General features: G+C 46.1%; 5 protein-coding genes and 1 long non-coding RNA gene across 13 annotated transcripts in view; 1 reads left to right on the plus strand and 5 right to left on the minus strand.

Moving 5' to 3' along the window:
* Window positions 1-12,827, plus strand: part of LOC132507559 (uncharacterized) — a 38,727-nt gene extending 25,900 nt beyond the window's left edge. The window contains exon 2 of the long non-coding RNA XR_009536213.1: window positions 10,807-12,827. This is a non-coding gene — a long non-coding RNA (uncharacterized LOC132507559). The remainder of the gene's footprint in view (window positions 1-10,806) is intronic.
* A 26,222-nt stretch (window positions 12,828-39,049) lies between these two features.
* Window positions 39,050-44,646, minus strand: FGF8 (fibroblast growth factor 8). 4 transcript variants are annotated; one of them, XM_060126195.1, is made up of 6 exons: window positions 44,615-44,646; window positions 44,484-44,520; window positions 43,869-43,955; window positions 43,464-43,611; window positions 40,185-40,291; window positions 39,050-39,344 (listed from the first exon to the last, which is right to left on the minus strand). In XM_060126195.1, the coding sequence occupies exons 1-6, from the start codon at window positions 44,644-44,646 to the stop codon at window positions 39,054-39,056; spliced, it is 702 nt and encodes a 233-aa protein (XP_059982178.1). In that variant the 3' UTR covers window positions 39,050-39,053. The 4 variants fall into 4 exon arrangements, with proteins under 4 accessions (XP_059982178.1, XP_059982177.1, XP_059982180.1 ...); XM_060126194.1 differs by having other exon boundaries at window positions 43,464-43,644; XM_060126197.1 differs by lacking the exon at window positions 43,869-43,955.
* A 5,393-nt stretch (window positions 44,647-50,039) lies between these two features.
* Window positions 50,040-52,062, minus strand: NPM3 (nucleophosmin/nucleoplasmin 3). The gene is made up of 6 exons (XM_060125334.1): window positions 51,905-52,062; window positions 51,530-51,615; window positions 51,167-51,286; window positions 50,976-51,069; window positions 50,496-50,617; window positions 50,040-50,400 (listed from the first exon to the last, which is right to left on the minus strand). The coding sequence occupies exons 1-5, from the start codon at window positions 52,020-52,022 to the stop codon at window positions 50,505-50,507; spliced, it is 531 nt and encodes a 176-aa protein (XP_059981317.1). The 5' UTR covers window positions 52,023-52,062; the 3' UTR covers window positions 50,040-50,400; window positions 50,496-50,504.
* A 1,007-nt stretch (window positions 52,063-53,069) lies between these two features.
* Window positions 53,070-78,629, minus strand: OGA (O-GlcNAcase). Of its 2 annotated transcripts, XM_060125332.1 has the most exons (16): window positions 78,323-78,629; window positions 74,917-74,968; window positions 74,366-74,463; window positions 72,689-72,819; window positions 70,895-71,066; window positions 69,610-69,708; window positions 67,613-67,897; window positions 65,800-65,958; window positions 64,346-64,959; window positions 63,781-63,955; window positions 60,317-60,402; window positions 59,268-59,372; window positions 58,487-58,572; window positions 58,013-58,205; window positions 56,637-56,796; window positions 53,070-55,203 (listed from the first exon to the last, which is right to left on the minus strand). In XM_060125332.1, the coding sequence occupies exons 1-16, from the start codon at window positions 78,519-78,521 to the stop codon at window positions 55,067-55,069; spliced, it is 2,751 nt and encodes a 916-aa protein (XP_059981315.1). In that variant the 5' UTR covers window positions 78,522-78,629; the 3' UTR covers window positions 53,070-55,066. The 2 variants fall into 2 exon arrangements, with proteins under 2 accessions (XP_059981315.1, XP_059981316.1); XM_060125333.1 differs by lacking the exon at window positions 65,800-65,958.
* A 4,410-nt stretch (window positions 78,630-83,039) lies between these two features.
* KCNIP2 (potassium voltage-gated channel interacting protein 2) lies at window positions 83,040-96,658 on the minus strand. 2 transcript variants are annotated; one of them, XM_060126176.1, is made up of 8 exons: window positions 96,492-96,658; window positions 86,131-86,255; window positions 85,660-85,729; window positions 85,421-85,491; window positions 85,192-85,299; window positions 84,902-85,006; window positions 84,705-84,767; window positions 83,040-84,410 (listed from the first exon to the last, which is right to left on the minus strand). In XM_060126176.1, the coding sequence occupies exons 1-8, from the start codon at window positions 96,577-96,579 to the stop codon at window positions 84,363-84,365; spliced, it is 678 nt and encodes a 225-aa protein (XP_059982159.1). In that variant the 5' UTR covers window positions 96,580-96,658; the 3' UTR covers window positions 83,040-84,362. The 2 variants fall into 2 exon arrangements, with proteins under 2 accessions (XP_059982159.1, XP_059982158.1); XM_060126175.1 differs by lacking the exon at window positions 96,492-96,658 and adding an exon at window positions 90,980-91,134.
* Window positions 96,659-102,561: 5,903 nt separating this feature from the next.
* The window catches only part of ARMH3 (armadillo like helical domain containing 3), a 168,072-nt gene continuing 133,299 nt past the window's right edge, over window positions 102,562-137,334 (minus strand). For all 3 annotated transcript variants that reach the window (XM_060126346.1, XM_060126347.1, XM_060126345.1), the window contains 3 exons: window positions 134,184-134,262; window positions 106,378-106,494; window positions 102,562-104,169 (listed from right to left, as the gene is read on the minus strand). In XM_060126346.1, coding sequence (XP_059982329.1) covers window positions 104,077-104,169; window positions 106,378-106,494; window positions 134,184-134,262 — 289 coding nt within the window. In that variant the 3' untranslated portion in view covers window positions 102,562-104,076. The remainder of the gene's footprint in view (window positions 104,170-106,377; window positions 106,495-134,183; window positions 134,263-137,334) is intronic.

A 137,334-nucleotide genomic window follows, 5' to 3' on the forward strand; every position in this document is an offset into this window, starting at 1 on the left:
AAGGGAGTGGCACAATATATTTATCATGAAAGGGAAGAACCTACAACCGATTACTCTACCCGGCAAGGATCTCATTCAGATTCAATGGAGAAATCAAAAACTTTACAGACAAGCAAAAGCTAAGAGAATTCAGCACCACCAAACCAGCTCTACAACAAATGCTAAAGGAACTTCTCTAAGTGGGAAACACAAGAGAAGAAAAGGACCTACCAAAACAAACCCAAAACAATTAACATTAAAATGGTAATAGGAATATATATATATCGATAATTAACTTAAACGTGAATGGATTAAATGCTCCAACCAAAACACAGGGGCTCACCGAACAGATACAAAAACAAGACCCATATATAGGCTGTCTACAAGAGACTCACTTCAGACCTAGGGACACACACAGACTGAAAGTGAGGGGATGGAAAAAGATATTCCATGCAAGTGGAAATCAAAAGAAAGCTGGAGTAGCAATACTCATATCAGATAAAATAGACTTTAAAATAAAGAACGTTACAAGAGATAAGGAAAGGACTTCCCTGGTGGCGCAGTGGTTGAGAGTCCACCTGCGCATGCAGGGGACACAGGTTCGTGCCCCAGTCGGGGAAGATCCCACATGCTGCGGAGCAGCTGGGCCCGTGAGCCATGGCCACTTAGCCTGCATGTCCAGAGCCTGTGCTCCGCAACGGGAGAGGACACAACAGTGAGAGGCCCACGTACCACACACACACAAAAAAGAGACAAGGAAGGACACTACATAATGATCAAGGGATCAATCCAATAAGAAGATATAACAATTATAAATATATGTGCACCCAACTTAAGAGCACCTCAATACATAAGGCAACTGCTAACAGCTGTAAAAGAGGAAATCAACAGTAACACAATAACAGTGGGGGACTTTAACACCTCATTTACACCAATGGACAGATCATCCAGACAGAAAATTAATAAGGAAACACAAGCTTTAAATGACACAAGAGACCAGATAGATTTAATTGATATTTATAGGACATTCCATACAAAAACAGCAGATTACACTTTCTTCTCAAGTGCACATGGAACATTCTCCAGGATAGATCACATCTTGGGTCACAAATCAAGCCTCGGTAAATTTAAGAATATTGAAATCATATCAAGCATCTTTTCTGACCACAATGCTATGAGATTAGAAATCAACTACAGGGAAAAAGAGCATAAAAAACACAAACACATGGAGGCTAAACAATATGTTACTAAATAACCAAAACATCACTGAAAAAAATCAAAGAGAAAATAAAAAAATACCTAGAGACAAATGACAACAAAAACATGATGATCCAAAACCTATGGGATACAGCAAAAGCAGTTCTAAGAGGGAAATTTATAGCAATACAATTCTACCTCAAGAAACAAGAAAAATCTCAAACAATCTAACTTTACACCTAAAGGAACTAGAGAAAGAAGAACAAACAAAACCCAAAGTTAGTAGAAGGAAAGAAATCATAAAGATCAGAGCAGAAATAAATGAAATAGAAACAAAGAAAATGATAGCAAAGATCAATAAAACTAAAAGCTGGTTCTTTGAGAAGATAAACAAAATTGATAAACCATTAGCCAGACTCATCAAGAAAAAAAGAGAGAGGACTCAAATCAATAAAATTAGAAATGAAAAAGGAGAAGTTTCAATGCACACCGCAAAAATACAAAGCATCGTAAGAGACTACTACAAGCAACTCTATGCCAATAATATGGACAACCTGGAAAAAATGGACAAATTCTAATAAAGGTATAACCTTCCAAGACTGAACCAGGAAGAAACAGAAAATATGAACAGACCAATCACAAGTAATGAAATTGAAACTGTGATTTAAAATCTTCCAACAAACAAAAGTCCAGGACCAGATGGCTTCACAGGTGAATTCTATCAAACATTTAGAGAAGAGCTAACACCCATCCTTCTCAAACTCTTCCAAAACATTGCAGAAGAAGGAACACTCCCAAACTCATTTTACAAGGCCACCATCACTCTGATACCAAAACCAGACAGAGATACTACAGAAAAAGAAAATTACAGACCAATATCACTGATGAATATAGATGCAAAAATCCTCAACAAAATACTAGCAAAGAGAATCCAACAGCACATTAAAAGGATCATACACCATGATCAAGTGGGATTTATCCCAGGGATGCAAGGATTCTTCAATATACACAAATCAATCAATGTGATACACCATATTAACTAATTGAAGAATAAAAACTATATGATCTTCTCAATAGATGCAGAAAAAGCTTTTGACAAAATTCAACAACCACTTATGATAAAAACTCTCCAGAAAGTAGGTATAGAGGGAACCTAACTCAACATAATAAAGGTCATATATGACAAACCACAGCAAACATCATTCTCAATGGTGAAAAACTGAAAGCATTTCTTCTAAGAGCAGGAAGAAGACAAGGATGTCTACTCTTGTCACTATTATTCAACATAGTTTTGGAAGTCCTAGCTATGGCAATCAGAGAAGAAAAAGAAATAAAGGAATACAAATTGGAAAAGAAGAAGTAAAACTGTCATTGTTTGCAGATGACATGATACTATACATAGAGAATCCTAAAGAAGCCACCAGAAAACTACTAGAGCTAATCAATGAATTTGGTAAAGTTGCAGTATACAAAATTAATGCACAGAAATCTCTTGCGTTCCTATACACTAATGATGAAAGATCAGAAAGAGAAATTAAGGAAACAGTCCCATTCACCATTGCCAGAAAAAGAATAAAATACCTAGGAATAAACCTACCTAAGGAGGAAAAAGAATTGTACTCAGAAAACTATAAGACACTGATGAAAGAAATCAAAGATGACACAAACAGATGGAGAGATATACCATGTTCTTGGATTGGAAGAATCAATGTTGTGAAAATGACTATACTGCCCAAAGCAATCTACAAATTCAATGCAATCCCTATCAAATTACCAGAGGCATTTTTTACAGAACTAGCACAAAAAAATCTTAAAATTTCTATGGAGACGCAAAAGACCCTAAATAGCCAAAGCAGTCTTGAGGGAAAAAAAATGGAATCAGACTCCCTGACTTCAGACTATACTACAAAGCTACAGTAATCAAGACCATATGGTACTGGCACAAAAACAGAAATATAGATCAGTGGAACAGGATAGAAAGCCCAGAGGTAAACCCATGCACCTATGGCCAACTAATCTATGACAAAAGAGGCAAGGATTTACAATGGAGAAAAGACAGTCTCTTCAATAAGTGGTGCTGGGAAAACTGGACAGCTACATGTAAAAGAATGAAATTAGAACAATCCCTAACACCATATACAAAAATAAACTCAAAATGGATTAAAGACCTAAATGTAAGACTGGACACTATAAAACAGAGGAAAACATAGGACAAACACTCTTTGACATAAGTCACAGCAAGATCTTTTTTGATCCACCTCCTAGAGTAATGGAAATAACAAAAATAAACAAATGGGACCTAATGAAACTTAAAAGCTTTTGCACAACAAAGGAAACTACAAACAAGACAAAAAGACAACCCTCACAATGGGAGAAAATATTTGCAAATGAATCAACGGACAAAGGATTAATCTCCAAAATATATACACAGCTCATGCAGCTCAATATTAAAAAAACAAACAACCCAATCAAAAGATGGGCAGAAGACCTAAATAGACATTTCTCCAAAGAAGACATACAGATGGCAAAGAAGCACATGAAAAGCTGCTCAACGTCACTGATTATTAGAGGAATGCAAATCAAAACTACAATGAGGTATCACCTCACACCAGTTAGAATGGGCATCATCAGAAAATATACAAATGCTGGAGAGGGTGTGGAGAAAAGGGAACCCTCTTGCACTGTTGGTGGGAATGTAAATTGATACAGCCACTATGGAGAACATTATGGAGGTTCCTTAAAAAACTAAAAATAGAATTACCATATGACCCAGCATCCCACTACTGGGCATATACCCAGAGAAAGTTATAATTCAAAAAGACACATGCACCCAATGTTCATTGCAGCACTATTTACAATAGCCAGGTCATAGAAGCAACCTAAATGCCCACTGACAGATGAATGGATAAAGAAGATGTGGTACATATACACATGGAATATTACTCAGCCATAAAAAGGAACAAAATTGTGTCATTTGTGGAGACGTGGATGGATCTAGAGACTGTCATACAGAGTGAAGTAAGTCAGAAAGAGAAAAACAAATATCGTATATTAACACATATATGTAGAACCTAGAAAAATGGTACAGATGAACCAGTTTGCAGGGAAGAAATAGAGACACAGATGTAGAGAACAAAGGTATGGACACCAAGGGGTGAAAGTGGAGGGGGTGTGGTGGTGGGATGAATTGGGAGATTGGGATTGACATGTATACACTAATATGTATAAAATAGATAACTAATAAGAACTGCTGTATAAAAAAAATAAAATACAATTCAAAAGATAAATACATAAATATTTTTTTAAAAAATATCATTTATAATCTACAATAAGTCTGGAGGAAGGAGGGCCCCAGGGTTGTTTAATTTAGAATTCAATGATGTCATCATCGCATTGTCATTTTGGATGAAACATTTTTCAATTCTGACATCCTCACTCAGCATGTCACGACTGTCTCCATTAGCACCCTTCATGATTCCAAGATTGCTGTTGCAGTTCTAGGCATCTCAGGTGGACAAGGTAAGATCTAGCAGAAGAAGACAGGCCCTATCTTCCCATGTGTCTTTTTTTATCAGGAAATTCTTCTCAGAAGCCCCCCCACCCCTGCCCAGTGGACTTATCCTCATATCTCATTGGCCAGAATCTCATCTTATACCCACCTGTACTCAAATCACCAGTAAGACCAATGGGATTGCCACGACCTGCAGACCTGGTGGGTCTGCAGACCTGGGATAATGAAGTTAAGAAAGTTCTTTTATTTTTAATACGTGACTTTATATACATATATATGTATACACTCACTTATATACACATATATACATCAACTATGTTGAAATACAATCCTCACACTAATATATAACTTTTTTAACTGAAAAAAATATTGATCCTTAACTTTTTAAAAATTGTGATTGAGAGCTGAGGGCCGGACACCAGGGAGGAGATGCACCAGTCCCAAGTGACAGGCAGAGCCCCGATGACATTAAAACAGCCCTGGGGCTAAGTGGAGGTGAGAAACAAAGACTCAGGGAGATTTGGGCTGTGCCTGGGTTCCACAGCCAGCAAGTGACTGAGGCATCACTTCATCCAGTTCTTCTGACTTTAAACCCTTCTGCTCTCTCAAGTGTCGGGTGCCTGCCACAGGTCATTCATAAGGATGTTAATCATTTAGAAGGATGGGAGCCTTCCCTACCTGGAGAATGCTTTTTCCTGAACTCATTGTAAGTCTCTTTTTTTTGTGTGTGTGTGCGGTACGCGGGCCTCTCACTGTTGTGGCCTCTCCCGTTGCAGAGCACAGGCTCTGGACACGCAGGCTCAGTGGCCATGGCTCACGGGTCCAGCCTCTCTGCGGCATGTGGGATCTTCCCAGACCAGGGCACGAACCCGTGTCCCCCGCATCGGCAGGGGGACTGTCAACCACTGCGCCACCAGGGAAGTCCTGAAAGTCTCTGATTTGCCCAAGAAGCAAGAAAATAAATTCTAGACTAAGTGGGAAAATATTCTGCTTGAATAACATATTTATAAGCTCTGGGTGTTGTATCAAAATCCCCACATTGTGGAGAATCCTACTGCCTGCTCCCACTGGCAGAGTATGTGGTTGCCTATATCGTGTGTTTTAAAGTTTGCTAGAAAAAGCTTCCTGCCTCTAAGTATGTTGCCTTAGACTCTGCCATTACAGAATGTAACTTAATGTTAAATAATTTTGCCCTCTATGTTCTTGTGATAGGGGTGAGAACCTCTTTTAAAATCAAAATACTCCTAAGGTGATTTTCAGCTAGAATTGTGTTTGACTTGGTAACAGAGTCTGGACTGAGTTTTACCAGGTGTAGCAGATGCTGCTAGTACCTCACCCATGCCTGTCTATAGGCTTCTCACTGCTACTGAAAATATCCCTCCTGGCTCCCTCCCTATGTGCTACTGAAAATATTATCTTAGAACAGGAGGTCCTGGTAAGGAACGCGGAACTAACAAGCTACCACCAACCAGAAGAACTTGGGAGAGGTTGAAAGGAGAGAGGAGATGCCAGTCCATATGTCCTACCAACCTCCCAGAGTCCTTCTCGCTGGAATCCATCTTGGCTGAGTGATGCACGTGCCACCAGGAAGGACCCTGAGTCAGAATGATCGGCCAGAGACAACCCAGGAACTAATCCCATTACCATAAACCTGAGACTGCAAGCCACGTAGCAGAGCAGTTCTCCTATGTTCCCTTACTCTGCTGCTCTCCCACCAGGCACCCCTTCCCAATAAAGTCTCTTGCTTTGCTAGCAAAAAAAAAAAATTGTGATTGAATACACATAACATAAAATGTAGTATCTTAACCATTTTCAAATGTATAGTTCAATGGCCTTAAGTCCATTCACGTTGATGTGGTACCAACACCACCATCCATCCACAGAATTCTTTTCATTTTACAAAACTGAAACTCTGTACCTATTTTTTTAGAGGGGCCAGCACAGCTCCCCACTCTCCACAGCACCCACTGCTGGGCTCCACCACAACTGAGGGCAGCCAAGGGCCTAGCCAAGGGCTCTTCTCACCAGAGCCTTTCCTAATGGGCCTTCTCGGCTGGGCTCAGGTCTGGCGTGGGGGGCTGGGGGCACTCATGCTGCTACCACTGTTGGGCCACCCACTCTAGATACTCACCCTGGGGCTGCCACTCTCAGCTCCAAACTGCTCGCCCTGGTTTGCCCTCCTGGCTCCCTCCCTATGTGCCTATTAATCAATAACTGCCCCCCCAGCCCCTAGCAACCATCATTCTACTTTCTGTCTCTATGTATCTGACTACTGTAGATACTTCATATAAGTGGAATGATACAATATTTATCCCTTTGTATCTGGTTTATTTCACTTAACATGTCTTCAGTTTCATGCGTATTGTAGCATGTATCAGAGTTTCTTTCCTTTTATTTATTTATTTTTTAAATTAATTAATTTATTTATTTTTGGCTGCGTTGGGTCTTCGTTGCTGTGCCCAGGCTTTCTTTAGTTGCAGCAAGCAGGGGCTACTCTTCGTTGCAGTGCGCAGGCTTCTCATTGCGGTGGCTTCTCTTGTTGCAGAGCACCGGCTCTAGGCGCACAGGCTTCGTTAGTTGTGGCACACGGGCTCAGTAGTTGTGGCTCGCGGGCTCTAGAGTGCAGGCTCAGTAGTTGCGGTGCATGGGCTTAGTTGCTCCGCGGCATGTGGGATCTTCCCGGACCAGGGATTGAACCCGTGTTCCCTGCATTGCCAGGCAGATTCTTAACCACTGTGCCATCAGGGAAGTCCAGAGTTTCTTTCCTTTTAAAGGCTGGATAATATTCCATTGTATTTATTTATCCATTTATTCATCAAAGGACACGTGTTGCTTCTACCTTTTAGCTATTGCAAATAATGCTGCTACAAACATGGGTATATAAGTACCTCTTAGGATCCTATTTTCAATTCTTTTGGGTATATACCCAGAAGTGGAAAGTGGAAATGCTGGATCAAATGCTCAGTCTTTTTTCACCTTTTTGTTTTTTTTTAGGAGCTGCCATGCCATTTTCCATAGTGGGTGCACCATTTTAAATTCCCACCAACAGTGCACAAGGGTTCCAATTTCTCCACATCCACACCAATACTTGTTATTTTCTGTGTTGTTTTTTAATAGTAGCCATCTTAATGGGTACAAGATAGATTTCCATTGTGGCTTTGATTTGCTTTTCACTAACAATTAGTGATGTTGAACATCTTTCATGTTCTTATTAGTCATTTGTATATCTTTTTTAGAGAAATGTCTATTCAAGCCCTTTGCCCAGTTTTTAACTAGGTTGTTCGTTTTCTTGTTGAGTTGTAGAAGTTCTTTATATCTTTTTGGATATTAACTCCTTGTCATATTTATGATTTTCAAATATTTACTTATCAAATATTTATCAAATATTTATTTATCAAATCAAATATTTGATTTTCAAATATGTGACTTTTTTAAAGGTTAAAGGCTCAGGCTGCAGAGCCGATTGCTTAGATTCAAATCCTAGTTGTGCCACTTACTGGTCTGGAGGTGGGGGAAGGGTGAACATCATAAAAAATCCAGGGTCTGCCACCAAGGAGAAAGGGTAACATCAGTTAAGTAGGCAACCAGCAGAGTCCTTTACACAGTACTAGATGTCAAAAGCAGGTAGCTGTAGATGTGGCTTAATGTCAGTTTTCAAATCAAAAGCAAAATGTCAAGTCATGATAGAAGATAGCATTTCATTGAGTCTGACTATGCCAGGTCCTTTACATGCATGATCTCATTTTATTTATCCATTCAACAAGTATTTAATGAAAGCCTAATATGAACCAGTGACTGGTGAGGTGAAAACAAAACAAAGCAAGAAATCAGACATTGTGCCTGCCCTCAAGGAGTTTACAGACTTTGGTGAAAGAATCAAACAAATTACAACAATGTTAAGTGTTATAAAGGACAGGCCCATAGTCCTATGGAAACTGACCTGGTCAAGCAGATCAGGGAAGAAGTAGGTACAATTATTATCCCCACTGGAATGTAAACTCTGAGAGTACAGTGTCCTTGTCTGTCTTATTCACCAATATATCTCTGTTGCCTGGGACAGTGCCTGACACAAAATAGCTCTCAATAAACATTTGTTAAATGTTTCATTTTACAGATGAGGAACTTAAACCTTCATTTTACAGATGAGGAACTTAGATCTCAGAAAGGGTAAGTAATTTGACCAAGGTCACAGTCCTAGTTCATGCCAGGCAGTAAGAACTGCAGCTTGAGCTTTAAACCTTTTAAATAGTTACACATTAAAAAAAAAAAAGAAAACAAAAACACTAATTTGAAAAGACACATGCATCCCAATGTTCATAGCAGCATTATTTACTTTAGCCAAGACATGGTAACAACCTAAGTGTCCATCAACAGATAAATGGATAGAGATGTGGTATATATATAAATGGAATATTACTCACTCATAAAAATGAAATTTTGCCACTTTCAGTGATTTGGATGGACCTGGAGGGTATTATGCTTAGTGAAATACGTCACGCAGAGAAAGACAAATACTGTATGTTATCACTTAAATGTGGACTCTAAAAAATAAGACGAATGAATATAACAAAATAGAAACAGACTCACAGATATAGAGAACAAACCAGCAACTACTATGTATAAAATAAATTAGGTATAAGGATATATTGTACAGCACAGGGAATATAGCCAATATTTTATAATAACTTTAAAAAAATTTATCCTTTTTTTATTTTATTTTTTTTTGGCTGCGTTGGGTCTTTGTTGCCATGCGTGGGCTTTTCTCTAGTTGCAGCAAGTGGGGGCTACTCTGTGGTGTGTGGGCTTCTCATTGCAGTGGCTTCTCTTGTTGCAGAGCATGAGCCCTAGAGCACGCGGGCTTCAGTAGTTGTAGCACATGGGCTCGGTAGTTGTGGCTCGCAGGCTCAGTCGTTGCGGCGCATGGGCTTAGTTGCTCCACAGTGTGTGGGATCTTCCTGGACCAGGGCTCAAACCCATGTCCCCTGCATTGGCAGGAGGATTCTTAACCACTGCGCCAACCAGGGAAGTCCCTTTATAACAACTTTAAATGGAGTATAATCTACAAAAATACTGAATCACTATATTGTACACCTGAAACTAATATAATATTGTAAATGAACTATACTTCAATTTTTTTTTAAGTAAAAGGATTTCCTTAACTCCATCATCCCAGGCCTATAGAAATAAGTATTCTCTTCTTTGGCCTCCTGAAGCATTTATTTCAACTTGCAAGTATGGCCCACATTGTAGAGTACAGTACAGTACTGCAGCAGATTTCACACATGACTATCCACCTACCATCTTCCCAGCTCCAAGCCTCCTTCCCCAAGAGAAATAGTAAACTGTGAGCTATTTAAGAGACAATATCTAAATGTATGCACAGTGCGGTGCTCAAGAATGTAGGCTCAGAGTTCAGACAGACCTGACGAGGAAGCCTGGTTCTGCCGCTTACTAATTATATGAACTTAGGTTCTTTACTTAACCTTTCTAAGCTTCTGTTTATCTGTAAAATAGGGATAATACAACCCGCACCTCACAAGGTTGTTGTAAGGATTGAGACAATGCCTGCAAAGTATTTAGGATAGTGCTTGGCACAAAGTAAGAACTCAGTAAAAGTTTGCAGATATTCTATACTGGAAAAAATAAAACCAACATCAATACCCCCCCACCCCCAACTGGAAGAAAAATTATATGGTGTTTTCTCTAGGGCAGGGATGGGCGGCTTCAGCTACTTCGGTTTTCCTTCATTCAAAATGCCCTACTGGCAGCACTGCCCTGAGCCACAGTCCCTTGTGGAAGGAAGGGATTGACCAGTAAGCGGGTGACCCAAGAGGGTTCCAGAATCACCAAGTTACTCTCCCCTCCCCAGCTCTGAGGGTTCTGTGCTGCTTCTGCTCAGGACCTGCCAGTCCTCCACCTCTTCCCTTCTTTTTTCCCATCCCTCCCTCCCACTTCAAACCCTGGGAAAAAAATAAAGAAAAGCACACCAACCAAGGAGCCTTTTCACTTCATTGTGTTTTCCAGCTAGACCTGAACAGACATCGATCAATTCAGCCCGCTCTCACCCTCCCTCCTCTCTTCTCTCATGTCCTCTTTGTGTTTTTTTTTTTTTCTCTCAGACTGTGTCTTCAGGCTTAGGAAAAAGCAGTTACCTCCCAGCAGCATGAGGATACAAGAAGCTTCAGTTGCCAGTAGCAAACACAACATGATTGTAACAGGTCCCCCTGGCCCTTGGCGCTTAGAAAGGCCAAGAAGCAATGGAACCCACTTGGATTCTCTGAGAAACTCCTCAGCTTGACCACTTCTGTCCCAACCCAGGCTCAGCTGCAACGAGTCACATAGAAAACCTCAATCTCCCACTTCTCTAGCAAAGAACCTTCTGAAGTCCACCCCCATCCCCAGACAAGGGGTTTTCATTCCAAGTTTGAGGAAATCTGGCCAGTTGGACCTGGAATCAACGAAGATGAAGACAGAATACACCTTTTCCATTTCAAAGCAGCCTAGTGGGATCTTGTTTTTTTCCAACAGGGTGACTCCAAACTGGCAGGACTTTCAAAGCTACAATTTCCATGTCCCCAGCCCTCACTAAAGAAAAATGTCCTGGTTAGCTTGGCATGTGTAGAGGTTTTGGTGTGCAAGTGAGAGACGTTTAACGAATAGTTAAACCTGAACTATGAATCAAATTAGTCTAAACAAGATTCTCCCCCATCCCCATGCTGTACTAGTTACCCTACTTAATTCCTACCCTAGACATATATTCAAAAATAACTACTATTTATCAAGTACCCAGTAAGTACCAGGAACTGAACTAAGTGTTTTATTTACTTATATTGACTTATTTTATCTTCACAACTATGCAAGACAGAAATTTGATTTATTGTTTCCTCTGTGAAGAACAGACAGGTTAAGTAATTTCCCCAAACTCAACACAGTTAATAAGCAGCAGAACTAGAGTTCAAATCTCATCTCCAGCGCGATAACATGGATGAATCTCAAAATCATCAATGCAGAGTGAAAGAAGCCGGGGGCGGGGACAGGGGAGAGTGTTTACTGTATGATTCCATGCATATAAAATTACAGAATATACGAACTAATCTATAGTGATAGAAAAGCACATCAGTGAGTATCTGGGATGGGTGGAGGGAAGGGGCACAAAGAATGACAAATCCTTTGTAATCTTTGAATTACAAAGGGGCACAAAGAAACTTTGGGGGATGATGGAAACTGTTTGTAATCTTGATTGTGGTGATATTTTCACAGGTGTACACTTTTATCAAAACTGATCAAATTATACACTTTAAATATGTGCAGGTTAGTGTACTTCAATAAAGTTAGAAAAAAGTACCCCCCAAAACCCCATTTCTTAAATTGTTTCCACAAATGTATTTACTCTTTGATATAATTGATATTATAGGGCCTAGCCTGACTCTGGTTCAGATTTTCATGCTGTTGTCTCTGGGTCCTGCTGGGGTGAGAGGACCTAGCTATTACTGGCTCTTCTCACAAGAAACTCCAGTTGCCAGGATTGTGATTCTAAAAACCTTTTGCTCCACTCACAGTTAGACCTAATATAATGTCAGTGTGATTCTAGTGATGATCTAAAGCAGCAGTTCTCAACCTTTTTGGTCTCAGGACCCTTTGACATTCTTGAAAAGTGTTGAAGATCCCAAAGAGCTTTTGCTTATGTGGGTTATATCTACCAATATTTACCATATTAGAAATTGAAATCGAGAACTTCTATAGATAGTTAATTCATGTTTTAAATAATAAACTCATTACATATAACATAAATGACATATTTTTATTAAAAATAACTATATTTTCCCAAAAAATTAGTGAAAGGAGTAGAATTGTTTTGCATTTTTGTAAATCTATTTAATTTCTGGCTTCGTAGAAGACATAATTCTCATATTTGCTTTTTTATTTAATCTGTTGCAATATCACATAATTCTGGAAAATTCCACCATATACTGGTGAGGGAATAAGAGTGAAATAGGCAAATAAAATCTTAGTATTATTATGAAAATAATTTTGACCTTGCGGACCCCTGAAAGAACCTGGAGGACCCACGGGTCCCCAGAGCATACTTTGAGAATTGCCCATCTAAAGTGTTCAAAACCATAAAGTATTTATTCCAGTTCTTATGTTCCCATCTCCATTATTTTACCTCTCCTCCCCAAGACCCTGTGAAATCCTGAGAGACAGAGGAAGAATCTGGGGCGCAGAGAAACATCAAATGGAAGGTTGTACTAGTAACTCTCCTTCAAAGTCCTTTCCACCCCTGTGAGTCTGAGGCATGGGCTATTTTTCTTTTAAACAAAATCAAGAGAGCCAAAAGCTCAGCAGGGACTAGAAGCACAGGATGCGGGGACTAAAGCGCAACAATGAAAACATCACAGAGTTTCCTTATGACCCCCTCACAGAAAGAGAAACAGCTGCCTCCTCTCTGATTTACCCCATAGAAGGTGTCAGAAGAAGAACCTGGAGTCCTGAAGACATTTCAGACAGATCTCTGCTCTTACCTGTTCCCTAAACAAGGGCCTGTGGGGGCTAAACCAGCTCTGGTCCAAACCCTTAATCCAGATCAAAACTTTGCCCCCTGCCAGGGGGCAGCGGACACGCCATGAGCTCAGGAATCGGTCAATGGGAGTGTGAACATTGTTCCTCCTTCTTACTAGCCATGTAATCTTGAGTACAACTTTGAACTTGGGTTCAACTTTTCTGAACCTCAGCTTCTTCATCTGTAAAAGGGGAATATCTATCATACCCCTCTGAAGGGATTATTGTGCAGATTCAATGAGATAATAATATATGTAAGAGTTCCAACAGAGCACCTGGCACATGACGGAGGCTTACTCTTAGTGACTGTTACATTTTTGCAGAAAAGCAAAGGGCAAGATGGAAATATCACAGCTTCCAGCACCAGATAAGCCTAGGTTCGAATCCTAACACTGGCTTTGGGCAAATCATTTCACTCACCTTGTAGAGTTATTGTGAGGACTGATTGAAACAGTGTCTATAAATTGCCTGGCATCTAGCCCATGCCCTATAGAAGGTCATTGTTATTATTATTGAACATTTGCAGCTGTGGCTACAGGGTCATTAATTTCCAGGGAGAACCCCTCATCCTCAGGATCAGCCCATTTGTGGTCCAGCCCTTAGCATCCCTGGAAACAGGTGAGGATGGCTGGCTCTCAGTCAGTCCTGATAGGACCTTTCCAAAGGAGTTAACCCAGTCTTCACTTGACATTTCCCGTCTCCTAAATGTCCACCAACCGGGGGTGTTGTGCAGAGGTCATAAAATAATAGGAGAGTTAATGTCTCCCAAGACAGAGGGAGCACAGTCACTGCATGTAAAAACCACCCTGTACAGAAGAGTAGCTGTACATGAGCTCAGGATTCAAACTCAGATTCAAATCCTGGCTCTACCACGTATTTGCTAACAGCAAGGTCTAGGACAAATGACTTAGCCTTTGTAAAGCCAGTGTCTCATTTATTATTGGGAATAATGATAATACCAGTATTAAACATAAAGAGCATTTAAAATAGCGTATATAGAAAATATTGATAAATTTCACCTATTGGGCTTCCCTGGTGGCGCAGTGGTTGGGAATCTGCCTGGCAATGCAGGGGACACAGGTTCGAGCCCTGGTCCGGGAGGATCCCACATGCCGCAGAGCAACTGGGCCCGTGCGCCGCAGCTGCTGGGCCTGTGGTCTAGAGCCCACGAGCCACAACTACTGAGCCCACGTGCCACAACTGCTGAAGCCCGCGTGCCTGGAGCCCGTGCTCTGCAACAAGAGAAGCCACCGCCTGCGCACTGCAATGAAGAGTAGCCCCTGCTAGCTGCAACTAGAGGAAGCCGGTGCACAGCAACAAAGACCCAACGCAGCCAAAAATAAATAAATAAATAAATTTATTTTTTTTAAAAATTTCACCTATTATCATCACTACCTTCTATTATTGTTACAGCGGCGTTCCAGTATTTTTAAAACAACACAATATGTAGCTCATATTCCCACCTAGACCGTAGGATCACGGAGGGGCAGCACAGTTTTGGAAGAAATTTCCTGTTTTCACTTTACGTACTTTCAGAAGTTTCTTTAGCAAGTACTAACAACTAAGATAACATGGAAAACTTAGCAAAGAGGAGGAGAAATTTTAAAGCTCAAGCTGAGCCCAGCCCCATCAGAAAGTACTAGTCCCGAGCCTCAGAGGACTAGACCATGTGACTGTGGTGCACTTGCACACTAGGATAGTGGAACTAGGAAATCCCGTCTGAGAGAATCAACCAATCAGAAGGCACTCGGGTGAGACCGGTTGTTCTGCCGCTGAGACCACTCTGGGCCCTGAGGAGCCGCATGCCCTGCTTAAAGTCACGCAGAGCCCCTGATGCCTGCACAGTAAGGCTCTTCCTTGAAGAGGGGCCCAGAAAAGAGTTGAGAAAGTGGGAGGAGAAGGGGGGAGTAGCAGTAGCAGAGCTGTGGAAAGGTTGGGAGGAGAGCAAAGACGGGGAGACGGTGTCAGGGCGGGCCCCAGAAGTAGAATGCCTGTGGGGTGGGCGTGGGGCAAAATGAGAGGGTGTGAAGAAAAGATTGCACAGGTGACTGGTAGTTCTGGAACCTGTGCAGAAGGGTCTCCTACTCTCTCCTCCAGTGTGGGCTTGAAAAGGATCAGGCGTGATTATTGAGAGCTCACTGAATGCTACTTTATATACCTTTAATCCTATGAGGGAGGTTGAGTAATTTGCTCCTAATTCCACAGTTATTAATTGATGCAGCCAAATTTCAACCTCAGGTCTGACTCCTAGATCCCTGGCTGTCTTCTGCGAGATGAGCCGAAGGGCCTTCCCAGCTCCACATCTGTACAAGGGACGCACTGAGAGAAAAGACAAGGGAAGAGGAAAAGGATGGCAGTGGGGGGAGATGAGGGAAGAAGGGAGTAATCAAGATACGGAAAAGAAGGGAAGAGTTTGAGAACAGGAGGGAGATAGGAAAAGCGAAGAAGAGAATGGAAAAGGATAGAGTGTGAGGAGGAAGGGGAAGCGTCAAGGGGGAGCAATAGGAAAGGAGGAATCAGGAGAGGAGAAAAGATGGAACCATGGTGGAACAGGGGGTTAAGCCAGAGGAAGAGGAAGAGGGATTGGGGGTGGGGTCTTAGAGGAGTCAGAATCACCTGGAGTATAAGCCTCGGAGCTGAAGGAACAAGGGTTGGAGTTTAGTAGGGATTTGTGGTTTGTTTTTTTCTTGCTGCGAAAGTATGGAGTGTGGAGCTGTCAACAGGCTAGTCAGCTCAGCCAGAGTGTCTGATGGAGGGAAGTTGGAACCGAGGTCAGACGCCTTATGGCCTGTACTGTGGTGTCTCTTAGCTGAGGCTGGGTTGCCATGTTCAGCTTACTGGTGTAACAAATGTGTGTGTGCACGTAGCACCCTCTTCTAGAGTCCTCAGCAGTTTGAGCTGAAGTTCTTCTTTTTATTTTTTTTAATATTTCTTTCTTTATTTATTTATTTTGGCTGTGCCGGGTCTTAGTTGCAGCACACAGGATCTTTGTTTTGGCATGAGGGATCTTTAGTTGCAGCATGCGAACTCTTAGTTATGACATGCATGCAGTATCTAGTTCCCTGACCAGGGATCGAACCGGGGCCCCCTGCATTGGAAACGTGGAGTCCTACCCACTGGACCACCAGGGAAGTCCCTGAGCTGAAGTTCTCTTCCCTTTGTGGGAAACCAAGCTGTGGTTTTTCAGTTTAAAAAAAAAAAAAAGTTATTTTGTTACTAATGTAATGATTTCACAATGTCTTTATTTTCATTTTTTCTCTAAAGATCTGGACAGATCCTGTGTTTGATCTTAAACACTGTAGACTAGGAAGGGCAGATTTTTCTTTTCCTTCTCGGGTTTTTGCTGAGGCCCTGGGCTTCAGTCTGTAAAAGCAAAGTTATTGGAAGAAGAGGGCATACCAGAAAGGAAAGAGCAATGGAATATAATTCAACAACAAAAAGGAATGAAAGAACTGTTACATGTTATGACATGGATGAACCTTGCAAACATTATGCTAAGTGAAAGAAGCCAGGGACAAAAGACCATATACTGTATGATTCCATTTCTATGAAATGTCAAGCATAGGCAAATTCATAGAGACAAAAAATAGATTAGTGGCTGCCTAGAAGTAGGGGAGGATGTGGGGAATGAGGGAGACTGCTAAAAGGCATGGAATTTCTTTCTGGGGTGATGAAAATGTTCTAAAATTGATTGTGGTGATGGTGCACAACTCCATTTAATTTTAATATATTAAAAACATTGAACTGTACACTTTAAATGGATGGATTGTATGGAATGTGAATTATATCTGAATAAAGCTGTTACCAAAAAGAAAAAGAAAGGAAAAGAAAAGAAAAAGGAGAGAGCAAGGAAGTAGAGGTGGAAAGTATTCTATATCTATTGTAGGGGGCATAGAATGGATCACTCTGGCTGGCATTTAAGGAAGCAGTTAGGAATAAAACTGAGGCCCAATAACAAAGGGCCTAGAACTTCATGTCAAAGAGTTCACACTTGGTCTTATAGCCCTGAGCTGTCCAGTATAGTAGCTACTAGCCATATGTGACTACTGAGCACTTAAAATGCAGCTGTTGCAAATGGAGGTGTGCTGTAGGTATAAAATGCACACCAGATTTTGAAGACTTAGTATGAATGAAAGAATGTAAAGCCTCATTAATAATTTTAAATTGATTACATGTTGTAATAATATTTTTGAAATATTGGGTTAAATAAAATACATTATTAATCTTACTTTTTAGAATCATGTTTATTTTACTTTTTAACATGGCTACTAGAAAATTTCAAATTACGTATGTGGCTCACATTACATTTCGATCAGACAGCGCTGTTATAGAGAGTGGGAAGCCACTGAGGGTTCTTGAGTCAGAGCAAGGGTTGGCAAATGTTTTCTGTAAGGGGCCAGATGGTAAATATGTTAGGACTTGAGGGCCGTACAGTCTCTGTCACAACTACTCAGTGCTGCCATTGAAGTATAAAAGCAGCTATAGACGATGCGTAAGCAAATGAGCATAGTTGCATCCCAATACAACTTCATTTATGGATGCTGAAATTTGAATCTCATATAATTTTCACAGTTCATGAAATATTATTCTTATTTTGATTTTTTCCCCAATCATTTAAAAATGTAAAAGCCATTCTTAGCTTGTGGGCCGTACTAAAAACAGGCAGTGAAAGGGATTTGGCCCACGGACGATAGTTTACCCACCTCCGAGTTAGAGTTAAGCTGAAGTCTCTGAAAATCTCTTGCACCCACTGACACCATTGGTGCTCTCCCCACACACAAGCACACAGTGCTTGGAAAATTCCTTCTCCTTTGCAAGCAGCATGGATTCACATAACATTTGATCTGGAAGGGACGGTAGGGATCATGTCCTCCCACTTTCTCACATTACTTTTGAGGAAACTGAGTCTCAAAGAGGTAAACTCACATAAACAAGGTCACATTGCAGTGAAGAGGTTCCAAATAATGGGAGCTATTGCAAGACTATTAGGCAGCAGCTGGCAAAAAAAGGGAGGGTCTAAGGCCAGAGTGAGTACCTAGGTCCCATTCAGGGACTCTGCATTCTAGCTCATCCATCTATCCACTCATCAATTCTTTCATTCATCACTTATTTCTTGAGACAGTCTGGGTGCCAGGCCCTATGTGAGGCTCTGGGGAACCAGACACAAATTAATTTGGTCACTAACCTTGAGGAACTCATAGTATAGAAAAAAGATATTTTAAGACATATATCCTGGAAGGGTAAGGGTGAGGACCTCTGAGGAGTTATGGCCCAAGCAATGATCAGAAGGCCAAGCGGGACCTAGCCAAGTGAAGGAGAAGGTGGGAAGAGTGTTCTAGGAAAAAGGAACAGCATATGCAAAGACGTGGAGATAACAGTGCACAAAATATTCAGGCAACTGTAAGTAGATCACAGGCGTGGAGCATTAAGTAGGAGATGAAAGTGGGAGGGGTGAGCCTGGAGGTCAGTAGGACCCAGAACATGGAGATCCTCTGTATGAAGTTAAGAAACTTCGTCTTGATCACATTAGGTGGTGAGGAAACACAGAGAAGTTTTAAACAATGAAGTAACACAGTCAGACTGAGTTTTAGAAAAATCACATTGGCAGTTTGCCAGGCAGAGAGGAGAGAAAAATATTCCATGTGGAGGGAACAGCCTGTGCAGGGACTGGAAGAATGCAAGGACCAGTAACATGAGTGATCTGGTGTGACTCAAGCATGCAGTGCATGACAAGGAGTGAGAAGAGATAAGCCTAGGAAAGAAATTGTACAGATGGTGGAAGGTCTTCAGATTCAGGCTGGGGAGTTTGGATCTGATTCTTCAGGTACCAGGAAGAGGTAAGTCTGTCATGGGAATAAGTGGGAAGGTAGAACATGGACTTAAGGTCAAGTTTTCCTAGCTCTGCCATTTATGACTTAAGCCTCAGAGGTATAGCAGAGATAATAAAGCGATGAGCGTTACACAAAATAACGTATAAAAAGTACGTATCACTTTTTAAGAGCCTGACACACAATAAGCACTCAAATATTAACTCTAAAACCTATATGGGACAGGTCACATCAAAGGGCTCTCAGTTCCCATGTGAAGGAGGAGGCTCTGGAGTGGGATACCCCTGACCTCCTATTTTTTAACTCTGGCTAACTTTCCATTTTTTATGTGGAAAAATCATTGTGGGACCACAAGTACACATCTTAGGAGAATTCTCTTTAAGAAGCTCAGAGGAATTCATACACCTGCCTCTGGCATTATGCATAGATTTCTCTAAAGCAGAGCACAGAAAGCCAGCAGCTGAATTTGAGAGTGCTGGGCAGTCTCTCCAGGACCTGGTGTCAAACTTTGGGTTTGTATAGTCCTCCCAACCCCTAGTTTCTGTGAATTTCACATTCATTTTAACATCGTCTGTATGTGCAGAATAGTTTATATATCAAACGTGAGAAAGGAAAAATATTTTATGTATATATTTATAAATGCATACAAAAGCTCATCAGATCCCAGTAACTGGTCTTCTCCAGGATAGGTTATGGTGTGCATAGAAACAGAGGTTGGGGGACTTCCCTGGTGGTGCAGTGGTGAAGAATCTGCCTGCCAATGCAGGGGACACGGGCTCGAGCCCTGGTCCAGGAAGATCCCACATGCCACAGAGCAACTAATCCCGTGAGCCACAACTACCGAAGCCCGCACGCCTAGAGCCTGTGCTCCACAACAAGAGAAGCCACCGCAATGAGAAGCCCATGCACCGCAACGAAAAGTAGCCCCTGCTCGCTGCAACTAGAGAAAGCCCTCGGGCAACAACAAAGACCCAACACAGCCAAAAATAAATAAATAATAATAAAATAAATTGGATATTATAATAACGCCCATCCTCTAACAGTGTTCCTATGATGATTTAAATGCAATAATGTTTGTTCAGGAAAAAAAAAAGAAAAGAAAAGAAACAGAGGTTGGAGGGACACTTACTTCCTACTCTTTTGAAATTTTTGAAGAACCATGGATGTGTATTAGCTATTTAAACAAATTAAAATTTAAAAATATAAAAGTATTTCTGCTTTCCTATAACAGAGGTATACCAGATACACTGTTTGTTTAACCTCCAGTTTTACTTTCCAGTGCCTTGTTTAGTCCGAAGTCAGAGCAGTGAATGAGGTGACAGTCTTGGTTTCTATCCCTCACTGCAGGGCTTAGAACATTTCTGTGACCCAGGCCTCCCAGCTGGGGAATGGGGAGAGTGGCACTCGCCACATTTCCCACAGGGGTAGCATTGAGAACTGGCTATCTACTGGTAAAGGATTTCAGGATCTGGGAATGAAAGAGAATAGATTAACACAAAATACTCTTGCTTTTTAACCCCACATAGTTCTAGGGAAATCTAATATAAAGGCTTCAGATCCATTTACACTTGCTGCACTAAAGACGAATGTTAGTGACATTGACAATTGTCATTTTCTTTGTAAACCTACTTGGTGACTGGGAGCTACAGGAATCTTGCTATATGAGCCTGCTCTCTTTGAACAACAAAGTCTCAGTCTGACCTACCTGAAACAGACAGGAAACCTGCCCACCTGAATTACAGGTCTCAGCTGAGAAGCAAGGTTTGGTATCCACACAGTCTACCTGGATAGCATTTGCCTAACTGGGTCCAGTGACTGTGGCTTATCTTTCAATGAGGTTCTCCCTTCCTACCCTCTGTAGTGCCCTCATCCAGGGTGGGATGCACAGAAGGCATTTAACAAAGGATGGCTGAACTAATGGCTGGCTGGCTGCTTGGCTGACTTGGGAGTGCCCTCACTTTACAGACAGGGAAACAGAGGCACACAGAAAGGCACTGCCTTGAATGAGTTCCATTATATAAGGAATCACTGGTTGAGGCAGGAGTCCCAGTTCATCTCTTCTACTCTCTGAACAGAGAATGCTTGAGAAACTCCTGCATTTCCATCTTCAAAGTCAAGGAAATAAGAGAAGCAGTTGTAAAACAAGACCTGAATCTAGACAATCCAAGTAAACGACTCAGCCCCCATCCTTCCCCAGATCTGTTTCCCCATCTGTAAAATAAAATAACGGTATAGGTAGGGTGATCGCTCAGGTGTTCCCTCTACTCTGTACACACAGCCCTATGTACACCAACCACCTTGGACTATCTCTTCCTCCAAGTAGTATTCTTTAATTCCTTGAGTTTCTCAAGAGTTTCAAGGGGGCGCTGTGAATCTGGTTACCGGGCAGCCAGCAGGCTCTCCCTTCCTCGGAGCTGCCCAGCTGCTCCATCTCCCTGCTGGTAACCAAGCCCTTGTCTGCCTTTCGAGCCACCCAGCCCTTTCTTATTGTTGCTGTCTGTTTCCATTTGCTCCTTTTATTCTCCAGGTTTTCCTTGACTCTGATGTTTTTCCCCCTGCTGCACAACAAGCCCTTCTGATCTCTGTGAAAGGCAAACCCGTGTCATTCTTCCAAATCATCATTGTATGACATGTTTTTATATCAGCCGGACAAAGGAGCTATTTGATCAGGGGGTATGGTGTGTGATTGTAAGAAATTCAGCTAGTCGGTGGCAACCATTGTTCCCCAAGCGGCTCCCTGACCCCATTCTGTTCCAGGAAAAACTCCCTGAGAGTGGCCTCTATTCATGGAGTCACACCAGTCCCCAGCCGCGCTCCAGGAGCGCGCTCAGTTCCTAGCGCTGTCACCGATAGCTGCCCGGGCCACCCTTTAACTCTTTCATCAGCATTAGGTTTCCAACCCCACAGCTGTTATCACGGCCGTGAGCTCAGGGGGTTAGAGATATAGGCATGCTCTCTGCTCTCCCTCTTATCTGGGAGAAATTCAACCTTCCTTTGAAATGGTCATTTGGAAATTACCCGTCTGCTGCTTTCAGCACAGCAGGCCTGGCTAGCACGCCCGGCCCTCCTCGGTTTTCCCCCAAGGACAGCCTCCCCAGGTCTGCCAACTCACAGGCCCTGCTGCTCCGCTCTGGGCCTCCTGGTTTGGAGTCTGGTGGTACCCCATGACTCTTTCTGATTGCCTGAGGTGGGGCCCCCGAGTCTTTGGCAGATTGTTAATTAGTCCCCTAAAGATGAGGAAGTACTTCCACACACTAACAAGTATTACTTGCTTGGTCTTCCCTTCCCTCCAGTACACGTGGGGCCCCTATGTGTGTAAGGCTTTGTATTGGGTAGTGTAGGAGAGGTAGAACTATATAAAAACTGGCGCTGAGAACTCAACGCATCAGGGAAAACGAGGCAAGTAGTCATGTATCTGCAGAAACATCCATAATATTTTCTCATTATTAACGCTGTGCCATTAAAACAGTCTGAGATATACCCAAACTATCCTGGCCTAACTGGTTGGCACACAGGCTACCCAACTTGTTGGAGTGCTCAAAACCATATACAGTTGGGAGCTATGTACCTTTCCAAAGATCCACACACTTAGCTCCCTAAGTGTGTGGATCTTAGCATTACACATCTGCAGAACAGCACAGAGAACACTGGAAGATTCTGTGAAGCATCTTAAAACCTAATAGCTTTGGGATTTTCCTTATTTTCACTATACAGAGACTAGACATGCAGGAACTCACGCAAAACCAGTGGCTGAGCAAACACTCAAACCTAGAGCCTGTGGTTCATTTCTCCCCTGGTTCATTTTTTTAATTCATTAAGTTCTGCTTTTCTCCAAGAAGCTGGCAGTAGATCAGACTGTTGCCAGTTCTCTCTAACTTCTATCAGGGTGTCACGGAGCTCAAAGCCAATAAATGTGCCAACTCAAGAGTCTAGAATGCTAGTTATAAAGCAGAAACTAACACACCAATGTAAAGCAATTATACTGCAATAAAGATGTTAAAAAATTAATTAATTAATTATTTTAAAAAGAGTCTAGAATCCTAAATGAGGCTCCTTCTCAGCCATATCCCCAATCAGTGTTTCTGTGCCTTGAGCCAATAGAATGGCCTTTCCAGTAAGAGAATCTTAGTCTGGCTCCTCCATTTCAATTCCCCTTTGGCCCCAAGGCAACAGCCACAATGTAATAGCTACAATATTAACAGCTATCCGTAGTGACCAAATAATTTGTTTTCCAAAGTACTAATTCAGGTTACAACATAGATGAACCTTGAAAACATTATGCTAAGTGAAAGAAGCCTGACCCAAAAGGCCACATATATGAATCCAGATATATGAAATGTCAAGAATAGGTAAATCTCTAGGGATAGAAAGTAGATTAGCAGTTTCCAGGGGCTGGGAGGAGGGAGGGAATGGAGAGTGACCGCTGATGGGTACAAGGTTTCTTTTTAGGGTGATGAAGATGCTCTGGAATTAGATAGTGGTGATAACTGCACAACTTTGCCAATATACTAAAAACCATGGAGCTAAATAGTGGTGATAATTGCACAACTTTGTCCATTTACTAAAAACCATGGAATTAGATAGTGGTGATAATTGCACAATTTTGTCAATATACAAAAAAACCACGGAATTGTATGCTTTAAAGGGGTAAATTTTGTGGCATGTGAATTATACCTCGACAAAAAAGAAAAAAGATGGGGGGAGGGTAATACCACCTAAAAAAGAGAGTTTGTCATCCAAACCAGGATCAAGACACTCTGAGGTATTAATAATTACTCTAGGAAAATATGCATAAGCCAGGATGTATGGTCAGTCCATCTAGAGAAAATGAACTTGATCCCTGTGTGCCACCTCCCTTTACATCTTCCCCAAGGGGCCTAAGAATGGCCTAGAGTCAACTCAGTCCAGGATTCCCGGGCCACAATGGCCCCAAGGACTATGTGAATTCATGTTCTCATTCTTCTTAGCTTTTCTGCTCCTGAATCCCCCAAGCCATTTGAGATTCTGTTTCTTCTTTTATTTATTTATTTATTTATTTATTTATTTTTGACTGCTCTGGGTCTTCGTTCTGTGCGCGGGCTTTCTCTGGTTGTGGTGAGCCGGGGCTACTCTTCGTTGCGGTGCGTGAGCTTCTCATTGTAGTGACTTCTCTTGTTGTGGAGCACGGGCTCTAGGCACACAGGTTTCAGTAATTGTAGCACATGGGCTCAGTAGTTGTGGCTTGCGGGCTCTAGAGTGCAGGCTCAGTAGTTGTGGCGCACGGGCTTAGTTGCTCCGTGGCATGTGGGATCTTCCCGGACCAGGGCTCGAACCCATGTCCCTGCCAATCCCCTGCATTGGCAGGCGATTCTTAACCACTGCGCCATCCGGGAAGCTCTCTGTTTCTTCTTGAATGTCCCTCCTCTTTTGTAATAAGCTTTAAAGGTTTTCTCTACTGTGACATTGGACCTCTTCCTACTCACCCAAGATTCATCCACTCATCAATTCATTCAGTTATCAGACAATTAGATGGTACCCCCTGTGCCAGGTAGTCAGTATAGGGGCCGAGGAACATAGATTAAAAAGTCAAGTTTCCTTCCTTCCAGGAGTTCACTTTCTACTGAGAAGGTTGACATTAAAGTGAAAGGAAGTAGAACCACTTTTGAGATAGAAGAGTGTATTGGGTACAGGGAGGCCCAAAGGAGCGGAGAGTTAACTCTTCCTGAAGCTGGGGGTGTCTAAATGCCCACCACTTGATTCCCCAGAGGGACTAGGAATGGGCCTACTTGTGGCATCCCACACGAGGAAAGCAGCTTTTTCTGCCCTTGGTTTCCTCTCCCGTTTCCCCACTCCCTCGTGGTGCCTGCTCCTCGGTGGGCCCTCAGCCCCTGCAGCACACTGGGACACTACCTTCTGCAGCTCTGGAGCCTCTTTCCTGGGAATGACCTAAACTCCAACTCAGATTCCCATTCTCTGGATGTCATCTGGATCTTTCCTGCCTAAGTGTACTGTGTTCTTGCCCACTTTTCTGCCCACTCACAAAGGCTTATAAGGTTAAGCCTCTTGACCAAGGTCACACAGCTGGTTAGTAACAAAAGCCAGGCTAGAACCCAGGTTTAGTCCTCGAAGTGAAGTCCTTCTGAGCTTCCAATGAGGGGTTTTATTTTCCTAACAAAGTGCCTGTAACCTGAAGAGAAACCCCAGTCAATCTTAAGTCAGTTTTTTGTTTTGTTTTGTTTTCTATGTTTTTGCTTTAGCCGTCAGCCTAGGCCATTCCAGGGGTGGTCATTAAGTAAGTGATTAGCGACACCCCCCCCCTCAGGGGGGCATGTCAAGGTCTCAGCACAAACATCAAGCTGGAACTTCTGATCGCTCACAGCCTGCCTGTGTAACCCCAGTCCCTGTGCCATGCAGCTCAGAACCCACATGCCAATGGTGCTTCTAACTAGGCAGAAAGAGCAATGGGATTTGTTCCCAATTAATACAGAAGAAAAGGTTCACACTGGGAGGAGTCTGAGGCAGAAAATCTGGGAAGTTAAGAGCTTGGGTTTTAAATGCCAACAGATATGGGTTTAAAGTGAAGGAATGCATTCCTTCACTTTTCTGAACCTCAGTTTCTCCAGTTGTAAAATGGGGATAACAACTTATTTAGGGAATAAGATCTTCATGGGGATAACCACTACTGCAGAGTAGTGTTGTGAGGATGAAATGAGGTGAGTCGTGTAAAGAAAGGTCTTACTTAGTACAGTCCCTGGTAGATAGTAAGCACTTAATAAATGGTAGCTATTATTATTATTTTCTAAAACTACTTCTAATCTTCAAAGAATCCAAAACCCTGGAGATTGTTGGTCAAGTCTCCTCAGATGTTTGCAGCCCCCTAATTTGCCTCATAATGGCAAGGTCAAACACTAAGGCATCCAGATTGGACTTCATTCGTGTATTTACCAAAATTTATGAAGCACCTACTATATTCCAAGACTACTGGAGGAATTATAGTTATCAATAAGTGTTCTCAACAGAATAACACGTGAGCCCACAGAGGATTGCCTGGGAGATATCATGGGGAGGAGGCAATTTCAGGTTTTGAAGGGCACATAGGGGTTCATCCAGGTAGTGAGAACAGCACGTGAGAAGACAAATGCATGGGAGAGCATGGAGTACTTGGGAACTGGTCAAAAGATCTGTATCACTAGACTCTCCCACAGAAGTACAAAGAGATAAGTTTGGAAAGTTGTAGGCAGACTTGAATTTTATCCTGTGGGCAAGTGGAAACAGGGAAGATTTTTGAGCACACAGGTGACTTGAAACAATCTTTGGCTTTGTTTAGAAATTTTTGTTTTGGCTGCTCTGTAGTAGGAAGATTGCAGCATGAGCCCCAACATTTTGGGGGCTGGGGAGGGGTCCTGGCCTGCCTCTGCTCTGGCACCCAGGAGAGGGAGAAGTGGGTTTCCTCCCCACTTTTTGCATGTGCTTTCAGCTCATCCAAATGTCACACAGGTTCTGAGGGACTTTCAAAGACTTCAGAATTTTATCTTTAACAAAACAGGGCTGAGGTGAATTCCTCTCAAAGTACTTATTGTCGGTAGTATTCAAAACTGGTATTGATCTTGGAATTCAGACTCCTGAATTTTTTTTTTTAATCCACACTTTAATTAATTTATTTATTTTTGGCTGCGTTGTGTCTTCATTGCGGTGTGCAGGCTTCTCATCGCGGTGGCTTCTCTTGTTGCAGAGTACCAGCTCCAGGCGTGTGGGCTTCAGTAGTTGTGGCACGTGGCCTCAATAGCTGTGGCTTGAGGGCTCAGTAGTTGTGGCTCATGGGCTTTGTTGCTCCATGGCGTGTGGGATCTTCCTGGACCAGGGTTCGAACCCATTTCCTCTGCATTGGCAGGTGGATTCTTAACCACTGTGCCACCAGGGAAGCCCCAGACTCCTGAATTTTACCTGACTCCTGGTTAATCAGCTGTATGACCTTGGGCAAGTTAAGTTTCTATTCCTTAATGCCTCTTCCTTTCAACCAGGGGGGAACTCTTCCCTCCCAGAAATTCCCTAGCACCATGTTGGTACCTGTCTTAGGTAACTTTTTCCATTACATTCTGCTCTGCATTGTTAGTCATTGGCGTGCTTTGCAGATTGGAAAGACTAGAGTCAACAGATCTGGCTTTAAATCCTGGGTCAGCCACTGACCAGCTGTGTGGCTTGGAGACATTATTTAACCTTGCTCAAGTCTAATTTCCTCCTCTGTAAATTTGAAATATTGATACCTAGCACATTGAATCATTAGAAGGTCAGTAGAAAGAATAATTAAAATAAAGTATGTAAACACTGCCTGAAACATTAGGCACTCACTAAAGAATATTTATGTGAACACACTACACACACACACACACACACACACACACACACAAGAGTGCACTGTGGTCCTGGTATCTAAGCACTTTGCTTAAAACATTTATGAATATAGACTCAATAACAATATCGATATTGCATTCATGCCTCGATTTTCTTATTTTTAAAAGGTAATACTATCTGACTCATCCTCACAGAACAGTTGGAATAAAATTGAAAAGCACACCCATTTTTAATCACCTATTTGATATCTGACCATCATTTGTATATGCAGTTTCTCCTACTAGACTGTAAACTCCCCAGAAACAGGAACAAAATAATTGCTTTCCCTGTGGATGAGAGGTGGAGTTGAGCCTAGGGCCTGGTGCCTGGCAGTGGAAAGAATCCTTTTTAAGCCCCACATTTCACATGGAGCCTGTCCCCATGTTGGGAGGTGCCCCCCTGCCCAGCTCACAACCCATTCTCAGTTGTCACCTTTGCTGACCACACAGGCTCAACGTAGGCATCACAAACGTTGACTTCAAGTTTGTCCTTGAACATGATATCCTTAGTTTCTTAGTCCAAGCCCCAGTCACTAATGGCAGCCAGCAGCCAGACCTTCAGATGCCCAGATGTTGGGGAAGCGAGCAGGGACCAGCGGGGTCTGTCTACCCACGGGGCAGGACCAGTACTTGGTGCTGACCCCAAAGGATAGTCATCTTGGAAGTCCGATCTAGAGAGGCCGCAGGTGAAGGGCAAGGCCACAGCCTCTGACTAAGCTCCTGGCCTTCAACACAGCAAAATGACTCCTCCTCAGAGCCCAAAGCTGCCTGCCACTCGGCAGTACCACACGACGACAGCCCAGCCCCCGGGACCCAGCCCACCACCTTACCTTTTCCCCTTTCCAGGTCGGATCAACTTCAAGGCTCCTCTGAAACGAAACATTCTGCTGGGTTGGGATTCGCTGTCTGCCTTCAGAGCCACACCAGAGCAGCCTAGTAGCTCAGCTAAGAGCCAATCTCAGCCACTTGGAGGCCTGGAGCTGTTCTGGAGGTGGAAGAAAAGATTCCCTGTTGGCTCCCAGAATACTCAAAGTCCTTGGCCCTCTGAAGTTCCTTCTAATCTACGTTTGAACCCTTAGAGGCAGGCAGGGTGGGGGTTGAGCTTGGGATAATCCACTTGGCCCGCTGAGGGCTTCTTCTTCAGGGCTCTGGGCTCCTGGGCAGAAAGGGGAGGAATCATTCTAACAACAAGACTAGCATTTATTGAGTGCTTCCTCTGCCCAGCACTGCTCCGAGTACTTTATCTGTGCTACCGTTTTGGGCCTCCACCTGTAAGTAGGCATTATCATGAATCCCATTTTACAAATGAGGAGACTGAGCCCCAGAGCAGTAAAATCACTTTCACAAGGTCACCAGGATCCAAACTGGAGAAATGACCACTCACAGCATTTGCATGGTCACACACGATGGCTTGAGGGGGAAAAAAGAGTTTATTTGGACATTAACTGGGGTTCTCGGGCTCTAATAGGGGATTTGAAGACTTTAGAGCCTGGCGAAGCAGAAGGTGCTTCAGCACTTCAGAGTCCAAAGGCCCCAGGGAGATCCTAGGTTAACCACTAACTAGCTCTACCACTTGGGGTAAATTGCTTAACTCCTCTTAGCCTTAGTTTCCCCAACGGTAAAATGGCACTGGTCATACTGACCTTACTGGGCTATTGTGAGGATGAGAAATAACACAGCTCCCTGGCACCTGATGCGTTCTCAGTAAACGGTAACTGAGGTTCTTACTCTTCCCTCCCCTCCCTTGGGTGTCCTGGCAGGCCTGCCACTGACCGACCCAGCGGCCCCTGGAGTAAGTGGAAGCAGCTGGGAGGGGGGCGGGGAGGAGGGGAGGGGGCCGCTTAAGGAACTGCAGACCAGCCCTGAGGGCCTCACAGGGGATATTGGCCCTAGCCACAGGTGCACCAATTACTCTCCCCTGGAAAGCCTGGGGGTGCACTTCCCCCTCATTTTCCCACTCGGCTCCGCTGACCCCTGGGTCTGCAGCAGGCGGTGGCAGCTTCCCGGCACCAGTCCGCTGGCTGGTCGTTGGTCTTCAGGTTTCACAGCCTCCCTGAGGCTCCCGGTGCTTTGCAAGTTTTCCCTCCCTTTCCCGCCGCTTCCCAGTTAGCCTGGGAGCCTCTCTGTGGCAGCTCAGGTTTCATTCCTGGGAGCTTTGTTCCAAATGGAAGTTTCTGGTTGGGATAATCCCTGGGTGTGAGTGGTCATTGCAGGAAGAGATGGGAGCCTCTCTGAGAGGCTGTGGGAACAGGCCTGCTTGTCCAGGTGCTGAGGAGGGAGAGAGCTCGGCACCTTCCCAGCGGGGCCGAGGCGGTGGCCTGAGCCCACCCAGCCCTTCCTCTCTAGAGTCTCCTTGCCACCATCTTGCCCTGGAGGCACAGAGGACCCTGCCGGGCTCAGGCCCCCATCTCCCTCACCACCTGCCCGAGTGGGGATGTTGGGCACGAAGGGTGAACCTGAGGGGGTCCCGACCCCTGAACCACCCACAGCAGGTATCGCTTACATCTGTTCTATGACATACCCCCCTATATATACAGGTTTTCCTCAGGAAATAAGGTTCTGCCGCTAAAAATTTTTTGAAAACAAATAATCTAGGTCAAACCTTTCACCTCCTAGATGACGACACTAAGGTTCAGGAAAGACAAATTACCCTGAGGATTCCACAGCTACTCATTCTCAGCTCCCATCTTCTCTGTGAGGGCTTTTACGATTCAGCCAGTGGAGCACCTGGTGCTAACCCACTGTTGTCCACGCCCCACGGTACGGCGACCACAGGTTTACGCGTCTGCGAACCCCTGTACCTGGGGGTGGCCTGAAGGAGGGGCCGTGCCTTGTCCTCTCGAGCCCCAGCGACTCAATACTCTGTGCACGGGACTGAGCTGGGGCTGAGAGGAGTCAAGCTGAGCTCCATCTGGAGGTTCTCCCACCCAACGGCCTCAGAGCCAGCATGGCCTCAACCCCAAGCCATCTGCCCTCCTCCCCGACCCCTTTCCTCGCCCAACCCTTGCTCTTCCTCCGTCTCGGTCTTTCCCATACCTCATCAGAGTTGACTGTCTAAAGGCGGCCACCGGCGCTGGAAGGGAAGCTTCGGGAGTCAGGGGTCCATCTCACGTGCTCACGGTTGCCTCCCAACACTTGCTTTAATGCCTGGCTTAGAGGAAGTGCCCAGTGGGTTGGTCATATATCCATGTGAGGCCCTGGGGAAGGGAAGAGGCCGGAGCACAGATAAGAAGTCTTGAGTGTTGATGCTCTGTGTTCTCCGTGTGCCTCTCTCCTTGAATTCTTCCCAACTCCAGACATCTCGGACTTGATTCTCCCCCCAGCTTGCTGCTTTGGGGGTTGGGAGAGGGAGGCAAGGCTGGGTCCGAGGAGCAGGGCGGGAAGGACCCGCACGAGGGCCTCAGGGGTGAGCAGGAAGCCTTGCAGAACAACAGCGTCTCTGCGCCCTCGCTTCTCCCAGGCCTCCGGGGCCCAGGCCTTTGGCTGGCACACCTGCTCCGGTGAGTGGAAGGGAAAGCGAGGTCAGATTTATGTGCTTGAAGGACGTGCCCTTTATCTTACTCAGCTTCCTGGCTACCTCGGGCCCAGGAACACAGCCCCCTGAAGATTCGCCCGCCCTCCGGGCTCCTCATGGTGCTGCTTGGATATCATCATGGTACACACCTGGGCTCCCAGAGCCTTAGCTCAACTGGCCCGACCCCTCCCCCAGAGCCCATCCCCACAGCAGACACCATGTATGAGGAACCCTTGCTAGGACACTCTGCAGGACCCCTTACACACTCTTTGTGACAACTCTGTAGGGTGGAGCATATTCCCCATTTTGCAGGTAAGGAAATTGAGGCCTGGAGAGGTTCACACAGTCAGGGAGTAGCAGGGCCAGGATTTAACTTACTTCCGTCTGATTCCAAAGCCACAGCTGATTTCTGGCTGCTCCCAGCGCCATTTCTCTGAATTCCTTCTCTGACTTTACTGAGGCCTCGGCGGTGGGGTTGAGGGGTGCCTCATTAGTGTCAGTGGTCAGTGCACGCTCCAGGGGTGTGGGGGGAGTGAGAGGCAGCTCCCTTCCCTTCCTCTCCCTTCCCTTCCCTCTGTCTGCTTTTGATGAAACTGCCCCCACCCGGAGGCCTGCTTCCTGGGCAGGCTCCTGGAGAGCGTCCTCCACCCACACAGGACCCTCCCCTCCCTCACACACCTGTGCACAATTCCGCCTTACCGGGCTCCCCGAGGCAAAAATAACCATTCCAGACACTGCACGCTTAGGCCCTGACTCTCCTCACTCAGCACAAACCTTTAGCCTTTCGGTCACGGCTCACCTTGTCTCCAGCTTTTATCCAGAGCCCCAGCTACCTGTCATGCCTGGCTTAGGAGTGCCCCCAGGAGCCACCTTTCCCTCCCCAGACTGCTAGCACCTCCTCTCAGGAAGCCCCTCTTCTACTCTACCCAGGACCCTCCACCCCGCCAGGGAGGATTGGGCCTGGCTTAATGGAAGTCACTGGAACTTGAACCCAAGGCACAGAAGTCAGCCCCAGCCCTCAGAAGCCTAAGACCCAGCAATACTGACCCGGCTCCCCTATCAGAACTGCGATCAGGCAGACCCTACATGGTGTATTACCCACGATGAATGTTTTATGAGTTTGCTCTTCATTACTGAGGGCTGCAGGAGGCAGGGAGGGGGAGGTGATACAAAAAAGCCCAGGGAGAGGCTGGGCAGGGAGACAAGGTGGGAGGGCATGAAATGGCCCGGTGTAGGTTGTGATGGGACAGGGGGATTTCCCTATGAAGAAAGATTTAGCAAGAGTTGGTCACGTCTGTCCAATTGACGTGATTAAATGTCGGTGGCTGGAAACAAGGAGGAGTCCAAGAAGGTAGAGGTTTGAGCCTGGGTGTTTGGGAGCTGTGTGCCTGTGGGCAGCAGAGGGACAGCTGGAATTTGGTGTTGGCCCTGGTTACTCTCACCCTTGAAAGTCACTGGCTGGTTCTCCAGGCAGTTGGCTTGGGTATCAGGGCCCAGTGCCCCAGCTCCTCGGGGGCTCACCATTCTGCTGCTCCCAGGCTCAAGGCCCAGGCGTTTTCTGGTCCTCTGAGCTCAAGGTAGGAGGAGGCTGCAAACAGTGCTGAGTTCTGTGCAGGCTTCTTCTTACTCCCTCAAATCAGTGTCCAGGACAAACCCTTGTTTGAGCACCTTCAGCCAGGCCCAAGCTACAGCCCATCTGATCCTTCATGACTGGGGGTCTGGCCTTAATCCCCAAGTGCCAAAGCTTGGGACCTCGCTTGGCATAGGTTCATGCCCTGACTCTCCTCCCACCATGTCCTCCCCGACCATACGCAGCCAAGGAAGGGAGGGAAAAGGAACGCAGATCCCCAAACCGATCCAGTGGCCGCAACTTGTTTCACTAACATCTGCCATCTGCATTGTTTCATCTAGCATCTGCCAGCCGGGAGGAGGGAGGAGTACATGAGGGTGAGCCCTAGGGCCTGCGCAGATGGACAGTTAGTCCTTCAGGGTCAGCAAGAGACCCAGATGGGGAAGGGGGGCAATCAGAGGGACCTTACTGGCACAACCTCCTGCAGTAACATGGGACTTGGGGATCCCTCGGAGTTCTTGCCAGCTCCCCATCTGTCTTGCTACCACTTACTCCTCCTCTCTCCAGCTCCTAAGTCCCCTTCACTCTCTCCTGTTAAATCCTCTGGTTGCTATGGAAACCCAGCGGTGGGGAAGGAAGCAGAACTTTGGGAGGTTCTGAGTCGTCCATCCCAACAGGCTCTCTTAGATGCTCCTTTGTCCAGTTTAGGAGACACTTATTACGGCTTGAGAAAAAGGAGGTGAGCTTGTGCCAGATAGCCTTGGACCCTCTTTTAGTAAGACTGTGATGTCCAGGTGGGCTTAGAGGGTCACCCATCCCAGGACCATCCTCAAGTCTCCCTGACCTTCAGGCATTTCCTAAATCCTGACCCAAGTCCCGGATGCAGAGAACCCCCAATGCACCTTCTCCATTCAACAGCCTCCACATCTACTCTCATTTTACTAGTTGATTACCAATGTTTACTGAACACCTACGATGTGCCAGGCACTGTTCTAGTCACTGGATATTCATCATAAGCCAAGTCAAAGTCCTTGCTCTCTTGGGAGGAATAGGCCAACCAAAAATGGGTAGATAAATAAAAAACAAGATAATGTCAGATATTAATAAGTGTAATAAAGAAAAGAGAGCAGAGAATGACAGCAGAGACCTACACAATGAGCAGTCAGCCCTCCAGCAACCTAAAGGAAAAGCATGTCAAGCAGAGAGAACAGCAGTGCAAAGGCTCTGAAGCATATGGGAGCCCAGCTTGTTTGAGAAGCTGGAAGGAGGTGTGGCCGGGGTGCAGTGGATGAAAGGGAGAGAGGTTAAGCCATACAGTTAGATAGGCAGACAGGGCCCGAGCATGGAGGAGACCTTTCAGGCCATGGAAAAGGAGTTGAATTTAATTCTAGATATGGCAGAAGTAACAAGATCAGATTTATGTTTTGGAAATTCTGGCTACTGAGTGCAGAAAGGATTGTAGAGGGATATGAGAGGAAGAGCAGTTAGGGGGCTGTTGCCATAAGCCAGACAAGAGCTGATGATGCCTTGGAGCAGGGAGGTGGCAGTAGATAAACAGAAGAGTAGATGGACTAGATTTGAGTAGTGTTCCAGAGGTAAAGGCGGCAGGATGAGAGGCAGGGGGAGGCTGAAAGAAGAGTCAAGGAGACCCCCAGGTGAAATCAACAACCCCCTTGTTTGCTGGCTGCATCCTCTTGGCCCTGAGATTGGTCGGGGATAGGAGGGAAGGGAGACAGTTGATGACAGTAAAACTCTACCCAAAGCCCACTTAAAGCTTTGGGCTCAGAAACTGGTGTATTTTTCCTATATCATCAGGACACACATCCTCTTGGTTTTCCTCCTACCTACCTCATGGGCCACAATATTTGCTGGTTCCCCCCCTTCACCCTGACCTCTAATTGTTTGGAGGATACCAAGGCTCAGGCTTGGCTCTCTCCTCTTCTTTGGCTACGCTCACTCCCTAGGAAATCCATTCCATCCCCTGGCTTTAAAAGTTGTGAGTTGAATACTCCCAAATTTATATCTTCACATGAGACCTCTCCCTTGAATTCCAGACTCACATACAACTGCCTACTCAACATCTCCACTTGAATATTTATTTAGTCAGCTCAGACTTAACATGTCCAAAACAAAACTCCTACTCTTCCCCTCAAAATCTGCCCCTTCTAGAATCTTCTCCATCTCAATAAAGGGCCTCTCCATCCTTTCAGTCACTCAGGCTAGAAACTTTGGAAACCCCTAGACTCTTCTTTTTCTCTCACAAACCACACCCAAACCATCAGCACATCCCTACTTGCAAAAAATGTCCCAAATTCCAATCTCTTCTCACCACCTCCAATGCCCTATCATTCCTCGCCAAGATTACTGCAAAAACTTCGTAACTAGTCTCCCTTACCCCACTGCTGTCTATTCTCAACAGAGCAGCCAAAGCAATCTTGTTATTAACAAAACTTAATTCAGATCATGTCACTCTAGTGCTTAAAACCCCACAATGGTTTGCTGTCTCATTCAGGCTCAAGGCTAAAGTCTTTTCAATGGCTCTACGTGATCTGTCCTCATCACCACTACTTATATGCCTCATCTCAGCTTCCATCATTCTCCCCACCCCACTACACTCATACTACACACACTACACCTGTATCCTGCCTTCACTCTGCTCTAACCACACTGGCCTCCCTCCTCTTCCCCTGATGCTATAAGCTTGTACTCGCTGGTCCCTCTACCTGGATGGCTCCTCCCCCAGATAGGTGCATGCCTTACCGCCATCAGGTGTCTGCTCCAGCATTAAGTTTTCAGTGAGGCCTTCTATGACCACCCTACTTAAAATCGCTACTACCTTACCCCACCTTCCACACTCATTCCCTCTATTTTTCTCTGTAGTGGTTGCCAGGGTCTGATAAACTATACACTGTTTGTTCTCACCCCACCCACAGCCTCCTGCTACAATTTGAGCTCCATAATGACAGAGTTTTTGTCACTTATTTCCTGCTTTGTCCCCTCTACCCAGAACAGAGTCTGGTACATAATAGGCACTCAATAAATATTGACTGAATAAATGAATTAGAGTAAGACCTGCAGTCCTCAAGAGGCAGCCTGGGTCTGGGAGTTAAGACCTGATCTTTCAAACTAGCTTTCATGCTGGCTGTGGGACTTCTGGGCCTCGGGCTGTCTATCTGTAGATGGTGGAGAACTCCTGGGGTCCTTTCCTACAGCAGCTTTCTAGAAAGATGCTTGGCCATAGCTTCACCTGTTGCCATTCAGCTGAGGGTAGCAGGTAGGGATGGACAGGACCTGGTGGAGTGAGAGGAGAGACCTCTAGTGCATCCTTTCTAGTCAAGGCTTGGGTGGAGTCATCACTGGTTTTGAAATTAAAGGCGAGGTTCTGGCTTGGATTTGGCTGGGCTCTGGCAGCCCTGGGAGAGGGAGGAATGGGTGAAGAGGTCCAGGGCCCCTGCTGAGTGGGGACTAGTAGAGGCCTGGCCACTAGGCCTGGGCTGCTCCCCGTGGAGAGTTGTCCCTGTGAGGGCCTCACGGGGACCACTACTGTAAGAAGAGAAGGAGAGGGGACGTGGGGAATCAGGGTGAGGTCAGAACTGGGGAAAAGGGAGGACTGGAGAGGGCCTTCTGCGTGGATCACCTGGGCCCGCACACAGATCCTCAGATCCTCTGGGAGGCCAAGCCTCCACGCACACCTCAGCCGGCCCCCAGGGTCCTCACAGCCAGCACCCACTCCTAGACAGAGTGGCAGGCCTTTTGGCTGAGGAAAGCCCTGTCCTCCTTTTTCTGGGCCTTGCAACAGCTCCCTGCTTGTTTTCCCCGAAATAAATGGGCTGAGCATATTGGGCCGGCAATAACCCCTTGAAATCAGTTGTTATCACAGTTAACAACCAGTTTGGCTTCAGTTCAGGCTGTTAACTATCAAACCGCTAAGTGCCGGTAATGATTGATTCTTGGCCAGTTGCAGCTTGAGTGGGCTGTAAAACCCCATTAGCGAGGGCTCTGTGGAGGCAGCAACGCAAAGATAAACAAGGTAGTGGGTGCTCCGGCCCAGCGCAGCGCCACTGCTCTGGGCTCAGCTCCCCAGGGTGCCTGGCTGGGGGTCCTGCTGGGAGTCAACCCCTTCCCAAAGCCTCAGGTCACCTCAAGGACAAGATCACCACCCTCCTGTCCACCTCTACTCCCCCATCAGTCATCTCTCCCTTCTCCATGAGGCAGGTCCGGCTCTCTGGACAACCCACCTCTTCTCTGTCGTCGCAACCGTTGCTCAGTTCCACCCCACCACCCTGGAGTACTCAGGCATCCCCAGCCTGTGGGCTTCAGGGTAGCTTTGGCCTGGCCAGTGACCACCCTGGCCCAGCCTGGCCCCACTTTGTGGCCAGGATCACAGGCAGGGAGAGTCTGACATTCTATCCACCCCCCAGACTCCCTCCTACCCTGTGGTTTCCCCCAGGAATTGCTCTCAAACAAATGAAATGTGGGTAATTACTGGGCTGGGGGCTGGACAGGCGGCCGTGCAGATGAAAGCGTTTCCTGGACGGTCTCTTCATTTGCATGGCATCAGAAGCTGCTCAGAAGGTGTGACTTTTCCCACAGTGAGACCCCAGCTCCTTGCACAATAAAGCCAGGCTGCTCACCCAGAATTAATTAAAGGGGGAGGGGAGGGGATGGAGCAGAAGAGGAGGCACTAAGAGCTGGGGGAGCTGGAAGAGAGATGTCTACAGCCCCCTCCCCACATCCTCTGTATCTATGCACCAGGAGAAACCTATTCTGTCCAGAGCCCTTCACCCCCATAGCAGGCCAGAAGAGGCCCCATGGTACCCCAACCTCTCCAAGGCTTCCCACTGGGCCCTAGGATTCCTGATCCATCTGGATGGCCTGAGCCTGGGATTTGTGGCTGCAACTCTTGGAGGCCCACGTGGTTAGGAAGCCTTGGGTTGCCCTCCACCCAAAGGACCAGAGGCCCAGAAGGAAGAGGTTTCTGGATTCGTCCAGTAACTGTGCTATGGGACCAGCCCAAAGAAGGCAGTGGAAGCAACCAGAATGAGAGCTCAGGTATGATGACTGGGCCAGCTCTGACCTCAGGAGACCTGCTGCCTCTGGGCTTGGGCTCTCTTCCGGGTGGTGTGATGCCAATCTCACCAGTCCACCTCCAAGAACCCACCCCTCCACCCACCACAGGCCAGTCCTCTTGCCCACGCCATGAATGACCTGCTCTACCATTGTCATAGCATGACCTGGTCTTCCTTCATCCATAGCAGTCCTTCTTCACAGGCTAGTCCTTCTGACTTACCACCTGCTGCTTCCCCCCCTGGCCAGAGATGAGTTCTGCTCTAGGTCTGTGAGCTTCCCTTCCCGGCCAATGCCAGTTCCACTCCCTCTAGGCTTGGTCTCTCCAAGGTTGGCAGCTTCTCCCTGGACCACAGTCCCCTGGGGTCTTTTGCAGCGCCTGAGCTCAGCACCTTCTGCTCATAGCTTTCTAACCAGATATCCCAAAGTTAACACTTGTTTCATGTCACGACTGTCAACACCAGCCTTGGCAGCCCCCCTCCAACATACCTCCACCTTGGACCCCGGCAGCTGCTCTCTTCTTTCATTTTCTGGAGCCTGGTACTCAGAAAGAACTAGCTCTGGCATCTCTGATCTGTCTCCCACACAGACCGAGGCATACACAGAAAGGCACTTTTTAAAGGACCCACTGAATCCATGATTACAACTCCAGTCCTAGCAAAGTCATCATTTCTGGCCCAGGGGTGGCCTGGGGAAGTGTTAACAATGACTCCTATTAAAAGCCCATGTCTGAGAGGTCCCAGGACCAGCTAAGAGCCTCTTCTTGCTCCTTTGCCTGCTTCTGTCCTCCCAAGAAAACCCCTCCAGCAACAATGATAGGGACGGCCAACAGGTGTGGATCCTTAGGTAGAAGGGAGGCTGCAGTCAGAGCTGCTGCCTGATTTGCTGCATCTCTCAGCCGCCTGCCAGCTGGGGCAGCGCGGGGGGAGGGCGCTGACCCCAGGAGGACTCACTCTCCAACACACATTTTTAATACGTCAGTTAAATAAATATTTCAGTCATTTAATAGCAACTAATACCCAACCACCCTCCACTGACACCCGCCCTTGAAAGATCTGACCTAAAGTTCAGGCTCTTTCCTCCCTGCCCCCACCTGGGGGTGCAATGGAGCCCCTGGCGGCCTAGCAGTCTTACCCTGCAGCTGCTGGGGTCTCAGGAGCGCCTCTGCGGGACTAGAAAAAGCTCCCCACCCCCAAGAAACCCCCGCTGGAATCCCAGTCTAGGCCACTCACTTGGCCTTCCTGAGAGTTAAGAAGTCAGACACCACAGCCAAGTGGAATACAAAAATAGAGCCTCTCTTTTGTTTAAAAAAACAACAAAAAACCCAACAGCAAACAATTATCAACAACTAGGGCCCAGGGCTCCCCCAGCTCCTCCCCAGCCTTCAGTAGCGCAGACCTCATCCTGCACCAGAGGAAACCTCCGGCGCTGGGAGCGGCGGGGAGGGGCCGGGCAGGGCCTATCGGGGCTCGGGGGCCCAAGTCCTCTGGCTGCCGCGCAGACTGCGCGTGAAGGGCGGGTAGTTGAGGAACTCGAAGCGCAGGCTCTGCTCTGTGGTGTGATGGCCGCGGGGCAGTCGCTTCATGAAGTGGACCTCGCGCTGGTGCTGCCGAGTCTTGGAGCCCTTGCGGGGCCGACCCTTGCGCGTGAAGGCCATGTACCAGCCCTCGTACTTGGCGTTCTGCAGGGCCGTGTAGTTGTTCTCCAGCACGATCTCCGTGAACACACAATCCTTGCCTTTGCCGTTGCTCTGCAGGTAGGGGGGGCCAGACACGGTGTCACCGGGCTCTGTCCAGAACCCAACCCCATCAGAGGCAGAGGGGAGGCGGCCCCAGACAGCAGGTGGGCACCCCAGCAGATGGCAGGGTGGGCAGCCCCACCCCCTGCCCGGGCACCCGCTCTCTAATCCTTGACAACTCACAGCCCACCCGGCAACTTCCTGTCCTCCTGGGTAGCAGTGACACATGGCTGTCTACCGAGGGGCTGGGCCCCAACACAGAGAGGCAGAGAGGGGGCCCAGCCCCTGCCTACCCTGGCCTCCTGCCCACCAGTCTGGCCCAAGCTGCTAGCACCCGTTTCCCCACCTGCCCCCCTCAGCCCCTCAGGATGCCGGCCTGCAGCCCCAGGGCTGCCACCCTATGGGGGAAGGAAGGCCGGTGAGGAGATGCTGAGCCCCAAGCCCCAGAAGCCCAGGAAGCGGGGAGCTCGAGGCTGTAGAGGAGCCGTGACTAATGGGGCCATTTCAGAGCTCCGCCGAGGGGCTGGGCCTGCGGCTTACTGAACATTCCAAATGCTGGTACCATGTAATTGGACATAATAGCAAAGCAATTTGGCGATTTGTTAAAAAGATATATGGAATTTACCAACCACCCCCCCCGCCCCTTCCCTAGCCTGCCTTCTTCCTCCTTTGCTTTTATAGCTTTTCATCTCTCAGCTTCCTCCTCCCTCACCTCCCCCACCATCCAATCATTAGGTAAGCCCAAGGTGGCCCTCTGTCTCTGCCCACCTTGTTGGGATCCTGGAGGAGCTCAGCCAGCCCAGCCTGCTCCCCAAGCCCCAGCCGCCCCCTCCCTTCCTTCTAAGACCTCACCTTGGCAATCAGCTTCCCCTTCTTGTTCATGCAGATGTAGAGGCCTGTCTCAGCTCCTCGGACTCGAACCCGGCTCCCAAAGGTGTCCGTCTCCACAATGAGCTTTGCTGTCAGGGAATGTGGGGGGAGAGTGGTTATGAGCAGCTCCCTGACCCCCAGTGCTCCATGTCCCCATCCCAGCTGGCCCTTCCCAGAAGCAACTGCTCCAAAAGCCAGGTACCCAAGGCGTGGGCTCCAGCCACTAACATGCTGTGCAACCCTGGGAAAGTCAAGTCTCCTTTCTGGGCTTCAGACCGTCCCCTTACCTGGGTTTACAGAAGGGGGGTGAATGAGATCATGGCATATGAACTGGTTTCTGCAGAGGGGTCTTGGAGCCATCAAACTGAAAAGACCCTCTTTTAAAACCAGACTAATAACTTTTATGTCGAGGCTTCAAGTAAATTTTAATTTGACTATAATTCTGCTTCTAATCAAAGATCTCTGAGGATTCTTCCAACTCAGAATATTATATGCACATGCCTCACAGATCATTACAAATGTCTGGGGTGCAGTGGTGACCTCCACTCCTGAGGTCAAACATAAAAGCACTCTCTCTTGTTTCTGGTGCCTCGGATTCTAACCCACAGCCTTGGCCACACCACCCTACCCCTGCTCTGCTGAGAAGCTGATAGGGATGAGACAGCTCTCCCTACACCCACAGCCCATGGCCAGCTGCTTTCCCAGAACCAGCTGGGAGGATGCTATCTCTTCCCCACGCTTCCCAGTCACCCCAGTCCCCGGCCCCAGTGTTCAGAAATCAACAACTCAATAATCTTTTCTCTCACCCTCCAGCAGCGCTGGGCTTCTCACCCCAGTGACCAAACACTTTCTGTAGGTGAGGAGGAGAGAAAATCAGGTGTGCTTGCCTCTCACTGAGAGCCAGGAGACAGGGAGCTGAATTCTGTGCCTTCTTCCCACTCCCCTCTCCCCTTAGACAGCCAGCTTGCCACAGAAGCCCTGGTCCCTGTCTTCTCTCTGCACAACTCCTCCTTTTGAGGCTGTCACCAAGAAGGGAGTGGGGACCGACTTAGCTGTTTGGGATGGGACAGAAGGGGCTGGGTCTCCTGCCCTCCCTACTGCAGCCTTTTCCTTCCTTGAGAAAGAAGTTTGGGTACTCCCAGGTCTGCCTCCCAGCCTGTACTGACAAGGTGGCACCTTCTCTGTCCCTGAAACTAATGGGAGGTGATGGGCACAGGTCAGCAAGGCAGCCCTCACGGCCCAGCCTGTGACTACCTGCCCCCCTTCACAGAAGCACAGAGCCGGGACCCAGTAGCCAAGTCCCCAGTCTGGCTCCAAGTCAGCCAGGGAAATGCAGCTGTCACCTCCCCTCCCACCCACCTCCTCTTGGACCCAGCCAGTCTGCTCATCCCTCTCCTGGTCTGCCTTCCAGGGCAAGAAGCAACTATTTTTAAGGGCCAGGAAGGACACCGACTGGAGAAGATGGGAGGGGATTCCATTCTGAAATTCTGGCCAAACAGGGCAGATAGGGATGGAGCCCTCTGTCCCTTCCTGGGGCCCATAAGGAAGCAACTGGGACTTCTCTGCTGTTCTCCCCCAGATTCTTCCTGTCCTGGCTATACACCCTAAGCCTTTGCTCTTGGGCCCTCCAGCTCCTGCTCACCAGGCAGGGACCAGGGAAACTGGGAAGCCTCCTATAATTGTAAGGAGAGAAGTGGGCATCAGACCTCTGATGTCTGAAGAGGAATTCCCCCATGAGCAGCTTAGCCTCTTCTTCCCTCCCCAAAACCCAAGGATGCTGGACCATTTGTTCCAATGGGAGTAAACCCAGGAGGAGCCAGGCATTCATTCCCTTTCCTTGGAAGCTAAGAAGGGCAGCAAGTAGCCAGTTTGGAGGGACAAAGGGACGGTAGGCTGGCCCTGCCAGCCCAGCGGGGGAGCTCGGCCACCAGGCAGGCCACCCCCAGCCCCACCCCACCGCAGAAAGCCCCCACTCTCCTTCCTGGATGGATCTGGGGAGCTGGGGCCGAACTTTACGGCAGCTTTCCCGACTGGGCTTTTGGAAAGCTTAACATTTTCAAACCTATTCTTCCACCCCAGTGACAGATTTATCCCAGGAAAATTATGTCTCCTTCTCCAGCTTTGAAGGGAAGTCAGCTACGTCGATGCAGAAAAAATGCAGCGAGACATACTCGATCCCCCAAACTGGCTCGAGAAGAGGAGAAAGTATTCAGGAAATGTTAAAAAAGGTGAAAGTAAGAAGAGTTTTAATCGCTCTGCCAGACGCGGGGGTCTCTCCAGAGATTCATAGAGAACAATCTTGAACCTCTTTTTTAACATTTACAGACTTGCAACTCCTTTCAAACTCCACATCTGAAAAAAAGCCTCGTTCTTTTTCTGTTTTATATCATTCTTCATTTTTCTTCTTAGCTCTTAAAACGCCTCACCTTTTTATTACATTTTAATAGAGTCTTCCCCTCTCCTTTCATGCTTGTTTAACTTGGTCGTTATTTAAAGGTTTTTAAACTCACAATAATCGCTCTCTAAAAACAACACCAGCAGCCCAGAGGGCTTGCTTTTCTCTTGGTACATCCAGGACTCTGGAAATTGGCCTTGTTTCAAGGAAGGAATATTGAATGCTTTAGAAATCAATCAGTCCTCAGCCTCTCTACCTCGCAGTAGCTCCCTGTACTCACCACCCCACCGGCAGCCAGGAGCCCCACTCTGACTGACCACCTGGGTTCCTGGACAAGTGCAGAGGGGAGGGCCCTTTTCCTAGCCTAGTCCCCATGTGTAACTGACCCTTCTGATCAAAGTATTTAAAGGTTCACAGCAACACCCCCCCAAGCTGGGAGAGCTGAAGGGATTTCTCTCCCTTCTCTTTCCCACTCTCCTTTTGTGGGCCCTGGCGACATATCCTCTTTCAAGAGCTTCCCTTAAACCTGGGCCCCCTCCCCCTGAACCCTCTGCCTCCACCTGCAGTGGAGAGGGGTATGAAAGGGGGAGGTGGAAAGGGAGATTCCTGGATTCATTCATCTGCTGGGCAGGGAAGGGGCACCTGTGCGCCGAGTACTCCCCGAGGTCCCTTCCCCAACCCTCTCTTCTCCAGCTGACCCCCAAGATGCTTTTTCACCTTAACTCCTTCCCTTCTGAGCTGGGGAGTGTGCAGGCCTCTGGCCAGCGCAGATGTGACTGGTAGGTCCAGTCATAGCAGGGCAGCCTGGGGAAGAGGGGCCCGTTCCACAGGCTACCTTTACCCCACTGCAGCGCAGCTCGCCTTACCAAAGGGGTCCCCGTCTTCTGCCATGGCGTTGATGCGCTTGTTGGCCAGGACCTGCACGTGCTTCCCGCTGGTGCGGCTGTAGAGTTGGTAGGTCCGGATGAGACGGCGGCTGAGCTGATCCGTCACCAGGCTCTGCTCCCTCACATGCTGTGTAAAATTAGGTGAGGACTGAACAGTTACCTTTAGGAAATTGAAAAATACACAACACGCCATTATAATGCTACTCTGCCCAGGGGCCCAAGTGGCCCCCATCACCCGGCACCTCCCTCCACTGCCCCAGGCAGCCGGCTGGGGTCCCCCCAACATACCAGCTCAGGCCACCCGCCCCCCACCCCCACCCAGGAAAGTCGGACAGACCAGTCCTAGCATGGATGAGCCCGGGATGGAGAAGGATCTGGACCCACCTGTTGGGAAACACCCTGGGACTCCCGGCCAGCTCGGAACAGGGAAGCGAGCTCCCTGCCCAGCGCAGGCCCCCCTCCCGGGCCTTCCTAGAAGAGCAGGGCGCTTTTAAGTCGGGAGGCAGCGCTGCCCGACCCCTGACATTTATAAAGACAAATTCACGGAGCAAATGTTGAGACCGCAGAGGACCTAGGCACCTGATCCTTCGGCCAGTCCCGCCGCAAGCCTCCCCAGAGAGCCGCGGAGAGGGTCCCTGAGACAGTCACCGTACCTCTGACAACGAACGCCCCCGGGCCCCGAATGCCTCCATCCTCGGCGGCCGGGTGTGGCTGCCCGCAGAGTTCCCCATCCACCCCCACCTGGCTGGGAGGCGTGGGAGACAGAGCTGGACTCCGAGACCTCGGGTTCTAGCCTCGCCACTCGCTGGCTGTGTGACCTTAGGCAGGCGCTACCTCTCTGTTCCTTAGTTCCCTCCTCGGGGTAGTTAGGGGTTGCATTTCTAAGGTGCCTTCCAGCCCGCCGCGCGGCCGCAGGGTCGGTCCTCTTGCCCCTGCCCGACCTTGCCCCCCGGCGTCCCCCGCCGGCTCCGGCCCCCGCCTCCGCGCAGCGCGCCTTACCTGGGCTTGGAGGCAGAGAACCAGCAAGTGCAACAGCCTGTGGGAGACAAAAGCGGGCGGGGAGAGAGGGGCGCAGGGTGAGCGGCGGGCGGGCGGGAGCGCGGCCGGGGGCGCGGGGCGGCGGTACTCACAGGCAGCTCAGCGCCGATCGGGGGCTGCCCATGGCGCGCGGCCGGGGAGCACGCACAGCCCCGGCGGGATCACGCCGGTGCGCGGGAGGCCGCGGACAGACGAGCGGAGGGCGGCGGCGGCGGAGGAGGAAGGCTCGAGGGCGGGAGCCCGGGCGATCCCGACGCGGCTCCTTAGGTCCCAGGGAATGTCGAGCTCGCCGCGCCGCGCCGAGTGCCTCTGCGCCGCAGCCGGAGCCGGTGGCCGCTGGCTGCTGAGGAGCCGGAGCGGGAGGGAGGGTAACGGGCCGGCAGGGGGGGGTGGGTAAGTGGGAAGGGAGGGGGAGGGGAGGGGAGGGTGGCGGCGGGGGGCGCCGCACCGGGCGTGAGGGGGGAGCGCGGGGCGGGCGGCCGGAGCCCGCAGCCCCCGGCTGGGAGCGGGGGCCGGGACCCAGCCCGGGGCGGGGGCGGGGCGGGCCGGGGCGGGGCGGCCGGCGGGTATGGGATTGGGGGTCTGGGCGAGGGGAGGGGTCTGGGGACCGTCTGGGGGGGGCGGCCGGTGTGGGCGCCTCCCCCCAACCCCGGCCTGTCCCCTGGCGCGCTCTTGGGGTCCAGGCGGGCGGGGATGGGGGGCACCTCGGGCTTCCCACCCCGTGGAGTCCCGAGACCCTCGGCTGGAGCTTCCTGGACCGCCGGTGAGCCCGAGTGGGAAGGTGCCCGGTCTCCACCGTGGGACCCTGTCCACTTACGCCTCAGGCTATACGGAGGTTCTCTGAGCCGCCTACTGTGTGCTTCGCTTGGGCCCGCCGCCTGCAAGTGGCTGCTAACACTGGAGTGAACTGCTGTGCGCTCCTCTCTGTCAGTGCATGCTTGCGTCGGGGACCCGACACCCACTCCCATCTTTCGGCTGAGTACCCTGCCTTGCCGGTCTCCCCTGTCTCGCTCAGTCTCCAAGAAGGCCCTGAGATGGAGAAACATCTTCTCCTCCCCTTCCTGCCCCCATTATCACCATCACCCCTGCCCCGTACCCCCCCCCCGCCCCCATACACACTAGCCTGAAGCTTGAGAGGAACCACAGCCAACTATGGGAGAGCCCAGAGGTCCCTGGTAAGACGCAGAGTCACTGCCACCACCCTCAACCCCCCCACCAAAGAAGCAGGCAGAGGGCGCAAAAATAACTGCTCTCAGCTGCTTTTCCTGGGGAAGGGACTTAGATCCAGGTTGCCCAGCTTTTTCTCTCAGAGTCCCAATATTTGTGCATTGAACAGGTATTTACACACCTACTGTGTACTAGACATGAACTGCTGGCTTTGTGTCAACTGTGGGGGAGGGGGAGTATCAAGAAGGTAAGGAGTCGTCTAAGCCTTTCCCAGCCGCTCGTTTCTTCCCTCCAGGGGCTTTGAGAAACCCTGAGCCATGGTGCTTCTTTGAGAGCAGCCTGGGTGGGCAGAGGTGCCCTGGGACAGATACTTCTGAGGAGCAGGTGGAGTCATTGATGCTTTGCCCAGCTGCTGGCCTCACCCAAGACCTCCCCTGCCCTACTGCCCCGGCCACGTCCTTGGGGATTGGGCTGGAGGGGTTGGGGTGGTCCCAGGAAGCCGTTAGGCCAGAGGCAGTAGGCAGCACAGCAAAGTTCTGCCTACCTTCCCTTTCTCTGTGGCCTACCTTTCCTACTCCCAGCCATAACGCTAACACTGAGTGAGGTCTAGATGGGAAAACAGAGTCAGAAGACTTGTCCCAAGATCTCATCCCTCCCCAGAGAAGTAGACTTCCTGAGCCCACCTGTTACCCACCTCCAGGAGTCTGTTCCCTCAACTGGCTCTTGCCCACACAGACCGCCTGGCAAGGACCATGTCTTACTAGCTCAGAAGCTGCAGCTCATGGCAGAGAGCTGGGCAGGGGTTGTTCTGCAACTAGTATTCGATGAATGAATAATGGGGAAACTGGCTGAGCATTTAGACCTCAGTGCATGTGGGTCCTCTACGGGGAGGCTTGCTTTCACCACCCTCCCAACAGATAATAATCATAAGCACCACCATTTACTGAGCACTTGTATTTGCTAAGGGCTGGGTTTGCACCATCTTCTCTCAACCCCACTGGGAGGTGGGCCCACTGGGGGAAGACAGGTGCCGTGGGCTCCGGTGCCCACAGCCCAGACCAGCACATTTCCTTCATTTGAGCTCCTCTGTCTTAGAGGTTGCCAGCCACTTGTTGGGTGTCTAACTCCCCAGCTGCACTGCTTCAAGCAGGCAAGATGTTCACCATCTTAACCTCATGCCCTGCACATAGTAGGCCCTTGAAAATGTTTATTTGTATGCATTAAACAATGAGTGGAGAGATGGGGAGCAGAGCATGAGAAGGGCCTTCTCCTCACCAGGGACCCAGCCCTCTGAAAATAGTCTGATGAGAACAGCAGGGAGCAGGACCCAGACAGAGGTCAGGGCATCCAGCCCATCCTTAGTGTGCATAGTCCTGGAGTCACAACCTGAGTCACTCTGGGCACCTGTCCTTCCCCAGACTGGGATGGAGACAGTCCAACCTGTCTCCACCAACCCTGGTTTGGAGCCCCAGAATGTTTTGAAGGAGCTGGGCTGAACCTCAATGATCTTAATCTACCCTCCTCCCTCTCCCCCAGAGGTGAGCAATCCAGGGCCTAAAAGTGTGGAGGTCAGAGTTTGAGTCCTACACCTTAACCTCCATCAAGGGGCCTGTACAAACCAGAATTCCTTTATATTTGGAGAATCTCCCCCAACTGGACCTTCGTCGATTTTGGGGGATTCTTCTCATCTCCCCAAAAGTCCCTGTCTCTAGAAGGAGGGGGGCAGCAATAAGGACACCTCCGCATCAGGCACCGGGTACTGCCAGGGCACACCCCCGTGAGTGACAGATGCAAATATTCCATCGGGGCCCCAGCAGGCCGCTCTTTCCTCCCTTGCTCTCTTACTCACCTCCCGGCCAGCTCGCTCCTTCCTTTATCTTATCAAAGCCCCGTAATTACAATTGCTATTTTGTTTCCTCGAATCTGCAATCAGAGCTCCCTGGCCCTGATGAGGGAGCGCCTGTCAACCTGATCGCTGAGTGACAGCCGGCCACCTTTCCCGGCTGCCTCCACACTCCGCAAACACAAATACACACACACACACACACAAACACACACACACAGTGTCCATCGCCTCCTGCAAGCACAAACACACACCTCTCGCCAACACAAATAGCCCCTCTAAACACACACCTTCAGCCTCTTTCCAAGTGCATCGGTCGCCCCCGCAGCACAACCCCAGGCCCCTCAAATCCACACCAACCGGCCGGGGCCGCCTGGATCGCCGCTCGCTCAAACGCGCGCCTCCTGCGCCCGGCGTTCAAAGCGCCGCAGACCCTCCGCCGACCGTTCAAATGTAAATCGCGGAGGCTGTGTTAAGCACTTTAGGCCCGGGTCTGGGAGTCGTCCCACTTCACCCCCCAAATACAGTCCTGCCCCTCCTCCAAGAGTCTGCAGACCCTGGCGTAAGCCTTCATCCCTCAGCTCTCAGGGGCCAAAGTGAATTGGCAACTCTCCTACTGTGCGCTGAGAGGGCAGAAAGGGGGATCGAGGAGAGGCGGGGGCGGGGAAGGAGAAAAAACAATTCCCAGCTCTGTCCGCCGGGCGCCCCGTCGGGCCGGGAAACTCCTGGACGAAGCAGATGTGGATTGGGCCCCCACCGCGGGCAGGAGAGCGCTCGGCGCCGGCCGGGGCCGCGGGAAAGACCCACCAAGAAACCAGCAAAGGCGTACAATGAGAGATCAGCCGCGTCGCGGGGGGTAAATATTTGGGCGGGGCCACGCACAGGGGGTAGATATGTCTGCTGGGGAGGCTTCCCACGAGGGATGACTCTTCGCTGCACTCAGCCAGGCTACTGCGCCTTCAACCATGCACGTGCCAAGGACTTTGGAGGCTATAGACGAGAGGAAGAAGGGAAGGGTTCTAACAGGAGCCCTTCCAATGCGTGAATGAACGAACGAATGAAGTCGGCCTTAGTCGCCCAGACCACTGGCGGGGCACGTAGGACCCTGCACCGCGGCGTACCCCTAAGAGCCCCTAGAGAGGCGGCGCGGGAAGCCGCACGGCCACAGGCGGTTTCAACCTCGCCCACCAGAGGGCGCCAGCTCCACCTTCCCCTCTACCTCCTGACCCCGTGCCGCGGGTAGGTGAATGGTTCCATTCTGGCTGCCCCCTCCACCCCGGTTCCTGGTGGAAGCACTTCAAGAAAGTCCTGGAGAAGAGAAAGGGGCCTGCGACCCTGATCACCGCAACAGAGAGAGGGATCATCTTCCTTTATCCTCAACTTGAGGAAAAAGCCAGGTTAAAAATCAGACCTGTTTGGTCCTCACCACAGGGAAAAGGGAAACTCCCCCAGGGATGTGTTGAGGAGGGAGTGCTTTTCAGTGTTGTGGGAAACACTCTCCAAAGTTTACCACACCTGCCCCAATACCAGCCTCTTCGGGTTATCTAGGGACCCCTCCCACTTGTTCACTCCTTTGCCCAGAGGCCAGTGTGGGAGAGAGTGGAGGGAGTGGGCCGGGTCCCACCAGGCACTGTTCTCTGTCCCTCCTCAGCATGTCTGGCCCCAGGCTGTCTCATGAGGTAACCCTTTGTTTGTTTGTTTGTTTATGGGGCACGGAGACCACCCCTCCCACCCCCCAACCGACACAGCTGCTGAACTGCTGACCTCAGACTTGGTCATATACACACTCATGCTCACACCAGGTACATCCCTTTCTCTTCCTGGCACAGCAGCAGCCAAGCCCTAGAACCACCTTATTTCAGGCACCAGAGACCACCCCCCCACACACACACAGACCAGGCAGAGGGCTGGGGGGCAGGAACCCCTTAGCCCAGGAGGCTGAATCCCAGGGGCTCCTCTCTACCCCCATATGCCAGGCCACCCAGATTCTGGTTTCCCTGTCACCCAATCTGGCCAGCCCCCTCCATCTGGCCCCTGGAATCAGGTTTCTAAGGGCCCAGGCTGGCTCAGAGATGGCCTGCATGCCTGCAAGGAGGAGCAAAGACTGGCCTCTACCCTACCCCTCACAGGCCCTCTCAGGGCTTGAGCCCCCTCATGGGGCTAGGGATGCACATTCCTCGTGCTGCTTAAGCCCCCTTATCTGTCCCCCTGCCCATCAGCCTGAGTGCTGACAGAGGCCCAGACCCCTTGTTTTGATGCTGATAACCTCCTGGGATGGCCCTCCCCCACCTTTAAGGACTGGGAACGAGCTTGGTGTTGGGAGGTCCTCTTCTAGGAAGGCATTTGGGGCCCAGGCCTGGGCTAGTCCCAGGGCCCTGGGAAGAGCAGGATCCCACATTTCCTCACCCTCCCCCAGGCCCAGGGCCACCCTTTGTGCTGCCACAGTGCCACCTGGTGGTCCCTAGGGGAATGCCACCCCAGCAGGGAAAGAAGCCACACAAATGAGCTGCAGAAAAAACTCCACACCACTTTATTTCAACCTTTATCCAAAAATGTAAAAAAATGTTAAAAATGTGTAGTCCTGAGCTTCAGATGCTGACCTCCAACCTCACAGGCAAGTGGGGAGAGAGGGTCAGGATGGAAGTTCAGAGTTCCTCCCACTCCTGAAGAAAAGGGAAGCTCTGGATGTGGTACAGGATTAGAACACCAGGGCACTATGGAGAATGGGACCCCCTCTCTCCTAGCACCAGACCAAACCCCACCCACCCACCCCACCACTACCCATCCTCTTCAATGGAAAAGACACAAAATTCTTGAAACTTGTACAGGAACCTGGTGCATGGTGCATGTGGCAGGCAGCTAGCTGACCTGAAGAGAGCAAACAAGGGGTCAGCATCTAGGTCCAAATCTGCTCCTCCTGTCCCCTCCCAGGCCCTGGTGGGCATGCCTCCCACCCAACTCACCAGGGAGGGTTAGAACCTGCCCCCCTGCTTCTTGGCAGGCAGGATGGGGCACAACTCAGCTTCCTCCTCCTCACTGCCCTCTTCTTCGCTCTCTTCCTCAGAAACATCATTGCTTATAGTAACTGGTAGACACACAAGCAGTAAAGGGAGGAAGAGAAGTTAAAGCCATACCCCCTTCATACTACAGGTCATTTATTCATGCCCTGTGGCTCTAAGCTTGTAGGGACCCTGACCTCCCAGAACTTATGGTCTAGGTGGGAAAAACCTCAGATACTAAACTAGATAACAAAGAGCCAAAGGAGTCCACATCACTGGAGCTAAAAAAGCCGAGACAGGTTCCATGAAGAACGGCTTGAGTAGGACAGTAAGTGGAGGGCACAGCATACAGAGTCTGTATAGGAACCGCACTGGGAGATAAGGCTGGGGTGGGGTAGGAGTCCTGATGGACAGTCTACTGGAGGCAAAGGAGAAGACTCTCACCAATCTGGTGCCGCCCAGTGATCCGCACAGGGCCAGAACCTGACTTCAGGCGGAAGGTTACAGGTGGTTGGAGCTGGAAGTCATCCAAACTGAGCTGGGAAGAAGACAAGGATGAAGGTCTGGCCCACCCCATCTTGTGAGAAATCCTGAAGTCCTCAATTCCTATCTCCCAATCCCCCAAGGGAACTCACCATGGGTTGGCAGGACAACTTGAGGTTGGCCACAGGGACTGCGATCTCCTGGTGGTCATGATTCCGGGCCACGACTTCTACCACATTACACTCATCTTTGGCCCCCTCAGTGAGGCAGAGCTGGGAAGGGTACACAGGGCCTCAGAGTCTCCCCAGTGAGGGTGGAGGAGACCACAAACGGAGGCATCTACCCTACGACTTGCCCAGCCTCAGGGGTCCCTGGATCACCTGGCCAGGGGACCCCCATGTGGGGGTTAAGCAGAGGAGGTGACTCCCAGTAAAGCGGGGGAGGGGAAGAGACACGCGGGTAGAGGCCCGCTCAGGTCAACCTATTCCCCGCCACTCCCCTTACCCGCTCCTTACCATGGTCAAAGCCAGCACGTGCTCCGCATCATCCTCTTCCTCTACCTTGAAGGTGAAAGAGCGGGTATGGCCTGAGAGCTCACAGCCTGGAAGAGAGAACAGGGTGAGTGTGCGGGGGCGTTTCTCCGAATCCCGTTCACGTGCAGCCATGGGCTGACCGGCCATTCACACGCCCGCTCCTCAGGAAAACCTGGAGCGCTCGGCCCGGACCCCGCCCAGCACGACTAGGGCAGGGGCCTGGCTACCCCCTTCCGCTCCAACTGCCGCGTGTGAGGCCCCCTCCGCCCCCACCCACGTCCTGCACCCATCTGCTTTCCTGTTCTTCAGCCCTGCCTCTGCCCCCGCACCACCCTCAGCTCCTCCTTTCCTCAATACCGAAGAAAAAACTGTCCATAGTGACCGGGGCAGGGACTCGCAGACCGCCGAACCCCCCGGCCCGGGCTCGGCTCTCCTGACTCAGAAAGGCTAAGGCGGCGGCAGCGCCGGCGGCCATGCTGCAAGGGCCGTCTGCGGCTCCGCCCCCGACACGTACAAAGCCGGGGACTCGTTGGGGTTCCGGCCCCGCCTATTAAAGGAGACGCTCGCGAGGCGCCCACGGTCAGGGGCTCCATCAGCCCAGTCTTGTTCAGGAGCCTCAGACCTGTTGCGTCTGTGAGACCGCAAAGAGAGCAAGTAACATCACAAAAGCATCAACTTGGGACTAACGTTAACGTCCTTGCTCACTTCAAGACTTTCTGAGGGCGGTTCCTGCCTCCATTTTCTCTAGTTCTGCACTCTGTCTAGTGTCCCCTCTCCCAATCCAGGGTAAGCTTTCGTTAAAGAAGTATCTGAGAATGGAAACCTTTCCAATTCCCCCAGCAAAGGCGAGATACAGTGCAGCGTTTTTCCTATAAAAGCGAATACGCTCAGATTTGCCTTCCCGTCAAGGAAACCGAGGAGCCTGAAGGAAGACTTTCAGCTCCGGGTACTTTGTATCCCCACCACTCCATCCTCTCCTGGATGTACTCCCTGCTCTTAACAACCCTTCAGCTCACTATCCAGATGGTGGCGTATCTTCACTGAACTTCAGATGCTGGCTGGATGCTGGTGCTTGCTAGCACAGGACGTTAGCTCAAGCGTGGGACTAATTGCTTATCCTGACAGAGGCTGGCTAGTCCAGGAACATCTTTCTTAGACTCCCGCCTCATAATTTGGGCTACGCCCCCAACTTTCACCTTCTGACCAAATTATCAGGCAACTGTGTTCCTTATTCTATTAGGTGGCAGGAACTCACTCACACTAGCTGCCCTAATTTACCCCCAGGTTATAACTGTGGCAAGAGGGTGGCTTAGCCGAAGCCAGTCTTTTGTTTTGCCTTGAAGAAAATATGGAAAGCAATCTTTTAGTGGAGATGGAAGTGGGAGAGAACTGCCTTCAAGATCCAGTCCCTAACTTGGAACAGCTGTGGAAAGGAGGAACACTTGCTCGGGAATGCAAGGGCAGGAGAAAAGGTAAGAGGCAGAAACAGGAAGGAGGTTTACACAGTACACGACCACACACATTCACTTCAAGTTTTATTTTGCCTCTTGTATGGTCTTCAGATGGTTTTACAGTTCGTTTTCTACAGGAACTGAGCTGTGATCTAAACAATCAATGGAATACCACCCAACCGTAATAAATAGTCGTAACAACAGAAGATAGATAGCATAGCACTGAACAATCCTAGCGGCGTGGACATGTTTCATAGTTAGCTCTGTGACCAGAACACCAGCCAAACTTATTAAAAGCCAAGATAAAGCTGCAGCAAACTTGCTAAAAATCCTGATTCCACAGGATGACGACCATGGAATGAATCCTCCAGATAAAATGCTAGAACTGTCCACTAGTGTACAAAATGTACTTAAAAACCAAATGACATTAAGCCGTTTTAAACAGTATCTTGTAGCGATCTTCCCTTCATCTCAGCCCTTGAAAACGCAAACTTGGTTCCCCTCGTCCAACATACCTTACATATCCTGCTATCAATTGCAGGTTTCTAACCCTGAATGTGAAGAGGCCTCCTTTGTTCATCTCACCCATTCACACTCACAGGCTTTGGTTGAAAGTCACTAAGTACAATGCTTTACAAGACTCTCTTTTCAAAGCCCACACTGATGGAAATCTATGAAAGAAAATATGTTTTAAATTTCCTTCTCCTTGACCCTCCCCGCTCTCAGCTCAAAGTTAAACTGCTGATACAAAACTGCAGGGAAGCAAGATAACAAAATACTGTTAACCATCTATGGAGAAGCCAGCCAGCCATGATTAAAAAAATGAATCCTGCAGAGATTACCTGCTAGCCTCATGCTCAGAACCCTTAAACACACCAAATCTAAATTAAAATACTTGAAAGCTTTCAGAACCTGTGGTTAAAGGAAAGAGAAAAGGGTAACCGTAAGTCATTGGTTAAAGTGTGCTCATTCTTTTAAATTTGATATAAACATGCAAGAACTAAAGACTCTGATTTAATAAAACCAGTAGTAACAGGTCTTGAAATTAAAGGACAACTGACCTGTGCGCAAATGGGATCAATCAGTCCCTGAACCCTACTTGCCAGAAGTCAAAACTAACATTTCACATGCTGACCTGAATTGAGGTTAATTTCCAGAAGTGACGGCACTTTGCAACAGACTGAGTCCCATGAAGTTAGACTCTGGTACCCAAAGTGGTCATGGCCTAGACCTAGGTGGGAGGCACTTTGAAAATAATAAAACTTCTAAAAAAACAAAGACAAAAGTAAAGAAAATACACTTTCCACTGATTTACATATTCAAAGTGCCATCTTGAATCACACCCTTTCATTTTCAAAAGGAAAATTACAAAAACAGTAAACACAAAGGATAGTCAGGTTACAGCTAGTTTAGTTTATATACAAAATAATTTACAAGTTTGTCACTTTTAGGCTTTTGCCACAAACAACTGCACATTTGTCCCTACAAAGCACAATATGCCTGAACCAATAATGGTCACGAGACAACTGGCCAAGGCTTTACAAAAAGCAGAAAAACCGCCCAAATTGAAATCATTTATTCAGCTTAAACTATGCCATAACCATCCCACTCAGACTCTCCACCCTGAAGCCTCTGAAACCAAATCTTTCTCATCTTTGCCATGTCCCCAAAGAATGAGGTACATTTCATTTAATAAGCCAAGGAGGATGACAAATGATTTTGATTACTCTTAGGTAAGAAATGCAACCACACTGGATGCAGAAAACAGTGCTGACTACATTTATTGAAGACCCCCTCCCTATAAGCCCATGTAAGAGGTCTCAGCACCTAACACAAGACCCAATAAGGAGGCCCACATCTTTCATACAGGATTTACAGCAATACTATCTTTTTCCAACCAGCGAGTAGTCTCTAAGCATGATGAGTGAGTTTTACATAGTCCTCTTTGTTTCCAATCTGAATTAGCCGATCTGTTGCCGCTCCAGAGGCTGAGCTGTATGAAGACCCCAACCACCACCCACCAGGTGAAGTGAAGAGACTTCCCAACAGTTCATAGTGCCAACAAACGTCACAGGCTCCGACCAAGTATAACCACATCCTTTGGAAATCCTTCCATTTTTGCAATTTCAAAACAGCCTAACTTGCTGTAAAATTCCAAAATTCTTTTATCATCAGGTCTCACTTCACAGAAAGCCCCTCGAGAGCCTAGGGGGGAAAAAAAATCAAAATATAAATGTCACTTAATTTGTAGAATTATGAATATGAATTGTAATTAATCTCTAATATATTTCAAAAAGATCATAGTACTGGCTTATCTATACCAGCCTCTAAATTTCATACTTTTTAAAATTTATATCAAAAGTCAATATTTATATTCATCAATACTGCAGTGATAACTACCTTAAAGTGATGGATATGTTAACTAGCTTTAATATGGTGATTATTTCACAATGTATTTCAAGTCATCAAATTGTACACCTTAAATATATACCATTCTTAATTGTCAAATATACTTCAAAAATTTTTTTTTTGCATGGTAACACTCTTCCCCAGAAAGAAAATCTTTTGGCACAGAGGTTGTAAGAAACCTCAAGGCAAAGGATACCTCTGTTGAATGTTATATTTATGTAAAGTATCTTTGAGGGATCCACAGGGCAGAGACTATTCCAGCCTATGTCGCAAGCCAATACAACCAGAATGTGTTTTATATGTTAAAGACATGCCTCATACACCTGCATGATTCAGTTCCAAGCACAACAGTGAGAATTATACTTTCATCGAACAGAGCTGTTTAAATTATCCCACAAAGGGGACACCACTGAATCAAATGATATAAAGATGCAACAAAAGTGCATCCTCACACATCAAGAACCCTCTAATTAGTGCTCAACAAGCTGCCCATTTTTGTATTGCCAAAGGCTAAAAAGTTGTTTTTGTTTTTTTTACAACTTTAAAAGGTTGTTTAAAAAAAGAACATGCAAGGCTTCCCTGGTGGCGCAGTGGTTGAGAGTCTGCCTGCCGATGCAGGGGACACGGGTTCGTGCCCCGGTCCGGGAAGATCCCACATGCCGCGGAGCGGCTAGGCCCGTGAGCCATGGCCACTGAGCCTGTGCGTCCGGAGCCTGTGCTCCGCAACGGGAGAGGCCACAACAGTAAGAGGCCCACGTACCGCAAAACAAACAAACAAAAAACATGCAATGGAACACTGTATGTTGCCTTTTTAAAGCCTAGAATACTCAATATCTGGCCCTTTACAGAAAAAGTTTTCATACCACTAAGGTACAGCAAAGTATTTTTGAAGGTTTAAGTAACAAACTCAAAAAACATCAGCAACTCTGAATTCCTAAATGAAGTCTTCCCGAGGTTCGTTTAATTTTCAACTATCATTTATAAGTTTCCTAGCAAAATAAACGTACACTTCTCATTTAATTGGGGCTCAAAAATAAGCATTCATAGTGTAAAAGAGCAGTATTTTTCAATGATTAATACACATCCAATTCTTGCAGCACTAATAATTCAGAAGCAAAACCATAAATGGTGGAGAAGGGAATGTAAATTCACTTCTTTCTTTTTATCCTAAAATAGAGTCCTGTCCCCACATAACCCAAATACCAGCAACTCTACAAATATGTACTCACCATTAGCCTTCAGTGAAGACAGGAGGCAAGCCATCATGCTTTTGGCTACACTTGGATCAGTTACTTTTTTGTGAATATCCATCTTTATCAGAGAGGGGAAGTTGGCAAGGAAAGTTTCTGGCAACACTTCCTGCTCTTCATGGAAACTCAACATAATTTTCTGTAAAATTTAGGAAGAATCTCTTGACTTTCAGTAGCTACTCATTATGAATCCATATATCCCAACTACAGAACTCAGTAACAGGAAAAGGAAAGCAATATTCAATAACTCTTCTGGTAATTATAAAATTACCACATGCAGAATTAATTAGCTTATAATTCTAGCTGAAGCGTTTTTATTTTTTTAAGTTTGTTTAAATGTAATGTGGTATACTGGATTGGATCCTGGAACAGATAAAGGACATTAGTGGAAAAACTGGTAAGTAAGGTGAGGAGTTTATAGCAATGTACCAAAGTTGGTTTCTCAGACTTAGGACAAATGTAGAAAATGGGTGAAGGGTATACTGGAACTCTGTATTATCTTTGTAACTTCTGTACATCTAAAATTATTCTAAGTAAAAAATAAATAATTCAAAATAAAACAATTTTTTAAAAGTTTGTATTGCACAAAAATGTGAATGTATTTAACACTACTGAACTGTACACTAAAAAAATATGGTTAAAACAGTAAATTTTATGTTATGTATGCTTTACCACAATTTTTACAAAAAAGTTTATAAGAGACACACTGGTTTTTCTTCATAGGTTCCTATGCTGAGAACTGTCACATATGGAAAAACAACACATCAACAGCTCAATCACTAGCATGCTGCAGTCATGTCGATGAAATCCCAAGTAAGGGAGCCTACTCCAACCCAGCCTCCTATTACATAGAGACAATGTCACAAATACGAGTCCAAGTATATTCTCTAAAAGTATTCATTGAAAATAAAAATTATCCTCAAGAAGAAACTATTTTTAAAGTTCATTCCTATTAGTTTTTAATTACCATGAGAAATGCATTATTGAGAAAGTAAGTTAGCTTCATTAGCACACAAATGAGAGATTTTTAATTACCTAAACTTGCCCTGAGTACCCAAAGAAGAGACCATAACATCCTTAAGTTTGGTGCTTCAAAACAGAAAGGGAGGGAGAAAGAAGGTTCTTTAATTGTCTATGTTGTGCTTTTACTTGAGAAAGTATTACAACAATGCTTCCAAATCAAAAACCGTAGAGAACAGTGGAAAATACCATGCTAATAAGAATAAGCCCTAAGAATTCTTCTCTGTAAGAAATTTAGTAAGCACTGGGATTTTAAGATATATCTGCTTGCTTTTTTAATAAGTATTTTATTTTCTAAAAAACTACCATTGTATAATTCTAAATCTGTGTATTACCTCAGCCTCAGAGAGTTCTTTGTCACCATTTGGTTTGGTATACTTCTCCTGCATGAAGGGAATCCAGGAAATTTTACATTTTTTAATGAAGGGGGTCACATCTACAGTGCCCAGGGCATAACCACATATGCCATCTTCATCTTCTAGGACAAAACAGTAATCCAGGCTGAGGGAAAGCAGCCCTCCTACTAACCTGCTCACAAGAAAAGAGACCAGAGTGAGTTAAGTTACTAACACAAAACATTAGAATTCAGTGATGTAAGGCCCAATACACTCGAATGACAATGCGTGGAAACTACATTCGATGTAAATACAAACTGAAAATATACACATATTAATGCTCAGATTTTATTACAACTAAAGTAGGACTTCTAAAAAACTCTATTTCCAGTCAGCACCTCCCCTCAACCTGATAAACCTGGCTATGAAATGTCTACTCCCAAATCCAACAAATCAGAATACTTCATCACATACTTGTCTCCAATAAGGTCAGGCTGACTTTGAAAAGGTAAACCGACTCCATCGTCATACATTTCTCTGCAAATCTTGTACACGGAAGCCTGAAAATATAATCTAGTTAAGCAACACATCAAGAAAAATGGCAACAGAATTTAACAATATGACTCATAAGTCAGAATGGACTTCTAGAAGAGGGAGTAACAAAACGTTTGGCTTGTCATAAATATCACCTCTGCTTTGTTAAATAGAGATTTATTGAGTCATATTTGTAAAGCTAGTAGAAAACAGCATGGTTATAGTAAACAGTGAGAATTGCTTTGCAGGGGATAGTTTTAGACAGTAAGTAGTAGATTCAAAATCCAGCAAACTATGAGGCTGAGTCTCTCTCAGTTTTCTCTACATCCCAAATGTTTAAAACATGTTATTGTCTTTAAGCAGGCATGCTTTTTATTTCTATAGCTGATTATCAAGCAGCCTGTAAGCACTTCACAACTGAAAACTGCAGAAAATATATAGGAGAGAATCAGCTGAGAACAACTGATCATTCAGACATCGTTCAGTAATTCCAACTGTGAATACATTTCATCTGTTTTTTGTTTTTTTTAAAGAACTGACACGAGATGTTGAGTCTAAACTCCTTCAGCTCTTCTTTAAACATCCCATGTTCAATGTTTTAGTTAAACTTTCTCCATCTAAAGTTTTAAGACACAAAACTGATTCTTTTAACCAGGGAGTTCAAAGGAAAGGATTAAGTGTTCACCATAACCATACACCAAGTTGACAGGTAGATGATTACCTCATCTTTAGGAAAGTATGGTCTGATAGTATAAACTTTGGAGGTCGGAGTCAGTGGGGGTGGTTGAAAAAAGAGGTCATTTGCCCCATCAATTGGCAGCAAACGCTGTGGGAAGAAAAAAAAGGGAGATGATCAGTGTTGGAAAGATATTTACTTTTAATGAGTGTGCACTGCAGATTACCAACTTAACATTAACTGGCTACTGCAGGCAGACCTAAAGAAGAGGGGTGTGCTATGCTTTACTAATAAAAACACCTCTTTGCTGGGGGAGGGGAGTGCTTCTGAATAGAAATTACCCAAACTGAGTTACATAGCTTTAGTGACATACTACTGGGGATTTAAATATACAGTAAAAAAAAATTCTATTCCAATTATGACAAATCTATCTTTTAAACCAATCTTATATAGACCATCTCTCACTAAAAGATGGCAGAACAGACTGTCAGGAGGAGAGGTTTGGTCTGAAGAGGGTTATCTGTCCAGGAGACGCTTTATCCCCAAAGCAATGCGCTTCAGTTTGCTGTGCGCAGCAGAGCACCTGTTGGGGGGAGAAAAGTAGAGCACGTGAAAGTCCATGAACAAATTCCAAAACCAAATAAACTTCATATTTTGTTCAAATTTTCATTCCTGGACTGTTCTTTCAAGTATTACTTATAAAATAATTGGGAAAATATCCAAAAGCCCTTTCACTGTTCATTTGCATAATCATTCATCCTTTTTGCTCATGGAGTTTCCACTGGCAGACAAGCATGCGCGCATTGTGCATTGCGGGCGCAGATTAAAATGCTGTGCGACCTGCAAAGAAACAATGTGAAGTGTATACCTAGAGCCGCTGCGCTTCGCAGGCGCGGGGGGGAATTGGCAGCATCTCCTTCAGAAATTACTGCGAAAGAGGAGGAAAATTTGATTTAAAATCCAGCTATGTAACTAATTGAATTTGGGACTAGAAAGCCTTCGGCAGACCAATCCTTCCAGCCATCTGATGCGCAACATAAGGTTTCTCATAAGACAAAGAAAACGTCAATTCAGTTGTGAATTCATATTGATACCTGGAACTCTCCTGCTAGACCACCTCTAAAGGCCCAGGGTTCTTGGTCTCCAATTAAGAACTGTGCTGAAGAATGACTACGACACCCTGTTGAGATCAGATCCAAGCGGAGAACGTTACGAGAAAGGGGATTTCCTGGGGTCTCAAACGTCCAACAAACTAACAAACACTTTGTGGAAACAGCTCTCTAACAATAATCCAGGGTTTCAGGACAAGGCTGTGATAATAATTTTTTTTAATTTGTAATGGAATTTCAATACTGATGTTCCTTCCTCTGATCAATGAATAATCATTCTTCTAGTGAAAGAGTTCTACCCTTTCTTAAATTATTGGAAGGAAAAAGTGTCAAGTTTGTCTGGGTCACACTTATATATTCCCTAGGTACAGCTGTAAAAATCAAGGCAGCTGCTTGCTCTGTAGCAAAATTACAGTAACTTTAAAGTTAAGTGAAGTGAGATTGATGAGACATTTTATTATCACAGCCCATGAAGGAATTAAACTTGTCTGAAGTCACATTTTACATTTTGAGGAAGGGTACAGGGAAGGGAAAAAGGGGGGAAAAGGGGTTAATCTTGTCAGAAAACTAAGGTCAGCAGAATAAGTAAAAGAAATTATTCAGTAAGTTGACAATGAAACACAATGAGTACTTTTTCTTTTTTTTCTGACAAGGACAATCCAAATTCAGACTTGGCTAGTAACAGTAACAGTCTGACAGATTCTGAGAACTAAGGAGAGCCAATTGATGCTCCTAATTTGTCCACAGCTAAAACATACTTTCCTTGAAAGTATGACAGTATCTGGCTCCTCTGATCAACCACTATCATCTTTGCAGTGCACTTAGCTCACACATGGAGTGGCAAGCTTTGAGGCCCAAAAGTCAGCATTTAAGGTCACCACTTAACCAACTCCACAGGCAATAAAGGAAGCTAATAATAAGAGATAATTAAAAGCAAATTATAATTGCCTTCCATAGGCAATAAAGGAAGCTAATAAGATAATTAAAAGATAATTTGGAGGCCAAATCAAAATCACCTGCCTAGTCTTCTGACAAGATAAAGCAGCGCAATATAGTTCTTTTCCAATTGAAGACAGCATTCTACCTCCTGTTCAAGTTAACAGTCTCATCAGTACAATACACAGTGTGCTAGTCAGACAGTCCCAAAGCAAACCAATTTTTTTGTTGACAATTCAGGCCCATTAAGAGATTATATCCAGGGTTGTCATTTTTCAGGGGTAGGGGTACTTAAAAATATATAATGTAATATTTGTAAAATAAATATGAAATAGGGGGTCAAAATTTAGGTTATGAAGAGAACCTGCCCCATTCCATAGCTCAGTGTAAACTTACACTGCAGGAAAAAACTACACGTCTCAAACTTTAAGATGAGCCAATTTCCCCTACCCCCCACTTTGAGACTACAACATAACTAGCACTTCCAACTATTACAATAAAAAGCTGCATGTACGAAGAGCTGTATAAATGAAAACATGGTTAATGCCTCAGTCGCTGCGCAAACGTGACTTCAGTTCATGCCTACTGCCCTTAAATCTACCTGAGCTACCTCACAGAACCTTTTAAGTTAAACTAATTAATCATGACGCGCTGTGAACATCTGCCGCTGTCCATCCAATAGTAGTAGAACTTGTGCTGAGGATTCTCCCATCTGTACACAATGGGGAAGAAGATAATAGAAGTCGTTAGTAATCAAAAGTACTGCATAGCCACATTCTTTAAAGGACTGAATGCCAGCTGGACTGGAGACTAGAGGAAAAGAAAGGGTACTAATCAGTAACTCCCTGAAATTACTGTAGAACCATGAAAATACTCTCTTTGTCGTGAGCTGTTGTAAAGCTATGTGGATGCCTAGATGATTATTTAAAGCTTCTAAGATGCTCTGACCTTGAGACTGTACAACAGCTATATACAATCTGGGAAAGCTGCCCCCATAACTGCACAGTACAGAGGTAAAGCCTGAGAGGAAAAAGCAGCAATACTGTATATAATCAAGAATCTTTAGTAATTCTTGAATTAAAAGCTGAGTATCAAATGTTTTAAGCAACACTTTCTCAAACTTAATAATCCGGATTACAGGTTCGAAACTTAAGAACTTCAATCCCTATAAGGGTTAATTTTATCCTCTTGGCCAAAAGCCTGGAAGGCAAATGCCATCATCCAACAATCAATACAGAGGTTTTTCCTAAGCCTAAGGGCAGACGTGTATCGTAGAGAAGAGGTATCTTGGAGCCTTTTAACAAGAGGAGGTCAAAATTCTCTTTTACCTGTTGTGCTACATATACAGGAACCCAAAATTCTCTATTTTCTTTTTCCCCAATTCATTTATTCATTTTTTATTTTTGGCTGTGCCTCATGGCTTGCGGGTCGTGCCCGGACTAGAGATCGAGCCCATGCCCCCTGCAATGGAAGCGTGGAATCCTAACCCCTGGACAGTCAGGGAATTCCCTCTACTTTCAAATTAACAATGAGAGACTCTATTTTTAGCTGCTAATTAGTTGTATCACAGGAAAAATTTCTTTTTATATTTAAGAGTCCAAAAGTATATATGCAGAAAGTGAGAAATCTCTTTGCTACTACTCCTGAGTTACTCTAAGCTCACCGTGTTTCACACTTCTATTTCACAGCCAAGAGTATGTAACCCATCATAGTATTTGTGACTACTATGAAAACTATGACATGTCAGTTAGCCTTGCTGCCTGCTGTGTGCTATGCATAAGTCCATTAGATATTCCTTATAGCTGGATTGAAAACCTGGAAATGAAATGAGATCCCTGGAGAAACTTGGCCATGCTGGTGCTTTTTACCAAGTTTGAAAATTAAAAAAAATAAAAAACAAAAAATCACTGTTTTCCAAAGAGAAGTCCATTTAATGAAGCAGAGTTTTCAGGGCATTGCAATTTTTATCCCCTGCTAAAACCAATTACTTGGTAGAGACATAAAGAAAAAGCTCTGTGAAATAATACCAAGTAGCACCAGAATAGCCTACCACTAAAGCTCGCATGCGCACAGGGCTGGGAGGATGGCTTCCTCTTTCCAGGCCCCCTTAGGTCATTTCGGCAATTGTTCTGTTAAACACAGCATTGATGTCATCAAGACACAGCAAGCAGCAGAGAGCTTACAGAGTCACAATTCATAGTGTCTCATCTCCAAATCAGATAAAAGTGGTATACATGGTTCCATCCAGGAAGCATTCAGTCAGAGCAAGTTAAAGTCAGTACTTTCTAACACATTTTCAAGATATTTATGCTGAATTAGCCCAAGGGAGAAAAATCAACGTGCTCGGTATATTTACTGAGGCTTGCACCTCAAGTCTGTAACAATGGGTACACCTTTGAAATCTAGGCAAAGAATTTAAACTCCCTATATGTTTTTCTCCCTGTGGGATAATGTCTTTTTTTTTTTAAGGGACAATGTATCTGAGGAGAAGAGATTACTCCTGGAATACCTACCTAACCACTGTACAAAAGACTTCACCATAGACATTATACTCTTGATATCCCAAACATAGGAGTACATGTCATAAAGGATTGTCCTGTTGGCACAATTGGAGAGCCGAGTGAACATGCCCATCACTAGTCCGCACATCTCTTCAAACTTGGCTGCCCGCGACCGCCATTCTTCAATCTATTGAGGATCAATAAAAACACTCAAAAAATTGAAAGTTTAACAACAATCTAAAACACAGTTTATAAACTAAGCTGTTTATGTTATCAGGTACCTGCAAATTTATACTAAACATTAAAGAATCAATGGGCTTAAACTTTTAAAGACAAACAATAAAAGTTTGTCTCCCCAAACTGACAAATATTCCTAATAGAATCAATTTTGACTTTCCTTCATTCTTAGCTACTATAAGGTCAAACTAAGAAACTGTATATATCAGATTCAGCAGAGTCCGTACCTACTTTACAGAACACATTCTAAGATGTGGTCAATTCTCATTTAAGACCTCCCCTGTATCAACAGCATGGGGACCATCCAGGCCAGAGAAACAGGTAAATTAAGCATACTCACTTTTTCAGAGTCTTTTCCTTTACAATTGACACTGACAACACTGCTATTTGCTCGAAGCCACTGGAACTCCCGTAACATCTGCGCTCCTTTGGGTCCATGCTCATAAGGAAGGTAGAATAGGTCAGCAAGTAACTGCAAATCCTCCAGAGTTACTGGTTCTGCAGTGTACAAAGGCTTCTCATTTGGACCAGGCACAAACTGCTCCTTGTTTGTCTGTTCATCAGTCTGCATCGGGGCAATATCACTAATGCAATCTTCCTGCATAGACATCTCTGGAGATTTTGATTCAGCTATGCTCTCTTTATCAGTGTCCATTGGTTTCAATTCCTCTGCCATTTTAGCTTCAACAATTTCAGTTAGTATTTGATTGTCATTCTTGTGGTCTGTCTCTTCCTGTTTTTCCACTACCATGTCCATGGGTTCCTCATCTGGCTGTTTCTTTTCTTCTTCCTTGGTCAGAGCTGTAGGCTCACCACTCAAGGCTGCTCCCTGGCTCATAATGGGCTCCTGGTAAACGGTTGTAACTACAGTTGTGGCATTTAAAGAGGGTGCTGCAACTAGAGGAGTCCCATCTACTACATTTGCTTTAGCCCCACTGTGTGCAACTTGCCTACCTATAAAAACAAATTGCCAGAGATAATCAGAATTAGAAACAGAACAAATTAGATCTAGAGAAATGTTTTCTTCTTACCATATCTCTAACTAAGAGCCTCAATTTGAGATTCCAAATAATTTGAGCCCCAAGAAAGTACAATTTCTCTAAACCACTGGGAGGTGGGGAAGGGAAGAGAGGAGGGGAAACACAGATCATAAACATGCCAACACCTATTACTTTCTTCTCTTTTGAAGCTCTGTATTTAAAAACCACTTCAAAAAAAGATATTTTAAAAACAAATTAGCAGGCTTCCCTAATGGTGCAGTGGTTGAGAATCCGCCTGCCAATGCAGGGGACACGGGTCCGATCCCTGGTCCGGGAAGATCCCACATGCTGCGGAGCAGCTAAAGCCCGTGCGCCACAACTACTGAGCCTGCGCTCTAGAGCCCGTGAGCCACAACTACTGAGCCCGCGTGCCACAACTACTGAAGCCCACGCGCCTAGAGCCCGTGCTCCGCAACAAGAGAAGCCACCGCAATGAGAAGCCCGCGCACTGCAACGAAGAGTAGCCCCCGCTCACCACAACTAGAGGAAGCCCACGCGCAGCAACAGAAACCCAACACAGCCAAAAATAAATAAATAAAATAAATTTATATATATATATATTAAAAAACAACTTAGCATTCCATCAAAATAAAAGCTATTTAAGACCAAAAGTAAAATTAAAAAAACCTTATCCTCTAGATTCCTAAATTTCATTTTGCTTGGCAGGCCTATAAGAAGACACATTACAAATGTCCTTTACTTTATGTCGCAAACAATGTGATCCAACCCCCTTACAAAGAAAGGCCAAACTCACTGCTGTACTGATGAGGTACGCCAAACTCCTGCAACCATTCTGTTAAAGCTAACTTTAGAGCCATCTGTGGACTATAGAGTACATCAGTTTCTATATCTTCATCACTGCCTTCATTTTCTAACTTTATCTGGATCGACACAGTACTGTCTTCACTATCAGCTGCAAAAAAGAGAGAAAGAGCACAAAAACAGTTTTCATTACAAAACACTAATTGTTACAGTAAACCCAGAGAAGCAAAGAACTGGAACAAGAACAAACCTTAAGCATAATATGCAAACACAACCAAGACCCTTCACTGAACCACTTCACCCAGAATAGTCATCTAAATGCATTGCTAAATGTAAAATTCCAATTGAAATATTAAACATTAACTTTAGAATCACTGGACAAGGCAGTCATAAATGTCCACTTATTATCAATTATTGGGAATGCAAGGTTAAAGGCACTATACTTCCCATAAAGAAGATTCCCTACCCTTCAGGGGTTTATAACTTAAAAAGGCAAATAATTATGAAAAAATAATGGGCACATTAATAAATGCATTGAGGGGAGAAGAGAAAATTGATAGAGAGCCCACATATGAGCACAGATAATAAGCATATAAAAGAACCAGGATAGCGGTAGAAAAAATTAAGTCTGAACTCTCTTTGGCTTGGTATTCAAATCCCACTATTCTTAGCTTTCCTTCTTATTTCCCTGCACACAGGCCAGTCTGGCTAATATCCACTAGTCGTTAACATGCTTCATGCTCTGCCTTAAAAGAGGTAGATACTAACAGCCATGTATACAGAGAGGATTGAGATTATATCCCTAACTCTGTGTTTTTTACTGGGGAGAGGGGGTGACAATGACTGAGTCTTGAAGGGAAGCATTAATTAAATAAACAAAACTGGAAGTAGGGGTACAGAACTGAGAAACAGAACACAACTTTCAACTACATACCACTAAGCACCATAATGTGACATTTCAATACCCCGCAATGGGCCAAAATTCAGGTAACTTGAAATTTTCAGAGTCTAGTATTTTCATCTCTAGCCCACCAACCCTTTAATGCCCTGCAGACTTTACTCATACTTCGACCCAGTGTAAGTAACTCCTCCTCTATGAAATCATTTACCAGCACTTTCGCTTAGCAGAAGTTATCACTGCCTCCTGTGTTCCCCCTAGCACTCTGTAGATAATTATCTCAGCACTTATCATTCTATAGTACAGTTGCCTATCTGCTTTATCTAACACCAGACTAAATTCTTTCAAAATAGGGACTATTTTAGTCTTTGCATCCTTAGTGTCTGATAAATAGGTGTTTAAATGTTAGTGAATAAACAACTAGTCAGCATTCTCCTACTTGGAACTCAATTAGGAATTTTTCATAAATAAAAATCAGTAAGCCAATGTCTAAAATGAGAAAATGTCTCATAAATGTAAGCTGAACTTAAATTATATATTAAGTAACTCAGAGAATATTTAGCCATCTAAAATACACCATTTAATAAAATCACCTGAAAACACAAATTCAATCAGAATTATTCAAGGGATAACAGGAACACTAAAAGACTACCTTGTCTAGTTACTCAGACTTGAAAGGCTAAGACACATTTTAAAAACAAAGAACTGAGGCCAAGAAGTTATTAAGTAACTTGTGCAAAGGCAGTCCAAGCAGCCCTTTTTCTATCATATACAACTCATTCACAGGACTAAACAACACCTTAAAAAAATCCTCTTAAATCTTGATGACAAAAGAATGCATACTTGCCAATGGTTCTACTTAATCCCAACTCTCCTCCCAAAGTCAAGAATTAAGTCATCTACTTACTCATCACTACATCTTTCCTCACTCCATTCATGTTTGACTTGTACCAGGTGGCAAGGGTGTGGATAGCAACATAGTTGGCTTCAAATTCACAATTTGGATTAGTCAAGACTCCTTTTAACCGCGGGATCAGTTCTGTAGATCTTCCTTTGTATGGGCCCAGAAATAGTCTCTTCTGATCATAATCATTAGCATGAATGTTATCCCAGATTACTGGAGCTCTCTTAATAATCTTAGAAACCTCTTCAATGGACTCTACTGGAATTTCTTTAGAAACAACTTTGGGACCTAGAAATAATGACCACCATTTATTAAAAGACTCTCACACAAGACAGTGGCATGGACATATATACACTACCAAACGTAAAATAGATAGCTAGCGGGAAGCAGCCGCATGGCACAGGGGCGATCACCTCGGTGCTTTGTGACCACCTAGAGGGGTGGGTAGGGAGGGTGGGAGGGAGGGAGAGGGAAGAGATATGGGGATATATGTATACATAGAGCTGATTCACTTTGTTATAAAGCAGAAACTAACACACCATTGTAAAACAATTATACTCCAATAAAGATGTTTTAATAAATTAATAAATTAAATAAATAAATAAATCCTCAGAGGAAATTTTTTTAAAACAAAAACAACAAAAAGATTTTTTAATCTTTTAAACAAAAACAACAACAAAAAAAGCTGAGCCTTAACCAGAACATTTTGTTTTAATTCTCTTTCTTTTACAAAGTACACATTCTTCACTTAGTATTAAAAATATCTTTGAGGTTTTATAAAGCAGAAACTAACACACCATTGTAAAGCAATTATACTCCAATACAGATGTTAAAAAAAAATCTTTGAGGATTTTTCAGTGAGTCTGAGTATCAGTTACTGGTAAACAATAGATCTGTAGGGATCTGGGCTAACAGGTATTGGTCTCAGCACTAGGAGAATGCTGTATTTTATAAAATGAAAGCTGTAATGCTGGATTGACAGTTAGTAATCGATGAGCTGTATTAGCTTTCATTCTAAGAATTAAGGGCAGAAATCCTCCCAGGGTTTAGGTTAATTAGACTTTGTCTAATTGAGGATATATTATAATGGTAAAAAATGGTTAACATGGAAATTTCTTTCTTACTGATGTATCACTTTGCAGAAAGTTACCCAAACCTTAAATATTCCTACCTTTTAACCACTAATTCTATTTCTGAGAATCTGACCTGAGGAAATGTAGGGCAAGGGGAATAAAGCTGAGTAAAAGGACATATTGCTGTGTTATTTTAAAAAGAAAAATTGTTATGAAATATAACAAAGGAAAATAATTATATGCAGTATATTTTGAAGAACCATGTATGAGAGTCTTTTTTTTTTTTTTTTTTTTTTGCGGTACGTGGGCCTCTCACTGTTGTGGCCTCTCCTGTTGCGGAGCACAGGCTCCGGATGCGCAGGCTCAGCAGCCATGGCTCACGGGCCCAGCTGCTCCGGGGCATGTGGGATCTTCCCGGACTGGGGCACGAACCCGTGTCCCCTGCATCGGCAGGCGGACTCTCAACCACTGCGCCACCAGGGAAGCCCAAGGCTCAGCTTTTTAAAAGTATCCAATTAGGGGCTTCCCTGGTGGCGCAGTGGTTGAGAATTCACCTGACAAAGCAGGTTTGAGCCCTGATCCGGGAAGATCCCACATGCCGCAGAGCAACTAAGCCCATGCGCCACAACTACTGAGCCTGCGCTCTAGAGCCCGAGAGCCACAACTACTGAAGCCCACGCACCTAGAGCCTGTGCTCCGCAACGACAGAAACCACCGTGAGAAGCCCGCACACTGCAACAAAGTGCAGCCCCCCCCTTGCCGCAATTAGAGAAAGCCCGCGTGCAGCAACCAAGACCCAACATAGCCAAAAATAAAAAATAAAAATAAACTTTAAAAATAAATAGAAGTATCCAATTAACCAGAACAACCAACTCCCAAGGTCCTAGTTAATTAAAAGTTTTACTGTCTAAATCTTTTAAGACTTACCTGTCCACAGCACCTCAATTCCAGGTAGGAGCTTTTCACCCACAGTCCTTAAGTAAGGAGACTGAGACACATTTGGATAACAGAAAGTGCCACAATATTCTGAATGTAGGGGGAAAAATTAATCAGTAAAACAGTCAGGAGTGAAATGGTCATGAGTGTTTGAATAGGGATAAAAATGTCTACCAATTCTAAATTATTTTCATCCAAATGATAAAAGGCCTCCATGTTACGTCCCAAAAGAAGTAAACTCAAGTGGGTAGTTCATTTATGACTCAACTTAAAAAAAAAAAAAGAATCAAATCATAAAATCTGATATTCTTCCTCTAGTATTAGGACAGATCAATCCTTATGGTCCTATGGTCACCAGAAATACAAGTTTACTAAAGAAATAATTAGAATTTTTAGCATTTTCTACATAATTCTGAATTGCCTACATTTCTCAGTTACAATAAGAGGCCAAATAGACTGGATTCATAATATCATAATAGAAAGAATGCAATATTAGGCTCCTGGCTATTAGTACTCAACTACAATTGATTATAATTTGCAGTGAATTAAGTAATTACCAAGTATGATCTTATTAAACACTGAGTATTCACATAGTATCAGACCACTGAGATAAGGCTCATGGCTCACAATACTCTTAAGACAGACATATACACAGTTAAATAAATCAGTCTAAAATTTCTTAGAACTTTTTTAACTCTTCCTGAACAAGAAGTCAAAACTAGGGAAGTTTTCTTATAGGCTGAATTTTGAGAGGCAAAAAAAGAGAAAAAACATTTTCAATGGAAGGAACCAGGGAGAGATGAGAGGGGGAAAAAAAGAAAAAGGGAGAAAAAATTATTAAGCTTTCTATGCTGACTACTGGAAGTTAAGAGCCCAGATGGGAGTGGGAGGAATGAAAAGGGATACAGATATGCAAGTGCAGAAAAAAGGAACAAGTAGGAGGATATGAGAAGTGACTAAGTTAAAAGCAATGTAAATTTGATTTTTTCTAGCTTTCATTTTTATAATACTATCCCCTCCTCTAATCCTGAACATGTAATGTTCATATACTTCTAGTACCAAAAAAAAACATAAAATCTTTTGCCTATTCAGTTGTCATTTATTAATTCCTAAAATCTCTCCAATTTAAGATGTGCAGAAATATCTTCTAGAAAAAGAATTCCTACCTTTATATACCAAAGGGAGAGGGGACAACACAATAAAGCCCATACATGGTCTTTTGAAAGTTATATATTTCAAGAAGACTAGTTAAATATAAAGCTATTATATACAATACCTGTGGGACAGAAGAGGAAAGTTTCTGGCTCTCCTAGGTACTGATAAATTTCATTTGTGATGGAGACCTGGGCATGGGCAAAAGAACTGAATACCTCTTTGTCAGCTGCACACATATTATGGTCAATATCATCAAAAAGCAAGGCAAATGACCTGCATCCAAACTGAGAAACCTAGGAAAAGAAAAAAAAAAAAATAAGATGCTTTACCAGCTCATCTTACAGAGTAAAAAACACAGGATTTCAAATATTAAAGTATATACTTAATAGTTATACTTAAAAGTCAAATATTTTCCTTAGTAGAATGTTCAATGCCAAGCCACTGCCTTTATATTTTCTATGTTAAACAGCTAGACAGTTTTGGGACCCATTTTTTCATTTGGGTTTGAATGCAATATGCCAGTATGTCTAACAAAGCTTCTATAATGCAGCTTATCCTTCTACCTCCTTCAATGCCAACTATAGAAAACCAAACAGAAAAAAAAAAAAAACCCGTGAACAATAACTAAACTCTAAGACATGACAAACCCAAGTCACCTGTTCCAATCAAGATACACTGATGCTAATTAATTTCTTTGCACATTTGCACATAAATCTAGGCCATCAATCAGAAAGACCAACATAGTACAATATGATCAAATAGGTAAATAACCTTTTAAAAGCTTATTCACAGAAATTTAACTACTTTAAATTTTTTTTTTTTTTTGGCCGTACCACACGGCTTGTGGGATCTTAGTTCCCCGAAAAGAGACTGAACCTGGCCCCAGCAATGAAAGCACCAAGTCCTAATCCCTGGACCGCCAGGAACCTCCCAAACTACTTTAAATTTTTTACCAGCCATTTTAATGCCACCAATTATATATATATATATATATATATATATATATATATATATATATATATATATATATATTTAAAGGCCGCACTGCGTGGCATGCGGGATTTCTTAGTTCCCTGACCAGGGATCGAACCTGCACCCCGTGCATTGGAAGCACAGAGTTGTCACCATTGGACCGCCAGGGAAATCCAATATAAACTTTTGCTTAAAGAAACATATACAGGGGACATCCCTAGCGGTCCAGTGGTGAAGACTCCGCACTTCCAATGCAGGGGGTGTGGGTTCGATCCCTGGTACGGAACTAAGATCCCGCATACCACATGGCCAAAAAAAAAGAAAAAAGAAACATATATATATTTTAAAAATCAGCACACTTACTTTACCAAAAAACATGTGCAGCTTTTATGTTAAGTAGAATTTAGACTCCAATCAGGTTCACCAACAGCTTACACGTTTACCTAGTTTTTCTTCTCATTTTGGGAAACTAGCCAACCATGTCCAAACTGAATTACATCTCTTGTCCATATAACTGAGTGAACCCCTATTTCTATAACCTCACTCAGAAATTCAGTCAGGCACTCAACAGAGTTTCTGGAAATGTGACTCTGGACCACTCAGAATTTCCTGGAATCTGAGGTAAGTCTCCACCTCAAGTCTATATTAAGAATCTCTGGGAATGGAGCCCATAAGAACCCTTTTAAGCATCACTTCTAAGCACTGTTTTAAGGCAGTTCTTATGCAAACTTAAGTTTGAGACGCAATGGTACCTCCAGTAAAGCTCTTTTGACTCACTTTAGAAAATATTCCTCTTATCAAAAAAGTTAAAGTAAAAAAATTTGTACGGAAACAAAGAAGTACTATGAATTTGGTTTCCTTTTTACATCATAAAAGCAACTCAGAAAACTTTTAGTTTCATGTACTGATTCAGGGAAAAATAATGAAAAAGTAAGGAAATTACCTGGTCCAGTTTGCGTTTCAATGTAGATACTTCCTTGGGGTTAGAAAAGGTAATATCCAATCCAGGTGAGATAGCATAGATGAACTCTATCTCATATTCCCGTGCAGCAGAGATGAGAGTCATAAGTTGCTCTAAAGAATAGAGTCCATGATTTAAGAAAGCACCACAAAAACTAAAAGAGGCTTCACCTTCAAACTGAAGGTTATTTTCTCCAATTTTCAATGAGTCAAGGAAAAAAAAAAGTCCCTTAAATTCTACAAAATTGTCAGGTCCAATGTGACAATACGTAATGGCACAAACCTGATGAGATTTAACGTCACCCTGAACTCAATAAAAGCATTGCCATTTCTCAAAAATACTGAATTAAGCATCAATTCTCTTACTGAATACAAAACATTTTTATTTCCTATAGTATTTCAGAGGTATGCTTTTGTTTTTGCCGTCTCTGTACAACTGGAATTCCTAAATAAATACATCTACATATGGCAACTTTATAATTTGGAAAAAAAGAAAAAATGTGTTCTTAAGAACCCGGGTTAAGTGATGGCCTTAACAATCTTGACATCTTTGTAACTACAAGAAAAATATTCATCACAGTTTTAAGTCTCTAAAATGTGAAAGACAATTTTCCTAAGTAAATTGACATTCCATAATGTCATAATTCCATAATTCCTAAGTAAATTGACTATTCCATACCACAGGATATATCTTTAAATAACTTTCAGTGATATCTCAAAATAGTCATTTGACTATATTTTGATCATATTAAATTTCATTACCAGCATCACCAGAAAATAATCAAGTTGAAGACACTTAAGTTATATAGAGTAGTAAACAACAACACTAGATCGAGTTTTAATTGCTCTTCATATTTTAAGAAAACTTTCTGCCTTCAGTGCCTTGACTGGGCTCTGTAACCAGATATCTTGTTAGCTACCATTTAATTCAAAGTATGAAAATGTTCCCCCATTCACTCAAGTCCCCAAAGAAAAGCACCACTTGTCTAATTTACTTCTCTTATTTATGAACTTTATGTAACTAACTCGACATAAGAACACATGTAACAAGGATAGTTCAGGATGGCTTTTCACTTCAGTATAGGCCCAGACTAAGGTGAGGCCCTTCTTCATTTTAAATAAAGACAGGACCAGTAACAGAAATCAAGTGGTCAAGACCAAGCCATACTTGAGCCTGAAGCAAAAGGATCAGTAGTACTAACCCTATCTTTATTTAAAATTTTGGTATTTTGTTCGTGGATTTTTTGCATTAGTTCTGGTTTAAAAAATGGATAATAAAGTATTATTTAACTTGATTACTGATTTTTGGAGTCCTTTAAAATTTGCACTGCCGGCAGGCCCCTCACTTGCCTTGCCCTAGGCCTAGCCCTGCTTCAGCACCTCTTTGTCTAATGGCCCACTGTTTAGTCCACTGGCAGAAGTTAAAAAGCACAATTTATGACCACAGAACAGGTGAAGTCAGACTGGCATACCTGTAAATCACACCATGGCTACACATTGTTAGAGTTACTCTTTCAATATGCACTAACACACAGAGTAACCATATAAAAGAAAACTACCTACAAAGTGAAAGTGGAATACTTAATTCTTGCACAACTACATTTAAAATTTAGCTGTTTTCTTCATGTACTCAGAATATATGGATTAAAAAAAAGATTACCAGCTTCCTCCACTGAATACATCTCTCGCCAAAACATCCTATGTTTGTAGTCATCTTTTGGAGCATACAGATATGTATTTAATTCCCATTTCTGGAGCCTTAAGAGGAGAAAAAATTACATGTATATAAACAGGCAACATGTATAACCTGTAAATCTCACTTTTTTTCCTTTTCTTGGAGCAGCTCCGTCTCTTAAAAAGCTAATATTCTGGGGCAGTAGCTTTTAACTTTTTTGTAATCCAGTGGAGTTGTAAAAAATTAAATATTATAAGGAATGTCAACATATTATAAACAGTCTTAAATAAAAATACAACAGTTCTGAGTAAGACAGATGAGCCCAAAACCTATCCAGCTGTCCCAGGAAAGTTTGAGAACCACCGCCTTAGGTGAAGAAGAGGAAAAAGACCAAGGTAAAGTAACTTCTGCAACTGAGAAATCATCAAACTGCACCTGGCCTATTCAGTGTATTTCCTCAAACAAAAGGAAATGTTAAAAAAAAAAAAAAAAGGAAATGTTAATTAAGACTCTCCTTCACATAATAAAAAAATTACCTTCTAAAGAGTTCTTTTCTCTGCTCCATAACCCATGGTCTTCCATAAAATCCTAGATCCAAAGTAAGAATGAAATTATAAGAATGTGATAAACTATCTACTGAGAAAAGCAGGTTACAATACATACAATACCACTTTGTAAAAAATATGTACAATATACAAAGATCTGAAGGATGTTTAGTAAAACATTAAGGTATTTTGGGGTGATATTTTACAGTGATTTTAATTCCCTTTTTGCTTAGGTAAATTTTCTGATTTTTCTGCCATGAACACATTATTTATGTGATAAAGTCATCTAAAAATAACTAAACATCATCTCTTTTCACTGCCAAAAAAGACTAAATATATTTAAATCTAACTTTTAAAAAGATTATCTCAATCTTACAGTGGGGAAAGGGGAAGCAAAGTAACCACAAACTGCTAATAATAACAATTACTACCTAGAAGGGGAGTTAAACCACTTTTAGAGGGGGAAGGGGTGAAAACAAGTAAGGTAGGGAAAAAACCAGGGACAGAATTAGAAAAGAATCTGATTCATCTTATTTTATGATGGCTTTTTTTTTTTTGGTTCCCAAAATTATAAAAGGGACCCAAAAAATGCCTTAAACTACACTCAACAAATTCAACATTGGAACTGGCCCAAACAGGAAACTCTCAAGCAATCTCAATTCCAGAGCAAATGTATATGAACAACTGAAAATTCAAGAACGTGACTCACTCCAGAGTATCCTAGATGGGGGCAAAGCAATAGTAATGCACACTGAAAGAAACAGAACTGCAGAATGATGACTTAAGTAGTGGTATAAGCACCAAACTGGTATTTTGAGCTGTGGCTTGTGCTAATCACACCTTACAGCTTGCCTAACCTTTATTTTCCACCTGCCTCAGTCTAATCATCTGCAAGAGATAAGGACAACCTCCCAGGAGTATCATAAAAATGGTTCAAATTGTGTTTTGAACACATAATGTTCCTTACATACACACACACACACAGAGTTTAAGAAACTAACTCAAAAACCAAAATTTCTGAACAGTAATAAGCTCCACTCTAGATAGAATGGTTACTCTGCACCACAAAGACAATGACAGGCCAAAGAAAAATTCGTTACATACTTATACATGAAACTGTGGCACTTTCAATCTGGACAATTCAATGGTTACTCTCTTACAGGTGATTTAAAGTATTAGGTAAATTTCACAAGTCTTTATAGCTTTCCTACAACACTCTGCATTATCATTTTTCTCTTAAGTAGTAGGCATTAAACTTTCCTTTAGAGCTGCTTCAACATGAAAAAAAATTTGTTTTTTCAAGTGACTAACACTTTAATCTTCAGGAATCCTAACTTTGCTCTTTCAGAGTAAGGTTCATGGTTTTAGTTAATTGGCACCGCAAAGAGGAAGCAGTGCTGTTACACATGAGTTAAAATCAACAAAGGTCTGTCCATAGAACGTGCAACACTATTCACTTCATTAAACTGAACCTAAAATGAACTGGGGGCTTTGGTGATTATGATGTGTCAGTGCAGTTCATACTTGGTTTAAAAAAAAGTCTTAAAAAAAAAAAAGAATTAACACTCAGGGTAGATGTTTTTAGCAAAACTTTTGTTTCACTTTTATATATGTATACATATTATATATGTGTGTGCGTTTGTTGGATTGTGATGTAAAATGTACTTTTTAGATCAAAAAAGTGTGCAGGCCACTGTAGTTAAATTATACTGGCAAATAAAAGCACAAATTAACCTCAAAAATAATAAATAAATAAATAAATAAAATCAACAAAGGTTTGTGAGGGAAAGAAAAGCAAAACAAACACCAAAAAAATATCAGGTGCTCAGTCACCAAGAAAACATACTAGGGAATTGGAAGGAGAAAAAATGACAGATAAGACAATTCTAAGTAAACTAGTTCCCTTTTAATACTATTCTGAAAAACAAACCAACTGATCTAAACCACAACTAACTTTTCTCCATAATTACTGAAGGTGTAATGGACAGGCAAGTTTCCTTAGATTCACTTTAGTCTAGCTCTAAAATTTCTAATCCCCCAGCACTCCTTTCCCACCCTCCACCCCAAGATCTTACATAACAAAGCACAGATTCTAGCTCTATATATACATCAATGGATAAATCAAACAAAGCAATCATGTTTTCATAAACACTGACTCCAGTCAAATACACAGGCAGTTTTCCATTCTGTTTTCCCGAAAATTCTGCAAGACAGTTAACTTTGCTGAATCGTTTCATTCCTTATGGTAGCTGCCAATTAGTCTGTTCTCTCCTACAATCAAACTTTATCTAATATAGCATAACCACCACCCATCTTTCAAATGAATACTCCGTGAGTACCAAAGCTCTCAACCAAGAGGAAAATCCTTCTTTCCTTTTCCACATCTTTCTGTTTTTTCCATAAAGACCAGTATTTTCTACAGTGTTACTCCTATGCACACCACATATAGGGGAGAACTAATAAAGTATACAGCTAAGAAACCCTGGGTCAGCCAAAATACTTCAGAAAGTTCAAATACATGCTGTACTCCAGAAAAGAGCAATAATGAAACTGATTCATGCTTAGCTTAGAATGCACAGCCGAACATTTGTTCATTACATTCATGAACTGTGATACAATCTTCTGGTCATTTTCCCCAACCACCAAAAAAGTCCATCATTCCTTTTAAATGGAAATGGGAAGGAAGTGAGAAGGGAACTTTTACACCTCTTCTGCAGTCACTAAAATTCCGTATTTCAGATACTATTAAAGTCGAAGCTTCATCCCTCAGAGACAAGGCAGAGTAGTTGGCAAAGGGCAATTTTCTAGGCTGCAAATCAATCTTCAAAGGGTGGGGGGTTCGGGACTGGCCAGCAAAAAAACAAACAAAAACACAAGTACAAACAAAAAAACACAAGAACAAACAAAAATTCTAAGCAAAAAGGAATTTGTAAAACTGTAAGACGACAGTGCTTCTCTTCACTCCAGGAACACAACTAGCACACCTGTACGGGTAGTCTTTTTTCTAAAGGGTGGGGACAACAAAACTACACACCTCTCTCCATTTGAACACAAACCACCCTAGAGAACAACATACCAAGGTACAAAGACGTAAAACTCAGAGCCTAAGACTAGGCTCCTTACACCGCTTCCATTGGAGCATGCCTGGCTCCAAGCCCGAGGCGGGTGGGGTCAGGCTTGTTAATAGCCAGGAGGGAATTCGACGCCGTTTCAGAACGCGAAAAAAGACCTGCCCATCCTCTCGCCTCTTCCCTCATTTCAGCAGGGTCAAATTTCAGACCCAAGGGAATAACCCCCTTTTAGAGCCCCCTGCCCCCGCAAAAAGGAAAGAACGTATTACTACTGGGGTGGAGAGGGAGTGAGGACGCTCTTGCCCAGCCCGCGCCACAACGCTCACCTTCCACCACGCCACAGAGGAACCTCCGAGCCCCTCCTGCCGCCCCGGCCACCGCTGCTCCCCCGGCCCCGGCTGGGTTGTCTTCTCCAGGGGCTGGAGCTGCCTGCGGCTCCAACGATGCGCCCGCGGAGGCGGCAGGGTTGGAGTTGAGCTCGCTCTCCCGCTCCTCCAGCGCCGCCTGGCTCTCCTTCTGCACCATCCTCCTGCCCCCGGCCGCCGCCACCTCTGCAGATCTTCCTCGGCCTCCGTCCGTAGGGCCGCCGGCCCGGAGAGCCCCAGAAAGGGCCTCGGCTTTAAGCGCGCGCCCCTCCGCTCTTTCCCCTCCCCCTCTGCCCTTCCCCCTCCCTCTCCGCAGGGACCCTAATGCCCGGATGAGAAGGGCGGCGGCACCAGCGCGAGCCCTTTGTCAGCCGCAGCCTCAGCCTTAGCTGGGGAGCCGGAAGCCTAAGCAGAGAGCGAGGCTGCGACCTCTCGTTCCCTGGAGGCAGATGGCCAAGGCTCCTTTTCTCGTTCTCAGTTAGCTTCTGCTGCCCTTCCGATAATCCTCGTACTCCCGCTGCCTCCTCCCGAAGCTCCTGGATCTCCTCTGCAGCTGCCCCTACCTCCCGCTTCCTGTTTATCCGCAGTGCGCCTGCGCCGGAGACCGGCTCAGACCGGTCCCCTCAACCCGACTCCCCCGCCTTCTTTTGGGCCAGCCTATTGAGCTTCATTCGGTAGGGGGAAGTAGAACAGACAAGCCGCGAAAAGCGGAAGGTAATGAAGGCAGTGAAATGTACCATTTGTATGCTCGCCACCCTCCAGAACGAGCCAGACTCCCTGGAACGGACCATTACCCCACCCGAAGAAGGGGAGAATGGGAGGAGGCTGGGTTGGGGCAATAAGGATGTGGATAGGGCGGGGGTGGGTGAAAAAGAGAGGTGTTTACTCTCTCAATGCGCAGGCGCGGAAATCAAGCGTCTAGTTCTTAAAGAGACAGGAAGAAACTGACCTACTTTCTACTGAGATTCTTCTGACAGGTTGGTTCATTACATCAGCCCGACCCAGGCTCGGTTCTATGAAGACAACACTCCAAGAAGCTCAGCTTACTCCTCTGCCGTGAAACATTTCCCCCTACCTCCAGCTTGGCGCTAACCCCTTTTAAAAATTAAATCATTCCTACATTCCTTCATTCAGCTGACACCTATTGAGCTTGCCCCGTACTGGCCTCTTGGGCCACTATGAGCTCACAGCATGGTGGTGCAGACTAGCGAGTACACACATAATACCCACACGGTGTACCCAAGTGTTGTGGGAGTTCAGAGGAGGGACCGACTTCATCTTCCTTTGGGGAGAGGCAGCGGCCATGGCTTCACTTTCGAGCTGGGTCATAAAGGTTAAATAGGAGTTAGCCAGGTTGAATAGGGGGGAAGAGAAGAGAGCACTTTAGGCAAGTAGAGTACAAATGTAGGAAGGGGCGAAAAGGCCTGGCCTGTTTGGGAATGGGGAGTATGAAGTGTGTGTAAAGGAGAAGTGGGACCCCTTGGGCTTCAGCATAAACATCATTTCCTTGTGGAAGCCTTCCCTGGGCCCTAGATGGGCTTGGGTCCCCTTGCTATATGTTCTCAGGGCTCCCTTTGGTTCTGTCATAATGCACTTGTTGGCTGAGAGATCTGTGGCTACATGTGAGGTATAAATGTGAAATAAGCATCTCAGTCTCATTCTGATTATTAAGACTTAGCATTGTCCATCTTCCACTTGAATCTCATATTAGACTCCTCCAGCGGTAGCCCAACTTGTAGCTCCATGGACTCTTATAGTCCCTCTTCTTTTTAATCATGGAGTGTTAAGATGGTGGTTAGGAGCAAGTATTTTCTTAGGGGACCTCCTGTGATGACAGTTGGGGGCCATAGCAGCTTCACTGGATATTGTGGTCCTTTGGGGGATTTGGGAGCTGTCATTCCAGCCGACCCCAGCCCTCAGTCTCATGACACTCTCCTCTCTGCTTCACACTTTACACTGTGGCAACTTCTAGCAAGTCATCAGCCACAATTTCATCTACTCTCCATAGCCAACACTCTAGGGTCTATGACCCAGGCAAGATGCACCTTCCGTATCTGTAGTTCTCAAACTTGAAGGGCAATTCTTGCCACACACTTTCACTCTGTACCACACCTCCACCCGCCCAGCACCTACAACAGGAATCAGAGCCTAGTAGGCCTACGATAAACATTTGAGGAATGAACAAGATAGGGTCCTGCTCTCACAGAGCTTACATTCTGCTTGTGGAAACAGTAACAAATTCAGTACACACACAGGAACTCAGTTTGTGATAAGTGCTATGAAGGAAGGAAATCTAGTGATATGATGAAGAGTAACCACAGCAAGGAAGGGTCTTCTTCAGATGGATGAATAAGTAATAATCTAGTTAAGCAATGATAGTGGCTTAGACTAGGAACAGCAATGGAGAGAGATGGTGCACCTTTGATGGCGGAATTAGTGATTTTTTTTTTTTCTCCAGCCCCACCACACAGCTTGCAGGATCTTAGTTCCCCAACCAGGGATCCAGGGATTGAACCTGGCCCTGGGCAGTGAAAGCACCAAGTCCTAACCACTGGACCCCCACCCCCAGGGAATTCCCCAGGATTGGTGATGAATTAAAGGGGAGTAGAGGAAGAGTGAGTGAGAGGAAGAAAGGAAGACTCTTACATTTTGACCTGAGCAACTAGGTAGTTGGTTTATTGAGATGGCGAGGACTGGGAAGGCATGAATCAAAGCTCCATTTTGAACATGTTAAGTATGACCATTACAGATCCACATGGATACATCAAACAGGCAATTGGATATATGGGTCTTGGAACTCAGAGGAGAATTCTGGGGATAAAAACTTGGGAGTCGCCTGCATACAGATAGTGTTTAAAGCCATGGGATTGGATGTGATATGGAAAAGAGGCTCAGGTCTCAGCTGTGGGGCCCAATGTTTAATATTCCAGTTGAGAAAGATGAATCATCAAGGGAGGGATGAGAAGGGATGGCCAGAAAGGTAAAAGGAAAACCAGGAGAGTATGAAATACTGGAAGGCAATAAAGAAGAGTGTTTTGAGATGGGGCAGCTAACAACATTCAGAATCCAACCAGTGGCCAGAAAAAAATGATCAGAATGCCAACCTCCTGTTTTTTTCTGATTTCCTAGAAATTCTGGGGTACTTCTCATTTCCTAGAAATTCTCAGCTTCAGACTTCAATTTCCCTTAAGCTTGGATCTACCCTAAAATATAGACTGTCTCCATACCTAACCCAGTTATATACATACACTCACCATGTCCACTTATCCAAATCTTACAGTTATTCATACAATTATGGAATGCCTATTATGTGCCAGGCCCCAGGATAGGATGGGGAGGGGAAAAAAAACCTAGTCTGGGTATTCAAGGAGCCCTCAGGAGCTTAGTGTATCGAAAAAGACAATCACTCAAATAAATATACTTAAATATACAGTTACAAACTGAGAAGTGCCATGAAGGAAAAGTATAGGGCAACATGAGAGCCTGTCACAGTGTCACCTTGTCCGGATTATGCATGACATGCACAGCATCCATCTTTCACACACAAATTTTTACTGTGCCCCAATGCCACCCTGAACAGAGACTTGGGGGATTGCGTCTAGTAGTATCAATCACGTATCAATCCTCGTATAAATTCACCAGGTGACCTTGAGCAAGTCCTCTCCTCTCTTTGGGCCTTTTTCTTCTTCTGTACAATGGAAGGCTGAGAGGTAGACTAGATCACAGGTTCTTAACTTAGGGCCCATGGATGGGCTTCAGAGACACAAAAATATATGGAAAAGTGTGTTGGGTTTTTTTTTTCTTTCTAGACAGTGGGCCCACAACTTTAATTAGATCCTTCAGAGGGGTTGTGACCCAAAGAAACCCAAGGACCTAAGGAGCAGACAGTTGTGTGATGATGTGAGCAGTGAAACCAGATGACAAAATGATGGACTCTGGAAGTAAGTTTTTGTTTCTTGGACACCCATACCCTTCCCTTGACCTTGTCAACATGTACAGTGTTGGGAGAGAAGGCCTGATCCCCCTCCTATGGATAGTGAAGCTTAATCACCACATAATGGTGCCCTAGAGAAAGGATGAGAGGAACTTACCATTGGCAGCCCCTCTCCAGGAGCAGAACAAAGAAAGGTTCCCACCCCGCACAGGAAGTTTCTATTACCCTTTGTGTCACCTGCTCCACGGTGACCTGCCCTGGGTCCACTTCATCTGCTCCCCCATCATTCTTGGCTGCAGTATAGACACAAATGTACCTCCGTACTAGAGGCAAGGTTGGGATGTTTATACAAAGGAACTTTCATTAGAAACTAAAGGGAATTCCCCTCTCAAAAGAAAACACTTTGAAATTAACGAAGATGTCTGTAAATTAGAAATTCTGGATTTGACTTGTAAGAATGTTTAGCCAAAAGACAGCTTGCTTGGCATAGTCTTCAGGACATCAATCACCTTTCTCTTCCTTGTCTCCTCTAAGGATGTGGGAGGGAGATTCGGGGGCCTCTCTGAGGTCCAGTAGGTTTCCAACCCTTCCAGAACCTGTGTCTTGATCTCCTGCCAAGGGTTGGCCATACTATAGGAAAGGAAGCATTTTCTCTGGAATCCAAAAGGCTGTATGAATTACGGGTTGTGAGTTATGTGCGGGGTAGGAGAGACAAAAAGGCAGACAGAGCCTGTGCATAGCCATTGTGTTTTATTGGATCCGGTGTACTTCTTATTTTACAAAAATTACAGAGGAACCAAAAATGCAAAGCAGTCAACAGTGTTCTGATAGGAAAGGGGGCTCCCTGGGGACCCTCCCCTCAGATCACAGCTGACTGGGAGAGTGAGCTAAACGGGACAAGCAGATATATTAAGGGGTGGCGGCACGGCAGGGGTGCTGACAGTGAGGTGGGACCTGGGTCCTAATGTTCCTGCCTTCAAGGTGTGCTCAGGGGCATCTCTGGGTAGATTGAATAGAGCAAGAGGAGACTCTGGGTGGGCAATTAGGAGGCTATGTCGGGGGGCAGGAATAGAGCCTGGGTATATCACAGAGTCTAATAAATGCCCCCACACTGGGTTCAAATCTATGCCCGCCTCCTTCCTTCCTTTTTCTTCTAAGGCATCCACTGTGTTGTCCCTGACTTACTCTGTGCCTCCAAGTCGAGAGGAAATGGCAAATGAAAACTTAAGTTGTAGCCATCAGAGAGGGTAAGCTGAAACTTTGGCAGGTATCAGCCAAGACAGCTCCCACCTATCTTCCCCCCGCTGCCACCACCACTACACAAACAGGAAGGGAGGAGAGGAGGGAATGAGCCAAACACCAGGATCCCAGACTCTCCTGGGATACTTGGAAATTTTCTGGGGTATTTCCAAGGAAACAAGGTCTTCTGAAGAGCCTGGAAATTCATATTCTGACAGCTTTGAATGGCAGACCTGTAGAGCTGAAAGCTATAGCCTGGCATGCTCTCACTGATAATCCCCAGGCCCTTCTGTTCTCTAACCCAGCTACCTCCTAGGACCTAAGCACTGGCTCAGGCCCAAGATTACTCCCTCTACATTCTTGTCCACCTCCTACAGGGCTCTCAAAGGCCCTGGTCTGAAAGGCCAGTCAGTGCCAATGACAGAACAGCCTTTCTGTTAAGGGGGTCTTAGGGGAAATGGTTATGAGATCAGGGATGGGGGAAGCACCATAGCAGGAGACATTTTGTCTAGCATTGTGGTTTCTCAAGTGGGAGTGGAAGGGGGAGGACCACTCAATTCCTGTAGCAGGGGCACCCTCAGCACTGAGTTTCAGACAGGAAGGGGGAGCTGTTGGGAGTTGGGAACACCCCACAGATACACTCTGCCCACTCTATAGCCCCCTCAGCTCCAGCAATCTGAACCACTGAATCCCCAGGCTCTTGGATTCCTATAGCCCCCAGGGTAGAGCTAGGATGAGGACAGACCTGGGAAGAGAAGGGTGAGGTCCACCTGGACTAGGGCTACAGCATGGTCCCCCCAGGACAACTGACCCCCCTCTCCTGGGGAGCTAGATGACATTGTCAAAGAGCTGCATGGACCTCATGATGTTCTCGTCCTGTAGCCATGGTGGGAGAGAGGCAGATTGGAGAGAAAGAAAAAGAGCTTATCAGAGACAGGGAGAAGGACACTGACTCAGAAATGGGGACATTCAGAGACAGAGAGAGGCAGTGAGGAAGGAGACACCCAGAGAGGTGGCGAAGGGACAGGCCTCCCCAAGTTATGAAGGAAAAAGATTCAGAGGTAGCGGTGAGTTAGGGAAATAGTACTCTGCCCAAAGGAGCCTTCTCTTACATAATTGAATCAGGCCCTGAGTCCAAACCAGGGAAATGTAGAGGGCAGGGCCCTGTACCTTTTGACAAGATTCAATGAATTCCTCAATAGTCACCACGCCATCTTTGTTCCTGTCCATCTTCTGCAAAAAAGTAGTCAGGTAGGGAAAACAGAAGGGATGACAAGAGAGAGGCAGGCAGAACTGGGGTAAGTTCCCTTCTGCGACCTCACCTCCTTCCCTTCACTCTAAAACCCAGCCTACCCAGTCCCAGGCACCTGGAAGAAGCTCTCCACGTGTTCCCTTGGGGCCTCCTCCCGGAGTGCAGGATATGTATACTTGCCCATCATGTCATAGATGGACTTCATGATATCAAGCATTTCCTGTTAGGCCGAGAGAGAAGAGGATCCCTCCTCAGAGCCTCCAGCCTCCAAACTAGAAGGCCTAGAGCCTAGGGCAGACCCCACCCCTTGCTGGTGATGTATATGTGGGTCACATTTCCCTCCTATGGGCCCTTTACACCTCCCCACACACATACAACCCCTCCAGCTGTTCAGTTGCCTTGTACCTCCTTGGTGATGCAGCCATCCTTGTTGAGGTCATACAGGTTGAAAGCCCAGTTCAGCCTGTCATCTGTGGTTCCCCGAAGAATCACTGACAAACCAGCCACAAAGTCCTAGGAAGGAGGCAGGGGAAAATGGGTCTTCTGATACCTTTCACCCAACCCTCTCTCTGGGTCTGGCCTGGCCCTGAAGCCCCAGGAAACATGCTTCCCTGGCCCACAGTCTCCAGCTCACCTCAAAACTGACTGAGCCATCATGGTTGGTGTCAAAGGCATTGAAGAGAAAAGTGGCATATGTGCTGGAGTCTGCAGGATAAGTGTGGATGAGTAAGCTTGGCTTCCAGACAGGAGAGGACTTCCTACCTCCCTACCTCTGTGGGGCTCCTCAAACCCCATTCACTTGGCATTTCCAGCCCTCTCCCCAAGTCAGCCTAGAGATGGACAGCTGCTTCTTCTCAGGACTTGTCCCCTCACCTCCTTGAGGAAAGAACTGAGAATAAATCTGCTTGAAGTTCTCCTCATTGACAATTCCGCTGGGACATTCCTGGGGGTAGCGTAGGGAAGGAAACCAGACTGAAGGAAGAGACAAAACCCCCTTCCACTCACCGCCCCTCACCCCCCAGGTTCCCACCCAACCCTCCCTGTCCAGAGACTCCCAGAGAGAGGGGAAATCTTCGTGTCTCCAGGGGGCTCACCATATAGCTCTTCTCCTGGAGGAAAGACTTCTCCCAAGCGCACAAATAAAAAACACAGAACTGACAGACCAATCTACAGGCTCCGCCCCTTCTCAAACCAGCAGGAACCTAGAAGTTTGGTCTGTGGTGGAAGGGGAGCTGTCCCTTCTCCTCCCCTCCCCTGTCACTCCTCAAAGCCTCCAGGCCAACCTTTCAGAAAAGTCCTGGATAGGCCCTGCCCCTCCCCAGTTTGGTTCTGCTTTGCACTCACGTTTTTGAAACCCCGGTACAGGACCTGTAGCTCTTTGCGCGTGAACTTGGTTTGCTCCTGCAGCTGCTCCAGACCCTCGGGCCGGTGACACACGGTGGACAGTTCAAACTCATCCTCCACGCTGTCTGCGGGGTGGGGGCGGTTGGGGGGGACAGCCGCGCCTCAGGCCTGTCCCCCACGACCCCTCTTCAAAATCACTGAACCATCCATCCCCCCCATATCCGACGCCGGAGACCAGCCTGCCAGTTCCCCGGACCCAGAGCCAAGAAGATGCTGGTCGGCTTCGAGGTATATCAGCGGGCCCAGGCCAAGGCCAGGCCTGGCCCCAGAGCCCGGGGTCTGAGTCAGCGCTGGCCCCTGGGCCCTTGATCCATGGTTGGAGGGGAAGGCCCCCAGCCCAGTCTTTGTCCCAGAAGGCCAGGAGTAGGAAAATTGGGTTGGAGAGGGGGCTTCTGAGGGTTCGAGCTCTGGGCCTCCCCTTACCAACTCAGATCCGCCCGGTCTCACCCTTGCCCCGCCCAGATCCTTCCCTCCAGCCAAGCCCCGCCTATCCCAGCCATGCCCGAGCCATGCCCCGCCCAGCTCCAGCCAAGCCCCCTCCACACCCCACTCCTGCCACAGCACTAGTGTGCCTTAGAGAAGGCCACCACCCCTGGCCCCGTATCAGCCCCGCCCCTGTTCCCAACATCCATTCCCCAGGCAGGTGCCCCCACCCCAGGCTCCCGAAGTCCCCCGCCCCCGCCCCCACCAGGAGAGTAATTCACCTGGGTCCAGCGGGCGGGGTCTGTGGGGGCGGAGGGAGGCTGGGGCGGCTAATGCTGAAGGGAGCGAACTGTCACCGAGAAAGCGGAGGACCCGGCCAGCTGCACACACCTCGCCCCTCACACTCACAGCAAATCTCACAGACCTGCGTGTTACAGTGCACACACCCCAGCCCCCCACGCGCACAGAGGCACACGTAACGAATGAGCACAGACACACACGAATCGGACCCCGCGCACATCCCCCTGCCCTTTTTCCGAATCGACCCCCATTGTGGGACCCAGCAGAATCAAACACAACGACCTTCTCAAAACCGGGCCTTTATAGCTTGCAAAGATGCAGTATGTATAATCCTGTGAGGTGGGCAAAGCCCAAATGAGGAAACTGAGGCCTACAGACAAAGCGAGGTCACTCAACTGGGGACCAGGCTGGTACTAGGAAACTCAGGTATCCTGGCATCTGGAGGAAGGCGGGCTCCATCATTACACTTGCATCTATCTAGTCAAGACATTGATGACCTACATCTCAAGGCCCAAAACATGCCCAGGGGCGGGGAGGGCGGCCAGACACTAACCCCAGCTAAGCCACGCACAGACCCTCACAGCCGCCTGGTCCCACCCCTGCCACACTGGTCACGCTCACACAGGCTCAGAGTGGCCTCAGCCTGTCACACTGACCACGCCCAAACACCCAGATCCTGCCCATTTCTTACACCCAGATGGCCCACACACTCAGGCCCCGCCTCCAAACTGACCACGCCCACACAGTCCGCTCTGCGCTGCGTAGCTACGCCCCCTCACACTCCTGGTTAGTCAGTGCCCAGCCCACCTCCGCCACATTGGTCACGCCCACACACACTCACGCAGGCCGGCTCCCCTCACACCGGTCACACCCCGACACATACGGGCCCCGCCCCCGGAAGCACAGGAGAGGCACTTGCTTTCACTGACTGAGGGCAGGGCTTGGGGCCCGCAGCAAGGCAGCAGCTTGAGGAACCGCTGCTTCAGCGCTTTTTTAGTGGGCCCTGGAGGGTGGCCTGGGAAGAGAGAAGACCCCAGGAAGGTACATTAACCCCACTGTCCCTCTGTTCCTTGTACCCTCCCCACCATCACAAATCAACCCTGGCTGGGGGCGGGTGTTGGGGGAATATGGGGGGTGGGTAATGGTGAGAGTAGCTGGGGCCGGTTAGGGGAGTCCAGTGGGTTTCACAGGCATGGAAAGTCCACCAAGGTGGCTCCGCACCTTGTATAAAGGGACACAGCTGGGAACAGCGAGGTGGCCGGGGGTGGGGGGAGGAAGTAGCATTGGCCTCAGTCTTTGTTGACCCAGTGTCCTTGGCTCCAGTGCTACAGCTGGACCTCTGAGGGTGATGTCCAACCAGGGGGCTGCCTGCCTCTCTCACACACACACAGTGACAGGTGTGTATACATAGTATGATAAATCAGAGTGATGGATGCCACACAAGGACCGCTTGATACCTAGTACCTCATTCATACCCAGTGGCCTCCCAACACATGCACACACACACACAGACATACACACTTTGACCTAGTACTTCTTAATACAAACATATACAAATGTGACTGACCTGGGAAAAACATGACAGACATACATTAGGAACCATACAGGCCATCTTACACACAGCACGATCAAACCACACAAGAACACACAATGACCCTGGGACATCACATCACAGTGTGGTCACCATGACATATCAAGGTCACCACACACATGCCCATATCATATTGTGACCTAGGTGCCCATGGCACCCAGATACCTAAGACTGCACCTCACCCACAGAACCTGCATTTGCCCTGGGTACACCCCCACCTTTCTTGCCTATAACCCCTCATTCCAAGGCACCTAGAATCTTCCCGCCAGCAGAACAGAGTTCTCAGAGAACTCATCCACCCTAAAAGTGTGTCCCTTCCCAGTCTTTTCCAGTATGGCTTACTCTTTGAAGGTGAAATGATAGCAAACTTTCAGGCAATGACAGACCTTGGAGATGAGTATTTTGTTGTAATGTGGGACTACCCAGAGCCCACTGATCACAGTTCCCCTCACTTCCTCTTATTTACACATGTGTCCTACGGCTCTAATTGTATCCCAGGGAGACCCTCCAAGTTCCTGTTGTGTATCTATCTCCTGGCTGCACCCACCTCCAGACTCGAGGGCCAGAGCTCACTGGACCTGGCATACTGACTGAAGCTGGCCTCAGTCCATTCCTGGAGGGGCCCAATTTCCTTTAGTTGTAGATTGGCACCCCAGCTCCCTTGCAGGCCCTGCCTTCCAAGCCGGCTCCACCCTCAGGAAGATGCTGTGCTCCCAGAAGGGAACTGCTTGAAGTCAGCACCTCCTCTCCCTCCCATTTGTCCTCTCTCCCCAGGAGCTATGGAGAGGTGGGAGGGAGGCAGTGAGCTGGGTGAGGGATCGATGGCGGCCTGGCCTCTGGCCCAGGGCTCCATTAGCCTGGACTTTGGTTTCCCGAAGCCGATTGTGCCTGGGGCCTCTGGTGGTGTAGTAGCCTCTGGACTGGGGGTTGGCTCCCCCCGCCTCTCCCAACCTCCCCCTCTTCACACATCCCCCCATCTGGTCCCCTGCCTGCTCCAAGGACTCAGTCTCCTCTTGGCTCCTCTGAAGGTGGGAAGAGAAAGGGGGTGCCTTCAGCAGACAGGATGCCTCCCCCCTTCCCACCAATAGTCTAAAGGGGATGGAAAGTTAGAGCCCGACTGACTTCATCTTTTCAGGACTGGATGAATCCCAGTTCATCTAGGACCAATCCCTGCGACCCACCCCACCCCACCCCAATAAATGCAGTAGAGGATGGAGGGTAGACTAGGAGTTTTCTGCTCTTACGGAATTCTAGAGCAGGCAATTCACGGACCTTCTTCCCTAGCTCCTTTCACATTTTTTCAGTTCTCCCAGGTGTCTACCCTGCAGTCCTCTTATCATGGTTCTTGCCTGTTTTCCTGTAGCCATGCTATGGAGCTGCACAGGTCTCGGCATGAAGAAGAGGGAGAGGCTAAAACTCCCTGGGGAGGCAGAACATGTTCCTCTCTCTACCTCCAGTATCACTCTCCCCACCTGACTTTCGGGTTGGGTGGAGAATTGCCTTCCCACTTCCCACTCTAGACTCTGGAGCCCATTCTGCCCTTAGATCCTGAGAGGACCTGGGAGAGGCAAGGCGGCTTGGGAGGCAGGGTCCCTGATCCGATCCACCCCTCACTGTCCTACCAGATTTGTCTATGAATGTCTCATTCACCGTGATCCCACTCCTGTCCCTCCAGAACCCACCCCATCCCTAACCTTGGGTATGGAGCTGGTATAACATCAGGGAACTCTGGGAATAGCCACACACACAATCAGATGCCCAAAGAGGCTCAGCCACACACTCCATGCCCCTCAGGCACAGTCACATCTGCCATCTCATAAAGCGACACACTCTGTCACTCAGACACAGTAAATCACACCCCTGTCACATACACAGGCTCAAGTAGTCATACGTTTTGTCCTTTCTCACACACATGAACACACAGCCACACCCCCTGTATCTCTCACACACTGAGTCCACACACACCCTGTAACCCACACCTGCAAGGATGGAGGTGTGGTGAGTCACACACATCTTCAGAGCCGTTGTGGGTCCCTGGCCCCAAAAGGGACTCCCCAGAAGTCTGGTGTTATCTCAGGACCCCTGGAACCTCCTTCCTCTATTCCAGATACCCCTGCCTGTCTCCAGACTTTTCCTCATTCCCCCCAGTTTCCCCTTATCCTCAATCCCAGTCCCCCCATGCTGTACCCCCTCATCACCTCCCTGGCTCCTGGCCCTCTCTCACCTCCCTCAGACACCCAATCCCCCAGATTCCCTCCTCGCCTCCCCCAGGTCCACTCCTTGAGTCCCCCTCTTTGCCTCTCCCAGATGTCCTGTTCCCCCAACTCCCCTCCCCCGGATGTCCCATCCCCTCACTAACCTGCTTACCCCTGCAGCCCTCACCCCAGTCATAAAGTCAGAGTAATCTTCTCCCCAACCCTGCGGGCCACTGTCCTTCTAGCCAGCGGGCCAGACATGCCCAGACACCTGGGTTACCTTCCAAGGAGACAGGCTCAAAGAGGCCAAACTGCTCCAGCACCTTGACAAACAGGGCGAGGACCACAAGCACAGCGACCATCTCCAGCCCTTCCAGGTTCATGGTGGGCCGGGGGCATGGCCCCACAGGCTGAGGCTGGCCCTCCCTTCTCACACTTCCTCCCCCTCAGGCTCCCTAGCCTGAGTAGGACTGCCCGCAGTCTCCCTCCCCCTCTCGCTCCCCGGATCTCCTCCCTCTCCCCCTCCCCCCGCCTCCCCACAGGCCTCCCAGCCACAGCCTCCAAGCCACAGCCTCTTCCTCTTCACGGGGCCACTCCTGCCTATGGATTGGTATCTCCTCCAGAGCTTTTGGTGTGAAGGCTATGGGCCAGGCCAGACCACAGAAGGGGGGCAGTGCCCTGCCTCTGCCCCTGAGACAGCTTCCCTCAGACAGCCTGTGGCTACTCTGTACCAAAGAGAGGGGGCAGAGGGAAGACCTGTGCTTAGAGAGAAGGCAGGGAAGGGCAGGGTGTGTGTGTGTGTGAAACTAGGAGCTGCCCATGCATAAGTAATAGATGTGTGAGTCAGAATATGTTATGGGTGTCTGAGTGTTTTCTTGTGTGTATATTCCTGTATGTGTATGGAGAGTATGTGTACCTCCTCTTACGTGTGTCTGTGTGTGTGTTTACACATGATTGTGCACCTGTCTTAGCGGTGTGTGTGGTGTATATGGGTATGTAACCTGGGTGTCTGTGGGGTGTGTGTGTGAGAGTGTATTGGAGTATTTCTGAGTGTGTATGGGGTGTGAGGTATCTGTATTTTAGCAGGTTGTGGCATGTGGGTCTGAAGATTGGTAGTATGGATGTGTCATATAATTAGGAGTATGGGTCTATGGTGGTTGTGTAATTGTATCTGCATGAAAGTGTATGAGAATATAAGGGAGGAGAAGGTGGTGACCTCTCCAGTCAGGAGGACACCACCACCATCGATTGCGGTTGTCATGGAGACTGAGAGGCGGGAAGCACTCTCTTCCCACAGGCCACAGGGAAACTGAGGCCCAAGGGAGGGAGGATTAGGTCCAGTAGCCTGGGCAGGAAACAGCCCCTTAGCCCTATCATGACCCTTTGGGGAGGGGACTTATTGCAGCTGCCTTTGGGACCCAGAGAATCAAGCTCCTTGGGAGAGGAGGGATGTGCTCTTCCTTTCCACCTGGCAGGGGCCTCACCCAGGAGCTGCCAAAACCCTCCCTGTTCTTTGGGAATCTTTACTGAGCTGATGGAGAAACCCAGAGTAGGAGGGAAATCTGAACCTTCCAAGGGAGCCACACAGCCCCGCTGTATTCCTGGAGCCCCTCCCCCGTCTTCCAGTCTCCCTCAAAGTGGTGGTGATGGCGGCGGTGGTGTCTGTAGTGGGGTGGGGAGAGGCTTGCAGAACCAGGGAGCCAGAAGATAAGAGCCTCTGGGTTACTGCCACAGCTGGCTAGGGATTGAGCACTCAGTATGTGCTAGATAATGTGCTATGTGCTTACAGACATTATCACATTGAATTTTCACAATAAGCCTGTGAAGGAGGTACTGTTATCCCCACGTTATGGGTAGGAAAACTAGACAAAAGTAGCTTAAGAAAATCTCCAAGATCAATAAGTGTCAGAGCTCAATTTTAACCCAGCCTGACTCAGCCTGTGCTCTAAACCACCACGCTACACTGGCTCCTTTCATAGACGGCTTGCTCACACAGGAGGCCCAGTTTAGGGGGATTAACCCAAGGGACCCTTGCCACCTCGTCCAGCTCTGGGATGTGTTTCAGCCTCAATTGTGGGGTGGGGGTGGGGATGGGGGCTAGTCCCTACTGCTTCATTTGAGGTTCACGGATCTGCAGTTCTACATGGCCACCACTGGGGGGTCAGGCATTCATCTCACACCGTATCTTACCCCTTCCCTCTCCACCGACCCTTCCAACATCCTTAGGAAGGAGGGTATGCCTCCGGCAGGCTTGGTCCTCTGCTTGTCCCCCCTCTCTCCCCCAGGAAGAAGTCAACTCAGGGACTGTTTTTGGCTTCTCACACCTTTGGAGGTTACAGGTTTACAGATGAAATGAGCAAGCATCTCCCTCTCACCGTCCAAAATCCATGCCTGGGATTTAATACCCTTCCCGCACCCTCATCGGCAGATACATTTTTTTGAGCCAGTTTCGCCTCCTCACTGTCCCCCAAACACACCAAACCCAGTGCTATCTCTGTGGCTTTGCTCCTGCTACTCCCTCTGCCTGGAATGAACTCCCTTTTGCTCTCCTATCCTACAGTTCTTACCTGTCCTTTAGAGACAGCTTAAATTCCCTTCCCTTCAGAGCCTCCAGCCCTCAGCAGGCTCCCAGCTACCTGAAATTCTACGGTAGCCCATTGGGCCCTCAAAACTCAGCACCTAAGTCTGTAATGTTATCAGTGGGAACAGTAAAAGGAGGCAGCATAGCATGGTAGGTAACAGTGTGGGCCAGGGTGCCAGACTCCCTGGGTTCAAATCCCAGCTCTGCCCCTTGGAATTAACTGGGAAAGTTCTTAATCTCTCTGTGCCACGGTTTCCTACCTCATATGGTTGCTAGGCCCTCCTAAATGAACTAATACACGGAAAGCTGTTAGAATAATTCCTAGCACAGAGTAATTGCTTATAATTGTTTACTGCCACTATTAATAATATTATATTCCCCCCTTACATATCTTAGCAATTTACAAAGCATTTCCACAAACACTGTTATTTCCATGTCTTCTCATGACAACCCCATGAGGTAGGCAGAGTGAAAAGTATTGTGCCCATTTCACTGATGAGGTAAATGAGGCCCAGAAAGGTAAAGGAACTTGCTCAAGGTCACCTAGCTAAGAGGAGATGTTGCAAATTTGAACTCAGGTCTTTCTGGATCAGTCCTGTTTCCTCAATTAGATTCCAAGCTCCTAGAGGGCAAAGATGTTAAAAAATTGCACCTATACAAATTGAATGCCAGGCTCTGAGCTGGTGCCTGTGGAACAAAGGTGAACCAAACAGGGTTCTGGCTCTCCTGGGCAGGGAGAGACAGCCCACTGACAGAACTATAAGGTATCTACTCATTCAAAAAATATTTGTTGTGTGCCTACTATGTGGTAGGAACTGTTCAAAGCAGGCCATGAAATGAGCTCTAGTCTTCTAACTGGGAGCCCAGGAAAAACCTGGAGAGGGTATTTTTTGAGCTGGTTCTTAAAGGATGGCTAAACTGTCAACAGTCTGCCTTAACAAAGGGACCAACATTTATTGAGCATGTTTTGTGTCCTTGATACTTTACACATGTTATCTAATTTAGTCCTCATAATAGACCTGAGGGGTAGGGTCTATTATTCCTGTGTTTACAGCTGAAATGGTCAGATTGAGTAGCAGTATACCCATTTTGCAGATGAAGGAACTGAAGCTCAGAGAAGTGATTGTCCCAAGATAACACAGATGATAAAGGATAGATGGAGACTTGAACCAGAACCAGTGATCTGCCAGCTCCCTCAGGCTGTCTCTCCAACGTGTGTGGAGGTGTCAAGGAATCCTGAGTGACTGCAGCTTAGTTGGTATTGGGGTAGATATGAGTGATAAGACCAGAAAGGGGCAGATTCCATGGAGCCTTGAATGCCAAGCCAGGCTATTTGATTGGAAAGAGGCAGAACAGCAGCATCTCCTTGCTCTCTGCTGCTGATTCACAGATGGACAGATTGACAACCGTTTAGCCGGTTGCCCTGTCTGCAGATCCTCCTCTTCCTTCTCTCACCCTCACCCTCAACCTTCAGAGACCTTGACCCAGCCTCACAGGACTCAAGGTCCTAAATCAACCAGGCCTCTGGTGAGAGGATCTGATAGAAGTGAAAGAGCAAGTTGTTTTTCAGGCTCTCTCCCCACCCCCCACCCCCACTCAGAGACCTCTCAAGTCTCTGGGCTCTGTGAGAAAGTTGCCCAGGTCTGTCCTCCCCAAGCATCCCTGTGCCACCTTGCTCTTCACCCAGAGGAGTGAAGTCTTAATGAAAATACTTCAGGCATAGTGAAGGCTGAAGGGAAAACTATCTTGAAGCATTAAGTGAGCCCTCCCTTAGATCCCTCAAATCTCACCACGGAGATACACCTATCATTTAGTTATTTACCTCCCGAAGTTCAAACCCAGAGAAATACTGCCTAATGAAGGGGGCCCATAGTATGTAACTGTCCCACTTTCCCGTCTGCCCTTGCTCCCCTAGTGAAGAACCCAACCAGTAAAGACCCTTCTGTCAGCCCTCCAGCCCCACTCCATCCCCAACCAGGCCAGAAGACAGAGCAGCCCCCAGCTGCATCAGGTAATTAATGATCTCCTTAGGCCCTGGGGCTATTTTAGGGCCTGGAAGTCATGCCTGCTATGATTGAGAGCTGGCCCCGCCTGGCTCCAGCCATTTGTCACTTGAGACAGGCCTAAGCAGGGGGCTTGGAGGACACATGCTTCCCAAGAGACATCCAAGCATGGCTTTGGCTCAGCCCCATCTCCTCTCCTTCTGGGAGCACATTGTAAGGAGAGGCCTGCTTATACTCTAGGGGCTCAAGGGGATACTGTGCAGACAGCCAGAGAACTACAGATCCCAGAATGCCACCAGGCTAGGATGTTTTGGTCTCCCCAGGTCAGGTGGGGAGGAGTTGCTGGGTTCTGTGGGCCCTGCCCAGGCAGCTCTAAGGAAACCCAAGTGGAGGTGTGCATAATCTCAGCAGTGCCATGATATGACACCCACAATCCATGTCATAAATTGAACAAATCCCACACCAAGGTACAACGTTATGAAGTCTATACAGCTAACTTAGTGTGACTCAGGAACCCCCAACCCAACTCTAAAGCATAGAACTCCAGGTACATGCAGTCTTAGTGTCACAGAATTCCAGGGATACGTAACCCTAGGGGTGCACAGCCCCAGTGATCACAACCCCATTGAGGCACAAACCCCCTTAATACAGACTCCCAGAGATAGACAAAACGGTGACATACAATCCTTATGCCGCACAAGTCTATCCATCCATCATGCATAAACTCACTAGCTGAGTTCATGTTTGTCCAGTCCCACCTCAGGATTTTTTCCTTCTGCACACTGCCCCTAGTCATCTTAAGATCCCATTAAACTAAGCAATTCAGTAAAGAGCTTTGCCTTTTCCCTGCTCTGCTGCAAGCTTCCTCCCTTCATCCCTGTGAGGGGCCTTGCCCCTTACATCCACCTTGTTGAGGCCCCCACCTCTGCTCTCAGTAAGGAGCCCTGCCCCCTCTTCCACCATTGTGAGGGACGATGATGCCCCTTCTCCTTTCCTCTTTGAAGACCCCTATGTCCTTCACCTTCTCTTTAAGGGACCCTATCCCAAGCTCCACTTCTGTTGGAGTCTTGCCTTTTAAACTCTTTTCTTTGAAGGATCCTGCCCCTTCCATCTCTGTGAGGGGCCCTTTCTCTCCCCACCTCTGTAAGGCTCCTATCCCACTTCGCTTACTTTTTGAGGGGTCCAGCCCTTTCCTCCCTTCCTCATACCTGGCGACAGCGACCCAGTCACCAGCTGGTAGAGGGATCGCGCTGCCTGCCCCAACGGGCTCCGGAACCTGCGGGGGCATCTGTTCATGGTCCTGCGGTGAGCACAGAGGTCAAGCTCCGCCCCCAAGGCCCGGGGCGTTCTGATCTCCGCCCCCAACGGAGTGGGCCCTGCGTGGGCGGCGCGGGAGGGCCGGACCCATAGGACCAGGATCTCAGGCAATAGAGCCTCGGTCCGCTTCCCGTCTTCTCCCGGCCACACGAGGGGAACTCACCCTGGCCTCAGCGCCTGAAGCACCCGCCCCCCAAATTCCCAGACTCGGGCGGGGCGGGGCCGGGGGGGAGGGGCGGCACGGACTCTCCCTCACAGCCTTCTCTGGGAATATTTTCTGAATTTCCGGTGGGGAAGGGGGCACCCGCGGTTTTTGAAAAATGAGCTGGGGAGGGAATGAACATTATCTTTCATTGCCCCGCTTCATCCCCTCATTCTCTGCCTGTCACACCCCTCCTCTTCCCATTTTGACACAAAGATGCGAAGGGGTTTAGACGACCTAGTTGTCATGGCAACTCCCCACACTTCCATACTTCCTGGACCAATGGGCGCGAGAGTAGGAGGGAAGAGGAGGAACTGACCAGTGTATTGGAGTGACAAAGGGGCTGCAGGGACGTGCCCCTACTGGTCTGTCTTCTGTCTCTGAATATCTTTTTCTTGTAACTGTTTTGTGTCCCTGTGTCCTGGTGCGGCGGGTTCACACTCTCCCCTCATATGCCGATTGTCAGCCAGATGCATCGAGGAGAAGCCCCCCTACCCACAGTCCTGGCCCTGGACTCATCCCTATCTGGTTATACCCAAAGTAAACCCTTCCAGGACCCACTAACGCCTTTAAACTTCTGACAGAGCCTATGGGGATCCCACTCTTCCGACTGGGATCCCGTATTTTTGGCTGAAAATCCTACATTTACGAGGCGAGAGTCACCCCTGAACTCCATGGAACCTTGCCACTTGATTTGGCAACATCCTCATCTGGAATCAGCTCCGCAAGCATGGCTCCTCTAAAACCACACGGGGGCGCGCCAGTCCGGGAACGATATTTATGGCCGGAGGGACGCAACTCCGGAGATCCCAGGCCGGGACCCGAGCTCAGGACTTGGCCAGCCAGGTCCCAACTCTCTCCTCATCTTCTCCAGTCCTTTCCTTGCTTCCAGCTTGGACAGGACCGCAGCGGATCGCTGCCTTTTCCCACCTCGCCGCACTGCCAATAGGTCCTGCCGGGCCCGGAGGTACTAGATGCGGGGCGGGGCGGGGTGGGGTTCAGATTGTTTTCTCCTAAAAGTCTCCTCCAGATTTTTTTTTTTTTTTTTTTGCGGTACACGGGCCTCTCACTGTTGTGGCCTCTCCCGTTGCGGAGCACAGGCTCCGGACGCGCAGGCTCAGCGGCCACGGCTCACGGGCGCAGCCGCTCCGCGGCATGTGGGATCTTCCCGGATCGGGGCACGAACCCGTGTCCCCTGCATCGGCAGGCGGACTCTCAACCACTGCGCCACCAGGGAAGCCCCCCAGATTTGTTTTGAGCCTGGGGTGGGAGTGGGCAAGGAAAGAGGCTGAGGCAACCCAGGATGACCTGAGGTATGACTTTAGCGCCCCCTCCCTGTCAGCCTGATAGGCCGGGATGACTAAAGCCAAAGAATACCCCCAGGTCCGATTCCAGGAATCCCGCCTGCACAAGGAAGGAACATTGGGAATTTGGCTGGTCCTGCTGCACTTCCGCCTTGCAAGCGCTTCAGCACCGCGGACAACGACTCCCCATCCGGCTTCAGCTCAGACGTCTCCGAGCACCCACCGCCTTAACACCGGCTTCCCAACCCCATTTATCTCCCGCTGTAAGATAAGCCCTCCTTCGAAAGGAGAGCTCCTGGTAGTCTTATTTCTACTTCCCAAGTCGCGTGTGGAGCTATCTACAGCGAGGATGCTGATGACGTGGAACACGATTCTTGATGCTTGTCAACATTTGAACTTTCTATTTCCCTTGGGGGGCAGGCAGGTGGGAAGTAGTATTTCCCATTTTACAGATGAAAAAAATGAGGCCCAGAGAGCAAAAGTCATACAGAGCTGGTATTCACACTTCTATTCCTGCACCTTCCCGTACAAGGGCTTCCCCACTTCCACCCAATCTCTGATTCAAATAGCCAAGTGGGGAGCAGATGATTCCACTAAAGGGGAGAATCAGTTAAAGCAGGAAGAAAACACTGATTAATGTGGTGCTAATGAGGGCGCTGGGGGCCTTACTACTCTCAAGGATCCTGAGTTGGTGAGAACACAGTCTAAAGCAGAGCTAGTCACCTGGACCTTTGTGATCCATCCAGGCCTGAGGCACATCTAGGGCACATCTGGGGCCTGCCTGAGTGGAAGGGCTCCCCCTTCTGGGAGTCTGGGCATAGGGACGAGAACCTCCCCACGGTGTGTTAGTCAGGGAGACACTTTTTCAAGGTGTTACAACCTAGTCCTCTCCTCATCCCCAAGTCTTAACCTTACTCTCCTCAAGACAAGGACAAGGATCATGGCCTCCCTTCACCTCCCCAGCTTGTTTCAGACATAGGGCAAACAGTCTCCCTACTCCCATTCTCTGTTGGAGTTCTTGGGCAGGCTGCACAATGAGAGACAGAAACACACGTATATGGAAATGTACACAAGGTGACACAGTCACCCACACAAACACGTGGATCTGCCTACCAAACCCAGGAATATGCACAGGCACAGATGTACTGGTCTCACATACCTCCCCAGTGTGGGAGAGAGAGGATAACTCAGCAGCAAAGTGGTTTGGGGGGATACTTAGAAGGGGAGGCCACATGGCACCTCCCAGGCCTAGAGCTTCTACCTCTGGGTCTGGAGGGGAGGCTAGAGGGTTTGTTTTCCTCTGGGTTTGGGTGAAGTTCTGGGAGGGTTGTTGGGGGTTGAAGGAGCTTCAGTTGTAAGAATGATCTCTAAATACTTTGTGGGGGGGGTGCTGATCCAGCATTAACCAAAGCCTCCCCACAGGAGCTGGTGACGCTCCTGGAAGCCAGGCTGGGTAGATGGACACCAGAGTCCTTCCTTGGGTCGACCGGGGCTACTTGTGGAAAACATGGGGAAGCAGTGGTGTGCACTAAAGACCCCCTTCTGCCCCAGGAAGCCAGAGAGGCAGCAAGGGTAAGACATGCCATAGACACTCACAGAGCCCCACTGCAGACATCACCACGTGAAAGTACACAATCAGTATCAAACACCAATATAACCCGCACTGTCTCACAATTAAAACACAACACAACCCACTTTAACACATGCTTGTCCCAGGAGGTTCACAGTCATAAAGTCTTACAAAGAGACATACCACCATAAAGTGAAGACCTGACACATACTGGTAGTCACATGCCTCTTCATACAGAAAATCACACACTCAAAGCACAGAGTTGCACACAGAACAGAGATACTTGGTTAAAACAACTTCATTAGTACAATCAGGGTCCTACACAACTTCACTGAAACATCTGACAAGACATACAATTGCACAATCACAGGCAATCACACTCACCCTGGCTGTCACCAAGCCCAGGGCACATGGCAACCAGCTGTGGGAGGCGCACACACATATATACACACAGACACAAAGAATGACAGGCGCTCTCACACGTAACACCTCCCACTATAGACACCCTCCTAGCCTTGTGTCATGCATGCCCACACCTGCTGCCTCTCCCCACCGGCCCACGTGCTCTGCCCCCAACCCTTCCACCACCACCACCACCCCCGCGGGACCCAAGGCTTTGAACCTCAGTGTCCTGCCGCCCAGAACAGCCGGGAGGGTACCTGGGAATAGGTCAGAGTGTGGGTAAGGGCCTGGCAGGGGTTAGAGGGGCTTAAGGGTCTGGGGGGATGGAATCTACCCTCCTTCCCCCGATTCCCAAGCCACTGACTCACCCGTGAGCTGGTCATAGGATCCGTCCAGGTCTCGGGAATCGGACAAACTCTCCTTACGGCCCTGGCCCCGCATGGCCCCCGGCGCCCCCCTCCCGTCCCAACGTGGGCCGTGGGAGGGGGCGCCGGGTGGCTGGGATAGAGAACTCACACGGCGCCCCCTGGCGGCGTAGTGCGCTGCCGGGGGCTGGTGGCTGGAGAGTCAGCGCTTGGGCTAAGAGCCTGCGGACCGCCGCGGTCTAGGGCCCACCTGGGGATCCTGGGGCAGGAGCGGGAGGCTTGGACAGTAGGTGAGCGCAGAGCCGGAGGCAGAGTGGAGCGGAGAAGAGCCCGGAGCTGGAGCCGAGCCGCCTCTCCTCCCGCCCCCTCCCCGCGGCTGTCACCGCCACCTCCCCCCTTTGGCGCTGCCGGGATTGGCTCCCCCTACCCCCGCCCCCTCCTCTTTGCAGTTCGGGGGAGGCACCCGGTGAAAGGGTGAGCTGAGAAGTGCGGGGAGGGAGACGAGCTCTCTGGCAACACTACCCCCTAAACCTGAAGTCCCGGGTCTTGCGGGTGGAGGAGGGAACAGGGCCAGAAAGGCTCCGCTAGGAGGAATCCCCGCCCCCGATTCTCAGCACTCCTTCCCCTACCCTCAGCACTGGCCCGGGTACGTATGAGTCCCCTGTTCGGTCTCCCTGTCAGCCCCTATTTTCTCTGTTGTTCTCCACCCATGTATGAGTCTCTTTGGCCCCCACCAGTGCCCACCCTGCTTGAAGGGGGTTAGGGATGCAAAGGTCAACTCAGCCTCTAACGCAGGCTTATCTCAGGCCAGTGGACTACAATTTTCTCTTCTCTTGGAAGGACCCCTACCCTCACCCACTCCAGGACCCTGTCTCTGGGCCCTATTCACTCTCAAGGTGCCTTCTTCCCTGATCTAATGACCCCCGCTGGCCAACTGGGAAGAAAAAGAAAAGAAAGAGTGAACCAGGTCAGTTTCTCAAGACTTTCTTGTTCTTTTGTTCCTTTTTTTTTTTCTTTCAACTTTCCTGCCCTGCTCTCTTCTGTCACCTGCCCTGTTCTAGATTCCTTCTGTTTTCCAGAAGATTTGGGAAATGATTGAGGGGTCTGGGGATGCAGGCAAGAGTGGGGGAGAAATGCCCTTGTTACGAGGCCCCCTTCCCTTAGACTAGCTCTTTTTTTCTGAAGCTAGCGGCTAGCACAAAGCTCGCCTACCTCCAGCTCCCAGGAATGGCTACTGAACAACTGAGCCTACTAGTCTGACCTCCCCCACGATCCTTCCTGGGCTCCTAGCCCATGAGCTCCCCAACCACCATGAGGATTAGGGGCAGGGGCAATGTCTGATGTGTTTTGATGGTATGGTGGCAGTGTCCCAGGTAATCCTGCCTGCCCTGGCTCCTCTGGAGGAGTGACCTGCTGAGACGGAAAGCTTCAGCTAAAGTGACCCCAGCACATTTAATCTCTTCAACTGGATTAATTTACAAGCACTTGATTCAATTAACCCAGCAGGAATTGTGGTAAGAGTTCAGGCATGAGAAGGGGATGAGCAGCCGAAGGAAGGATTATCTTTGGGAGCAATGCCCTACTCCTGGCTTTTCCCTGACTCCAGAGGGTCCTCCACAGACCTGGTATAGACATTGGGGCATGGACAGGGCATAGACAGCTCCTTTTGGGGTTAAATTCTAAGAAAGGATGGGATTCCTATTTGGAGTTCTTAGAATAGGTGTATGTAAATGGGCCAAGAGATGGGCTTTTAAAATGGAGGGCAAGGAGTGCTTTGCTTATTGCCTCATGCCCTGGACCTGCCCTTATTCACTTCATATGAAAGGCTGGCAGGAATCTAGAAGCAGCCCAAATAGGCTGGCTGGCCTCCTTAACACCAAGTTTTGAGGTAAAGGGATTTTCTTCTTCTTCCTTCCTTCCACCCAAAAGGCAAGGGAGGCTACAACTTCTGAACTGAACTGGCTTCCACGAGGACCAGGAGACTGAGAAACAGAGCATATAAGGGGTTCCCTAACCAGATGAGACCAGCACCTCCGAGATTACCTTAACTCTGTCATTGAGGAAGGGGTTCTGGGTAACAGAGATTAAGGGGAAATAGAAAAGACACTAAAAAGACTGTCCCATACAAATCAATTTTTAATAACTTCAAATTGCCACCAGCTTCCAGCTCCTGCTCCTCTGGGGTTTATCTGTGGAAAAACTGTGGAAAATACTAAATGCCCCAGGCTGGACTAGCCATCTAGTGATCAGAGATGACCCTGCCCTTGATACCTTAAGAATCTACAACTATACATGGCAGCACGATGGTGGATTCTCTGGAATTTGCTCAATGTCGGAGTCGGAACTCTGGTTCCCAGGGAGGGCGAGTACCCCAAAAAGATTTGAAGCCAAGTGGAACAGCAGCTGGGGAGGTCCCAGACCTGCTCTCACGGCTGGATTCTGATACTTACTCCCAGATTCTTCCTGTGCTGCTTGCCCCCTACCATCCTGAGGGCTTTAGAAAGTGCTTTAGAAAGGGAGGATCTCAGAGCAGCAGCTACTTCAAAGGCAGCTGTGGGGCAGGAAAGCCTACAGTAGTAGTCCCAAGGAGGCCGTCCAGAGAAGGGACCATAGGCCAACTTCCCAAAGGTCGGCCTCTCCATGATGCTCACCTGGCCTGTTTCAGAGCCTGGCCCCAGCAAGTTCTCTCCCTTCCAGGCACCAGACCACAGCAGGAACAGATTCCTCCCCAGAGGAAATTCTCACGCAGGCTGGATGTAAACAACAGCCGGGTGAGGGGGAGGAACACGGGGAGGGGAGCTCAGCAGACACAAGAAAGGCTCCCAGAGGAGGGGGTAGCTAAGGAGGTGGGGAAGCTGCTGGAAAGGGAACCAGCAAAGTAGGCACCTGAGGGCTCCAGAAAACCTGTCCATGTTTATTTCACACACACACCCTAAAGACAATTTAAACCAGATTGAAAATGAAAAGCTAAGGTGGTGACCCTGTAGTGCTGACGAGTCAATGGGCTGGAAGGCAGGGCAACGCAAACAGGTACTCCCGTTGCCAAGAATCAAATCCACAAAGTGGTGGTCAGACAGCAGAGGAGTCAGCTCTGGATTCAGAAAATAGAAAAAACGTATCCCATTCCTACCCCACCCTAAGCCTGAGCTAAGGGTCAAGTGCAGGTGGGGGCTGGGGACACAGATTTCTGGGCACAAAGGAAGCAGAACTGGCTCCCCCTACATCTGAGAGTTAGTCTGTTTTCAGAAGCCTAGGAGAACCACTGACCCCCAGGTGTTGGCATCACCCTAAGGCTTACCCAACAGCTCCTGAAAATTAGTCAGTAGCCACAACTTGTAATCTCAATTGGAAATATGAGGGGTTGTTCAGAGAGCCCACCCTGGAAGTCTCCACATTTCTGAAGGTGTCTCCCTGTGCCCACCCATCCTCTCCCCAAATAAGATCATCCTTGGCTTGCCCATCCTGGCCCCTGCTGTCCGAGCTCCACTGAAGTGCGGCCTTCACCGAGAGACCTCGGTATCTGTGTTTTTCTCCAGCTTTGGGAACAGGCCCTCTACCCTCGCCCCCGCCTCCAGCCCAGGAAGCCTCATGGGTAAGGGGCAGTCAGTGGCTGCCCAGGTATGCATGGCAGCCTCAGGAGATAGTGGAGAATTCCTTGAGCAGGACTTCCTGGCTGAGTGTGTGGAAGGCCAGGTTCCTCCGGACGTTGGTGCTAATGGATCGAACCTGGGAAAAGGTGAGGGAAGGTGGGGGGGGGAGCACAGGCAGAGAGAAAACAGGAGAGAGTCCGTTACAAACAGCAGAGGGCAGTGCCTGAAGCACAAGGCCAAGATGCAGTGCTAGAAGTTTCTCTCTTAGGAAATGAACCCTTAACATCTATCATCCCTGCAGGTAAATGAGCAAACAATTCCGTGATAGTCGGAAGAAAAGAGAGGTTGAGAGACAGGAATCCTAGTGGATGTGAGCAGAGCGTCTGAGCACCTGATGAGGTAGAAACAAGCACAGACAGGGAAGGAGGGCTGAGGTCAGGCCTTTGTCCTTGCCTCGGCCAGGCAGAAGGGGCCCTGATCTGGTCAGTGGTCTAATGGAGGAGGAGAAACTGAGGCCAGAGGACTCATGCTCTGGAGCTACCTCTCTTTGGATGTGTTTTGAGTCTCCTCAATCTCCTTCTGTATTTATCTACTTTTCTGGGTTGGAAAGAACGGTTAGAGATGCAGCCCTTGTCTGTCATTGGATGGCAGGAGTATGATCCAAGGAGGCCAATAGCCAGGATCAGGTCATACAGCCAGTGAGTCCCAGTTGTGAAAGTAGGACCCAGGTTTCTCAACTCCTAGTCCAGCACTCTCCATACCACAAAGATGCCTCCCCACTTGAGAGGGAAGTCTAGCTGTATCCTTGCTATGTACCCACTGCTCATGCTTTCTACCCACAGACCAAGAACCTTGCAGGAAGTCCCGCCTGTGTCAGCAGGAGAAAAGACCTGTGGGAAAGGGGTCAGAAGGCCAAACTCCCTGCTCTGAGTGGGTTCTAAGAGGAATCCAGCAGACTCTGGAAGGAAATTCATTCATGGGAAATAGAAGTGAACATCGAATGAGAGACAAAGCAGGGGAGGAAGGAGAAAAAGAATGTGTATCTGTCTTAGGCCCCAAAGCCCAGGAAGCTTTTCTTCAATTTCTGCTTTGCTATGGGAAACTTAATGAAGTCATCAGGCAGGAAGCAGAGGAACGGGCAGCATGGCAAACAGCAGGCAGCTCAAGCTCATTAGCTCCAAACCTAACCAGACCCTCTTTGCTTCCCTGTGCCAGAGGTACAGATATGAGGAGAAATGAGTAAGGCACAGGCTAGTGCCCAAAAGCCTCAAGAGAGCTGCTTGAACTCTCTCCTCCACAATCCTCTTCATCTCCCAATAACTTGCTGAACACCCCATAAAAATACTGTACTCTTCTATCTTCTTATTACACTAGTGGCTTCCCTGTTCCCAACTAACTCAGTCCAGAGTATATCTGCCTCACCTTGGGGAAACCCAATAATCCCAGGAATGCCATGTCAGGGTCAGAGTTGGGCTGGGTTTAGCACAAGACAGGTGATCTAAAATCTAGCACCTTCATCATGGACTGGGCATGGGTAAGTAAAAGCTGCGCTGATGCAAGTTCTGCCCCAGAAGTGGGAGGTCTGAGGACATGGGAAGTCGGTACACAGGCCTGTGTGCCCTGGTCTCAGCCCCCAGCCAGGATGATCATGCACAACCAGGCAGGTGGAGTGGCAGGAATACAGGGAGACTGGGCTTTTCCTGAGAGCATCTTCTGAGCACAGGACAGGACAGGGACCACCAACAGGGTAAGTCCAGTTCTGTGGAAATGCTGACTGGGAGGTAGAGTAGGAGGCAGAGCAGATGTTCACTGGCTGCAGGTGACCACGGGAGGGGGCTGCAGAAAGCTGAGTGACTGGAAAGTAGGAATGGGGGCAGGGAGTGAAGACCGGAGAACTAGACTGGAAGGGCACTCAGACCAGGAACCAGTTAGGAACTTAGGAAGAAGTGATTACATAAGGAGGAGAAGAATCAATTACTCTCATTAGTTACCCTGAGGACAGGATAAGGAGTAATGAGCCAGAGCTGCCACTGGGAACACACGTCAAACTCCAGGCCCAGCTGGAGCTGTGCAAGGGCTGTCACCATGGCTGCAGAGGAGAGGTGTGCACTGCTGCCTCAGGCCTCTCACCCTTCCCAGCCTGGCACCAGCACTCTGGGGAATATCTTCGGCTCTCACTGCCTGGTCCTTCCTGGACTGCTTTGGGAGATAAGTTGCAAACACAATCCAAGCAGGCCTCTCCAGTCTTATTCCATCAGCCTTTGCCCACCTGCACAGTAGGACCCAGTGGCTGGAAAAGGGCCCTTAAGAGACACAGGCAGAGGTGGAGGCAGGGCACACTCACCAGCTCTTTGAAGAAGGCGGCTTCCTTGTGCTGCTCGGAGTAGCGCTCATACTGGTCCAGGCCATCTTGCAGCTTCAGTGTGAGCGTGTCATAGTTGGCTCGCACTACCTCTAGCACCTGGGGAAGTCAAGGGCCAGGTGGGGCTTAGTCCACACGAATCCTAGGTCATTTGGCCCCCACGCCCCTCCTGCTGCCCTACTGCGTTGGATTCAGTCTGAGACAACACCCCCAAGAGACCTTGCTCACTACTTATTACCCTGAAAAAAGCCTGGCCACGGGGAGTGATTCCTCAGGTTTCTGGGGCCATGTTTTTGTTTTTGTTTTAATTTTTATTGAAATATAGTTGATTTACAATGGTGTGTGTTTCAGGTGTACAGCACAGTGATTCAGTTATACATATATATAAAAATATATAGGGAATTCCCTGGCGGTCCAGTGTTTAGAACTCCACGCTTTCACTGTCGAGGGCATGGGTTCAAGCCCTGGTTGGGGAATTAAGATCCCACAAGCTGTGTGGCATGGCCAAAATATATATATACACACGTACATACATATCCTTTTTTTTACATTCTCTTTCATTATAGGATATTACAAGATATTGAGTATATAGTTCCCTATGCTATATGGTAGGTGGGACCAGTTTCTAATCTCTTCCATCCCCTGCCTTTCCTGACTAGTCCAGCCTGGTCACCAGGGCTGTTTACTGTGGGTATGGTAAAGAAGCATGAGAAGAGGTGACAGAATAGTGAGTGTCGGAGCCCCTCAGTATCCCTGATACTGAAGATGCGTTCTCAGCCATATCCTGCAGCTTTCTCTGGCCAGGCTGTCAGTTGCTGAGTAAGACTTTGCCAATGTCTCCTTCCTTTTCCTTTTCTGGGAACCACATTTCTTCAGTCCTGGGATGCTCCTCAGCACCATCTGCCACTTGTTTTCATCTCCCAATGCCAACTCAGTCTTCTTATCCATTGCCTGGATGGAACTTTTCGGGCATCCTAGCCTTGGAGTGTAGGAGACACTTTCTAAACTAAGCTAGAGCTTATCTCATCCTCTTTTGTTCTAATGAGGGCTCCCTCTCCTACTATGCCTCTGCTTTCTATGGGGGTGGATTCAGACCTCCACTAATTCCAGGAACCTTGGATCTCTGTGGTTCCAGAAGGAAAGGACTACCAAAGCCAGTCCTGATACGACTTCGGCTTAGCAGACCATAAATCAAAGACAAGGACAATCAGTTACATCATGAATATTTAGAGGTGAACTAGCCCAGCTCCCTGCTGCCCACTGTAATGAAAACTATTTTGTATATATCATGTCTATTATTAGCAAGACCAGACTAGTATTTAGAGAGTGTAGTACTATCTTGCCAGCTTGAAGATAATTATATTTGGGTTATACAATGATTAGTTACATCAGAAGATGTAGATCTTCTACATTAAGTTGCAAGAAGTGAGCTGGGTAGAAAGGAGAGACCAGGAGAGTGAATAAATTTTCACTGTGGCAATCTGTGTGAGAGCTATTTTGCAATTTGATCTGACCTGGGAGGGAAGTGTATGACGTCATGGAGAGCTCCCAGCTCAGTTGGGAGTCTTGGGAGGAAGGAGTGTGATGAGGGAGGCTTAGCTCCAACAGAACGTAGGGGTGAAGGGAATAAGCTAGAGTCATCACTGAGCACAGGGACTGAGAATGGATTCCTGAGGGGTACAAAGGTGCCTCTGGGCTGTTCCCTTCACCAGTTCAGTCTTGTGCCAGAGAAGACTTCACCTAGTGGCAAACACTTCTGCCTGCCAAGAATTCCTGAGGAGAAAGTAGGGATGGAGAACACAGGCTTGTGTTCCTGAGTTTGGGAGGGACAGCTACGTCAAAGGTCTGGTCCAGATTCAGGCTCTTTTCCTCCAGACACCCCACTCCTCAAGGTCACTTTGCTAAACTATGTCCCACAGACTCTAGCATAGGCTAGCTCCTTTGCTTCTAATTCCATTTGTCAGCTCTGTCGGCAAGAGGACCAATACCCAGCAACGCCAGTCACCCACGAAGTAATCTGGCCCCCTCACGCACGTGGGCTGTGCTAGTGGCTGAAATATCTACGACCAAGGTCTTGGCTCAGAAGTAAATGGCTCAAGCCCAGAAAAAGGCAAAATTCCAGAAAAAGGCAAGATGGAACCAGCTCCCAGGAATCAGGCAGAATAAAATAATACATGCTTTTCCAATCCCTGAACTCTGGGCAGCTTCAGCAATGGCTATGACCCAGCAACCTGGGCTCAGCCTTTCCTAAGGGGTGTCAGGTGCCAAAAGACAAATACCATGCTAAAGCTAACTCCTGAGAAGAAGAAACAGCACATCAAGAGATGCAATGAGAGCCTCAGGCAAGGCCGCCCTGATCACCTGGGCTTTCTCTCTTCTTGCCAGGGCAGACTGGAAGGTATAAGATATCGCTCAGAACAGGGATTTTTTCTTTCCCAATAAAGTTGGCTTTTCCTGTAAGAGCTTAGTTCAGTTTCTTGCAGGGAGGTAAAAGCAGAGAAGGCCCCTGAGCTATCAGCTCCTTGGAAGGAAACCAGAGGCCTGGCTGGACTTTGTGCATGATCTCAGCTCTCCCCTTGTCCAGACATTGCCCAGGGTCATGTTCTCCTTCCCTGGCCCTTTCTTGTGTTCACCCAGCCCCTGCCATTTCCTGCCCATATCACTTCTCTTAAATTTCCAAGAGAAGAAAACATTCTAAGCTCAGGTCTGGGCCCCAGCCCATTCGGAACTTCAGAGCACTAGGGATATACTTCTCGTCTGGGATCTTCCTTTCTGTAGCTTAAGACTTTAGGAATGTCCATTTGGGCCTCCCTCACACTCAACACTGGCCTGGGACATGGCAAGGGCAGTAGTTAGGCAGAGGGTAATATCCCAGAACCCTTGTACCTAAAGGCCTCAGGCTTTACCATAATTTGCCGCCTCAATTTCTGACTTCCTGGCAACTTCAAAGGCCCTTCCTAGGCGGACATCCCTCCCTAATCAATCAGGTTAACAGTCTACACCCTAGCACAGCCCACCTTCTTTCACCAGTTGTTGGGCTTGTGGGCTTCCTAGAATCTTTCACTTTCTCTGAAAGGACCTCATCTGGCCTCTCACTCTTCCTCTACTTTCCCAAAGCAGCTCCTCCCCAGAACTGGTTATGTGTTTACTGTGTTTAATGTGTTTCTTTTCTCCCAGAAGCAATAAAGGTCTCTCCCTAACCTTGCAATCCCACCAGTCTAAGGACAGCCCTTCAGGGGCATTCTCACAATTAAGTGGCGGTCACGTGCTGGACAGCTTGTAAGGGGAATTCTGATGATAGAGAAGCAAAAAGCCAATTCTTCTTCCTCCATAATCCATATTTATTCTTCCAAATTCAGGATTAGTTAAAGCTAAACAAGAAGCACTGCAGGGACTTCCCTGGTGGCAGTGGTTAAGAATCTACCTGCCAATGCAGGGGACACGGGGTCAATAACCTGATCCGGGAAGATCCCACATGCCGCAGAGCAACTAAGCCCGTGTGCCACAACTACTGAGCCTGTGCTCTAGAGTCCAAAAGCCACAACTACTGAAGCCCATGCGCCCTAGAACCTGTGCTCCTCAACGAGAGAAGCCACCGCAATGAGAAGCCTGTGCACTGCAGCAAAGAGTAGCCCCCGCTCACCACAACTAGAGAAAGCCCACGTGCAGCAATGAAGACCCAATGCAGCCAAAACAAAAAAAAAAGCAATGCAAAGATGTTCTCCAATTAAAGACATTGGTGGGTCACAGTCTGGGTCTAGTTGTGCCTAGGCCCTGAAAAAGAATCTCAACCAACAGCTATTAATTTTCAAAATAACGTAGTTAAGAGAATGGCTCTAGAGCCAGCCTGCCTGGACTCACCCTAGCTCTACCATATACTAGCAGCAGGGTGGAGCTGGGTGAGCCCGTTTCCTCATCTGTAAAACGGGGATAATAATAACGTTCATCATACAGAAGATTAAATATGGTAATATATATAAAGCGCCAAGTATACCACTTGACACACAGCAGTACGTAATAACCATAACTGTTATTATTATTTTAATTTTACACTGGGTTGAGAATCATTTCATAAGTTTATTCTATTCTTTAATTTATTTATTTTTTGTTTATTTTTGGCTGTATTGGGTCTTTGTTGCTGCATGCAGGCTTTCTCTAGTTGCGGCGAGCGGGGGTTACTCTTTGTCGTGGTGCACGGGCTTTTCATTGCAGTAGCTTCTCTTGTTGTGGAGCACGGGCTCTAGGCGCATGAGCTTCAGTAGTTGTGGTGCACAGGCTCAGGAGTTGTGGCTTGTAGGCTCTAGAGCACAGGCTCAGTAGTTGTGGCGCATGGGCTTAGTTGCTTTGCAGCATGTGTGATCTTCCCGGACCAGGGCTTGAACCCGTGTCCCCTGCATTGGCAGGCGGATTCTTAACCACGGCGCCATCAGGGAAGCCCTGTTATTATTATTATTCTTTCATTTTAAAATGACTCCATGAATAACTGCTTTTTAGGACCTGAAATTCCAACCCCTGCCATAAATGAGCAACCTTTCCCTTCTCCCACTTTCTGGAAGAGATCTGTCTTCTACAGGCTTCCCAATGAGGGATTTCTGGTGGAGGAAAGAACACCCTGCTTTAGGGTTTGTGCTTTAGCAGGTACAGGCAGGCTGAGTGGCAGGCTCTCTCCTGAAGAAACAAACATGCTATTACTACTGATTGCTTCACTGAAATTGCATCATAGCTAGATTCTCAGCACCCTGAAGGAAGGCACCCAGTTTTACATTACAGATTTTCCACAATGCCTAACACAGCCCTAAGGAACAGTAAACATTCAACATGCTTGTGGACTAATTTATTAACACTCAGGCCCAACCAAAAAGGAAAGGAATCTCTCATCAAGGTTGCACAATAGGGGAGTTCCCTGGTGGTCTAGTAGTTAGGATTCGGCTTTTACTGCTGTGGCCTGGGTTCAGTCCCTGGTCAGGGAACTGAGATCCTGCAAGCTGCACACGGCCTGGGGTTGGGGGGAGTGGGAAAGTCTCATGATAAGATTAGAATTAGACAGTACACCCAGCCAGTGCACGGTTCTCAGCACTCTTTTTTTTTTTTGGCGGTACGTGGGCCTCTCACTGTTGTGGCCTCTCCTGTTGTGGAGCACAGGCTCCGGATGTGCAGGCTCAGTGGCCATGGCTCACAGGCCTAGCCACTTCGCGGCATGTGGGATCTTCCTGGACCGGGGCACGAACCCGTGTCCCCTGCATCGGCAGGCGGACTCTCAACCACTGCGCCACCAGGGAAGCCCTCTCAGCACTCTTATAGGCTTCTAAAGCCCAAGTCCTGTCTTTAAGAAGCTAACAAGCAAATGGGGAATCAAGATAAACCACCATGTAAGGGCATACCCACATATATAAGTATATAAACAGTTGGGCCAGTAGAACTAAGTGTGGTTTGCAGTCCGCTGCATAACTGATCAGTGAATGGGCAGCCTGGTTGAAACAGTATCACATCTCTTAAGACAGGGAAAATTAAGGAATCCAAAGTCTCTTCTCTTTTGCCTACCACCTAATCCTACTCAGCTAATTCAGATTGCAAAATTCTCTCCAGGTGGACATAGCCTAAAAGAGTCATGATGACCAAGAAGACAGTTAACTATCAGGACAAAATACCAGCCATCCAAGAGCTTCAGTTTCAATTCTTGCTCTTTTAAGAGAGTTGAGGGACTCTGGTCCAAGAATAGAAGGAAAAAATGCAGAAAGGGAAGAGAGATGTTTTAGTGGATTATCTTTAAAAATATATTAAAATGCTCACTATAACATATTGTTTCCAAAATCCACTCAAGACTCTCCTCTAGGACTTCCCTGGTGGCACAGCAGTTAAAAATCCACCTGCCAATACAGGGGACATGGATTGGAGCCCTGGTCTGGGAAGATGCCACATGCCGCAGAGCAGTTAAGCCTGTGTACCACAACTACTGAGCCAGCGTGCCTAGAGCCCATGCTCCACAACAAAGAGAAGCCACCGTAATGAGAAGCCCGCACACCGCAACGAAGAGTAGCCCTGGCTCGCCGCAAATAGAGAAAGCCCGCGCACAGCAACAAAGACCCAACACACCCAAAAATAAATAAATTTATTTAAAAAAAAACCCCTCCTCCAGTAACTGAAAAAGGAGGAAGGAAGGAAGAAAGAGAATGAAGTAAAATGGACAATGCATATGAATAGTTAATTCAAGGGAAGTTTCTCTGAAAAGTACATGAATTTAAAAAAATTTAGTTGGGTAACTCAGGGTATACTGTATATTTTAAAGCAGTTCAGGACTTCCACTTCCATTCATGATGGAGTAACTGAAAACTAGGAAAGAAATACCTCTTTTCATACACTGTATAAAAGGCAGTTCAGGACAGGAATTCTGAGAGAAAGAAAATATAAGGTGAGCATGAAAATCTAAAGGAGACACACTAGAGTTTGGAGACGCAGAGGTGGCTAGCACTTGTGAGGCAGGTTACCAGAAAGAAAAGAGTTAGGCAAAGAACAGAGCTTCAGAAATTTATGTAGGGTTCCCACTGAATCTGCTGCTGAATAAGAATCGCACGTATAAGGTAAAATTCAACCAGTTCGAACAAAAAAATGACTAAGGATGTGTAAGCTGAACAATTCCCAGAGCTCACACAGGACTGGGAGGTGTATGAATTTTGACTAAGCAGAATGAAAAGTACCTGTTGAGTACGTATGGCATTCAAAAGAAGCCAGAACAGTCACACCTTACTTATAGAACTAAACTAGCCCTAGAGTTAAAGGCCGCTATAAACCTACCTTAACAAAGATAAACAGAAATTTCATGGATGAAGGTGGTCAAAAGGTATAAACTTCCAATTATAAGATAAATTAGTACTGGAGATGTAATGTACTACATGCTGTATGGTATGGTGAACACTGCTGTATGGTATATTTGGAAATTATTGAGAGAGAAAATCCCAAGAGTTTTCATCACAAGGAACACCCCATTCCCTGCCGCCTTTGTACCTATAGGAGATGACCAATGTTACTAAAGTTACTGTGGTAAATTTAAACTGTAGTATATGTCAATTATATATCAAGGAACACCCCATTCCCCGCCACCTTTGTACCTACAGGAGATGACTAATGTTAACTAAAGATACTGTGGTAAATTTAAACAGTACTGTATGTCAATTATATCTCAATAACACTGGAAAAAAAGATCACCACATGAAAAGAAGGAGTTTCAAGAGAACATTGGTGTTCCACAAATAATTTGCTTACCTTCCTCAATAAAGTCCAACATTATTTAATAAAGATAACAAAATCCAGCACTTAACTATATAACATTCACAATGCCCAGTATCCAATAAAAAATTATTAGACATGTCTGGGCTTCCCTGGTGGCTCAGTGGTTAAGAATCTGCCAGCCAATGCAGGGGACATGGGTTTGAGCCCTGGTCCGGGAAGATCCCACAGGCCCCGGAGCAACTAGGCCTGTGTGCCACAACTACTGAACCTGCGCTTTAGACCCTGTGTGCCACAACTACTGAGACCATGTGCCACAACTACTGAAGCCTATGCATCTAGAGCCCATGCTCCACAACAAGAGAAGCCACGGCAATGAGAAGCCTGTGCACCACAACGAAGAGTAGCCCCCGCTTGCCACAACCAGAGAAAGCCTGTGCACAGCAACGAAGACCCAATGCATCCAAAAAAAAAAAAAATCAGACACGTCAAGAAGCAGGAAAATGTAACTCAAAACCAAGGAAACATCAGTGAATAGAAATAGACCCAGAAATGAAAGAGACGATGGAATTAGCAAGGACATTTAAAAAGCTATTATAATTATGTTCAAGTGTTTAAAGACAACCATTAACATAATAAGGAACAAAATGGAAGGTATGAGGCACATCACAATAAAACTGCTGAAAATCAATGTTGAAGACATTAACATTAACATTAACAATGTTGAAGAATATTAAAAGCAACTAGAAGAGGGATAAACACATTATGTACAGAGGAACAAAGATAAAAATTCACAATTCTTGTCAATAACTATACAAGCCAGAAAACAATGGAATGATACGGTGCCAAAAGAAAAAAAACTGTTAGCCCAGAATTCTATATCCAGCAAAAATATCTTTCTGAAATGAGGGTGAAATAAAGACCTTATCAAACAAACAATCTAAGAGAATGTGTTGCCAACAGTCCTGCAACTAGAAGAGATGCTTAAAGAAGATCTTCTGGTAGAAGGACAATTATATTATCTGGATCTATAAATAGGAATAAAAAATACTGGAAATGGTAAATACACAGATAAGTGTAAAAAACTTACATAAATTTGAAAACTAGGAAAAAAGATAATTGACTCTTTAAAGCAAAAAATAATAACAATCTAATGTGAAATTCGTAAGAAACCTAGAAGAAAAATGTCTGACAACAGTAGTACAAAGAACAAGAGGGGGATAAATGGAAACACACTATTGCAAGGTTATTATACATTACATTAAGTCCTGTAACATTTTGAAGGTACACTGTGGTAAGTTAAAGATGCGTATTGTAAAACCTAGAGCAACGACTAAAATAATGAAATTAAGAGGTACAGGGCTTCCCTGGTGGCGCAGTGGTTGAGAGTCCACCTGCCAATGCAGGGGACACGGGTTCGTGCTCTGGTCTGGGAAGATCCCACATGCCGCGGAGCGGCTGGGCCCGTGAGCCATGGCCGCTGAGCCTGCGCATCTGGAGCCTGTGCTCCGCAAAGGGACAGGCAACAACAGTGAGAGGCCTGCATACTGCAAAAAAAAAAAAAAAAAAATTAAGAGGTATAGCTAAGAATATTGGACATAAAATGGAATCATAAAAAATACTCAGTTAGAAACCATTTCCTCTAAGATCAGGAACAAGACAAGGTTGTCCACTCTCACCACTACTATTCAATATAGTTTTGGAAGTTCTAGCCACAGAAATCAGAGAAGAAAAAGAAATAAAAGAAATCCAAATCAGAAAAGAAAAAGTAAACTGTCACTGTTTTCAGATGACATGATACTATACATAGAGAACCCTAAAGATGCTACCAGAAAACTACTAGAGCTAATCCGTGAACTTGGTAAAGTAGCAGGATACAAAATTAATGCACAGAAATATCTTGCATTCCTATACACTAATGATGAAAAATGTGAAAATTAAGGAAACACTCCCACTTACCACTGCAACAAAAAAATACCTAGCAATAAACCTACCTAAGGAGACAAAAGACCTGTATGCAGAAAACTGTAAGACACTGATGAAAGAAATTAAAGATGATACAAACAGATGGAGAGATATACCATGTTCTTGGATTGGAAGCAACAACATTGTGAAAATGACTATACTACCCTAAGCAATCTACAGATTCAATGCAATCCCTAACTACCACTGGCATTTTTCACAGAACTAGAACAAAAAGTTTCAAAATTTGTATGGAAACACAAAAGACCCCAAAGAGCCAAAGGAATCTTAAAGAAAAACGGAGCTGGAGGAATCAGGCTCCCAGACTTCAGACTATACTACAAAGCTACAGTAATCAAGACAGTATGGTACTGGCACAAAAACAGAAATATAGATCAATGGAACAGGATAGAAAGCCGAGAGATAACCCCACGCACATATGGTCACCTTATTTTTGATAAAGGAGGCAAGAATATACAAAGGAGAAAAGACAGCTTCTTCAATAAGTGGTGCTGAGAAAACTGGACAGCTACATGTAAAAGAATGAAATTAGACCACTCCCTAACACCATACACAAAAATTAACTCAAAATGGATTTAAGACCTAAATCTAAGGGCAGACACTATAAAACTCTTAGAGGAAAACATAGGCAGACACTCTATGACATAAATCACAGCAAGATCCTTTTTGACCCACCTCCTAGAGAAATGGAAATAAAAACAAAAATAAACAAATGGGTCCTAATGAAACTTAAAAGCTTTTGCACAGTAAAGGAAACCATAAACAAGACGAAAAGACAACCTTCAGAATGGGAGAAAATATTTGCAAATGAAGCAACTGACAAAGGATTAATCTCCAAAATTTATAAGCAGCACATGCAGCTCAATATCAAAAAAACAAACAATCCAATCCAAAAATGGGCAGAAGACCTAAATAGACATTTCTCCAAAGAAGATATACAGATTGCCAACAAACACATGAAAGGATGCTCAACATCATTAATCATTAGAGAAATGCAAATCAAAACTACAATGAGGTACCACCTCACACCAGTCAGAATGGTCATCATCAAAAAATCTACAAACAATAAATGCTGGAGAGGGTGTGGAGAAAAGGGAACCCTCTTGCACTGTTGGTGGGAATGTAAATTGATACTGCCACTATGGAGAACAGTATGGAAGTTCCTTAAAAAACTAAAAATAAACTACCATATGACCCAGCAATCCCACTACTGGGCATATACCCAGAGAAAACTGTAATTCAAAAACACACACACACCCCAATGTTCATTGCAGCAGTACTTACAATAGTCAGGACATGGAAGCAACCTAAATGCCCATGGACAGACGAATGGATAAAGAAGATGTTGTACATATATACAAAGGAATGAAATTGGTCATTTGTAGAGATGTGGATGGATCTAGAGACTGTCATACAGAGTGAAGTAAGTCAGAAAGAGAAAAACAAATACCGTATATTAACATATATATGTGGAACCTAGAATAATGGTACAGATGAACTGGTTTGCAGGGCAGAAATTGAGACACAGATGTAGAGAACAAATGTATGGACACCAAGGGGGGATAGTGGCGGAGGGGTGGTGGTGGTGGTGGTGTGATGAATTGGGAGATTGGGTTTGACATATATACACTAATATGTATAAAATGGATAACTAATGAGAACCTGATGTATAAAAAATAAAATTAAAGAGAAAAAATAAATTCTTCCTACAAAGAAAATTCCAGGTCCAGATGCCTTAACTGGTGAATTCTATTAATCATTAAGCAAGAACTAACAGTGATTCTTCACAAACTCTTTTTAAAAATAGAGGAAAGGGGCTTCCCTGGTGGCGCAGTGGTTGGGGGTCCGCCTGCCGATGTGGGGGACGCGGGTTCGTGCCCCTGTCCGGGTAGATCCCACATGCCGCAGAGCGGCTGGGCCCGTGAGCCATGGCCGCTGAGCCTGTGCATCTGGAGCCTGTGCTCCGCAACGGGAGAGGCCACAGCGGTGAGAGGCCCACGTACCGCAAAAAAATAAATAAAATAAAAAATAAAAATAGAGTAAGGAATACTCCCTAACTTATTTTGTAAGGCAACATTACTCTAATACCAAAACCAAAGATACCACAAGAAAACTGTGAACTAATATCCCTCATAAATACTGACATAAAAATAATCAGCAAAATATTAGCAACTCAAATTCTGAAATATATATTATAAATACTATATCATGTGCTTCCCCAGTGGCACAGTGGGTAAGAAGCCGCCTGCCAGTGCAGGGGACACAGGTTTAGCCCTGGTCTGGGAAGATCCCACATGCTGTGGAGCAACTAAGCCCGTGTGCCACAACTACTGAGACTGTACTCTAGAGCCCGTGAGCCACAACTACTGAGCCCATGTGCCACAACTACTGAAGCCCGCACACCTAGTACCTGGGCTCCGCAACAAGAGAAGCCAACACAATGAGAAGCCCGCACACCGCAACAAAGAGTAGTTCTCCCCCGCTCGCCACAACTAGAGAAAGCCTGTTGCGCAGCAATGAAGACCCAACACAGCTCCCCCCAAATTAAATTAATTAATTAATTAATTAAAATAAAATAAAATACTATATCATGATCAAGAAGGGTTTTTCCCAGGAATATAAGGTTGGATTAATATATAAAAATCAGCCACCATATTAACAGAGTAAAAGAGAAAATCCATACGATCATCTCAATATATACAGAAAAAACACTGGCAAAATTCAACATTCATCATAATAAAAGCTCTCAGCAAACTCTGGATAGAAGGGTACTTCCTCAACCTAATAAAGAAAGCTATGAAAACCTATATCTAACACATTACTTAATGATGAAAGACCAAATGCTTTCTCCTGAAGATCTGTCAAGGATATTTACTCTGACCACTTCAATACTGTAGTGGGGGTCCTAGCCAGTGCAATAAGGAAAGAAAAAGAAATCAAAGCCATACAGACTTGAAAGAAAGAAGTAAAACTGAACTGACTTGTACACAATATGATTGTGAGCACAGAAAATTCTAAGGACTCTAAAAAAAAAATGAATTTATCCAGGTTGTGAGAAAAAGAGGTCAATTTAAAAATAATTCTAGGGCTTCCCTGGTGGCGCAGTGGTTGAGACTCCGCCTGCCGATGCAGGGGACACGGGTTCATGACCCGGTCCGGGAAGATCCCACATGCCGCGGAGCAGCTGGCCCCGTGAGCTATGGCCGCTGAGCCTGCACGTCCGGAGCCTGCCCTCCGCAACGGGAGAGGCCACAACAGTGAGAGGCCCGCGTACCGCAAAAAAAAAAAAAAAAAAAAAAGAAATATTTATGGATAGATTGAACAAAACAGATGCAAAACAGTATGCTAAAAACTACAAAATATTGGTGAGAAAATTTTAAATATCTAAATAAACAGGTATATTATGATCATGGATTTGAATATAATATTGTTAAAGTGTCAATTCTCCCCCAAGTTGATCTATAGCGTTAATTCAATTCCAATCAAAATCTTAGCAGGCTTGGGACTTCCCTGATGGTCCAATGGTAAAGAATCCACCTTCCAATACAGGGGATGTGGGTTCCATCCCTGGTCAGGGAACTAAGATCCCACATGCCATGGGGCAACTAAGCCCGCGCGCCACAACTACTGAGCTCGCGAGCCTCAACTGGAGAGCCCACGTGCTGCAAACTACAGAGCCCGCACGCCCTGGAGCCTGTGCGCCACAACTAGAGAAGAGAAAACCCACACGCCACAACTAGAGAGAAGCCCACACACTGCAGCGAAGAAGCCCACATGCTGAAATGAAAGATCCCGCATGCCGCAACTAAGACCCAACGCAGCCAAAAATAAATAATAAATATTAAATAAAAAGAATCTTAGCAGCCTTTTTTTTGTGTAGAAATGGACAAGCTAGTTTTACACTTTGTATAGAAATGCAAAAGACCTCAAATATTCAAAACAACTTTTAAAAAGAGCAAAATCAGAGGACTTATATTACCTGATTTCAAGATTTACTACAGACCTATAATAAGACAGTGTAGGGCATAAATTTAGACATATATTAGACCAATGGAACAGAACTAATATTTCAGACATAGACCCACATATACATGTTGAATTGATTTTTTTACAACTGTGCCAAGGTATTTCAATAGGGGAAAGAACAGTCTTTTCAACAAATGACAATGGAACAACAGGATATTGCAGGGCAGGGGGTGGGGGGTGGGCAGGAAATGGATGAACATTTACCATTACCAAACATTTTACAAAAAATTAAGTTGACGTGGAGCATAGAACTAAATGTAAAAGACAGAACTATAAAATTTATGGAAGAAAATACAGGTGAAAAATTTCACAACTAGGAGTAAACAAAGATTTACTAAATAAAACACAATAGCAAAAAGTGTTAAAAAATTAATAAATTCATCTTTATGGTATTAAATTAAAGTTGGTCTTCATTAAAATTTCTGGACTGTGAAAACACCATTAATAACTTGCAAACACAAGCAACTGACTAGGAGAAAATATTTGCAATACATATATATGACAAATGACTTGCATCCAGAATATATCAATACAAAAACTCATAAATATTATAATAATCAAATTTTAAAAACAGGCAAATGATCCGCTGCTCAACATCACACAAAATAAATTAACAGTAATTTAAAAAACTATGTATGCAGTATTACTAGAGCACTGCCTACCCACTAGAATGGCTAAAATTAAAAACACTCACAATTCCAAGTGTGACAAAGATATGGAGTAGCTAGAACTCTTATTCATTGTTGGTGGGAATTAAAAATGGTACAACCACTTTTGAAAACAGTATGGCAGTTTCTTTTTTCTTTCTTTTTAAAAACATCTTTATTGAGAGATAATTTACATACCATAAAATTCAATCATTTTAAGTGTACAATTCAATGGTTTTACTATATTCGCATAGGGGGCAATTATCACCATGATCTAAGTTTAGAACATTTTCATCAACTTCATAACCATTAGCAGTCATTTCCCAACTTACTCCCCAAACCCAGCTTTAGGTAACCACCAATCTATTTTCTGTCTCTATAGATTTGCTTATTCTGGACATTTTAAATAAATGGAATCACACAACATGTAGTCTTTTGTGACTGGCTTCCTTCATTTTGCATATGTTTTCAAGAAACATCCATGTTAGGGCTTCCCTGGTGGCGCAGTGGTTGAGAGTCCGCCTGCTGATGCAGGGGACATGGGTTCGTGCCCCAGTCCGGGAAGATCCCACATGCCGTGGAGCGCCTGGGCCCGTGAGCCATGGCCGCTGAGCCTGCGTGTCCAGAGCCTGTGCTCCGCAACGGGAGAGGCCACAACAGTGAGAGGCCTGCGTACCGCAAAAAAAAAAAAAAAAAAAAGAATCATCCATGTTGTAGCAGGTATCAGTACTTCATTCCTTTTTATGGCTGAAAAATATTCCATTGTATGTATGGATGTATCACATTTTGTTTACCCATTCAGTTGCTGGTTGCTTTGGTTGGTTTAGTTGTTTCTAGTTTTCCGTTATCATGAATAATGCTATTATGAATATTATTTGTATACAAGTCTTTGGGTGGACATATATTTTCATTTCTCTTCAGTAAACAGCTAGAAGTGTCACAATATGGATGAATCTCAGACACAACAGAGTTTATGTGAAATTCTATAAAAGACAAATCTAGGGACTTCCCTGGTGGTCCACTGGGTAGGACTCCGTGCTCCCAGTGCAAGGCACCCGGGTTCGATCCCTGGTCGAGGAACTAGATCCTGCATGCATGCCACAACTAAGAAGCCCCCATGCTGCAACTAAGAAGTCTGTGTGCTGCAATGAAGATCCCACGTGCTGCAACTAAGACCCAGTGCAGCCAAAATAAACAATAAATAAATTTTAAAAAGAAAAGACAAATCTAATCTATAGTGATAGAAATTACATCAGTGGTTGCCTAGGGCTCAGATTTGCAGATAAGACTAACTGTAAAGGAGAACTTTTATGAGTGATGGAAGTAAAATGTTCTGTATCTTTGTGATGCTGATGATTACACCAATATGTTTTATTATATGTTAATTACATCTCAATAAAGTTAAGTAAAAAGTTAAGTCCAGTAAATCATGACTAGACAAAAAAAAAAAAAAGTAGGCCATGGCAGTAAACTTATGTCTTTTTTGGTCTTACCATTCCATTTTTGGTTGGGGTAAGAATGATTCAGACTGAAGTATCAGTATCTATAAGCCAGGAGTTCCTAGTATTTCCACAAGGCCAAAGACTCCCCTCATTGTGCTACTCCTCCCTACCTCTCCATCCCTAGCAATCCTCCCTGACAAATTAAAGGGACTCCAGGTAGCAATCAACAGTGTTTGAAATAATTTTCAGCTGGGCAGTAGCCACATGAGGTTTCTTTAAGTGGGTGTACTGTAGATGGATCTTTGACAAACTCAATCATTTGCCAAGCTCAGGAACTTACAGAGTCCTACCTTTACCAAGGACATCTAATGAAAGTTCCACTTTTGCCTTTTTTATGAAACTGAGGCAGGGGTGAAAGATATGAGACGATCGTGGCTCTCCTTGTGGAAACTCACTCCAAATAAGGGTTATCAGCCAACCATTTACGGATTTATAATGAGGTATTTTTTCACTAGGGTACCTACAAACCTAAACCTTCTTAGGTTTATAAAAGGCTGGGGGATGCTGCTACAAGCACGCCAAATACATCAGCTGAGTGAGGTCTACAGGAGGACACAGAAGCAAAGGTCTAAGCAAGAAATTAGTGATCCTGATTCTTATACTGTGAGGTCCTCAAGGGCATGTATGATGTTTGCATTTTTATATCCCCTGGCTTGGCACAGAACAGAAACCTCTGTCCTTCTGTACAGAAAATAAATAATCTGGGGGATGTGAAGCTGGGGCACCCATTCCTTGTCTTGCTGTACGAACCAAGGACACCCAGAAGCAGAGAATTCTTAGACAAAAGCAGGTTCTGAGAACTTCCTTGGGAGGCAAGAATTGATTCTTTTTCAGAACACTTTAGCTCAAAGTGGCTGAAAAAAAGAAAACAAGCCAACAGTACAGGAGCTAGAACGAATAGTAACCTGGTAACAAACTCATAGGCCTCATTTGAGTGAGCATCCTTCCCCTCCACTAGGGGCTTACAGTGACAATCTATCCAAGATAACGTGAATACCTCTCCAGGGCACAATCATCCAATATAATTGTTTGGAAACAAGGATACAAAAGGTGGACACAAATCTCTTATGATAAAAAAGATGATGCCTTTTAAAAGATAACTGTTTCCTCTATACAGCCAACTTGTATATAATATGCAGAAGATTTTTTTCCCCTTTCTATTTTCCTCTCATATACTTCAGGACCAAACTCAATTTCAGAACCAATTTTTTAAATTAATTAATTAATTAGGCTGCTTTGGGTCTTCATTGCTGCGCACAGGCTTTCTCTAGTTGTGGCGAGCGGGGCTACTCTTCATTGCAGTGCACGGGCTTCTCATTGCGGTGGCTTCTCTTGTGGAGCACGGGCTCGAGGCGTGCAGGCTTCAGTAGTTGTGGCACATGGGCTCAGTAGTCGTGGTTCGTGGGCTCTAGAGCGCAGGCTCAGTAGTTGAGCACACAGGCTTAGCTGCTCCACAGCATGAGGGATCTTCCTGGACCAGGGCTCGAACCCGTGTCTATTGCATTGGCAGGTGGATTCTTAATGACTGCGCCACCAGGGAAGTACCTTCAGAACCAATTTAAGTTGGCCAGTTCTCCAGTCCATCCATGTCTTTCAAGCCTGCTACCAAAGGGCTCTTGACTGCCCTGAAATTTATTGATCTGACAGGCTGGCTCTGCCTTTCAGAAAGGTTGACCAGATAATGAAACTCATAGTGGGTGATTCGTGAAAGGCCATCAGTTGGTTAAAGGAGTGGCGACAATGACTTTCTTTAATTTCCCTGGGTAGTTGCCCCACCTCCCTGACTTGATTTGGTTGAAGACCTAGAAACCCCCTTGTTTCCAGGGGTGAAGCTTGTGAAGCTTTTCTTTGCACTAATTACAGATCCAACATGCCCAGGAACAAGCAAGGCATGTTTGCACTAATTACAGATCCAACATGCCCAGGCACAAGCAAGGCATGCAATCACACCAAGAGGCAGCCAAGATAATAGCGGTGGGGGAACATGAAACACATGTTTACCAAATATCGCATCAGGCCTTCTCCCTCTCTATGGCTTATTGCAGGCTGGACACTCCACCCAGCTGAAACCAAGAGGCAGATCTCTGTCCTCCCTACTTGAGCTTTCTTTTCTTGGAAATATATCACATCTCAGGGAGGGAAACAGAAAACACCGTCTCTCTGACAATCTGATACGGGGTCTCTGCCTCACTGCCAGGCCTCACTTATCTATCCCTCCTTAAGAGACAAAATTCTTTAATAGAAATCCCATTTGTGGGCTATCCACAGTTTCCCATCTAGCTGGGTGGGTCATTTTTAAGACTGTAACTTCTTTTTAAGCAGGGTCCCTGTGAAAGGTCAAAGTGCTGTTATGGTACTTAGCAAAAACATTTCCAATTAACACAGCTTATAACAGAGATAACAGTTTGCATAGTGACACTTCTGGCCTCCAGTGGCAAACCATACTCTTCCAAGCACACCTTATAGAGTTTTGAGCTACCTCCTGGGAGAGAGGTTGCAATGGAAATAAAACAAAAGTACACGAACATCTATTTGGAAGGAAGGAGGTGGCTAAAAAAACAAACTAAAGGGACTTCCCATGGTGGTTCAGTGGTAAAGAATCCGCCTTCCAATGCAGGGGACGTGGGTTCAATCCCTGGTCAGGGAACTAAGATCACGTATGCCACAGTGCAACTAAGCCTGCATGCCACAACTACTGAGCCCACGTGCCTCAAATTGAGAGAGAAAACCCACACGCCACAACTAGAGAGAAGCCCGCGCACCGCAAGGAAAGATCCCGCATGCCGCAACTAAGACCCAACACAGCCAAATAAATAAATAAACAAACTGAAGAGTGAAGTCCTACCTGTACATCTAGTAACTGGGATAAAGGGTCCTTCTTAGCTTAAACCAAGAAAGCAAGGGCTGCCGTCTCCTGTAACCTCTTGAAAAGCTGACTACTGGAGTTCCTACGAGCTCCAAAGCTACTCCTCTCATGCACTGCCAATGAAGCTTCACCGACAATGAAGCCTGACTGAGGAAGACCAGAAAGTTTATGTGATGGGCATTTCAAAATTCATACTTAATTGAAGAAAATGCTGACAGTGGCAGACATGAATAATAAGCTGAGCTCTTCACCAGTGACCTCTGCATTCATCTAGCTTGCCTGTGGGACATTAATTTTGAATCTTAATTTTCCCTTTATTTTTTTAAACAAAATGGAACTACCACTTTAAAAATAATTAAAATTCAGTGTGCTACTTTTTTGGGTTTGACCCACATAAATATATTATCTTTAAAAGAAATAAGTACATAAGAACTTTTAAAAAATTCGTCATCTTCCTTTGGTGTGTGGAAAAGCTTTATTTCTCATACTGACTTTTCTGACATGCTTGTATGGAATAAAGAGACTTTTCCCTCATTTATAAAGTTATCATACTGTGCCAGGAGCCTCTACTTAGGCATTTCTGCCTAACTGGCAGGCAAACTCTCCAGGTCCCTGTTCAGTACTTTTTTTCCTTAACTGAATGGGCCGTTCCCAAACCAGGACCTTTCCCCACCCCTTAGGAACGAGCCCTGTTATCCCCATTCTCTCTGCTTCTCCCTGCACCTTCCTATCCTGACTTGCCTCTTCCTTCAGGATACTTGACAAACTCCAGTTATCTCAGGTGCTTTGGCCAATGAAAAGCTCAGACTTTGATGTCAGACTGACCTACATTCACACTATGGCTTTACCATGAACAGCTGTGTGATCTTGAACAAATTACTTAAGTCTCTTTAGCATCGTCATCTATAAAATGAGGATAACTGTACCTACCTCAAACAATTGATTAAAGAATTAATTACATAACCTAAGTAAAAGTGCCTAGCTCAGAAACTCCTAGTTTTTCCTTTCCTTTTATCTATTTGTGTCCTTTTTTAAATCCAAGATACTTTCTTCCCTATTCAGAGGAGCTAAAATCCAGCTTTCTCCCCTGTCTCTGGTAGTGCAGCCTACCTCTTGGTCCAAGTAAGAGAGTGGACATCCTAGCAGCACATAATCAGCTGACCTTCTTAAGTGGACCTTCTCAAGATGCCCTACGTAACATAAAGTTGATTTCCAAGGTTTATTAGCAGCTTGTAGGAAAATCTCTCTGCCTCTGACTTTGTGTCTTTCTGCTTTGGTGAATCCAGTGAACAAATAACTCATATCAAACTTTTTCCTGCCAAATAGGTCAACTGAAATGTCAGAATCTAAACAAAGACACCAAGAGAGGAAGGGTCAGACAGCCAATGCTTGTGTCACATGCTCGTACTCAGAGTTCCCACAGCAACCATCACTCAGTGTTATAGAGAGGCAGTGCAAAACTACAGGCTGTTGTACAAAAAAAACCACAATGCCAAGTACGGGAAACTGAGTTATGGCTATCGTGAGAGTCTTAAATCTCAGCTCACCAGCATATGTCTCTGCCAAGGCTGCCTTGCATGGTGGCCAAGGCCCTGTTTTAAGATGAGAAAACATCACAGGGGCTCTCAGAATGGGCTGCTCAGAGGACTCGATTGCCCTGGGAGGCAATATAGGTGGCTCCATGGGGAAAGTGACCCACACTCACCTCCTGCTCAGAAAGCCCCACCTCACAGCCCCACCTCACACCCCCTTCTCCCAGTCTTCCTCAACAACCAGTGGTATGCTGGAGCTGACTTACACATGCTTGGCCTGTGAGAGATGATTGTTAAATTTTCAAGCACTGTGAGAGCCACTTGGCTTCACACTGTAGCCATGGTGGGAGCATTCACCTTTAGCACTACAAATCAGCCCCCTCCAACCACTCACCCCGCTACCAGTTATTAAACATTTACTAGCACCCCAAGGGCCAAGAACTCTAAAGCTGAAGTACCAGGCTCCATTTTCCTCATAAGGCTTGAAGCTTTTAGGATATCTCCCCAAGATGTTTCTGTGCTTCCTCCTACATGTTCACAAGTAACGGGTGCCACCCAGACACCCTAACAATGTTTCGCCCCACAAACTAGGGCTCTCTTCTTATTAGCAGTATCTCACTGTTCTCTGGGAAAATAAAGTTAGGTTTCGTTAGGATCTTTAAACACTCAGCAGTTATTTATAGTGGCTATTATCTTAGGATCAGGAGAAAAGCAAAAAGGGTTAGAAAGATGACTAATAGATGAAAATATATACTCAGCTTCCAGTGCAACTTTCACTCAATCAGATGTGAAGCATTTTTTGTTTCCCTAATTGACTTTAACCTACTCCTACAAATGAATGATTCTCTGTTTCATCATAATACTTTCAAAGATACCTCTTATAACATGACATTATACAGGGCCTCCTCTGAAACCAAAATCCAAAGCCTTAGTGAGAGTGGAGACTTGAAGAAATAATGGGAGGCATCTGGTGACACTGTCCTATAGTCCTGTGGCACATGGGGGTGCCAGCAGACCACCTTTGTGATCTTCCCGGAAAATCCCTAAATTTGTATGAAAAATTTTTAGCAAGCCCCTGGGCCACTTGGTTTAAAGGAATACCAGCTTCCAGATAGGTTTGCTCATGCTTAGAAACAGAAAGTAGAATGGTAGTTGCCAGGGGCAAGGTGGAGGGCAGGAAAAGGGGAGTTGTTCAATACACAGAGTTTCAGTTTTTTGTTTTCTTTTTAAATTAATTAATTAATTTATTTTTGGCTCTGTTGGGTCTTCGTTGCTGCATGCAGGCTTTCTCTAGTTGCGGTGAGTGGGGGCTACTCTTTGTTGCGGTGCATGGGCTTCTCATTGCGGTGGCTTCTCTTGTTGCGGAGCACAGGCTCTAGGCGTGCAGGCTTCAGTAGTTGTGACACGTGGGCTCAGGAGTTGTGGCTCGCGAGCTCTAGAACATAGGCTCAGTAGTTCTGGTGCATGGGCTTAGTTGCTCCGTGGCATGTGGGATCTTCCCAGTCCAGGGCTCGAACCCATGATAAATTGCACAACAATGTATATATTAACACTACTGTAGTGTACACTTAAGAGTGGTTAAGATGATAAACTTTGTTATGTGTTTTTTACCAGGACAAAAAAAGAGAGAGATAGGTTTGCTCAGTAGGTCTAATCATATGCCTAGTAGCATTGAGGCTGGCTCATACCAGGCCTTTGAGATGAACGCTTATGAACTGAATCAAAGGCAGAACAATTAGGACAGGGATGAGAGTCACTGTACTAGGGTTTATGGAAGATGTGCTAACAATTTAAATGACTGAATCATATTTCTAAGGCATCCAGCCCCTGGGTGCCCTGGGACCCAAGGACAAGGCATAGAAACTCTGGAACTCTTCTCCACTCTTTCTGTCCTTTTCAGGTCCCGGCTTTGAGTACCTTTTACAATCTGTGCCTCTCCATTTATCCAATTCCTACCCTTCTTCTTTCAAGGCCCAACTCACTTCTTCTCTCTTCTACATGGCCTTTCCTGACCACCACAACCTGCAGAGATCCTTCTCCAACAGGAACACACAGATCCTATTGCTAGTACTGGTCGGCTATTGATAATAAATTGCCTTAAGCCATTTTTTGCACTTACTCCATCCTTTGAGAACAAAGGCCCTTTATCATACCTCTGTATCCCTCAAATGCCTGGCTCAATCTAAAGCACAAAGCACTAAATGCTAAAATACTGATAGCTGAATGAAGGCTGAAGAAAGTAAAAGTGGGCCATTTACTTGTTTTCCAATGGGATATTTCAATGGCACAAAATTGGTCATAAGTATGACTGAAAGCTTAAGGAATCAGGTGCTCAGGAAAGGTTTTGACTTGAATACTAAATTGCCACTATGTACTCTAGATATTCAGGGCTCTAGAGAATCTTCTGTAAAGTTCTGCTATGAATCCCTCTTTTGCCTATAAGGAAGTTAGAACTGATATAAATCAATGTCATAGCATTTGCAAACCAAAACAAATAGTGAATAGTCTAAAAGGTGCTTAAGATCTTCAATGGGCATTTTCAAAGGTCTGATGGCTTTGGGGGCAAGGAAAGTATGAGGTACTATTCAAGGTACCTAAGCCAGTGATTCTTTAAAAAGAAATGTGTTGAAGGGGTCAAAGGCTGACTGAGACTTTTTTTTTTTTTTTTTTCCGGTACGCGGGCCTCTCACTGCCGTGGCCTCTCCCGTTGCGGAGCACAGGCTCTGGATGCGCAGGCTCAGCGGCCATGGCTCACAGGCCCAGCCGCTCCGCGGCATGTGGGATCCTCCCGGACCGGGGCACGAACCCCGTCCCCTGCATCGGCAGGCGGACTCTCAACCACTGCGCCACCAGGGAAGCCCTGACTGAGACTTTTAAGAAAGATGGGCCCTCTTCAAGAAAAAAAAAAAAGGACATATGCATAATTTTACACAATTTCAGTGTGCAGTAACTTTCTAAAGCCTATTCTTGGACTTTGGGTTAAAAACCTGTGAGCCAGTATTCCAAAAAATTTCATGACACATCTCTTGAGTGTAGACTCAATTCTACTAGGATGCAGCCAGTAATAAAAAAGTCTTTTTCCTAATTTGAAAAGCAGGAATAAAGGACAGGGAGTATATAAGAGTTTAGGGTAGGACAGGATAGGGAGGAGAACCCCCTGAAGAGCTCTTCTATTGCAACATACTTATCTGCAGGGAGCATTGCATCATCAAGACAGTATATCCTCAAAGCATCCAAACCCAAGATTTAGTCTGGGGTCTAGAGTTTCTCTTAAATACCTTCCTTCCACATTTATTTAGTACAAACAAAAGGGTCGTTGGGATTTATCTATGAAAATGCCACAGGTTGTGTGACTCAGCTATCCTCGTGAGAGAATAAAAATCAGGGTGCGTATCACTGGTAGGGATCGGGGCATACCAAATGATTCTACCAGCTAGGGACAGATGCTTACCAACAAGCCGTACTGAGAAGAGAAAGGAGCTAAATCTCAGCTGAGGGTGGGCAAGGGGCCTGAAGGACAGTTTTTATAAGATGTACTAAAGACAAGCAAACCCAGTAGGGAATAAACTGGGAGTAGTTTCACAGTTCTTGGAAAAGCAAGTTGTACCTTCTCTATAAACTTTATTCATAAAGATACATGAAATACAAAAAGCGGTCAAAGTGCCCTTACCAAACACCATATACAAAAAATTAATTCAAAATAGGTCAAAGACCTAAATGTAAGAGCTAAAACTATACAACTCTTAGAAGAAAACATAAGGGAAAAGTTTCATGACACTGGATTTAGTAATGACGACACCAGAAGTACAGGCAACCAAAGGACAAACAGGACTTCATCAAAATTGAAAACTTGTTCATCAAGGGACACTGTCAACATAGTAAAAAGGCAACCCACAGAATGGGAGAAAATATTTGCAAATCACATGTCTGATGAAGGATAAATATCTAGAATATATAAAGAATTCCTAAAACTCAACAACAAAAATCCAAACAACCCAATTAAAAAATGGGCAAGGGGCTTGAAGAGACATTTCTCCAAAGAAGATAAACAAATGGCCAGTAAACACATAAAAAGATGCTCAACATTAATAATGATTAGGGAAATAAAAATCAGAACCATAATGAGATACTACTTCACCCCCATTAGGATGGCTATTATCAAAAAAATCAGAAAATGGGCTTCCCTGGTGGCGCAGTGGTTGAGAGTCCGCCTGCCAATGCAGGGGACACGGGTTCCTGCCCTGGTCCGGGAAGATCCCACATGCCGCGGAGCAGCTGGGCCTATGAGCCATGGCCGCTGAGCCTGCGCGTCCAGAGTCTGTGCTCCGCAACGGGAGAGGTCACAGCAGTGAGAGGCCCGCGTACCGCAAAAAAAAAAAAAATCAGAAAACAACCAGTGTTGACAAGGATGTGGAAAAATTGGAATGTAAAATGGTGCTGCCACTGTGGGAAACACTATGATGGCTTCTCAAAAAATTAAACATAGAATTAACTACCATTTGATCCAGCAGTCCCACCTCTGGGTATATACGCAAAAGAACTGAAAGCAGGGACTCAAAACACCAACATTCATAGCAGCATTCTTCACAATAGTCAAAAGGTGGAAACAACCCAAATGTCCATCGATGGTTAGAAGGATAAACAAAATGTACTATACACATACAATGGAATATTATTCAGCTTTGAAAGGAATGAAATTCTGATACATGCTACAACATGGACAAAACTTGAAGACATTTTGCTAAGAGAAATAAACCATATACAAAAGGACAAATATTGTATGATTCCACTTTCTGTGAGATGTCTAGAATAGTCAGGTACATAGAGACAAATAGTAGAATAGTGGTTACCAGGGGCTGGGGGTACAGGAAATGAGGAGTCATTGTTTAATGGGTTTAGGGTTTCAGTATGAAATGATGAAAAAGTTCTGAAGATGGACAGTAGTGATGGTTGCACAACAATGTGAATGCACTTAATGCCACTGAACTATACACTTAAAATCTACTCAAATGGTAAATTTTATGCAGATTTTACCACACACACACAAAAGGAGTCAAAATGAGCAAGCTTCACAATCAACTCCAGACAAATATGACACCTGTGTATACAAAATAAAAATGCACGCAGGGGCTTCCCTGGTGGCGCAGTGGTTGAGAGTCCGCCTGCCGATGCAGGGGACACGGGTTTGTGCCCTGGTCTGGGAAGATCCCACATGCCGCGGAGCGGCTGGGCCCGTGAGCCATGGCCACTGAGCCTGCACGTCCGGAGCCTGTGTTCCGCGACGGGAGAGGCCACAACAGTGAGAGGGCCGCGTACCGCAAAAAAAAAAATTGCACGCAGTTTATTACACTAGAAAATGAATGACCATTCAGTCACACTGAGGGTATTAACTGATTAAAAAGCTTTGCCCTCCATGAAGCCAATGAGAAGTAATAAAAAATGTCATCTATCTGGACATCTGAAAAGAAACCCCAGTGTGAGAGACTGGGCTTTGTTTATTAAGCAATAATGGATTTACAAATATCATCTTGAAATGCCTCAAACACACACTAGAATGTGTCTGGGGGTTGCTAGAACTAAACCTCTTGCCAGAAGAAAATGGCAGCCTAGCAGGCAGATCTAGCAAAGAGCCCTCTCTTGTCTGCTATTTTACTAAGTGCTATAAATCCCAGTTAACGTCTATCCATGGTCTTTAGGCTTTACTTTAGGAGTACTTTAGAATCTAGATGGGGATTAAGTTCCTGATTTTTTCTTTCTACTTAGTTTGCTGCTAACAACTGAGGCCCTATTTTTCTTTTATTCTTTCTTTTTTTTTTTTTGGCCAAGTGGCATGTGGGATCTTAGTTCTCCCACCAGGGATTGAACTCAAGCCCCCTGAATTGGAAGCGCGGAGTCTAAATCACTGAACCACCAGGCTCTATTGCATCCCAAAGCCAGTTCTTTGAGAAGCTGTGAATACACTTAATATTAGTGACATTAGCATTAATGTTCATAACTGAGGGGAGAGAAGTGCTCCAACACATGTTGGAGATTAACAAGGAGTCAAAATACTTTTAATCTGATATGCTGAGAATAAAACCAAAGTGCACCCTCATGCTGTCATTTATTGCCCTTCAGAGTCAGTTAGGGAAGAGAAGCAACAACTATTTTGAGGGCAGTTTTGAAAAGGGTCCCAGAATAGTTATCACCCTTCCCCCACTACCCAAGTGAAAAGAGTTAAGAGAGGTAATGAATATACAAAAACTCCATGAGAGCAAGGACTACACTTAGATTATTCACCACTGATCCCTACTACCCAGGACCACACTTTGTATACAGCAGGCATGCAATTATTTACTAAGAAAATAAATCTTTGAGAGTGCTATCCCTTCATCATTCTCAAATAGGGCTGTGTACTCTCTCACTCTATAGGAGTCGCCTCATCTCTGGCTTGTGGACTCTTACTGAGAGTCACTTTCATCACTTCATTTAACTTTGAAAGAAGTTGGAGAAGGGTGAGGACACGTGCTTGCTAATCATCCTTTTCCAGATTGCCTCATGCACCAGAATGGATTTTTATTATTGGTCTGTGGCTGCTACTGCTGTAGGAAGATTTCAGCCTGACCTTCCCAAGCTGCTGAGGGATGAATACTGCACGTGGCTGACTGGGAAAATGTGTCTTCCTTTTTTTTTTTTTTTAAAGCTTTTAGGCTAACCAGAGCTCACTGTGGTAAGAAAGTCACCCTTTCTTTCACTATACAAAACTCAAGATGTTGAATTCTTTTGCATAAAAATGATATAATAAAACTGATCTGAACTGGTCCAACAGGAAAAAGGTAGGATCTTGAAGCACCTCACAGAGAGCAGTGGAATCAAAGTCCTATACAGGACTTAGGACTGCTCCATAGGCAGAAGAGGAAAAAAGAAAATGAAAGCCATTTATCAAAGCGGTTTAAATAAGAGGATGGATTCTCACAGCTGGCCTCACAAAAGAGAACAAATATGTCAAGGGGAATAACTGATAGACTAATTGAGTCCTATCCATCTGGCTGAGGAAAGAGCCACTGGTGGGAATACTGAGAAGCTGTCTGTTAGGCAAAAGGCTTGCTTGGTGCCTCATTTGGTGAGCGGAACAGCTTTTAGGAACACTGAACACACAATCACACAACAGCTAGCTGGCTGGCCCTGCCAGCAAGAGGCTCAGTGGCAAAAAAAAGAGAGCGCAGAGCATAGGTGTTTTTTTTTAAATTGGTTTGGAGCCTATATCTGGACTCTCACCTCATGAATACCCAGGCCCTCCAACTTGGGAGTAGGGTGGGAAGGAAGGAAGATTGTGTGAATACATGCCTCATTTTGTGCTTTTAAAAACAAGACTCAAGAGTCTCATTCTGAAACATCAAGTTCAATACCATGCTATGCTAAAGCCCCATCTGTAATTTTATATAATGCAGGGCCGAGTACAGGCATTTTGGGAGAAGAGGAAATCAGGCCAGACTCAAGGAAAACAAACACACAACACTATCTGCATCTCCAACTTGGTCCATATCACAGAAAAACCTGCTCCGAAATAAATGCTCAAGGCAAATTAGAACTCAATTACTAAGGAAAATCTGCCCCAAGGAGGGCTCATGTTTTAAGGAGCCAAACAGCCTCAAATTAAGCTGAACTCAGGGTTTTTCTAATTGGCAGTTTCAACCACTGCTAAGTTTTCATTTCTTATTTTCAAAAGTCAAAATGACTCTCTGCCTAAAATTAAAAGAAGAAATGCCATATCACCCACTCTAAAATAACAATTCACCAAAATTTCATCTACATATCTTCTACATAATTAAGCAAACCCTTCATATGGCACAAAAACAGAAGCCATCATTCTATTTAAAGTACTACCAACAAATCCCTTACTAATTCCTCTTAGCAGCCTAGCTCTTGCCACTCCCATTAGAAGCTCAGTCATAGAATCTCTCTGCCATCAGAGAGGGCTTGATGCTAGCCACAAACTAGGGTCACTATGAGGAAAGTAGTGGCTTACCTGCTCCTCCGACAGTTGGGATATGTGATTCACAGCAGCGTAGGATTCAATTTTGGGGTTAAAGTGGTTGATGATGGCTCTGAAACAAAGAATTAACATTAATATAGCACCAGATGGAATAAGAGGATAAATGAGTTAAAAACAAGTATCGACTACCTTCTGGTTTAGAGTATGAGAGCATGGGAGTAACTGTCAGAGAGTAACTGTCCTCTTAGGAACATGAGGTCACACGGGGTGAACTGATCACTTTAAAATGGGAAGGGCTTAATAATTTATTAGACAGAGAACAGAATCAAGCATCTCTGCTCTGCAAATGAACTAGGGAAAAACCTCACAACCAAACAAAAAACAAAACCAAGCATCCTTTAGACAAGAAACAGGACCCGGGGGGCTGTCCACTAGGGGGCCCTGGTGTTTCAGTCAGAAAGAAAAGTAGTAGTTTGCTCTGATCTTACTTGGGAGAACAGGGCATTCAGTAACACATAGGCTAAATACAGTCTCTGAAGAAGCTAAGCTTTATCAAAGCTTACAACCAATCATCATATTTGTTAGTTAATATTTCAAACCAAAATTTTATTTCCAGCCATTCAAACCAAAATCTGAGTGTTTTCAAACACTCCCTCCTCCACCACTCTGTCACATTCAAGGTCACCAAGTCTTATCAAATCTACCTTTTATTTTATTCATTCATTCATTCATTCATTCATTCATTTATTTATTTATTTATTTATTTATTTATTTATTTTGCGGTACGCGGGCCTCTCACTGTTGTGGCCTCTCCCGTTGCGGAGCAACAGGCTCCGGACGCACAGGCTCAGCGTCCATGGCTCACGGGCCTAGCCACTCTGCGGCATGTGGGATCTTCCCGGACCAGGGCACGAACCCGTGTCCCCTGCATCGGCAGGCGGACTCTCAACCACTGCGCCACCAGGGAAGCCCCAAATCTACCTTTTAAAAACCTCTGAAATCTGAAATAAATTTTCCTGAAACAAATGTCTTAGTATAGGTCTTTGTCATTTCTTGTCTGGTACAGCAGAAAAAGCACAGGTTTTAGACCAGAGGTTAGCATGGGTCCTTAGTGATATAAAAGTGATTAAAGAAATGTGGAGAACAGACAAATATTTCTAACAGAACAATTTCAAATAACATGTGTAGATACTCTCCTCCTTAGGAGGTGGAGTTTAATTCCCATTCCCACTGAGAGTAGGCTAGACTTATTTCCAAAGAAGAGTAGCGAAAGGTAAAAATAGTATCTTGACAGTAAAGAATCCTGGCGAATACTACCTTAACCAAGCGATGAAGGTGAATATCACCAGTGATGTCACGTGGCTGTCATGTAACGCCTGGTATGATCTGATGAGAAGGGCACTTCGCCTCTGTTATATACTTTCAAAAATCCATAATCTCAGAATCTAATCGTGAGAAAAACATCAGACAAACCCACACTGGGGTACATTCTACAGAATACCTAGCCAGTACTCCTCGAGACTGTTACGGTCATGAAAAACAAAACTTGAGAAACTGTCACAGACCAGAGACCATTGGGGAGACATGACAACCAAATGCAATGTGATAACTCTGAATTGTATCCTGGAACAGAAAGAGGACATTAATGGATAAACTGGTGAAACCCACATAAAATATGAAGTTTAGTTATTAGCAATGTATCAATGCCCATTTCTTAGTGTTGATAAATGTTCCATGGTAATGTAAGATGGGGGAAACTAGGCTGAGGGGCATACAGAAACTCTGTGTGTTATCTTTGCACTTTTTCTGTAATTCTAAAATTATTCCAAAATAAACAATTTATTAAAATGTGTATGTCTGGAGAGCATAATAGAAATCAATATGTTCTTTTAATATAACTTACTGATAAAGGATTATAAAACCATTTAATCTAATATAAGTATAAACCAGAAACTTCAAAAAAAAAACCCACTATGGTTTGGAATCCTAGTTTGGCCACTTGTTTTCCTGAACGATTTTGGGAAGCTGTATGTCTCACCAGAGGAAAAAAACGGGAATAATAATATCTACTTTGGCAGTTAGCACAGTATCTAGGAAGGGTGCATTGTAGGCATACAATAAATGTTTGTTGAAAGAATGAACTAAACCTTAACAGGATTCTTGCAATATTTATATAACAAAGCAACGTCAAATATCTAGCACAATGCCTGGCACAAGCTGGTGCTCAATAAATATTCAATGAATGAACAAATCAAATAGGACAGAAATGGGTCAGGAGCAAGAGGCAAGTTTTGCTAACTTATTTTTCTAGAGGCTAGGAAGAAGGGTAGAGATGTTATCTGCAAGTTAAGGTTGTGGGGCTTGGTCTAAATCCCAAATATCCATTGTGACCAAGTGGGGTGTCAAATATTTTTCTCATTCAGAAGGCAACGTTTGGGGGTATTGGCAAGGATGACAACAGTCCAGGAGCAGAAAAGAAAACCAGGAGGCTAAACCCAATGAGAAGATGGGAGGGCAGGTTTAGGGAACTGAGAATCCCACCAAACCTAGCAGCAGTACTAACTTAGTTAACCCAGTGTAGTCTGAGTCATAGGGTCCAGCATGCAAAAGTGATGGGATTGAGAAAAGGAAATACAATAGACAAATCAATCTACAATTAGATCTCAGTTATTTTGGAAAACAGAATCTGCATTCTGTAAATACATCTATTTCATGCTTTTGTAGGTTTGTTTTTTCCTAAGGTTTCCTTTAAATTTCTTAGTAAAAAAATTCTTTTGAAAAAAATCCTGACTCGAACTTCCCTGGTGGTGTAGTGGTTAAGAATCTGCCTCCCAATGCAGGGGACACAGGTTCGATCCCTGGTCTGGGAAGATCCCACATGCTGCGGAGCAACTAAGCCCGTACGCCACAACTACTGAGCCTGCATGCCAAAACTACTAAAGACCACGTGCCTAGAGCCCGTGCTCTGCAACAAGAGAAGCCATTGCAATGAGAAGTCCGTGCACCGCAGCAAAGAATAGCCCCCACTCACCACAACGACAGAAAGCCCGTGCCCACCAACGAAGACCCAATACAGCCAAATACATAAACAAATAAATTAAATTAAATTATTTAAAAAACAAATCCTGACTTGACTGAACTAGGATTTTTTTGTTTTGTTTTGTTTTGCCTAGGTTTGGAAAAC

The sequence above is a fragment of the Lagenorhynchus albirostris genome, chromosome 16 (genome assembly GCF_949774975.1).
Source record: "Lagenorhynchus albirostris chromosome 16, mLagAlb1.1, whole genome shotgun sequence".
Classification (NCBI taxonomy): Eukaryota; Metazoa; Chordata; class Mammalia; order Artiodactyla; family Delphinidae; genus Lagenorhynchus; species Lagenorhynchus albirostris.

Excerpts from the sequence above, each read along its gene's own strand:
- FGF8 (XM_060126194.1), bottom strand. The coding sequence starts at position 44,646 with ATGGGCAGCCCCCGATCGGCGCTGAGCTGCCT. Across the intron at positions 43,956-44,483 it reads TTCTCTGCCTCCAAGCCCAG|GAAGGCCCGGGAGGGGGGCC; the intron begins GTAAGGCGCGCT and ends CTGCTCTTCTAG. Across the intron at positions 40,292-43,463 it reads AGAAGACGGGGACCCCTTTG|CAAAGCTCATTGTGGAGACG; the intron begins GTAAGGCGAGCT and ends ATTCCCTGACAG.
- NPM3 (XM_060125334.1), bottom strand. The coding sequence starts at position 52,022 with ATGGCCGCCGGCGCTGCCGCCGCCTTAGCCTTTCTGAGTCAGGAGAGC. Across the intron at positions 51,070-51,166 it reads AGTTGTCCTGCCAACCCATG|CTCAGTTTGGATGACTTCCA; the intron begins GTGAGTTCCCTT and ends TCTTCTTCCCAG. Across the intron at positions 50,618-50,975 it reads CACTGGGCGGCACCAGATTG|TTACTATAAGCAATGATGTT; the intron begins GTGAGAGTCTTC and ends TGTGTCTACCAG.
- OGA (XM_060125332.1), bottom strand. The coding sequence starts at position 78,521 with ATGGTGCAGAAGGAGAGCCAGGCGGCGCTGGAGGAGCGGGAGAGCGAG. Across the intron at positions 65,959-67,612 it reads GAGGAAAGATGTAGTGATGA|CTGATAGTGAAGACAGTACT; the intron begins GTAAGTAGATGA and ends TCTTTTTTGCAG. Across the intron at positions 58,573-59,267 it reads CATACTTTCCTAAAGATGAG|GCTTCCGTGTACAAGATTTG; the intron begins GTAATCATCTAC and ends TTATATTTTCAG.
- KCNIP2 (XM_060126175.1), bottom strand. The coding sequence starts at position 91,082 with ATGAACCTGGAAGGGCTGGAGATGGTCGCTGTGCTTGTGGTCCTCGCC. Across the intron at positions 86,256-90,979 it reads TGAGCCTGTCTCCTTGGAAG|ACAGCGTGGAGGATGAGTTT; the intron begins GTAACCCAGGTG and ends CCCACCCCGCAG. Across the intron at positions 84,411-84,704 it reads TCATTGAATCTTGTCAAAAG|GACGAGAACATCATGAGGTC; the intron begins GTACAGGGCCCT and ends CCATGGCTACAG.